The 143,346-nt window shown below is 40.2% G+C and overlaps 8 protein-coding genes across 16 annotated transcripts in view; 3 read left to right on the top strand and 5 right to left on the bottom strand.

Moving 5' to 3' along the window:
- ier2b (immediate early response 2b) overlaps positions 1-956 on the bottom strand; it is a 999-nt gene extending 43 nt beyond the window's left edge. The window contains exon 1 of the mRNA XM_087810104.1: positions 1-956. This exon is cut by the window's left edge and continues 43 nt beyond it. Within this exon, the coding sequence (XP_087666230.1) occupies positions 399-866 (468 nt within the window). The 5' untranslated portion in view covers positions 867-956 and the 3' untranslated portion in view covers positions 1-398.
- Positions 957-8,446: 7,490 nt separating this feature from the next.
- Positions 8,447-19,114, top strand: stx10 (syntaxin 10). 2 transcript variants are annotated; one of them, XR_015713458.1, is made up of 10 exons: positions 8,447-8,527; positions 10,381-10,456; positions 11,193-11,286; positions 12,307-12,401; positions 14,597-14,659; positions 14,890-14,991; positions 16,655-16,761; positions 17,642-17,736; positions 17,820-18,661; positions 18,843-19,114. XR_015713458.1 is itself a non-coding variant. In XM_087810086.1 (9 exons), exons 1-9 carry the CDS (start codon positions 8,493-8,495, stop codon positions 17,894-17,896), a joined length of 744 nt encoding a protein of 247 aa, XP_087666212.1. In that variant the 5' UTR covers positions 8,447-8,492; the 3' UTR covers positions 17,897-19,114. The 2 variants fall into 2 exon arrangements, 1 of the variants encoding a protein (XP_087666212.1); XM_087810086.1 differs by having other exon boundaries at positions 17,820-19,114.
- Positions 19,115-27,985: 8,871 nt separating this feature from the next.
- On the bottom strand, positions 27,986-38,732 carry nacc1b (nucleus accumbens associated 1, BEN and BTB (POZ) domain containing b). Of its 4 annotated transcripts, none has more exons than XM_087810235.1 (8): positions 38,499-38,732; positions 33,705-33,858; positions 33,368-33,610; positions 32,844-33,038; positions 29,829-30,270; positions 29,424-29,721; positions 29,258-29,355; positions 27,986-28,344 (listed from the first exon to the last, which is right to left on the bottom strand). In XM_087810235.1, the coding sequence occupies exons 2-8, from the start codon at positions 33,828-33,830 to the stop codon at positions 28,007-28,009; spliced, it is 1,740 nt and encodes a 579-aa protein (XP_087666361.1). In that variant the 5' UTR covers positions 33,831-33,858; positions 38,499-38,732; the 3' UTR covers positions 27,986-28,006. The 4 variants fall into 4 exon arrangements, with proteins under 4 accessions (XP_087666361.1, XP_087666352.1, XP_087666350.1 ...); XM_087810226.1 differs by having other exon boundaries at positions 33,705-33,855; XM_087810224.1 differs by lacking the exon at positions 38,499-38,732 and adding an exon at positions 37,734-38,012.
- A 5,311-nt stretch (positions 38,733-44,043) lies between these two features.
- trmt1 (tRNA methyltransferase 1) lies at positions 44,044-52,584 on the top strand. Its single transcript, XM_087810220.1, has 16 exons — positions 44,044-44,151; positions 44,852-45,182; positions 45,926-46,106; positions 46,204-46,391; positions 46,714-46,829; positions 47,986-48,098; positions 48,985-49,133; positions 49,203-49,286; positions 49,351-49,420; positions 49,489-49,623; positions 51,129-51,214; positions 51,269-51,377; positions 51,449-51,525; positions 52,089-52,208; positions 52,266-52,374; positions 52,445-52,584. The coding sequence occupies exons 2-16, from the start codon at positions 44,860-44,862 to the stop codon at positions 52,550-52,552; spliced, it is 1,968 nt and encodes a 655-aa protein (XP_087666346.1). The 5' UTR covers positions 44,044-44,151; positions 44,852-44,859; the 3' UTR covers positions 52,553-52,584.
- Positions 52,567-69,683, bottom strand: man2b1 (mannosidase, alpha, class 2B, member 1). Of its 2 annotated transcripts, XM_087810218.1 has the most exons (22): positions 69,570-69,683; positions 69,221-69,323; positions 66,704-66,877; positions 66,440-66,633; positions 63,145-63,277; positions 62,931-63,076; positions 61,440-61,639; positions 61,240-61,360; positions 60,160-60,238; positions 59,985-60,094; positions 58,184-58,291; positions 56,164-56,280; positions 55,900-56,079; positions 55,737-55,834; positions 55,507-55,627; positions 54,643-54,761; positions 54,430-54,531; positions 54,268-54,355; positions 53,429-53,509; positions 53,148-53,372; positions 52,834-53,089; positions 52,567-52,778 (listed from the first exon to the last, which is right to left on the bottom strand). In XM_087810218.1, the coding sequence occupies exons 1-22, from the start codon at positions 69,672-69,674 to the stop codon at positions 52,675-52,677; spliced, it is 2,964 nt and encodes a 987-aa protein (XP_087666344.1). In that variant the 5' UTR covers positions 69,675-69,683; the 3' UTR covers positions 52,567-52,674. The 2 variants fall into 2 exon arrangements, with proteins under 2 accessions (XP_087666344.1, XP_087666345.1); XM_087810219.1 differs by lacking the exon at positions 69,570-69,683 and having other exon boundaries at positions 66,704-66,923.
- A 343-nt stretch (positions 69,684-70,026) lies between these two features.
- LOC148089895 (E3 ubiquitin/ISG15 ligase TRIM25-like) lies at positions 70,027-84,613 on the bottom strand. Of its 3 annotated transcripts, none has more exons than XM_087810222.1 (9): positions 82,938-84,613; positions 77,582-77,677; positions 77,135-77,215; positions 76,599-76,751; positions 75,294-75,453; positions 74,360-74,398; positions 73,240-73,284; positions 73,026-73,094; positions 70,027-71,176 (listed from the first exon to the last, which is right to left on the bottom strand). In XM_087810222.1, exons 1-9 carry the CDS (start codon positions 83,676-83,678, stop codon positions 70,623-70,625), a joined length of 1,938 nt encoding a protein of 645 aa, XP_087666348.1. In that variant the 5' UTR covers positions 83,679-84,613; the 3' UTR covers positions 70,027-70,622. The 3 variants fall into 3 exon arrangements, with proteins under 3 accessions (XP_087666348.1, XP_087666347.1, XP_087666349.1); XM_087810221.1 differs by having other exon boundaries at positions 77,582-77,680; positions 82,938-84,611; XM_087810223.1 differs by lacking the exon at positions 73,240-73,284 and having other exon boundaries at positions 77,582-77,680; positions 82,938-84,610.
- Positions 84,614-89,143: 4,530 nt separating this feature from the next.
- mfng (MFNG O-fucosylpeptide 3-beta-N-acetylglucosaminyltransferase) lies at positions 89,144-111,906 on the top strand. Of its 2 annotated transcripts, XM_087810291.1 has the most exons (9): positions 89,144-89,295; positions 89,367-89,565; positions 94,806-94,851; positions 94,917-95,019; positions 95,093-95,246; positions 102,349-102,434; positions 108,082-108,247; positions 108,748-108,833; positions 111,404-111,906. In XM_087810291.1, exons 2-9 carry the CDS (start codon positions 89,374-89,376, stop codon positions 111,453-111,455), a joined length of 885 nt encoding a protein of 294 aa, XP_087666417.1. In that variant the 5' UTR covers positions 89,144-89,295; positions 89,367-89,373; the 3' UTR covers positions 111,456-111,906. The 2 variants fall into 2 exon arrangements, with proteins under 2 accessions (XP_087666417.1, XP_087666409.1); XM_087810283.1 differs by having other exon boundaries at positions 89,144-89,565.
- A 22,155-nt stretch (positions 111,907-134,061) lies between these two features.
- LOC148089893 (protein phosphatase 1 regulatory subunit 29-like) lies at positions 134,062-140,625 on the bottom strand. Its single transcript, XM_087785293.1, has 4 exons — positions 140,406-140,625; positions 138,128-138,277; positions 136,405-137,399; positions 134,062-135,681 (listed from the first exon to the last, which is right to left on the bottom strand). The coding sequence occupies exons 1-4, from the start codon at positions 140,580-140,582 to the stop codon at positions 134,130-134,132; spliced, it is 2,874 nt and encodes a 957-aa protein (XP_087641419.1). The 5' UTR covers positions 140,583-140,625; the 3' UTR covers positions 134,062-134,129.
- Between the last annotated feature and the right edge of the window lie 2,721 nt (positions 140,626-143,346).

Genomic DNA, 143,346 nt, shown 5'->3' with positions numbered 1-143,346 from the left:
ACAAGCAGCTTCATGAATGTGAGGTAGATTTCTCGACACACAGATGTTCTTCAGAGTTCATAGATAGTGGTCCTGATCGAAGTCCACAGCAGCGGATCCAGTCTCTCCTGGTCCTGTCCCGGCAGGAAAAAACCCCTCAAGTGTGTGTCCAACAGTGATTCACACACTCTGAGTCAGCAGCAACAGTTTCTGGAGATGAGTCACGTCAGTTTTTTCAACTTTCTGAACTTCCTCCCCAGGTTTTTCTCTCTCTCGGGGCCAGCTCGGTGCTCGGATCCTGGTCTAATCCTTCCGTCCCGGGCCCTCGGATGTAGGTCAACCTCCTCTGAGGGATCACAGCCCTCGGGGTTTAAACAATCATCAGCTCCAAAGTCCACTTTGGAGTCTGTTTTGTTGGCTCAGAACGCGGCTATGACTCGGTTCTGGGTCAAGGCGGTCAGGCAGTCCCCGGCTCGGCAGCTGGTCCCCGGGAGCGCGTACCGCTCCTCGCCGGACTCCAGCCTCGCCCTCTTGCTGGGCAGGAAGTCCGGCGCCGCGGACACTTTTCCTCGCCGCTTCCTGGACGCCCTGGTTCTCTCTGGACCCAAGTTCTCTTTGTCCTCCGTGGTCTCGCACTCGTCGGGCTCCGTCTGGTTCCGGGCGTCAACGTCCGCCTGTGGCCCGGTGTCCATCGGCTGCTCCGGGGGCTCGATCTCCCGGGTCGACGAGTGGTAGATATCCCGGGCGGACCTCATGACCAGGGACAGCAGGAGGCTCCGGTGGAGTCTCAGTCCGCCTCTCTGGGCTCTGGACGCGTACAGTTTACTCACGGACACGGCCAGGATCCTTCTGGCTTCTGCGTTCACGTCCATTGTCGCGGCGCTCATGGTGTGTTGATGCGTAATGACGCGCTGATGGCTGTCCGTGTGACCCGCTGGACGAACGGAGGAGGATTGAGTGCGTGTGACCGACGGGGCGGTGTTTTATCTTGGCTTTGACGTAACGTGGACTTCATTCTTCAGTCGGTGACACGCACTGGCCCCGCCCACACCTGACACACACACACTCACACACTCACACACACACACACACACACACACCATATGTTCTGTCTGCCCCATTTCTCACAGCTGATCCCTTTAAGTCTTTTATTTCTGCCGGTCTACACTCGTTAATAGACATTTTCCCCCCAGAATCTTTCCAGTAGTGTCTCGATTGTAAAGCTGAATAATTCAACGATTGATAATATATAATATATTTTTAGTATATATTTATTTAAGTATGTATTTTTCTAGTAATTTTTCTTTTTGGATTGTTTAAGCGCTTTGTGACCCTGGTCTAGAAAAGCACTATATAAATATAAATAACTATATAAATATAAATTACTTACTTACTTATTAATTCTTTTTTTTTTTATATATTATATTTATTATATATTTAATATCAATTTAATACAACAGGCATCATAACTCGAGCACATCATCATATGTTTATTGTGTGTAACACATGTGAGGATTTAAATTAAAAAATGAAATACATTATCTTGACATCTTGATAAATGAAACTGTATTTTAACTTAAATATGTTTATTATCCAATTAAAAACGTATTTATTAAATTATATCTAGACTTACTGGGTAATGTTTGTGTAGTTTAGTCAAAGGACGTTTGCTTTCAGTCTGATTATTTTAGGTTCAGGTAGAACTTTATTGATCCCTCAGGAGGTCTCATAATTTGTTTAAATTATCCACAGCAAATACAGCAATTTTTCATAATAAATAATCAAAATAAAATAAGAACAAGAACAAAGAGAAATAAAGAGAAAGAACAAGAATAAAATGCAATTTAATAAAATGTTTCTGTAGCTATTTATGCTGAAATGTATACCATTTCTTTAATTGATTTGACGTCATGCTACTATTTATTGTTTTAATAATATAATAATATGTATTCTTGGGTTCTGGACTCATTGTCTGAAGAAAGATAAGATGTGTTCAAGATGGCAGCCCCTAGTGAACGTTATAAGTCAAATAGTTTTGGTAAAATACTTTTAAATCGACGTGTTCAAATACTAAAACCATGACAGCCTGTGTTTACATTCTGGTAAACGACTAAAACTTACTGCCAGCAGTCGTTCGAGGAACAGTGTGGGCGGAAAACATTTTTCTGTCGCTGACGTGAAACACACCCATATATAGGTTTCCGGTTGTAAAGTCCCCGCGGGGACGTGCACAGTGGAAAGGCCGTGACGTGAGCGCGCTTCTTCCAAGTCGACACCACCCCTCCCCCTCTGGTCGTGACGTCAGACGCTGACCATATATGGCGCTGGCCCCGGTACTCTTGTTATTCTGAGCGTTAACGACTCTGCGCTGCGTTCACAGACGGTGGGAATTAGCGGCTGCGCCGGTGCGAGCAGCGTCTCGCAGCACAACTACTATTTATAACCGCGGTGGAAAAATCCTGCACGTATATTTTCTAGTTGTTGTGTAACACAGTAGGCAGTAGTAGAGGGTCTCGATAGTACCACGAGGGTCGTTTGGAATTCGCGTCCGAGGTTGCATGAAGGGGTTAAGTCCGCTGGAATTTACCTGTACTATCTCAGACCAAAAGATAACCTTGAGCAGACTGTACACAAAGACGCATTGTTGCCATGGCAACCACAGCGACTTCTCATAATGATTATTTCCTCCTTTTGCAAGTTATCATTATTATATTGTTTATATGCATTTATTTGTTTTGAAGCGCACGCCACCCGTCGAAGGAAACTCATTTCTCTGTATCCGAGATCTCGTTCTCTAGGTCATGAACTTTGGGTCATGAGGTGAGGGTTAGAAGAAAGATTGATCAGTAAATAGAGAGCTTTGCCTTTTTGCTCAGCTCTCTCTTACGCGCAACATGCAATACCGCCCCTCACGCGAGAACAAGACCCCAAGATACTTAAACTTCTCCACTTGAGGCAAAGGACCCAATCCCAACCTCCTGCTGAGAACCATGGCCTCAGATTTAGAGGTGCTGATCCTCATCCCAGCCGCTTCACATTCAGATGAAAAACCGATCCGGCGAGAGCTTGAAGGTCGCGGCGTGATGAAGCCGTGAGAACCAAATCAATCAATCGCAAAAAGCAGCGATCGGATCTTCAGGACGATGGATGGATGGATGGATGGATGGATGGATGGATGGATGGATGGATGGATGGATGGATGGATGGATGGATGGATGGATGGATGGATGGATGGATGATGGATGATGGATGATGGATGATGGATGGATGGATGGATGGATGGATGGATGGATGGATGATGGATGATGGATGGATGGAAGGATGGATGATGGATGATGGATGATGGATGATGGATGGATGGATGGATGATGGATGGATGGATGATGGATGATGGATGATGGATGATGGATGATGGATGGATGGATTGATGGATGGATGATGGATGATGGAAGATGGATGATTGATGGATGGATGGATGGAAGGATGGATGGATGGATGGATGGATGATGGATGATGGAAGATGGATGATTGATGGATGGATGGATGGATGGATGGATGGATGGATGGATGGATGGATGGATGGATGGATGGATGGATGGATGGATGGATGGATGGATGGATGGATGGATGGTTTTAAAGCGATTCTATGCGATTTGAAGTCGAGCGATGCCAGTGGACTACAGTGGTAGTGTTTAGACCGACGGGAGACTACATTTCCCATGAGCACTCGCTTAACGTCGCAAAAGTAGCCATGTCCCGGTTTGTAGCAGTTGGACGAATTTTCTGTTTCCAGACTTCCATTGATGAATGAAGGATGATACTGATGAGGTAATGAATCAGGTTGACAATGAAATATGATATACGTTATGACGGCTTTGTAAATAACATAACATTGACTTTGTTTTTGTACCGTAATTTGCCCCCCAACCCCCGCGTCCCCCCACCACAACCAGTAAATATGTAGCATGTTCACACCATCCCCAAGAACTTTTACTGTGAAAATAAAAATCACTCAAAACACCTCAAGTCAAGGTTTACGAGTCATTCAACAAGTTTTATGAAAATATTTTTGTCCAAAAATATCAATGTACCCAAAATTACCCAGAGATGCTTTAATAAATAAGGTTATTTTTTAGTTTTTTCTTATGTTGATAGAGTTAAATAAAGTTTGTAGAAACTATTCCTTCTTTTTTTTAGATGATTAAATTACCATCTAGATCCCGGAATCCTTAGAAGGATTTATTTTGAGGAGAGTGAGTTGAATCTGTAAATAGTTTGCAAGAAAATAAGAGACTTTATAAACTAGATCAAATCAATAACATGTGTTGTTGTTACATTTTAGGATTCCAAGAGGAAGAGGTTCAAGGATTTTAGTATCAAGTTGTACGTTTGTTTGACCAGAAAGTTGTAAACATCAAGCGAACAGGAATAACCTGTTTTTAAAATTTCAACCGTGCTATTGTCGAGTTCGAATAAGAAGTCGCACAACAACGAGCGCGGTTTGACTTCCAGGAGCAGTGATTTTGACTCCAGGTCTGTAGGTTATTGGTTGCTACGGTGACAGTGTTGTGTGATTATACACAGGCAGACGGTCGGTGGACAAAAAGTGTGCGAGCGAAAAGGGAGTCTCCTGCTTTTTTCCCCTGGCGAGTATTTCTCAACATAAACACTGGGGTTGACAGGACGAGGTAGTGACCTAGTTTGTTGAATATGATGCAGCGTAGTTACTGTTGCTACATTCGACCTAACATTTCGATAAACACACAATAACTTTAATAACACACAAGCACACATGCCTGCAGGCTTTAGCGAACTTATGAACACAACCCGACTGACTTATTGCAAAAACCTTTCCTAGATTATTGATAAATAAATATTTCTATTTAATTGATGTCAAAGTATGTATTTTCTGTAAATAATAATTCACTCTCACTTAAATATATGGTAAAATTGATTGTTTTAAATATATTATATCAATGAATTGTATTTTTCGCTTTGCCCAGCTACCAAGGGTTAGCTGCAGGGAACTCCACCATCAAACTGTTTCACGTTCCTTGTCGAAATCTTTTTAACTTGAAGTATCATTTATAACATTTATTTGTATAATACTGACTTTTTTTTATCTAATTGTTTATTACATTTTTATCACAAGTTATTTTACTGATTTAATACATTTTTTAAATTGTTATTTTTCAAGATTTAACTCTAACTTTAACTTTTTTATTTCTCTTCTTCTTCTAGTGGAACATTTTGAATTTCCTCTTTTCAATTATGATGTTTTAATCTCGTTAAAGATATTTATAAATACTACCCCAGCCAAAGAGATTGTACATTGTCAGTGTGTTCTTGAGTTCAATCTGGGATGTTTGTTTATTCGCTCTTGTAAAGATTCTATTGGCTGCTGCTGACGACGACAACAAACTCAAAGGACAAAAAAAAAAAGTGACTGTCCTTGGAGACAAAATGTTGCTCATTTAGACTCTTTACAGTCACACAAATTAAAACCAACCACAGACATCACAAATGGTATCTAATCATGGCTTTTTCCAAAGTATTGCTGAGCTTCTTCCAAACAACAAGTGTCCTTGAACAGCACGTCAACACTTTATGAATATATTGACATCGAACTGCTGTGTCCTTCAGTTAATCTGTATTTCGTGTGCGATGTGTGTGAGCAGTGGCGGGTCGTGTATTTCACACATATGACTTCAGTGGCGCACATTCGAATGAATCCATGTCTAAATAACTACTTTAAGGTTCTTTATACACAACAGGGATCTGAGCGTGAACTGTTATAGTCAATAAGACGTTTATCATCAAATGAACATCAGTGCATTATAAGAAACTGAATCAAAATATCACAAGTCTGTGTGGTTTCCATGGCCACGCTCTGCATCGCCAGTACCCACCTACCCCCCCAAAACATACACACACACACACACACACACACACACACTCTACGCGCTTCAGCGACAAACACACATACGCTAAAGCGACACACACACAAACACACAAGCACCACTATTGATCTCACAAAGCGCAACATTATTAAGAAAAAATTGCATTTACTCACATAGTTCATGGAGGAAATAAATGAATCCTTTTAAACTTGTGAAAGACTTGTCTCGGAGTCAGGGCCGGGTCTAGACAGGCATGTATGAGGTGGCAGCCACAAATCTTGAGGGGGCATTGTGCTGTTACTTACTTACTTACATGTAAGTTTGAGGGGGCACAACATTTATTTGAGGGGGCCAGGCCCCCTCTTGCCCCTGCCTAGACCCGGCCCTGCTCGGAGTTAGCATAACTTTCTTAACAACGTCCAGGTTTTCCTGAAAAGACGAGTCTCAGTGCTGTCCAATCAGAGGACATGAACGTGTCACCTGTTCGTGGAAGCTGTGACGCGTGTAGCTTCCTAAGCGCTGGCGTTGTGTCGTTAACTCGGATCCGATTGGTTAACACAATCCTTCGGCTGCCGTTGATTTCAATGGGCAAGGGCCAGCTCTGAAGCGACTGAAGGCCTCGGGTAACACATGACCGGCTGCTCAAATATGATTGGATGAAAGCTCTCACATGAAGGTAGAATCCTGGAAGCAGTGCGCAAGCAAGAGGAAAGAAAGGAAATGGAGAGAAAAGACTACGAGGAATCATTTAATACATATGTATGAAAAATAAAACTTTTTTTTTTTAATTAAAAATTTAAATGTATCTTCTGATTATGTGTAGGCCAGCAGAGAAGGCCTTGCACTGTGTGTGAGTCGAGTCATATCAGCAACAACAATATCACAACTTTTTGTTTTGGGACATGATCTTCCTGTGGCTGATTGTAAATATCAAAGAGAACGCATTTCCCTCTAAATATCTTTATTTTATTTTACTCCACATTCCTCTGTGTTGTCATGTTGACCTCGACATGTTGACAGGTTTTAAAGTGCTGCTCACTTTCAAGGTTTAAATCTCTACTTAGCTTGATGAAAATCAAATGAATAAACCCCTGTCGTGAAGAGCTGACCTGCTGGTTCTCACTGTTTTTAATGATAGTCTTTGTCTAACGTTTCATGTCTTAATGTCACTCAGCACGTCTTCTTCTAAAACAGTTGTGGCAGAAACGGCTCTTGCGTTCATTTCCATCTTGGTACAAAATGGGATTTTCTGAAGCTCCTCGGGAAGTGAAAACCTTGTTTTCTAAAGATTTTTGGGCGCTAAGTTTTCCCGACAGTTTGCAATAACGATTCTTAGTTTGATTAAATTCAAATGACTTCAACTTGTTGGCCAATGTTTTTTTTCGGTTGCAGTAATAAAACAAAGAGCATCAAATACTTAAACTGCATTCCTTCCTGAGATATCTTAAGCTTCAATGATTGAAACTTACTGAAGATACGTCGTGTAACGTCTTTTCGATGTAATATTTGAACGTCCATAAGGAAGCGTTTTTATATGCAGTCCAGGTAATTATTCATATATATTTGACCAAGTTCGGCGTTATTTGACCAAAGCATTGATTGATATATTTGACTAGTTCTCTGAACTTTACCGTCACAGTTGTTGTGACCTGAACGACGGATTCTGTGTGTTTCCAAAAGAAAGGATCGGAGGAAGTGGGAGGAGTAGCTCGGAGGAAACAGGAAGGTGACAGGAAGGGAGGGGGGTTCACAGGACGGAGTAGGACAGTCATAAAAAAAAGTATAAATAAAAATCTGTGGTGGTCATCTTAAAATTTTATGAGATCGTACTTGCCGCGCTCCCAGTGAAATACGAAATATTATGTTATTATTATTATTATTATTATTATTGGTCATTTTAAAACGAAGAATACAATGTGTTCTCTCTGTAATAATATAGTAATCATAACAGTATAGAATAAAAGCTAAATTATTATATCATTAAAACTTCTTGGGCAGCAACACTTCAAGAAGTGCGACAAGAAAGAAAAGAATCCCCATCATTATCAATTGTTATGGATGATATTAATAATTTCCCGAAGGAGATCTCCAGAGGGATCAATAAAGTTGATCTATCCATCTTTCATGAACGAATTAGCAAAAGAATAATCATCAAGGACAAAACTGACATTGTAACTTTGACTGTCACAGTAACCGAGTCAACTACAGACTGAAAACAATACTTTTTTTTGACTACTCGCATTACTAGTAGCAGTAGTTTATTACTGCAAAATACTAATACATTTTACTCTAATCAAATGTTCATTACATAGTATTTTGGATGACAATAGGATCACCTTTTGTTCAATCTAAAGGCAATAACTTACAGAATATTCACTGTATTCTAAGGATATAATAGGTGATAGTTTAAAAAAAATTGCTGTGTTTTAGCATTTTAAATTTAAAAAAAAATGTATATCCACGTAATACGTCTAAATATCAGCAAATAAACTCAAATCCTTTTGATTTAAAATAAAAATATTCCGCAGACACAACAAATGACACGAGGAAGAGCCATCGACGCCTCCCGGGGAAGTGCGCATGCGCTGACGCGGATGCACACAGTCTAGCATCATGTCGATAGAAGATCCGTTTTTCGTTGTCAAAGGGTAAGAAGACGCTTTCGTTGACATGTCCTCACTGTCCTCACTGTCCTCCTCGTAACGCGCCATCTTTTTAAAGCGTCTCTCTGCTTTAGGACCGCAGGGTTTGTCTTAAACTGCTCTCAGGAAAGTTGTCAGAAGCAGCTAGCTGCGGCTAACTAGCCACAGGGCTGCTAGTAATGCTACGTAGCTTTTGGACTTAAAACTAAAATATTACAGGTGTTTTTATGACAGAATACTGGGTTTGATAGATTCTATTTTAAACAAAGACTCCCTGGAATGTTTGGTCGAAGTTGTCACTATCGCTGTGAAGTTACAGATAGATGTGGAATGTAGCTCATGTGTGTGTGATGTGGGCGTTGATGCATCATCGTGTTTGCAGAATGATCAGAAACAGATTTATATTCTATCTTTATATTCATTCATTTTCAGTTACATAGACTATATACTTGAAACTTTGTTTTTTAATACTTCAAAACCTGCTGAACATGAAAGTAAAGTCAGATCTTTGCAACTATTAAGGTGTTTTTTATAAGAATTAAAATATATTGTGCTTGATTAACAGTGACAATAATACACTGTACTAAATTGACAATAAATCAGTATTTCTACAGTAAAAATACATGAAACTGTGTTTATTAATACTTCAAAACCTGCTGAACATGAAAGTAAAGTCAGATCTTTGTCAACTATTAAGATTTGTTATGTAAGGATTCATATATATCGTGCTTGATTAACAGTGACAATAATACACTGTACTAAATTGACAATAAATCAGTATTTCTACAGTAAAAATACATGAAACTGTGTTTATTAATACTTCAAAACCTGCTGAACATGAAAGTAAAGTCAGATCTTTGTCAACTATTAAGATTTGTTATGTAAGAATTCATATATATCGTGCTTGATTAACAGTGACAATAATACACTGTACTAAATTGACAATAAATCAATATTTCTACAGTAAAATACCTGAAACTTTGATCAATTATACTTCAAAACCTGCTGAACATGAAAATAAAGTCAGATATTTGTCAACTATTACGTTTTTTCATAAGAATTAAAATATATCGTTCTTGTATAACAGTGACATCAATACACTGTACTAAAATGACAATAAATCAATATTTCTACAGTAAAATACATGAACGTTTGTTTATTAATACTTCAAAACCTGCTGAACATGAAAGTAAAGTCAGATCTTTGCAACTATTAAGGTGTTTTTTACAAGAATTAAAATATATTGTGCTTGATTAACAGTGACAATAATACACTGTACTAAATTGACAATAAATCAGTATTTCTACAGTAAAAATACATGAAACTGTGTTTATTAATACTTCAAAACCTGCTGAACATGAAAGTAAAGTCAGATCTTTGTCAACTATTAAGATTTGTTATGTAAGAATTCATATATATCGTGCTTGATTAACAGTGACAATAATACACTGTACTAAATTGACAATAAATCAATATTTCTACAGTAAAATACCTGAAACTTTGATCAATTATACTTCAAAACCTGCTGAACATGAAAATAAAGTCAGATCTTTGTCAACTATTACGTTTTTTCATAAGAATTAAAATATATCGTTCTTGTATAACAGTGACATCAATACACTGTACTAAAATGACAATAAATCAATATTTCTACAGTAAAATACATGAAAGTTTGTTTATTAATACTTCAAAACCTGCTGAACATGAAAGTATAATAATAATAGGAATAAAGTGCTGCCAAATTTTTAATATTTAATTTTAAATGGAAGATTTCAGAAGATCATATAACTTGTCATGGACTACAACATGTCTGACCGATTAGGAATTGTCTTTGTTTAACTTTTTAAATGTGTGTCCAGCGAGGTGCAAAAGGCTCTGTCCAGAGCTCACGCGCTGCACGACCGATGGGAGGAACTTCTACAAGAGGAGACCCAGGTGAGGAAGGTGTATTCATAGATATTCGTTCTTCTCATTTTCGGAGGAGGTGATATCAAAAAAAAAAAATCACGAAATGGATGATTTTAAATAACAATCTAGATTTTCAGAGAATAACTTTCTTTTTCTTACCCTTTATTTGATTTTGATTTTTTGGCTAAAGCATTTGTAAATATTGTCATGGAAGTTATGACTTGATCAATTCTCACAAACTCTTATTCTCATATCTCTAATATTTTATTTGCCTTTTATAAACTTCTTGTGACTATTGGCTGCTGTCTTTGACTGTCTTTCTAATTTTAAATTAGAAAATTATCTATAATAATCTAAATTTCTAATTTTTGTAAATAATTGTATATTCTTAAGATCGTTTTTATTTTATTTTGTATTATCTCTTTTATTATTTCTTTTTCCTTGCACTTTATTTTTTTTAAACTGCACTGTTGTGAAAGTGTGTTTCCCCTCTGGGGATGAATAAAGCTTTTCTATTCTATTCTATTCTATTCTTTCTGTTGGTCAGTGTCATCCGTCTAATACTTTTAACGTGAAATACAATTTATTACAAATATCATTAGCATCTTATAATGTTTCAACTGAACTTGTTCGTTTGAGACGTGGAGGTTCATCAGCCTTCAGACTGAAAATAGACGATGGATAGATGGATACTGTATCTATAGAAGGAATATAAAAGTAACTTTATATTCAATATGTGTTTGAATGACCTTTGCACTCGCAGGTGAGTCGGGATGAGCTGGAATGGAGCACGAACGAGTTGAGAAACTGTCTGCGAGCCATCGACTGGGACCTGGAGGACCTGAGTGAAACCATCAGTATCCTTTGAACTAGAATCAAGTTTACTTTCACAAACTTTTGGCTGATTTTGTTATTGAGCTCCTGGTCCACCCCTCCTTTAAAGGGAGATCCTTATTTTTGTAATTGGGACTAAATTTGTTATTTTAATTTAGTTATTTTTGTTCTATCGTTTCTGTTGTGGTTAAATTCTACATTTTCATAGGCTTGTCGTGTCCTTTTGTTTATTTAATAAAATATAAAAATAATAATATATAAATTATCGGTAGCAGTATATATTTGGGTTACCGATATTAACTAATAAGATATTTATTTATATACCTATTAACGGCAAATTAGCCACTTATTGACTGATATAAAAAATAAAAGTGTTGACCCTGAACAACACATTGATGACTGATTATTACCAGGAAATAAAGAAGTTAATAAAGATTAATTTTGGTAAAAAGTTTTTGTAAATGGTAATATTTTCCCTATTTTAAATTGGCAGCATATTCACACTACTCTATCAATACTAGTATTTTTTTTTTTTATTGTTCTACTATAAAAGACACAATATTATTAATAGTGAATTACATATCTGTTTTTTCTTGCACATAATAAGGGGTCAAAAGAGATAGTTTTAACCTAAATTCATCTTTAATTACTCATTTATTTTGTGTTAATAATCAGTAATAGGGATGTATTTCAGAGTGAACTCATAATTGCTATGAAAGGTAAATATAATTAAAGGTAAAGATAATGGTTAATACGCGGATAATTTTCTGTTAATACTCATTTGAATAAGTATCTTATTATCAGTTAGTATGTGTTCCCTATTCTAAAATGTTCCCAAATAACAATTTAAAGATCTTTCAAAAGCGTCTTTTAAATATTATCTTCTAAACATTTCATTTTTGTGCCTTAACTGCAGTTTACATTTCTCATTCTGACATATCAATCGCTCAATACTGTTGTGAGATACAAGTTTCTCTGTTGTGATCTTCACGTGATGAAAACATGTTTGAATCGTTTGTCCTGAGATTCCTTGACTGGTGAAGGTATCGTGGAGTCGAATCCTGGGAAGTTCAAACTGGGCGAGCATGAGCTCCGGGAACGAAGAGAGTTTGTTGAGCGGACGAACAAGTGTGTGCGGGTAAAACATCCTATTTGCTGTTCTGCTGTAGAATATACAGTATTTAACGTGTAGCATGTATTCATCTGTACACTCCACTTCTTGGCAATCTCCAAAGAGTTTTAAGATTGAATTAATGTTAGATATTAAATACAGATATTAAACATGTTAGACAAAAAAGAAGAGTTAAGAATACTACTCGTGCTCCACAATATGTATAAAAAGCTTTTCTCTGATGCATGTAAAATGCGCATAGTTATAATTATCATTTATATTTGTATTGTTATTATGATGAGTAAAACATGCGGTTTATCGTCAACACTTCCTTTTACCGTTCTTCCTGTTCCACCGACAGGTCAATATAATAACCGGCTCCTTCCCTGTGAGCTTTGCCTTGTTTGCTGTGTTTTAAAGCTCGTGTGACGCATAAAACCAGATGATAGTAGATCTTAATGACTCTGGAAGTCATCGCCACTAATGGCTCAGCCATTGTTTCGAGCAGGTTTTAAGGCCACGTGACTCAAAACAACACGGCTTGAGTCACACGCTTCGACAGCATGTTAAGTGATGGTTCATTCAAAATGTTCTACTTACCCTCGTGTTGAAGGATGGGGGTTCATTTTAGAGTAATCTGCTCCTTTTTGGAGTTATAGGCAAAAATTGTATGTTCATTTTAACATAGCGACTAATGCTCAATTGTCGTCGTCCAACAAGACGGTAAATATTTCACTCACTGTGTAGGGATCACTGAGAATAAGTATTATTAATTAATAAGTATCATTTTTTTAAATAAGTTAGTATAAATGTGGGGATTTTATTTAAATGTTTCATAGCGTTTTTATGTCCTTTTCTTTTGTATTTTGCCTTGTTGAAATGATGGTAATAATAATAATATAATAATAATGATGATACAATTATGATGTATATTAATGTATATAAACCCCTTCAGAGTCACATAGTGCTTTACATAAGAAAAGGGAAAAACAACCATGACTCAATTAAACAACTGCAGTAAATATACAGTAAAAAAAATTCTAATGATAATTATCAGTGCTTAAAATGATATTTCACCCAATATTCAAATTTCACATATTTTCAACTCACCCTCATATCGACTAAGGGTTGGGTTTATTTTCAGAGTAATGGGTTCTTTTTAGTTTTAGACAAAAATGTTTGTTCATTTTAATGTAGCGACTGGAGCTCAGTTGTTTTTGTCTTCAACTTCCTCCAAAAAGACACTTAAAAACCTCCAAATGTAACGTCCCTTTTTTATGGGAGCTTTAACTTGTATCATCCACTCAAAACAAGCCTAAAATATAGACTTTATTCTTTTATTAGATTTTATAGACGAAGATGAAGATGAAAGCGACTGTAGCTCAGTTGTCTTCATTAACATTACACTAAAATGAACAAACATTAGTGTCCATAACTCTTAAATAAAAAAAGAACAATTTCCCTCCCTTAGTTGACATGAGAGTAGAAAATGAGTAAAGTTTGAATTTTGAGTGAATGATCACTAACTAACGTTTTATTTATAGTTTATTTATATACAGCATAAAGGCAAACAGAGAAGTGAACATTATGAGTTATTTTTATTTTTAAAGTCAAAGTGGTTTTGCGGCTCCCAGGGTTTTCTTTCATGGAGGAAATGGGTCCAAATGGCTGTTAAGGTCGTCGACCCCTGGTGTAGACGGTGACGCTTGCAAGATTTCCATGCAGTGTTTTCTGTCTGTAAAGCATGTTTGCCTTCAAACTTCTGCTACAAACAAGCTTAAGATATAAACTTGTTTAAGTTTTTTTTCACAACAATTCCTGACGTCGAGGCTTCAATTCAAGAGGGAAGTCACGGAAGTATTTTGATGTTTTTAAGTGTGTTTTTGGACGACGACAACATTAGTTACTCTACATTAAAATGGCCTCGCATTTCTGCCTATAACTCCGAAAAATACGTATGAGGGAATCCCTTTTAAAAAAAGGAACCTCAGACTAATGATCCACATAAATTGTAAACATTATTACTCCTGCACCGATTGGCTGCAATTGTTTCCCCTTCAAACATTAGTTATCGGCACAAAAAGACCAAAACTAACGAAGTCTAGTCGCTGACACTTTAATTTGACTTTCTATTGTAGCACAGCCGTCCTGGATGTAGATTTTGTTTGTGATGCTTATGAAGAGAAAGGTGTTATGGTCTGTTTTTTGCTGTATCCATGCAGGACATGAAGGAACAGCTGTCCAGTCCTTCCACGGTGGCTCAGGCTGAGAGGAAGAACAGGCAGGTTAGTACTTCATGGATTTCATGCAAGATTAGCATTGTTCGTTTTTACTGACATTTTTATTCTAGTATTTTCCTTTTCTTCTAAAGCATATCGTCGTTCAAGTCTATGTTTCACGAGGTGTGAAATTCTGGAAAGCTAAAATAACATTGACCAGCTTTAACATGACAGTTTCCCTCTAAAGTAATGGTTCTTTCCACATGTGTAACGATGCTCCTTGGTGTCGTTTCCAGGCTCTCATGTCGTCTTCGCGCCAGGATCGCTCGACCGGCCTGGAGGCTCACCTGGTCTCGACCAACAGCAGATACATCCAGGAGCAGCAGGAGCAGCAACAGGTAGAGTCATGAGTTTAGAACATACTTGGAATCGTCTTCACCTTCTTGAGTTACGTACAAGTTTTCAGAAGCATGTTTAAGATCAACTCCCTCTTACTTGCACAATGTTGCCTCTGATATTGTGGGAGGAAAGTTTTGAATGTTTATTGTTTTTTTGTAGCTGTGGCCGGTTACCACGTTAGTATAAACTATACAAACACTAAACATCACTGTCGATGATCAACTATCATAACCGAGAATGTTTGAAGACTTTAAGCAAATCCACATGAAGGTGAGATTTGAAAAAGTGTGTTTAAAGATACCATCGTTGTTGTTGACCAGAATAGTTGCAAAACAAGTTTTATTTTTCTTCCTCAAAGGTCATTATATGTTTCAGGTACTTGGATAAAATAATTAAAACTAAAATCTATTGAGATTTCCTTTTTTTTCGGCTAGTTTTCGGAGAAACTTGTTTGTATTTGGAACGATCTTCCTCTCCTTTGGTGTTTGATGATCTACTGACTCCTTCAAGAAACATCTGTGTTTGATGATCTACTGACTCCTTCAAGAAACATCTGTGTTTGATGATCTACTGACTCCTTCAAGAAACATCTGTGTTTGATGATCTACTGACTCCTTCAAGAAACATCTGTGTTTGATGATCTACTGACTCCTTCAAGAAACATCTGTGTTTGATGATCTACTGACTCCTTCAAGAAACATCAGTGTTTGATGATCTACTGACTCCTTCAAGAAACATCTGTGTTTGATGATCTACTGACTCCTTCAAGAAACATCTGTGTTTGATGATCTACTGACTCCTTCAAGAAACATCTGTGTTTGATGATCTACTGACTCCTTCAAGAAACATCTGTGTTTGATGATCTACTGACTCCTTCAAGAAACATCTGTGTTTGATGATCTACTGACTCCTTCAAAAAACATCTGTGTTTGATGATCTACTGACTCCTTCAAGAAACATCTGTGTTTGATGATCTACTGACTCCTTCAAGAAACATCAGTGTTTGATGATCTACTGACTCCTTCAAGAAACATCTGTGTTTGATGATCTACTGACTCCTTCAAGAAACATCTGTGTTTGATGATCTACTGACTCCTTCAAGAAACATCTGTGTTTGATGATCTACTGACTCCTTCAAGAAACATCTGTGTTTGATGATCTACTGACTCCTTCAAGAAACATCTGTGTTTGATGATCTACTGACTCCTTCAAGAAACATCTGTGTTTGATGATCTACTGACTCCTTCAAGAAACATCTGTGTTTGATGATCTACTGACTCCTTCAAGAAACATCTGTATTTGATGATCTACTGACTCCTTCAAGAAACATCTGTGTTTGATGATCTACTGACTCCTTCAAGAAACATCTGTGTTTGATGATCTACTGACTCCTTCAAGAAACATCTGTGTTTGATGATCTACTGACACCTTCAAGAAACATCTTAAGACCTTTTTATTTGTGTTTTTTTCTCAATAATCCTGGAGCTACTGTGTTTGTCACTGTGTTGTTTAGATTTCTTTGTATTTTTAACTGTTGGGTTTAATTGTTGAAGGTCTTTGTGGCCCTGATCTGTATATATATATATATTTAGATGAACAAATGACAAAAGCGACGCTCCATCTGTGAAGATCTCTTGCTGATCTTCCACAACATGTGTGCAGCTGATCGTGCAGGAGCAGGACGAGCAGCTGGAGCTGGTGTCAGGAAGTATCCGAGTCCTCAAAGACATGTCCGGACGGATCGGAGATGAACTGGACGAGCAGGCTGTGTGAGTAAAAACACACATTAGTCACACACACAGACACACACACACTTGAGTGAGTCGGCACAAAGGATAACAGTTCCTGCTTTATTAGGTTCCTGTCCAGTTATGACTCAAACACGCTTTTCTATCAGAAAGAATCTATTTATAGTTTGGTTTTAAACAAACATGTTCTTTGGATGACGTCGGTGTGTTTGAGTGTCTTACCTGGAAGTGATGCTGGTTCACAGCTATAGTTAGCTTGTTTCCATCTTCTCTCTACTCTTTCTGTTTTGTTCTGAGGTTTGAGTCTTTTGACTTTTACTATGGACAGCTCTTGTGTACTTTTGTTTTTCAGTGTCTTTGAGCGTCGGCATAATTGTGTATCTTGTATCGCGTCTTAACTTCTTTTTTTTCGATTAAAATCAACAACTTGTTTTTTAAATAAATCACAAAGGCTTTGATTAAATATATATATATATATATATATATATATATATATATGAAGAGAAATGTTCTACGTTGATTCTATCAGATTGTTGTTGTTGTGTTGGTCATACTGTACAATGCCTTGACCAATAGAAAAAAATTGCATTTTTAATAGCAATCGCATAATTAATTAAATAAAAAAAAGATTATCATAAATATTTCATCCCTACTGTAAAAGTTCTGATCGTCAGTAGCGACGTGCTGATGAAGTTTCATGAAACAGTGTCATGTTGTTCAGAGGTCAGTAGGTGGCGCCATCAGTTTAAAAATGATGTTTCATTAGAACAGTTGTTCCAAACAAAAGGAAAATAGTGCAGAGACCGCCATCTAGTGGACTCTGAAGAGATTGGTTAGCAACAAACATATTTTTGTGACCAATTTGGTTACCGGGGCGACTGAAACCTTGCCGTGTCTTTAGCATGTTGGGAGACTTCGGAGACGAGATGGACCAGACGTCCTCCCGCATGGACTCTGTGCTGAAGAAGTTGGAGAAGGTGTCGCACATGACCAGCAGTAGGTTCAACACAAACGCACACAAACGCACACAAACGGAATCCATTAGAGAAAGAAATCTGACGCTTTTTTTTTCCCGCCAGGTCGGCGTCAGTGGTGCGCCATCGGAGTTCTGGTCGCCATCATGATCGTCGTCCTCATTCTCTTCTTCGCGCTCTGATGCCGGAGTCCTCCAGTCGTCTGTCCTCGCTCTCTCCTGCCTGCACAGGAAGTGGACCCTTCTACTTCCTGCTGTTTCTACCTCTCCTGAATGGTACCGACACCGCCCAGCCGGCCCGGTCCACACAGACGTGTGGCGGCGGCTTTGGTGTGAAGGTACATTTCTAGCGATGGAAGCCCATTTTTTTTTAAGAGAAAACTGACTATGATGACGTCATTTTGGTTTCAAAAGAAAAATCGAATCAAAAGATAATTTAATCAAAATGCTTGATCGAATTTTAAAAGAAATGTTTTAAAGTTTGTCAAAAAAACAATTCTGTTGAACCCCTGAATCTCGGTTTAAAATCCCAATCCTCGATCGCATTTTTTAACGAGGCTTCTGGTTTGCACTGAACTGTAAGAATCCGATAAATTTTCAGATCATTTAGATCTTAAAGACGCTTTTTTTTTTTTTGTACTTCCTTATCTAGACTTAAAATGCCTTTTTTTTTCTTTCCAAGTAGATTCTTAAAGTCACGAGTTTTGCTGAAAGAAGTCTGTGTTGCCTTAAATGTATTTTTTTATTCACCACAAAAATGTGTCGACGATTGCGTAACGAACGGAACCGCTCGTCGTTTTTCTTCCGACTCTCTCCTCCGAACAAAAGACAAGCAAACATGGCCGCCCTCGCTGGGGTCCGCGGACCCCTCCGTCCTGAACACTGTGCCCTCCTCGGGCGTCTTCGGCGCAGGATTTGACGGACAGTCTGTGCCTCGACCTGGACTCGGTGAGTGGGTCTCTGATGAGGAGGAACGGTTGCTGGGCAGAGGGATCGGGGCTCAGGTTTAGGCCTGCGGCGCCCCCTAGCGTCAGCTGTGGGTGACGCATCTTGTGGTCATAGTGTGGCTGAATGTTTTTTCTTTGTGGAAGTTGACACAAAATGTAACCGTTTTCATTTGGTTTAACAGAAAGGACGAGATGAAATTAAGTGATTTATGGCGAGCCTTGGCGTTGATATCGATCGCCTGATCTGCTGCAGCCACTGAATGAAACGGCTCCACCGAGACGGTTCCATATCTATATCTGCTGCTGCTGAAGTGCCAAAGACCAAACATCTGATCGAATTAAAGATTGAACGTTTTTAGCTGAATGTCCCGAACATCTGTATGTTTGTTACGCTCGATCCAGATTCTTGCCACCTGTTATATCGTGTGACTTAATAAAGCGGTTTGTTACGATGCATCAGTGTGTGTTTGGTTCTCATGCGTGTGAGCTGACCTCGCAGTTCCCCCGTCAGCGAGGCGAGTTCTCCACGGTGCAGATGTGAGTCTCCTGCAGATGTTTTTTTAATCCAAATACATGTAATGAGGTTTTTTTCTTCTTCATACAGTAGAAAAACAAAGAATGCGAAGCTCATCGAGGACAAACGCACAGTGAGTATCATGAGTCGGTCCTGACGACACACTGAACAAAATCATGACGTTTGCAAGTCACTGTAATGTCAGAAAAAATATAAATATGGAGTTAAAATTGTATTAAATCGTCTCTTTGCAGAACAAAGTCAAATATACTCGAAGAGGAAAACAATTCCTGATTTATTTTATTGATCCCAAGGAGAATCGATACAAAGAGAACTTTATTTAAAGAGAACTTTTATCGTGTCTGTTGATGTTTTACACTAAATTTGAAAGTAATAAAATGTTTGTCCGAGTCTAGACACTTTTGAATGATTCCGTATTCATAATTATTAGCCTTATTAACCAAAGTTCCATTTGCAGGTCTAACACCTGTTCAATAAAGCAGAGCACGTTTATATCATGACCTGAGATGCTGTTTGGAAATAAAGTTGAACTTAATTCAGTGTTGAAAGAGCAGAATTAAGATGTAATATAATATAAAGCTCTGTACTGAGATTATACTTGGATAAGAAGCCGTGCACATTCTGTTGAACGTCTAATACTCTTGCAACATCTGAGAGTTTAATATGTTGGTCAATTCCATGACACATTTCGACAGCCCTTAAGACATTTAACACGTTACAGTAATATCTGCTTAACTTAGTAGGAAGGAACACGTGCAGATACAGTTTAGTGAATATAAAATGGCAGTTGTCTGTGTGTGAAAATGATCATGTGGACTACTGACCTCTCTGTGAAGGTTCTAGGTCAACTTGATCAGGTCAAGGGGTCAAGATGACCCACATGTAAATAAAAGAATGACATTCAAACACAAGCTAAGAGGGATGACCATAATCCGAGCTTTCAACAGCTGTAGAGTGAACTTCGTAGGAAGTGAAAATGCTGTTTCTAAAGCTTCCGTCTTCTTCCCGACGACTCCTGACGTGCGACAGGTAAATAAAAACAAACTCCAGTTTGTAACAAATGTTTTTTTATTAAGATCGATATTTTCTTTTCCTCATTTTTTAATCAGTCTGGTTTCTTTTTTCTCTTTACAGTAGTTTTTAATGTGCAATCATTATTTTCTGGTCACAGTCGAGAATTTACAAAGTCATTGGCACTTAGAACACATCGGGGGGCGTTGAGGGGGAAACACTGGCCGGACACAAGCTACGGTTCCATGAGGGGCAAAGCCTGGGGAATATAGGGCGTGTTTTTGAGTGTAGCCGGGGGTGAGGTCAGAGGTCAGTTGACGCCGGACGCTACTGCAGTATCGTTATGCTTTTCTTTTTTTTTTCGCTTTTTTTCTTCCTTACTTGCAAAAGTTCTTTCCTCTAGATTAACATGTTAAGAATACAAAGATACCTCATGCTGCGACATCTAACAATCAAACTTCAATAGTGCTATGGTAATACACACTTCATATATCTATAGCGGACACGGAACAAAAAAGGTCGGTCGGTCGGAACCCGACGACGCCGGAGATAATTTAAGGTTGTTTAAAAAAAAAACCCCGAATGGTCATTCGTGGTTTGCTGCGATGTTTCGTGAAGCATGAGTCTGAGGTAAGACTGTGTTGGTGAACGTAAAATAACCAAAGAAGAAGCGAATGCAACTGAGTGCGCCTCAACTTTGTTCCTGACAGAAGTGAGTACCTGCTTTACAATTGAGGTGAGAAGCTGCTTCCAGCGCTGAGGTCCCTGTTGGGGGGGCAGGGGGGGGGTATGGTCCGCTATGGCTGAGGGTTCCCGAGGTAAACTTGGATCTGAAAACTGCACCGATGAGTCGAGTCAGAGGTTTTTCCTGTCGTTACATATACAGTATTTATAGATATTTATATGAGGGTAGTCGTGTCTGGTGTGAGAGGTTCTTGAGGGTCTGGACTGGTAAAGGGTCCGGAGGGTGAACGGATCACGACGAGGTTAGACGGCAGTGGCGAGGGGAAGTGGCGGATTCGCCTCGGGGTGAAGATATCGAGCGTCCATTTCTTGCTGTAAGTTTTAACTTGCTTTACATACCAAAGAGTCAAGAGGAATCCAACCCAGAAAGAAAAAGCATTATTGGACTTTTTAAATAGATTTGAAGGACTTTTATTTTACTGAAATAGTATAAACTGTGTTCGAAACTTTGTCTACGACTCGCGTATGATCACGTTTGTTATTAACTGCCTGAAAATCCACCTTAAAAGTTTAGCAAAGTAAGCTTTCAGGGGAGATTTGATCAAATAACAAAATCTGACGGTTTAGAAATGAAATGTTTTGATCATACGAGTCATGATAGTTGTTCAAAGCGTCATGGATGGAGGTCAATAGGTCAAAGCAGCGATGACGCTTCGCGACGCAGAAGTCGTGTCGTTTAGAGGTCAGCAGGTGGCGCCGTCCGTTTCTGGGGTGAATTGTTCTTGTTACAATATTTCGTTTAACGTCCCTTGTTGACCAGCTCAGCATTTTAATGTCACAATACATTTGTCAGACAAAATAAAACAAAAAAAAACTGGGGGGGGATTTATTCTCCCACATTTTTTACCCATCGCTCCAAACCACCATAAATGCACCTAGAGGTCAAAGGTCAATCTTTTGTTTGTATACGGTAAACAATGTCAAAGAGCAAAAAAGAAAAACATACACATTAAAAAAAAAGGGAATAATTGTACAAAAAGGATCAAAGAAAAAAAAGAGGAACCGTTCAAAAGGAAGCGTCGCGTTGAAATCGAACGACCAATGAGGTGCTTCTCGTTCGAACTCTGTCTGCGGCAACACTAGCGGTCGGGGAGTGAGAAGCAGACGGTCAAAGTCTCTGGGATCGATGCGCCCCCCGGAGTCCTGGCCCTCCTCCGAACGCTGCTCTCGCATCTTAAGGTGCCGACGTAGATACAGTGATCAGGACTGGATTTACAATCATAGCGCGAGACGATCGCGGCGTCCGAGAGATTCTTCTTAACCGTGGACCGTCCTTTACGACCAACGGCGAGGCGATTGTCATGAATCCACATTCAAGACGCAGATAGCTTATTGTTTGTTCAGCTGGTACCGAGACCAGGTCAAGTAACTTTTGGGTTGATCGCGATCGGCGTCATTTTCAGGGGGGTCAATAGAAACGGAGACTCGCGGCGCACCGGAGGCACGACGGGGATCGATGATCTGGTGGAGGAACAAAGGTGCAGCTCACAATTTACTTCACTGTAAAATGTGTTTCAATTTCACGTCACCAGAAGTGTGTAGTGAATCCCTCTACTGCCCCCTGGTGCGCGGGTCCCCTCGGTGCATCAGTGATTTACTAACTTCGTAGAAGCCTTGGAATGGAGCGAGCGACGCAGGATTCACGCCACGACCAGTCCGTCTGCTTCCCGATCACATTCCCACAAGTTTTCTGTAAATAAAAAACCTCCTGGACGACCTTCACTCACACGGTGACGTCGAAACACGTGGTTCTCTTTCTCTAGACTAACACACAGCTAACCGCTCGCCGCTTATGTTAAAGATACCGGGAACTACCAACATGTTAATGATCACTTATTAGTACGAAAAAAAAAGGACTAAAGTTCTCTACCAATAAAAAAAAAGATCTACTTACAAAAATACAACATGGAAACGAATTCAAAATAAAAATGAAAAGAAAACTCTGGTCCCGAGAAACCTTCGAATGTAACAATTCAACGTCGTCAAGAAGTTAATACAAAAAAACGTTCTCAACCCAATTGTTTCCCGTTTTAGTTACATTTATCATCGTTTATAGTTTGTGGAAATCAACAAGAATGTCGTGCATCAGCTGCTTTTGTTGGTCGATTTAATTGTTCGCTCTGAACAGATGCAGGTCAAATATTACAGGAGTATAACTAGCTTTCTGAACGCAATAGTGTTCTGGTGAAGATACCATTGTGTATTTCCAGGAACTGGTACATCTTTGCCTACCATACTATGTTTCACTCTCCATCTCACACAGCATGTGTGTGTGTCTGACGTTATCAAATACAAATACTTGCTTCAACATGTACACAACTCTTAGTCTGCAGGAGGGCGAGAACGAAATCTGTCAAATTTGAATTTGCGGTGAGTTATCGCTTTAACCGATCCGAGGTTCAACAGCCGTAAGGAATCTTCCCGTCGGAGCTTAACTGCAGTCACGACAACTTCACGACACAAAGCTCAACACAAGGTTTTCTTTGGCGCTTCCTCAGAGAGGAGGATGAAGGAGCGAGTGAACCACGAGTCAAGAGGGAGAAGGTTCAATCAAACTAGGGTAAAAGGTCAAAGTTCGACTTCAGGATCGTCGACCCGGTTGTAGAACACGGCGACAAGTATTGAGTTTACAAAATGATCGTAACGCCTTCCGTGCAAAAAGCACAAAATGGAGCCTGTGAAGGTTTTTCTGTAACTAGGACACATTAGCATGTTTGAAAGCCTCTTGTCTGCTCAAGTCAACACCAGACCCCGGCGCTCCATCACAGGTGGTCCCTCAGAAATAACCTCACGATACAAGAATGGCTTTCCTTTTAAGCATCATTAACCGCTGGATATTTTCTACATCATTCTGCCAAATACAGGGTAGATTTAAGGTTTAGATTCCACTTTAATTTAAGGGATTTATTATCATTGTATCTGAAGTTTGTTTCAGGTAAACGCCACACTTTGTGAACAAAAAAAAACAACAGCTCTCAGGTAATTTCGGTGGCTCAGGGCCAGAGAGAAGCACCGCCGCCGCCGCCCTCCTTCTCCTCCTCCTCTCAGTCATTAGTTCCCTCTCTCACTCTTTGTCTGGATTGTGGCTTCGCTCATGTGACGGCAGTCTGCCGCAATGCCTCATCTGTCCTGGGAGATTCTTAACCAACATCCTCCTCCTCCTCCCTATTCAAGTGTAGGATAATTACATTTTTAACCACTTGTTCGCCCCCTTCAGGTCAATAACCGCGGACCCGAGAAGGTTTTTTAATTGGTCTGCCACGGCGGCCGGAGGGGGGGGGGGAGTGGGGGACACTCGAGGACAGCGGGGTCGTCCTCATCAACGGGGGGCTGGCGACGGCGAGGTGCGGTAAACAGACGGAATCATAATCGCAGGGGAAGAGGGGGGGCGACGCACAAACACACTCGGGCACATTCGTGTTTATTTGCATACTTGGATGGAAATGTAAAGCCTGCACACACATGCAGCTCCGCACTCCATTCGTGTTGAAGACACACACACACACACACACACACACTTTGTCGGGGATTTTGAAATAAAAAGAGGCATAAATATGAGGCGGCGGTGGGTTAGAATATAATGGCTGGAATAATGAAGCGACAGGATTTTTTGCTTCTTAAGAACCTGGTGTGTACTTTGAGTGTGTTTGTGCAGCGGGGGGGGGGGGGCGGTAGACGTGGAATGCTGAAAGGGCAAAAGAGGATCGAGAGTAGAGGAGGAGGAAGAGGAGGAGGAGGAGGAAAGTTTTGTGTACAGACGTGGTGTCGTGGAGCGGACCCGGTTCGATCGTGGACGACACACTTTGTCGTTGTGGTGTCGTGCAGATGTGTGTGTGTGTGAGTCTGAGAAACTAACAACCTCTGAACACATACCACCCACTCGCACACACACACACACACACATGCACGCACAGACCTCGCAGGGCAACACAACCACCCACACAGTGACAGACATGCGCAGTGTTTCCATGAAGCCAGACACATGGAGATCCAGACACACACACACTAACACACTAACACACACACACACGAGCCAGACTGTATAACGTGCCATACAAGGAGATAAGTGAGTGGAATAAAAAAAAAGAAAAGCATACATTAATATGCACATACACATCCAGTGCACACGAGCATTCACACAAAATCATCCGAGAAAACCACTCCTCCCTTCTCTCCTCCCCCTGTTTAACCGTCCCTCCTCTCCAGGCAGACACTCATCCCTCCATCTCACACCGATTTTAATTTCAGGATGTTGTTGTGAAACAAAAGCGCCGGAATAAACATTTTTATTTTTAAACTCAGGGAAAAGTGCAAAATCCCCCTCTCTCTCTCTCTCTCTCTCTTTCTCTCTCCCTCTCTTCTCGTCCTCCTTCTCCTCCTCCTCAAAATAACCTTCACTCGTCTACAGTATGACGCCGTCCTCATTATGAGTGTTGTTGTTTGTGTTCATTCTTTTCCACGCCGATGCTGCCATAGCGAAGGAATTCTTTGTTTCTTTTCCTGGCTCACGAGTGTCACGTCTGCTACTCGGATTTTCGGACCGTGATGATGTAAAGATCGGAAGTGTGTGAAGAACATTGTATTCCTTTTATGGTCATTTCCTGAATTTCCAGCTATACGTCTTTGTTTTTTCCAGTCATTTATTTAGTGGACACTGTTCAATTATTTATTTAAAGGCAGAATTAACCAACTATGTTCTCGAGTCACCGACTGAGACCAAAGATTTTGACGTTTCGTATATTTATTTTTCAATGTATCAGTTGATTTAAGATAAGATTGAGCTAAAGGGTAAACTAAACGCTTTATAAGAAGTATATTTGGTCGACGGTTATCTTTATTACTTCTTCGGTGAAGTAAAAAAGCATCCGTGTACAATTTAAGCCTTGTTAAAAAGCTTGTTTTTGCGTCAAATCAACCATCAACATGTCTTGTATCCGCCTGTATCTTTTCGTTACGATGTTATGAAGATGTTTGATCCGCATCTACGACATCCTTCCTTCGTCCGTCATGGTCAATCCTCGCCAGTGAACGAGACCTAGTCCTTCACTGGGCCAATGATTTAAGGATTGTACGGAAACATAGATCGACGATGATGACGGCCGCGATTATTAAAATGTCGCCTTTGGAGTGAGGATCAAAACCTTTTATGTTGCTTGAGAAAAGTACGTTTCAGAACATCCACATCTATTTCAGGAGCATAAAAAAAAAAGCGCACACACACACACACACATATTGCCGCCATGTTTTTTCCGAACTAGCGTTAGCTTTCTCATCAGAGTCCATTGCTCTGGATGAACTCTTGTGCATTTTTCAACAACGTGCAACAATTCAATCGACCCAAATCTGTACCACGAGTACTTGAGAGTGTAAAACACAAGCCTTGTTTGTCTTTGCCGTCGCATTTTAAGGTGCTTTCTCACAGTATAATTGACTTAAAGCCACAACACATTTTTAAATATTAACAAACGTGATGGTTACCATCTCATTATTTCAACAACGATCCTCAGAAGTGAGGTCGGGCGGGTCTGCCTTAGAGGCAGGATGGGTTTTTTTTGGTTCATTTTAGGGTTTTATGTTGAGATTTTGTGCTTTTCTGACTTAAGAGATTGTGTTTAAGGACGTCTTAACGTTGACAGAAACCAGCTATAGATAGATGGAGCACAGGCGAGAATAACACCAAGGTAGAGCCGACGTTATGTTGAATATTTTAAGCCTAAAATATCACAGTAGCTTCAGTTGCAGATTTGCCTGCCTTTGGTTCAAGTAATTCTGTTGAATTTAGACCGAGCTGCGAGGAAACCATATCGTAAGGTGCTTCACTTCTTAAAGTCTTACAATATATTTTAAAATTATTATTTTTTGGCTTCAAACAACTGTCACAACTGTAGAAGCCAAACAACTTGGATAGAAAAGTCAAATTCTGTTTAAATTATCCTGATTACCTTTGAAAAAAAACAACCAGTTTTGATCAAAGAGGGACTTTTGCGATCAAATACGTCGACGCGTTTTGATCGTTCGGTTTCGCTTTTGGTGTCATTCTTCTGTGTGCGGCAGCCAAACGATCAGCCGCTCGATGTAGTGATGTGTGAAAACATGCCGTCTGCACTTTTGCATATCTTTTACAGCGTGACGAGTCAAATATCTACACACACACACACACACACACACACACACACGTGTGCCCACACTGTTTAAGTTGGCACCTTTTCTGCGTGCCAGCCGAGTTGCAGGAAAACCCTGGCGGGCATGTCACTGAATGTTCTTTCATGAAGAACTTCGCTGCTCATATTGCTCAGACGCCACCGGCTCGTAAAGTTTGCGAGTTGCATCATCTCAAACTTCCGCAAATTTTCGAAAGGTATCGGTTTTATATTCAATTTCCTAACAACGTCCTCCCTCGTGTGATGATTGTACTCACGTGAAAAATACTTCTGCATTCACACAGAGCTAGAAACTCTCAGTAGCTTAATGGTCAAAACTGCACGTTAGCTTTTGTGTCTCTTTTCCTTTTCGACTCATCTAGAGTTTTGTCAGGGTTTTTTTTTTCTTCTCGATTTTGGTCTAGGAGATCATAAACTGTGCCGATATACATTTTTATAATAATAATAAACGTACCTCGTCTCCGTAAAGGTCAAAATAAAAAATATAGAAAACATGCTCTGTACAATCTCACCCGCCTCCACGCATACATTCAATATCAAAACAGTGTTGCCGGAGCTCATGGGGAGAAGCTAGGGGGGGATAAAGGTGCAGCCCAAAACATCTCCGGGGAGTGATTGTGGTTAGAAGGGGCATCAGTGACGAAACACTTTTGAGACAGTAAGAGAGCGGAGGAATGAGAAGGCGGCGAGTAAACCTTCTTATTTCTTGCTTCTTTTACCAAGACCGTCTCCAGACATAACCGGATCGTGAAAAGGTAGAAAAAGGCCAAAACAAAGTGAGTAAAGAAAGCATGAAAAATGAATCCACAGTGGCCAACTTTCTCTCCTCCATCAATCACCTGTCCTTTTGTTTTAGTTTTTTTTTTGTTGAAAAAAATTTGGTCCGTTCACTCACTCAAAACAAAGTGCTGCCAACTCCTCCGCCGGCCTCCTGGAGGCTGTCCGCCGGCGTGACCCCGCCGCCGACTTCGCCGTTGTTGTTGTTGTTGGCGGCCGCGGCGGCCACGGCTTCCAGGGCCGCGGGGTCGAAGCCCGGGTCGGGCCCCAGCGCGTCGGCCTCCATCTTCACGTTGTCGGCCAGGAAGGCGGAGTAGGCGTCGCTGTCCGCCATCAGCAGTTTGAGTTTAGGGATCCAGCTTTTGCGGACGACGCGGCGGGCGTTGGTGCACATGTCGGCAGCGATGGCGTTCATCTCGCTCTCCTTGAAGCTCGGTGCGAAGTTCTGGCAGTAAACTGGAATGAAATGAAGGATATTACCAGCAGAATAAAATACATTCCTTAATATCCTTACATCTCTGAGGCCGTCTCCTTAACTTTCTACCTACCGTATTTTCCGCACTATAAAGGTCCACATAAAAGCCTTTAAATTTCTCAATAAACGACGCTTTATAGTGCGCTTTATAATCAGGAGCGCATTATATATGAACATGGAGGGTGACTTGTTTACAAACACTTTAATGAGTGCGCCGACTACGACACGCCACGGGTGGAATTACGTCATCGCATCATCACAGGGTGGGATAAACGACGCACGTCACATCATGGCGAACGGCTATGGAGTAAGATTACTGCCACCGCTTTGAGCGAGTGTTTCTTGATTGTTGTACACTCAAAACATTTGTGTTGCACAAAATCACTCTGCTACGCACTCAACCTGTCATTCACGTGTGTTCTAGCCGTCATACACGTGCTCAACTTCTCTGCTGCACACTCAACATTTTTCTGCTCACAACACCAGTCTCACGCGCTGCTGCTTGAAGCCTTTTAAACATCATTTGAACATTGTTACTATGGGAGTAAACGGAGTTGTCAGAACGCTTAATAAACTTTGACTTTATATGACTGTTTTGTTAAGATTCACTTTAGCACAGCCTTATCTAGTGGATTCATAACACAACCCCAGTCAAACGTTTGACTGTATCTTTTATTCTATGCGCCTTATAATCCGGTGCAAACTATTTATGAAAATCAGTTCTAAAATAGGCCATTCATTGAAGGTGCGCCTTATAATCCTTTGCGCTTAATACTGCGGAAAATACGGTACTTAACTAAATATTTGTTTAAATGTAAGCTTTTCGTAAGGGCCGCCTTTTAGGATGTAACATCACAACTTTATCTCACTGGCTTGATAGAAAAGTACACTTACATTTCACTGCATGCAGCACTCTGTTGTCCAGGGGCTTACGGCTGGGGTCGTTGGTTGATGAACGGATGCCGGTGCCACAGCTGTTGGCCAGAGTGCTCCTGAGCACAAGATGCAAGTGGTTAGTATCGGCGTGAACACCTGTCTCCTCTGAAGGTCCGTCACCCACCTGTCGAAGAACGCCGCCAGCAGCCGCCTGAGCAGAACCTTGTGTCGAGTCCCGGCGCTCACGTGGCAGTTCATGAGCTGAGCCCGGGATATGAACACCGATGTCCCGCTCACCAGCTCCAGCTTCTCAGCGGGGTCCCCCTCCTCGTAGAGTTTGGGGTGACAGCGGTTCCCGATCTGGCTGATGAGCTCGGCGGGCAGAGAGGCGAGGTCCGACCTGGAGCGTGCCCCCCGACCTCCTCTGCCCCCGGCGGAGTCTGGAGCCACGTCCGGCAGAGCTTCGACCCTCTCACTGACCACTGCGGACCCGTCACAGAAGAATGTTAAAAAATGTTAAAAAAGTTCAGATTTGAGTTTCTATTTGGCAGGTTAGTAAGTGGAGCGGAAATGGTTTCCCGGTGCTTACCTGCTGTGCTGGCGTTCAACATGCTGTACATGGTGTACATGTTGCAGATCTGCCTGTACTGCTCTTCAGTGCTGTCATCCGCGACATCGTCCTCCTCCTCGTCGTCATGGTAACTGATTGGCGAGTCGCTGGTGTACATGCTGAGAGTCCCTGGACTGGTGCCCTCGGGGGTGCCACCATTGTTGTTGTTATTGTGGTTGTTGTGTACTCCAGCACCACCTGCTGACATGGCGCCGCTCGTCGCCATCGTGGAATTGGCAGCGTGTCCCCGTGCGGCGGCGGCGTCCTGGTTGGCGGAGGACGACGAGGAAGAGGAGGAGGAAGAGTAGCGAGCGGCTTTCCTCATCCCGACGCCTCCTGTGGTCCCGCCGCCGTCACGGTTGCCTCCTTCCCATAAACGTTTGGCCACTGGGGTGCAGACCACAGAGTAGGGGTATCCCTCCTGGTGAGGACAGAAGCGGTGTCATTATCACGTTCTCTGGAGCCTTCAACTGCTGGTGTCAGTGTAACAACACACTTTAACAACACACCCAAATGTGACAATGTAACAAACCCACCCAAGTGTGAGACAGTATAAAAAGAACACCTGAGTGTGACACAGTAACAACACACCCGAGTGTAACACAGTTACAACACACTCGAGTGTAACACAGTTACAACACACCCGAGTGTAACACAGTAACGACAAACTCGAGTGTGACACTGTAACGACACACTCAAGTGTGACACTGTAACAAGGCACCCGGGTGTGACACTGTAACAAGGCACCCTGGTGTAACGCTGTAACAACAGACACGAGTGTAACACAGTAACGACAAACTCGAGTGTAACACTGTAACGACACACTCGAGTGTAACGCTGTAACAACACACTCGAGTGTAACGCTGTAACAACACACTCGAGTGTAACGCTGTAACAACACACCCGAGTGTGACACTGTAAAAACACTCCCGAGTGTGACACTGTAACAACACACCAGAATGTAACACAGTTACAACAGACCCAAGTGTAACACAGTTACAACACCCTCGAGGGTAACACTGTAACAACACACCGAGTGTGACACTGTAACAGCACTCCCGAGTGTGACACTGTAACAACACACCAGAATGTAACACAGTTACAACACACCGGAATGTAACACAGTTACAACAGACCCAAGTGTAACACAGTTACAACACCCTCGAGGGTAACACTGTAACAACACACTGGAGTGTGACACTGTAACAACACTCCCGAGGGTGATACTGTAACAACACACCCGAGTGTAACACTGTAACGACACACCCGAGTGTAACACTGTAACAACACACTCGAGTGTGACACTGTAACAACACACTCGAGTGTGACACTGTAACAACACACCCGAGTGTGACACTGTAACAACACTCCCGAGTGTGACACTGTAACAACACTCCCGAGTGTGACACTGTAACAACACACCCGAGTGTGACACTGTAACAACACACCGAGTGTGACACTGTAACAACACTCCCGAGGGTGACACTGTAACAACACACCCGAGTGTAACACTGTAACGACACACCCGAGTGTAACACTGTAACAACACACTCGAGTGTAACACTGTAACAACACACCAGAATGTAACACAGTTACAACACACCGGAATGTAACACAGTTACAACAGACCCAAGTGTAACACAGTTACAACACCCTCGAGGGTAACACTGTAACAACACACTGGAGTGTGACACTGTAAAAACACTCCCGAGGGTGACACTGTAACAACACACCCGAGTGTAACACTGTAACGACACACCCGAGTGTAACACTGTAACAACACACTTGAGTGTGACACTGTAACAACACACCCGAGTGTGACACTGTAACGACACACTCGAGTGTGACACTGTAACAACACACCCGAGTGTGACACTGTAACAACACATATCCATTTTTTTTTAAATACTGATACAGTGCAATTGAATAGGGATACAGTATCGGGGAAAATAATATTGCGATGTTTCTATATTTTTATACATATTTTTATGTGTTGTGATAGTGTAGTAACAAGGATATATGTGTAGTATTGTCCAGTACTTGACTCTGGTGTTGTGATAGTGTAGTAACAAGTATATATGTGTAGTATTGTCCAGTACTTGACTCTGGTGTTGTGATAGTGTAGTAACAAGGATATATGTATAGTATTGTCCAGTACTTGACTCTGGTGTTGTGATCGTGTAGTAACAAGTATATATGTGTAGTATTGTCCAGTACTTCACTCTGGTGTTGTGATCGTGTAGTAACAAGTATATATGTGTAGTATTGTCTAGTACTTGACTCTGGTGTTGCAGAATTTACAGACCACATGACTCTTGATGAAGTCGTAACTACTTTCACTTATAAACAACAACAAAAAAAACGAAATATAAACCAGAGAATAAAATAAAATAATTCGAAAGCAAAAAAAAACTAATAATATTTAACAAACTGACATACTGTATATAATTACACTTCCTGTAACACTCTTTGAAGCTTTTTTCTCCGATTACAATTCTCTGTGTAATCGTTGATGTTGATAATCTCCGTTCCTTATCTTAGCATGAATTATAATCCACACTCACTACGACTAACCACCCGTAAGGGCCTCAGAAAATAACTTGACAAGCGAGTCGTGTCACATGTGATGTACGGCAAACTGTGTTTATGCCGCCGCTGGTGTATTTGCATCCACTGAGTCAACACGAGTTTGAGTCTTCGGTGTGTCATTTTGTGAAGTGACTCACGGCTGCCGCACGCATGCGTCTCTTGGAGTGTCTTCGTGAGCGTTTGTGTCCAACAGAACATCTCAAAGATCTGTTTACACGTATCTGCTGGTACCAAGTCACAGTTTGGGTGTGATTTTGCATTGGGAGAAGAAAAAAAACGCATCTTTCTCTAGTGTTTTTCCTTCAAAAAACATCACAAAAACAATATCAAATGGCAGCAAAGAGCAGAAAGATTCCGCGGGATCTTGACTCAGAAGAGCAGGACACAAGGAGGACATATCCTGACCTGCTGATGCTGCGACGTGGGTTGAGGCGTCGTCTGCTCCGTCTTCACCTTGGACACGAGGGGCAGAGGCGTGAGGCAGGCGGTGGGTCTCACTCCGGCCGTCGTGACACCCGATCCTACCGTCTGGGCGACGGGGCTCCGGGGCTCCGTCTCCTCGGCGTGGAGACCCTGCGAGTCGCAGCTCGGGGACGAGACCTTGAGGAGGAGAGATTTTCGGTGAGGAACGTGCTACCATGTCATATCGGTGTCACTTTTAATCATGTGGTGTCGGATTTTTCTCTCCGGTTGCCAAGTCTCGTCGCCATTTTCTCTTTCTTTCCACAGAGGACGAGATAAAATGTGATGTCAATTTACCGGACAATGGTTTTTATAAATGTGTTAAAAAAAAGGGGGGTGGAACCTGATCCTATTTAAAACAGTGCTTCAAGTAAGATGAGGAAATACACAGAAAAGAAAACAAAAGAAGCATAGGACGTAGACTTCGGGGCACATAGACATTTTTTTAAAAATCAAAGTGACGCTACCTTCAGGAAAAACTCTGTTCCTTTCTCCATAATCTGTTGTATCTGCAGGAAGCCTGCCGTGTACATGAGCAGGAACTGGTCTCCCACGTTCATGCTGAGGCGCCCGGTGTAGCAGAAGGCCAGGATCTGCTGGAAGCTTTGAGGCTGGACGGCCAGCGGCAGCTCGACCACCGAGCTCTTCCCTCCGGCGTTGAACAGGTCGCGGAAGTAGGAGCTGCTGGCTGCCAGCACGGCGCGGTGAGCCTGACGAGAAAAAGTTTAAAAAAAAGGATAAGTTTAAGCTGCTTTAGGAAAAATCGATTGAGCCGATATATGAAGTCTCAAAAAAAAAAACAACCTTGAAGGCATGGCCCTTGACGACCACGGAGACGTCGCAGTAGAGTCCTTGCAGCCGCTGTTCGTTCAGACACTCGAGGACGTTGTTGCCGAAGTTAGGGATCGCCATCTGCAGCGTCTGAGCCATTACGCTCTGCCCAACACCGCAAGGTCTGCTGGAGAGACGGTTGGAAGTCGAAGAGGAAAAAAGTGAGTTTAAAATCCTCCAAATCTTACATCTTACATACATGTCCGTCACAACATAAGTATATCGATATTTAAGGAGTTCGATTTTCGTGTTGGACTTTTTATATGATCAGCTGTAACTCATATCTCATCTGTTTTGGTAAATAAGTAGTAAATAAATCAGGATAATTGATGTCATGTTAAACATATACGAAGGTGAAGATTCAGTGTTTACATCAATGATATTCCATAGTCTGGTTGTCAACCAAAATTTCAGTGACCGTGTATTTTTGTCACGTGAGGAAATGATACTCAATGAAAAAGATGGTGGTGGCAAACAAAAAGAAGATTAAATGTGAAAAACTAAATGCCAAAATTATTCAGGTGTATAAAACTACTACTCATTTTGTTAAAAAGTGAAATGAAAACACTGTCCCTGCATCCAGGGGTTCAATAGAATATCTTTCCATCCATTTGACAAAGACTTTCAATACATTAGGAAACAGCTGTAGTTCAGTCAAGAACCGAAAACCGTAATGAGGTAATCAAGGCCGAAAACACAGAAAATGTTACATTACTTAACTAAGACATTTATCCTACGAGTTCGGTGACTTGTTTTGACATCATTGAAATGAATCATGTTTTTATTTAAGTCCTGTTCTTTTATAAAGCCTTTTGAGTCGAGATCTGAAAAGTGCCCAAAACATAAACTCATGACTAAACATTTGAGCAGCTGGCTTTGAGCAATTTTTCCGTATTCAAAGTATTTTGACGGTAAACAAAAATGTACTTTTAAAGGCCTTTTTTTAAGTACGTCCCATTAATTATTTTTTTTGGAGTTTGAATATAAGGCTGGGTTAAAATAAAATACTATTTGAACCCCCCCCCCCAAAAAAAACATCCATTGTTGTACAGTTCATGTCATTCTAATGAGCCACTTTCATGGTTCCAGTTCCATTTCAGTCCAAACAAACGATTACGTAACTGGTTCGCTCTCACACAACAGCACCCGGCGATCAAATGTGCCAAATAAACGTGTTACAAAAATACTCTACTGTGATCTGTATATCAAACCCAGGACTCTATTTTTATCCTCTTCTCTGACTGCACTGATGGGAAAATAGTGAAGCAACACGTCAAGCCAATAAAACTCAAATTAGTCACATGAAAGTAAGAGTAATGCGGTAACCATAGGGCATCCGGATCTTTGGAAAACGTCTTCCGTGAACAATAAAAAAAAAAGGTTAAAATTAGTTTGTTACGTGAAGATGTTTTGAAATCATTCGACCTCCGTGAATTACTGGGAAAAAGATTGTAGCAGCTTTGTTCTACTTTGGATTACAAAAAAAAAGTGTGGTTTGTTCTCATTGTTACTCAACAAAGCAGCGATGACTCATGCAAGCAACCGTTACCATGTTGGTAAAGTCAATTCTCGCTTTATGCTAATTGGAGTTTTTCACACCATCTTGATAAGCTGCTGGTTGTTCAACCAAAAACACTAGAACCTGAAGAAGAAAGTGTCCTTTGAGCTTTTGTTCAAAGGCGAATTAGACGTGGCGAAAATTGCCCCGAGGGCCAAACCATCATCCCGCCTGACACTCTTTTGAGCCGTTTAGATTCAGAACAACATGGCAAATTTATAATCGGTTTCACGGTAAATAAAGCTCTTTTTCCAAGTCTTTAAAATTAAAAGAAAATAAGTCTTGTCTTTTATTATCTGAAGGTCAAGTTGCAAGTCAAGGAAATCTTGAAACGGTCGAGAGTGTCTTAGCTTAACTTCAAACATGACAATTTGTTGTGAGCTATGGCATTTTCCTGAAAAACGTGAAAAATGTGCTAAATTATTAATTTATAAGTATCTTCTTGGAGATATGCGAGTGTTTGTCTAGTCCGGTACAACAAGAGAAGCGTCTCAATGTTGTAATTTTACATTTTATGATAGAAGAAGACCCTTTGGAATCTAGGGCCCCAGGCCAAACTGAGTACCAGTCTGCAATGAGGCATAGCCACAGTTTTTTTGGGGGGTAGCACCAACATCCAAAACGAGCCGGGGGTACAGAATTTTGGTTCTTTTATGGCACCGACTGAAAACTGGATAATAAGTTGTCTTTGTGAGAAGTTTGGGTAACATCGTCTTCAGTAATGCTGCCCTCATCGACGAAAACTATTGACAATAGATATAAAAAATAGATGAACTTTATCGTTCCTTCTGTAGGTCTCCTTCGGGAAAATGTTTTTTCCAGCAACACAGACGATAGATTGATAAAATATACTGTAAGAACAAAGAGCAATAAAAAAGAAAGTGCAAGATGACACAATATAAAGATAAAGAACATAGACAGAGAAAAATAACAAACAAAAGGATTCAAAGATTAACATGGAATATCATCTTTTCACTCCTGCCCCCAAAACTCACAATTAAACAACCTAATAGAGTCCCTGAGTCTATTAGTGTTGCATCTTGGAAAGAACAATAGTAAAAATATTGCCGTGAACAAGGCTTTTATCACGAAAGAAACTAAATGAGACACGACGTAGCGGAAATGCTAGTCATGTGACAACAACTTATACTTGACCACGTGACGCAAAATTGATGACGAAAACGAGACGAATGGTGTTTACAAACAAGAATGAACTTTGACCTCAGGAAGGGTTGTACTCTGCTACTCTACTATTATTTCATAAATAATACTCAGGTGTTTACTGAACTATACTCAGCTAACACACTAACAACACACATATGGACTTATTATAGTGTAACAAATACATCATTACTATTTTCGTAAACCCACTGAGACACAACTAACTCATCTAGACTCACTCCGAGAGTATTTAAGGAGAACTTTAAAACAATTTCACGCGTTTCTAAAAAAAACTCCATCAGTGTCATTGTCGTCCAAACATCGGCGACAAAGTATGCCGAACGCCCGCTCGCAACACACTGGGGGCCATTGTCGTGTCAAATGAAGACATCCCACTAAGCCGTCCGTCTCTCGTCACGGGTCAGGGGTCGCCACAACTTCCAGGCACAACATAAAAGGCGAGGTAATTCAGACTACTTGACCCTTGACCCCTCTTTGGAGGCCCCTACATCTTTTTTTGACCCTTGACCCCTCTTTGGAGGCCCCTACATCTTTTTTTTTTTTTAAACAAGGGTGTCCCGGTAACATGTTTCGATCGGGATGACGAAAACAATATCCTAATAAAATCTATTTGCATCCACCTGACCCCCGAGTCAAGCTTCCTGGTTCAAAGCAGGTTAATGGAGGCGAGCTAGCAAAACATCAGGCTAAAGCAACAACAAAAAACATTCCTAAATCCTGCTTTATGTGAAAATAAAAGTGAAAATAAAGTGAAAAAGCTAAATGTTTAGTTTAAAAATGTTTACCTGCCGAGTTAAAAACTTCTTTTTTTCTCTCCCTGGAGCTACATTTTAACACGTTAATCTCGGAAATACACTTGAAGTCGCGTGGATTTAGCAGCGAAGAGAAGAAGGAGAAGAAGAAAAAGAGAAGGAGAAGAAGAGGAGAAGACGAAGAATAAGAAGGAGGAGAAGGAGAAGAAGAAGGAGGAAAAGGAGAAGAAGAAGAAGGATAAGAAGAAGAAGAGAAGGAGAATGGGAAGAAGAAGAAGAGAAGAAGAAGGAAAAGGAGAAGAAGGATACGAAGAAGAAGAGAAGGAGAATGGGAAGAAGAAGAAGAGAAGGAGGAGAAGAAGGAGGAGGAAAGGGAGAAGAAGAAGAAGAAAAAGAAGAGAAGGAGAATGGGAAGAAGAAAAAGAAGAGAAGGAGAATGGGAAGAAGAAGGAGAAGGAGGGAGGACAGAAGGAATAGGAACCGAAAAAAAGAAAAATAGCGCTAACTTACTTTCACTGTTCCTTCCCTTCCCGCCGAAAAGCGACGCCACAATTTACCGGAACTAGGGAATCGAAGTCCGAAAACGAAGCGCTCCAGACTAAACATCGAGCCCCCTCTTCTTCCATCGTGGTGTGAGATCCGTTCAGGACCCCCCTCTCTCTCTCCCTCTCTCTCTCTCCCTCTCTCTCTCCTGCCCCTCCTCCTCCTCCCTCTCTACCTCTGGACGAATGGCAGCTACAAACCCCGGGACAAGACACATGTTGTTCCCGTTTCAAAATGTCGTCCCCCCTTAAAAAAAAAAAAAAAAGATGGTGCAAAAAAAAAAAAAAAAGAATTGCTCGAACTACGGCCGCAAATCTTGTAGTTCGAGCAAGTCTTTTTTTTTGTCGTCTCTCCATCCGGGGAGAGACATCAACAGGTCATCCCGGGACACAATACCAGCCGCAGACCCCGGCGAGACGAGTGGACCTGGTACCGATACAACTTTACAGAAAGTTCCTTAAAAAAACCCGCGACCCTAAAACCGAGAAGGGGGTTCGGATCGTGGGGGTCTTACGAACGAATGACGCTAAAGTTAAAAGTTTAGTCTCCAAAAAAAAAAACCGAGCCCATCCCCCCCTATCTTAACCAAACACAACTTCCCCCATTTTTAAAAAATAAAATAACATTTTTATTTTTAAAAACAAATAGTCATCGCGCCTCGATCACGTCGTCACGTTCCTTTTTACGTTTTTTTGGTATTTTTTTGGAAGCCGTCAAAAGAAAAAATCTCACCGGGTCCGTGTTGTGTCCTCGTTGACCCGCTCAGCTCGCCCCCCTCGCCGGTGTTCCTGCCGCACCACAGTGAGTCTCGGGACCAGAGAGAGAAAAAAAAAGGGTCTACAATAAAATGAAAAAAAAAGAAGCGGTGTCTCTCCCTCCGCCTCGCTTCACACGCAGCCATTCATCGCGACGCGTGCACGCGCAGAGCATCGACGAGGACGCAAGGGACGACGGACCGATCGCAGAGCAACCGATCCGGCAGAGAGAACAGCATCGTCACGTTTACTTTCTTTCAGCCTGAGGCGGTTTTCAGACGGTTTTTTTGGGTGACAATCCCACGTCACGCACGTCCTTTGTTTGCACGCTGGTGGCGTCACGTCACTCAGAATTATAACGTGTGCAACGATTGTGAATTAGACTTTTATTCTATTATTCTCTAAAGTATTCAACCGTTATGTTACCAAGTCAAGTTATTTTTATTGTCAAATATGCATGTATTATTAAGACATGCAGGGTAAATGAAATCGTGGTCTTCTCTGACCCACGATGCAAACCATTAAATACTTAAAACCATTAAATACTTAAAACAATTAAACACTTAAAACAATTGAACACAGACATTGATTAATACATTCAAGAAAATAAATAACAACACAATGAAATAAATAATCAACAAACTTAAATAATCAGGCTTTTCCTCTTGATTTTCTGGAACTCCTGTTGTGTTCTCAGTGTTATATTGACCTTTAAAGTATATACTTTATTGAATATTGTTTTGATTGTTTAAGCGCTTTGTGACCCTGGTCTGGAAAAGTGCTATATAAATATAAATTAGACAGACAGACGATACATTCATAAAAACAAGAACAAAGTGCAATAAAAAAGAAAGTGCAAGATGACACAATCTAAATCATAAGATAAAGAATATATACCAAAGAAAAATAACAAACAAAAAGGATACAAAGATTAACATGGAATATCATCTTTTCACTCATGCCCCCAAACTCACAATTAAACAACCTAATAGAGTCCCTGAGTCTATTAGTGTTACATCTTGACCTTTAAAGTATATACTTTATTGAATATTGTTTTGATTGTTTAAGCGCTTTGTGACCCTGGTCTGGAAAAGCGCTATACAAATAAAAATGACTTACTTACTAATAAACAGAATATAAACCAAAAAACAAACACAGATCAAAGTTAAAGGGGAGGTGAGAGTGATAGGAAGGTTATAAAGGTAGGTTATATTTAGTGAATATTTGACGTGTATATTCACAAATATTATCCATAGCTTCAGGGAAGGATAAATTCCGCAGCTCGCTTGCAAACTGCAATCATGATAAATCAATATAATATTTTAATTTAGTAGCTTCTTCCCCCAGCTTCTGTTCTTCATTATAATAATGTTTAATTTATTATTTTTATTGACTTAAATATTGTATTATTTATTTAGCATTTTAACATTATTATGTTGTTTGGTTAATCTTTTGTTTTTGTGAGCTGCTATGACTACTTAACTACAAATAAAGGTCTAGGAAATTCTGAAATGAATTAAAAAACACATGTTTATATTTCCAAGAGCTCAAGAATCGTGCCATACATTTAAAATTCAAATTATTTATTTAAAAAGTTCATTATTTAAAAAAAAAAAAGAAGTTTTGAGACAAGAATTAGCTCATTAATTTGTTTGCATATTCAACCTTCACGACAGCAATTCTTCTTTCACGCTCTAAATAACAACAGTTTCCATCTCAGGCAATCATTTGTCCTCGGTGTTCATTAACGTGGAACAACATACTCGCTTTAGGTGACGTTCTTTATGTTCTATGCTCAGCTACAGGAACACAAGATGAAGACCATCACTGATCCACTCACAGCTCTGTGATACTGGAATTAACCTCTTCATTGAAAAAGATGATGCTCCCTATATAGTGTTAACATATACCAGGCAGTTCCAACGAAACAACATTTAATCGTTAAAAGAAGCACATTTTTGCAGTTGTCACGCTGCCAGCAATACTTTTTACTATTTTGAAGTTGTTGATTTGATCGCTTGTTGTGTTTTATATACGTTTTGTTCATAGATTCATGAAACAAGTAGAAGAACAAAGCACAATAAAAATAAAGTGCAAGATGACGCAATCTAAATCTAAAGATAAAAGAACATAGATCAAAGAAAAAGGATACAAAAATTAACATGGAATATCATCTTTTCACTTCACTTCTGCCCCCAAACTCTGAATTAAACAACCTAATATCACGAGGAATGAATGAGACCCTGAGTCTATTAGTATTGCATCATGGGAGGAGCAGTCACCTTAAACATTTGACGCCAGTCTATAGTTCACATAAAGACACCTTCACCTAAAGACAACTGTTTATTGGATTGTATCATCAGTGTGTGTCTGTACAATACTCCTTTAATCGATATATTGACATTATAAAATGATCTTAAGCCCCGCCCACTGAAAACACTTTTGCTGTGTCTCAAATCGCATACTACTCTTAGCATACTAGAAGTTAGTATGCATCAGTTTAGTGTACGTACTAACTAGTACGCAAATTCTCCACAGATGGTATGTCTCAAATCAAACTCTGCTGCTACACACTAACAGGAAATGACGCGACAGCTTCTTCTTCTACTTCTATTTAACGATGGTTTCAACCAGCTGTTTGAACGCTATCGCCACCTGCTGGCAGCACGTTTTGCAAGTTTGAAAAAAGAAATAAAGAAAAAATACATGAATCGAAATATTCGGGAGATATTTAAGCTGGTATCAGCAGCGAAGACGTGTTTATCCTTCTACTGCTGCTGAAAATACACCTGTTAGTGTATGAATATATATATATATATATATATATATATATATAAACGTCACTAAGATGGAGCCGTTTAGGGTGGTTAGTGTCCATCGAACCATGCTCAGTTTTGTGGGCGTGTTAGTATGCCAATATAGTGTGCATGGCGTACTAAATTTCGCATACTAAGAATTGAGACGCACTAACGCACTAAAAATACTAACTTTGAGTACGCTAGTATGCGATTTGAGACACAGCATTCGTTTTTCTACCATAACCACACCCATCTCTGCTGTGATTGGTCAAACATAGAGATTTGTACACCTGCGTGTCATCAATCCCGGGAAGTCTCCACCTCCAAGGGCCTCATTGTCTAAACAAAGCGGAGGCCTCATAATGGCTCTCGTAACCTCTCGTTCGCCCATATTTACGACGGGGAAGAACTCTATAAAATTCAAAAGATGGTCACGATGAGAGCCTTAACTTAACATTTGAAACATGTGTTCCTCTAGAATTTATAAAAAACAACATTTAATCGTTAAAAGAAGCACATTTTTGCAGTTGTCACGCTGCCAGCAGTGCTTTTTACTATTTGGAAGTTCTTGATTTGATCGCATGTTGTGTTTTATACACGTTTTGTTCATAGATTCATGAAACAATAAGAAGAACAAATGCCTCATTGTCTAATGGCTCTCGTAACCTCTCGTTCGCCCATATTTCAAACGGGGGAGAACTCTATAAAGTAATAAATTCAAAAGAGGGTCACGATGAGAGCCTTTACTTAACATTTGAAACACGGGAGAGTTTGTTTCCCTTTGACTTGCACAACACAAATGGATCAGAAGTTACATTCTGAGCAGTTTATTTAAAGTTTGCAAGCATATACACGCCATTTAGACGGTTGTCATTCGACATCTTTTCGCATCACTTCAACATCTTTAAGTCGTTGAATGTATCTTGAATCTATCATGGCGACGTGAGCCATAAACGAGACAATAACCGGGATCTATAAACGTCGCGCGTCACTGGAGCTCCAGGCAGGTAGAGCCGCGTCCCCAGCCGACCTAACTGTCTGAGCCCCACCCACCGGTCCTGGCTGTGCAACACTCACTGGGATGTCTTCTCTCCTCCGTGCTTTTTTTTTTTCTTCCTCTTCCACCACGACGATGGCGCGTCTAGACTCCGGGCAGGTGAGACCCCAGCGGGGGGTCCGGCGGGGAGACGAGCTGCGAGGATAGACTAGACAGGCCGAGTCCGCATCCAGCGCCGCTCACTGTCCCTGCTGTCAAGACGGATCCCATCCACGGTGTAATTCTCGGGTGTCAGATGTAAAGAGCTCTGCGGGCATCCATCGCCACAGCGCCCCCGTCCAGATGTGCGCTCGTACAGTGAATCACAATCCATCATCTGTGGTGCAGCAGGACCTGCTGTCTGTCACTGAGGCAGGAGCGTGTCCTCCAGCCATGCATGATTCATCAAACACTTCTTACATTATTAATACACACAACTATTTCAAGTATCCATTTTTTTTTTATTGTTGTTTATTTAAGTGAAATGTTGAAAGAGTTCACTTTCTGCACAATTTGACTCCTATTTATTACATTTACTTCAATTGTTTACATTGTTACTGTTTACTATTATTTTCATGAATCATTTTATACATTTATAATTCTATAACTTTATGAAATATATCTTCTTTATTAGAGTCTATCTTGTCCAAAAAATAATATTTTGAAATTAACTTTCATATTCCGTTTAAAATGTTATGCACTAATTCAATATATATATATAGATATATATAGATATATCTATATATATCTATATATATAGATATATCTATATCTATATATATAGATATATCTATATATATAGATATATCTATATATATGTGTATTTCTTGTTGTTTGTGATTATCAAATAAATCACAGACAATACATACGTACATTCATACATATATACATACATACTGTACATATATGTATTTCTTGTCAAATTAATCACAGACGATACATGCATTCATCCATATATATATATATGTATTTCTTGTTGTTTGTGATTATCAAATTAATCACAGACGATACATACATACATACATACATATATATGTATTTACAATAGTGGTAAATAAAATTGAAGACAGTTGAAGTCAAAATTGATTGTGCAAAGGTTTTATTTCACTTTGCCAACTCAACCTAAACTATTATATTAATAGCAATTGTCTGTTGCCTATGTATGTATTTAGATATGTATATAATAATAATAATAATACCATCTTCATAAAATGAAGTGATAATGAAAAGAAAGTGAAAGGATGGATTCTTTCTATGATGTCATGGCATTTATTAATTTCTTCTTGAATGTGTTTCAGTAGATGTCAAACCTTAGTGACAAAGTAATCTATATATTCATTCAAATCATAGTACAGATCATCATCTTCACTCCTGAAAAACACGACAGCTCTTAAATAAAATCCATTTCCCCACAATAAACGTTCAGATAAAACTCTTCCACGCGCAATAATAACTGCCATTCATCGGCAGTTCCAGGCGCAGAGAGACGTTAGCAGCTGATTTATGTAAGCTGTGCACTCGAGTGTTCTCCAGGATCCTCACATGTTCTCTGCAGGAGAAAGTAGGCCAGTGTGTGCGGCGACGACCCTCCCCTCGTGTCCTCACGTCACTTCGCTCGCCTGCACTTGCAACGGTCGGCCGCAGGGGGCGACCGCGGCTACGCCACTCCGAAAACGCACCCGCGTCGGCTTCCGTAGAAACATGGCGGCCTCCATGCGCTAACGTGACGGGATAAATCAAACTCCATCAAAACTCCCCCTCGAGCGATTCCAGAAGGTTTCTCGCAGATTAACCTGGTGGGTGAGAAAAACCCTGACTCGTTGTGTCACCCTCTTTTATCCACATTCTTTATATATTCGCTCTAGCTTGAGGTGTTAGCCACGTTAGCATTACTGTGGATTAATGTACACACGAAACTAGTTTGAATGAACGACGAGGTAATCGACTTTTGCTCAGGAAAACAGTAAATTAACATTGAAATCAGCACGTGTTTGTATAAGTATAAGTCTTGATTATTTATAGGTCTTTTTTGCAATTATTAGAGATGGGTGTGAGGATACAAAAGTACTTTTAGATGTTTTGAATTTGACAAAACTCTAGATAAACATAGAAATCAGCATGTGTTTGTGAACGTATTGAAACGTATTGGAGTAAATATATGAATCTCTATTAATTCATAGGTATTTTTTTGTTGCAATTATTAGAGCTAGGATGCAGAAAGTACATTAAGATGTTTTGAATCTGACACTGGTGTGTCTTGGTTAATATTTAGGGGGAAACTGTTTCTTGTTTTGTTACATTGTTTTGTATTGTTTTCTTTAAATAGTACAATAAACTTAAATACAAAGTTAAGTCAAATTATTTGTTTAAATTATTATTAAGTTTAACTACATCCATATATATGCGTATATCAAGTATTAAAAATAACTATATCAAGTGAATTATGTTATTTAAAAAAAGGTTGAAACAATGACTTGATACAAATTTTATTTCCAGGTACCTTCATGTTCGTTCGGACGGCTCTACACTTGTCTCGGCTTTCCCGCATCGCATTCACTAGACCTATCGTACGCTGCTGTGTAGTCCCTCCTGCCTCCTCTAGTGGACTGAAGTCCATGGAGCCCCAAAAAGATGCTCTCGGGGTGACAGAGATGACCAAATCTCCTGACATTAACATCGCGGCAGACGACGGGACCAAATCGGAGCTGCAACCCCCTGGGGTTCTGCAAGGAGAGACTGTGGTGAAAGAGGGAAAAGCCTCCATCTTTTTCCCGAGCGCTAATGAGGTTTTCTATAATCCTGTCCAGGAGTTCAACAGGGATCTGACGTGAGTACCGACGAACCCAGAAGATATCACGTCCGTGTGTGCGGTGATGATTCAGCAATGTTAGGTCCATCCACGGATGGCAGAACCCAACATGTAGCAGGGCATAGTCAGATAGATCTTATGGCCCTACAGTAATGCGACAAAAACAATTGTGATTATAATTTTGGTTATAATTCCTACAAGTAGGTAGAACTTTATTGATCCCTCAGGAGGTCTCCATCGGGAAATTGTTTAATCAATAAATAATAATAATAAAGTAAAAAATAGGGTAACAAAGTTTAGTGCAAAAAATGTAATTTACATCAAATATATATAAAAAAAAAAAGTATAATAAGCAACTAAATAAATATGCTTTCAGAAAGTGCAATTTCATTTGCAACTCGAATTGTTTCCCAGTTGGTTTCAAGTTTATTGCTCTTTTCAGTTTGCTTTCAGACCGAAGCTGGTTTAGTTTAGCGCTGTGACGTCACGATGCTACTCGCTCGTCGTACTAGAAGACGTGTCAAACCTAACTAGACGAGGGATCAACATCTTTTAGCAGTCTCGCTCCCGGGGCCCAAACAAACGTAGAGGTTGTTTGATTACTGGTTGAACTTGTGCATTTTAAATTAAAAACGTCGCAATTTTCTGCATCTATTATTGAGACGTTGTATACTTGGCTCGAATAAGATTTACATTAAAAAAGTTGATATAATTTAGTGATATTTCTTCACACCTCTAATACATGAACTCGCTCGACGTAGATGTGCGGTGATCACAGAGTTTGCCAGAGAAGTCCTGGCCAAGCGGGGAGTCAAGGTGGTTGTTCCCGGAGAGAAGCAGCGAGTGGTTGTTTCTCTCTCGGAGGATCAGACGGAACCTGAGGAGGAGAAGAACGGAGCCAAAGAACCGACGTTAACGGCGTCGGTCGGAGAGAAATGTGAGGTAAAAAGCACCGACCGAGTTATTTAAAGAAATATTTTTCAAGCATTTATCCTAAACTTATCTTTGGTTCTGCCTCTGGTCTTGTGTTTTGTTCCAGCGAGGCATCCGTGTGCTCGAGGGTCTCGCGGCGTCGGGTCTGCGTTCGGTCCGCTTTGCTCTGGAGGTGCCCGGCCTGCACAGCGTCACCGCCAATGACTTCTCCAAGAAGGCGGCGGATCTGATCGCTCGAAATGCCAAATACAACAATGTTGAGCATTTACTTAAAGCCAGCTGCAGAGATGCAAGGTACGACTGATGAGGAGTGAGGGTCTGGTGAAGCTTCATGAAGCAGTGTCTTCAGAGTCCACTAGATGGCGGTCTCTGCACTATTTTTCTTTTGTTTTGAACAACTGTTATAATAAACATCATTTTTAAACTGATGGCGCCACCTACTGACCTCTGAACAACATGACACTGTTTCATGAAGCTTCATCAGAGCATCAATACTGATGATCTGAACTTAACCATGTATTTCTATTAGTTTCTTTTCTTCTTCTTCTCTGCTTTAATGTGCTGCTGCCTCGGCATGTCCTGTACGATTCCTCTAATACCGTCTCTCGCTGCTCAGCATGCTGATGTACGAGATGCGAGGGAAGAAGGATGGTTATGACGTCATCGATCTGGATCCGTATGGAAGCCCGTCCTGTTTCCTGGACTCGGCTGTGCAGGCCGTCAGTGAAGGAGGTCGGTTTTAGTTTCTCGCCTTTGAAGTTCACATCCTGTGGTCCAAATGTTAGGCTGATTTGTATTTCTCTGCCCATGGTACTGTAGTCTTTGTTACAGTGTAGCACAGGGTTGGGAAATTAAAATACTTCAAGGGCCACATTCAATTCTGTGAATGTCAAGCAAAAAGAAAGACGAAAAATCCCATTAAAAAAAAACGACATGCGTCATTAGACCGTGACATTTATTAAGATATATAAAAATGTTTTGAGGGATTAATATATATATACAAAAAATTACACACAAAAAGGAGGGAAGTGTTATGTGAAAATGTAAATGAATAATAAATACAAAATACATTTGTTAATGCATTAGAACCATTTATACTTGATCATACTTTGACTGTATTTATTCGGCCCTCGTAATGTCAAAGGGCTGCATGTGGCCCCCGGGCCGCACTCTGCCCAGGTCTGGTGTGTGTCTGATGTGCAGAACATTAATAACTTGTTTTTTAATTGGCGTAAAGTACTAGTCAAGTGTCTGTGATAGTGTTCCTACAGCTGCTTGTAATCAGTGTGAAAAAGTAGTAGAAGAAGAAGCTGTCGAGTCATTTCCTGTAAGTGTGTAGCTGCAGTGTTTTAGACGGTAATATCTGTCGAAATTTGCGCACTGCGCAAGTAAGTGCACCGTCTTACAGTGTACTGTAAAGCAGTGCACTTAAAGAAGTGTGTGATTTGAGACACGGCACAGGAAATGACTCGACAGCTTCTTCTTCTACTACTTTTTAACACTGATTGCAACCAGTAGTTGACTCACTGACACTTGAGAGCACTTAACGCCAATTGAAACAAGTTTTTAAGTTGTGTTTCATTGTGTTATTGTTATTGTTTTGTGGTAAAATGAGTGTTTTCTCGAGACATATATGTCCGTATCTTCTCCAAAGACGTGTCGTCAGTGACGTAGCTTCTGTTTAGCGTCATCTACGTCACTAAGATGGCGGCCATTAAGGGTGGAAAGTGTGCATCGATCCACACTCAATTTGAGTGCTCATTGTTTTACTACATTTTTGCACACTGCACTCAGTGTGATCCCACTTGTGCACTCAAAACATGACTATGGCCTGTCACAGTTGTCGATTTTAACTCGTGCTAAGTTCCACCGTGGTCTCCTCCCTCAGGACTCTTGTGTGTGACCTGCACGGACATGGCAGTGATGGCAGGAAACAGCGGCGAGACCTGCTACAGCAAATACGGTTCCATCTCCATCAAAAGCAAATATTGTCACGAAATGGTGAGTCGCGCACACGGACCAGTGCGTACATGCATGGGTTAGTTTCCAAACCTCCGTTAAGTATTTACAGCTGTTTTCTGTGGATTTGAATCTGCTTAAAAAAAACCTTCACATTATTTACATCAGTGATTTTCAACCTCTTTAGTTTTTATACTCTAATCCCATGCTTCAGTTTTTCTGTAGAATTATTCCTTCTTCACAGAGCTTTAACGTCTGTCGTTAGTGTTTCGTTTTTGGAATCGACCGGAAACACTTTACTTTTATAACTCGTTTCCTGCCCTAAGTAACGTGTCTGAAAAAGTTGCGACTTTGTTTGATCGGAACAAACGAACGCCTTGTCATCTGCGAATCTATACTTTTAAACAACTTTGGACATGAACGGCAGATCCTGAACGGAACGACACCTAAAATAAATATAAAAACATTTGTGATTCATGTACACTTAATGCTTTTTGTAAAAGTAAATAATCAGAGGAACAGTTCTTGGCACATGCACAGTGTGTCTTTCATTATTCAATTAAGACAATATTTTGTTGGTAATAATGTTGACATTTACTTATTTATTTTAATAACGTCTTGTCATCTTTAAATACATCAGCTTTTAAAACAAAATAGTTTTCTATTTAAGTCGAGGTTAAACAAACCCTGAATAAAACATTCAATTATTTACATTTAATCATCAACAAACTATATTGACTTCATTCAGAATTGATGTTAATGTTATTATTGGTGTTATTTATTAGATTTTTATTACCGACAGGTTTGTTTCTGGTATTATTTATCTTGTGGCCGAACCAGGTATTGCAATGAAAAACTACGTTTTAGCCAAAATTTATGGATGATCTTTTATATCTTCGTCCCTTACTGTCTCGATCTGACGCGTCAGGCTCTTCGCATCATCCTGCACAGCCTGGACCAGCGGGCCGGGGTCTACCAGCGCTACATCCAGCCCCTGCTGTCGGTCAGCGTCGACTTCTACATCCGGGTCTTCGTGCGGGTCTTCACGGGTCAGGCCAAAGTCAAGGACTCGGCCAGGTAAGAGACGCCACGTGCACACGAACGATCCTTCCTGGAGATCCTCTCCTGACTGTTCTTCTGCCTCAGCAAGCAGGCTCTGGTCTACAACTGCGTGGGCTGCGGCTCCTTCCATCTGCAGAGGTTGGGAAGAAGGACCGTCAGCGGGAAGCAGTAAGACATCCGTGATGTTGTCGTCTCTTCAGTTTTTCTAACGAGTCCAAAAAAATCATTCCAGCCCCAAATATTCCCCGGCCACGGGACCGCCGGTGGGACCGAGCTGCGAGCACTGTGAGCAGAGACATCAGGTGAGTCTCCCCGGGATCGAGAGTCTCTGCTGGTGGTGGTTCTTCTAGAAACTGTTCTCCTCTTGCAGCTGGGCGGCCCAATCTGGGCGGAACCCATCCACAACACAGACTTTGTTCAGAGGGTTTTATCGGCCGTTTCAAGGAATCCTGAACGCTTCGGAACGTCCAAACGCATCCAGGGAATTCTCAGCGTGGTGACCGAGGTACGGACTTTGATGTTATGTTCCACGTCGAGGCGACTTGCTTTCACGTCGGGGCCACCAACTTTCACACTGGGGGCCACTCCCTTCACGTCAGGGGGCGACTTGCTTCCACATCGGGTCGTTCGGGGCCACTCGCTTTCACGACGGGGCCACTAGCTTTCACGCCGGGGTGACTCTCTTTCACGTCGGGGGGCCAATCCCTTCACGTTGGGGGGCGACTCGCTTCCACATCGGGGCCACTGACTTTCACGTCGGGGCCACTCCCTTCACGTCAGGGGGCGACTTGCTTCCACATCGGGTCGTTCGGGGCGACTCGCTTTTACGACGGGGCCACTAGCTTTCACGCCGGGGTGACTCTCTTTCACGTCGGGGGGCCAATCCCTTCACGTTGGGGGGCGACTCGCTTCCACATCGGGGCCACTGACTTTCACGTCGGGGCCACTCCCTTCACGTCAGGGGGCGACTTGCTTCCACATCGGGTCGTTCGGGGCCACTCGCTTTCACGACGGGGCGACTCTCTTTCACGTCGGGGGGCCACTCCCTTCACGTTGGGGGGCGACTCGCTTCCACATCGGGGCCACTGACTTTCACGTCGGGGCCACTCCCTTCACGTCAGGGGGCGACTTGCTTCCACATCGGGTCGTTCGGGGCCACTCGCTTTCACGACGGGGCGACTCTCTTTCACGTCGGGGGGCCACTCCCTTCACGTTGGGGGGCGACTCGCTTCCACATCCGGGCCACTGACTTTCACGTCGGGGCCACTGGCTTTCACGTCGGGGCCACTGGCTTTCACGTCGGGGCCACTGGCTTTCACGTCGGGGCCACTGGCTTTCACGTCGGGGCCACTGGCTTTCACGTCGGGGCCACTGGCTTTCACGTCGGGGCCACTGACTTTCACGTCGGGGCCACTCCCTTCACGTCAGGGGGCGACTTGCTTCCACATCGGGTCGTTCGGGGCCACTCGCTTTCACGACTGGGCGACTCTCTTTCACGTCGGGGGGCCACTCCCTTCATGTTGGGGGGCGACTCGCTTCCACATCCGGGCCACTGACTTCCATATCGGGGCCACTGACTTCCATATCGGGGCCACTGACTTTCACGTCGGGGCCACTGACTTTCACGTCGGGGCCACTGGCTTTCACGTCGGGGCCACTGGCTTCCACGTCGGGGCCACTGACTTTCACGTCGGGGCCACTGACTTTCACGTCGGGGCCACTGACTTTCACGTCGGGGCCACTGGCTTTCACGTCGGGGCCACCAACTTTCACACTGGGGGCCACTCCCTTCACGTCAGGGGGCGACTTGCTTCCACATCGGGGGGCCACTCCCTTCACGTTGGGGGGCAACTCGCTTCCACATCGGGGCCACTGACTTTCACGTCGGGGGGCCACTCCCTTCACATCAGGTGTTTTTTCTCTCGTCACTCTAAGGCTTCCATGCAAAGCTTTGACCTCAAAAGTATAAAAGTGCCATAAATCCTTGTGTTGCTGTGACTTGTGCTCCAGGAGCTGCAAGACGCTCCGCTCTACTACACCGTGGACAGCCTGAGCAGCACCATACACAGCAACACTCCGCCTCTGCTGCAGATGAGGTGAAGTTGGACCATCTTGACGTGAAGCATGTGTCACTCATGGTCTCCATGCAGGTCGGCGCTGCTGCACGCCGGTCACCGGGTGTCGCTCTCTCACGCCTGCAAGAACGCCATCAAGACGGACGCGCCTCCGGCCGCCCTGTGGGACATCATGCGCTGCTGGGTGAGCTTCCACCTCTCGTCCGTCCTCTCGTCCGTCCTCTCATCCGTCCACTCACCTGTGACCCTCTGCAGGAGAAGTCCAACCCGGTGAAGAGGGAGAAGCTGTCGGAGACCAGCCCCGCTCACAAGATCCTCTCCACCGAGCCCAGGTGAGTCCGGTTCTGGGTTTCCGGGTCAGGTTCAATGTGGAGAGATTTGGTGGAAACAGAAGTGTTGGTGCTTTAACAGAACACAAACATTTTTAGTGCATTGTTTTGAGTTTTTCTTGTTGTGTTAGTGTTTTATTTTTTGACTAATTTGGTGTTTTGTGTCCATTATTTAATTGCAGGTTTTTCTATTCTATTTTTTTTGTTTCTAAACTGTACTGTTTTTGCTTTTTTTTGGGGGGGTTCTGTATTTATTTCTCTTGTTTTTGTGTATTTTCTTTTAATTTTAGTGCCCAACACAAAAAACTAATTTTTAACATTAAAGTTTTGTCGTTCTGTGCAATTTGTTTTTGATGTTAACGTCTTCTCTTATTTATGTTGTGTATGTTTGTTTTGTTTTTCCTTTATACTTTCTTTTCCGTTCTATTTTTTATATCTGTAATGTGTTTTTTTTTTTTGTGCATTTTTACATTTCGTTTAGTTCTTTTGTGTTCTTTTTTAAATTGCATGTTTTTTGTGTTTATATTATTGATTTACAACTGCTTTTTTGTCATGTTGTGTTTTAGAACGGAGGCCTGTTTCACAGTGAGAGAAGACGCCAACCCTCAGTCCAGAAAACTCCATCTGACCCGCTTCCAAGAGAACCCGCAGGCGTTCTGGGGACCCAAAGCTCGTGCGAAAGCCGGGTAGGTGTTCAGAAGGACTTTCGTAGGATTACACTCCATCGTTACCTTCTTCTCCAGCAGTGGGATCTCCTGTGACCTGCAGGACAAGAGGAAAAAGTGCCAGAACAAGAGGAAGAACTCCGAGTCCCAGCAGCTCAAGAGTTTCCCCTGCAAACGCTTCAAGCAGGTCAGTTCCTGTCAGAGCCACACGGTGGCGCTCTTGAGTTAAAACGTGACGCTGGCTGCTCTTCGCACAGGGAACGTGCACGCTAGGAGACGAATGCTGCTACTCCCACGACCCCCCGCCCGTCAAAGACCCAACAGATCCGGGCCAGAAGACGGAAGACTTTCCCGAGACTCATTGAAATGTATAAACGTGTCAGTAAAAATATTTTTTATTGAGTGATCTGTTGGAAATCAAATATTTACAAATGCACGATTCAAGTGATTTTTTTAAAAGGCAGCTTCAGACGAGGTCAAGGGTCGTCTATCTGGGGTTCACCCTGAGCAGGAACGTTCGGATCTCCATCGGCCGGAGCGTGACGTCCCACGCCGACTCGCCCCGAGGCGTCTTCGGCTCGGGTTCGTCGTCTGAAACGAGAGACGCCATGAGATGTTTCCACGATGATCGACGCCGGGATCGTACCTGACTGTGCCGCCCAGGTGAAGCGCCACATCTCTGCCTTCCGCTGATTGGCTGAGAGGTTCATCTCGGACACGCCCACGACCTCCAGCGAGGAGAAGATTTTGTGGAGGTTGACGGTGACCGGCTCTGCGTTGGCTTTGGTCTCCCAGCTCTGGAACTGATGCTCCAGCCTCAGCAGCACCAGGCCGTCGTCGTCCCACTGGCTCAGTGTCAGCAGGTGAACAGCAGGGGGCAGCGCAGCCTGCAGCCCAGAGTACTGCAACAGAAACGACGCTCGTCCATCAACCTTCTCTCTCCAAACGTGACCTCTTTACCTGGAGCCGAGTGTCCGGGTGCAGATCCCCGTCGGTGAAGGTCAGCAGCGGCTGCAGCACCACCTGCTGGGCCAGGGGGCGATGAGCGTCGGCGGCCGTGAGCGGGCGGTCCAGCAGGAGGAGGAGGCGACCGCGCACCACCAGCCCGTCCGGGTACAGGTGGGATGTTTCGTTGAGGGGTTCGCCGACGCCGCGGTTGTCGTCGTGGAGCAGCCGGCGGTGGAGCTGCAGGTGTGTGGACCTTAATCACGGGTCGTCACGAAGAGTGTATTCGTGCTCACCATGATCTCCAGAGATCCGTTCTTCAGGCTCGCGCCTCCTTGAGATCGATCGGTCACCAAAGTGAGTTGGTTCACTTTGTCCTGGAACAAACGACTGCACTTCAAAACATGTGGCGAGCTCAACTAAATCGTTATCAAAACAATACGCGGTTCGCTAAATCACGTCAGTACCGCATTTTCCGCACTATAAAGCCTTTAAATTTCTCAAACGACAGTGCGCCTTATAATCCCAAGCGCCTTATACATGAACATTACCTGGTGGTTGACTTGTTTACAAACACTTTCATGACTCTGAGCCGACATGCCTTGGGCGGGATTACATCATGGACGTATATGGAGTAAGATTACTGCCACCGTTTTGAGCGAGTGCGTCTTGTTTTACACTCAAAAAAAATGTTTTCCCGGGAAATCACTGCTGCGTGTTCAACCAGTCATAGACGTGCTTTCAACATGTCGTGCGCTCTAGCTGTCATACATGCGCTCAACTTCTCTGCTGCTCACTCAACATTTGTCTGCTCACAACACCAGTCTCACGCGCTGCTGCCTGCAGCCTTTTAAACATCATTTGAACATCGTTACCATGGGAGTGAACAGAGTTGTCAGAACGCTTAATAAAGTTTGACTTTATCTGACTGTGATAAAGTTATAATTATTTAAGTGATACGTCACATCCGTCAAAAAATGGTCACTTATGTTTGTGAATAGTAATGCGATCTAAACTGATAGAGGCCAGTGCGCTGGCTCGTGTGAATACTCTAATTGTGTTGATTGAGTACTGATACGCGTGGCTAGCTTAAACACGTTGCTAACTAAAAGGCGTTGTTAGCCAAATCACAAACCCTGATGAAGGCTCGAGAGTTGACAGGATAGTAGTTTCCGGCGACGGGCTCCGACTGCTTGAGCTTCCACGTGGGCCGGAAGTCCTTCCTGACGATGACATTCCGTCAACCTCCGAATCCCCATGTTTCCTCGAGCAAGGCATCAGTGAAGGAGGAACTCACTTCCTCTGCAGAACCTCCCGACCGTTGGAGTCGGTGTAGAACGTCTCGGACGTCTCCATGTCGGTGTCGAAGCGAGTGATCACCTCCTTGCCGAGACCGTCGCTGATGAGGGGAAGGGTTGTGAGACGGATGGATGGTTGTGAGATGGATGGATGGTTGTGAGACGGATGGATGTACAGTCGGACAGACAGTCGGACGAACAGTCGGACTCACTGGATGGGGATCGGCCCGACCGTCCACTCCAGCTCCAGAGCTCTGCTGTCGCTGTAGAGTCGCACCACCTGAGACACCCAGGGTGAGAAGACCTGTCTCACCTCCTGCACCAGCGACGTCTGCAAGGAAAGAAGAATCATTTACTTTTATTTATGATTGTTTAATAGAAAATGACGTACGTTCACGTTTGTTTCTACATAAATGTGTTTTTATGAAGTTAAAACATTATTTTCAAATATGCACTTTTTTCAATTAATTATTTGATTTATTATAAAGCTTTTTATTTTTGTTTGTTTTACATATATTTTGTGTAGTTAAATATTGACTCATTAAACTAAAGCATTCAACACTAGCTTACATTTTCTTTTTTTTAATCAAAATATTGATTTCATAAGCCTTTCATTTGTTATTAATACACTTTATTTCAATAATTACTATAATGAAAGCCTTTTGTTTTTATTCAATCGATATATTTTTAATAAAACATTTTTTTTAAAGTCTAAATCCAGTTGATTATATTTTTTATTTGATATTTTTTAATTTGTAAAAAAGGCTACAATTCTTAAAATATTCAATTGAGCAAATTAATTTTAATAAGAATATTAAACTATGTGTAAACTACTATCCTGTATATAATGACTTAAGATATATGGTTACCTTTTAACATGTAATAATTCAAACGTCACTGATCATACTTTCATTAAATGAATACACAACTTTATATAAATGATTTACAAATATTAGTATCTACACAATTTAGTGTGTATCTTCATTACACATCTTATGGTTAGTGAAAAAAACTTTATTATATATTATTTCTCAGTATTTTTTTATTTTAAAGGTGATGTTTTCTGGTCGTCGTACCTGGAAACTGGTCGTCTCTGCTCGGCTGCTGACCGTGAAGCTGTCGGAGGAGTTTGGTCTGAAGATGTAGGCGCCGGACGTCTGAGTGCTGACGCGGTTCTTACCGTCGCTGGCGTTGTACCTGCGACCGCACACACACACACACACGCACAAACACACACACACGCACAAACACACAAACACACACTCAGCTTTCCCAGTGAACACAAACCCCAGGAGACCACAGTTACCAGTAGAAGTTCTGGCTCAGCTTGATGGTCTGTTTGGTCTCCGTGTTGCTGAGGCCGCTCAGGAGGCCGGTGTCGGGGTCAAAGGTCACTCGCAGGTACTGTGAGGTGCAGAGTCGTTACACACACACACACACACACTGACCGTCACCATCCAGACACACACCTCGTTCTGGAGGACGGGCGGCGAGCGGCGGGCAGCAGGGGGCGCCACAGCGTCTGGGAGCAGGGACACGGAGTAGGTGTTGAAGCCCAGAGGCGGAGCCTGAGCCTGGAACACCAGCTCGTTGGGGGCGGAGCCTCGGTTCTTCCTGACGGCCCGGGTGGCTGCCGACACCGGGAGCACCTGCGACGCAGGAGAGAGAGAGGTCACGAGGGGTCACCAGGGGTCACTAAGGGTCGCCTCGGCGTGACGAGCGAAGCCTCCCACCTGACAGTCCACCGCCGCGCCGCTGGCGTCGAACACGGCGAACGCCGACCCGTTGACAGGAAGTCGGACCGGCAACGTTACGGGTCGAGCCAGAGGGTTGAACACGTTGACGGAGAACTTCAACAGGACGGAAATATATATATATTTTAGAGCAAAGTAGTTCAGAGCCACGAGATTATTGATTAAAATGTTTTTTATTGAATAATTAATTAGAAATGTTTTTTATAGGTGTGTGTCTTGTAGGTGTGTGTTTTGTACACGTGTGTGTGTTTTGTATGTGTGGGTGTGAGTGTGTTTTGTAAACGTGTGTGTTTTGTGCACGTGTACTTTGTATGTGTGGGTGTGTGTGTGTGTGTTTTGTACATGTGTGTGTTTCGTACATATGTGTGTGTTTGTGCACATGTGCTTTGTAGGTGGGGGTGTGTGTTTTGTATGTGTGAGTGTGTTTTGTACATGTGTGTTTTGTATGTGTTGGGGTGTGTGTTTTGTATGTGTGGGTGTGTGTGTTTTGTATGTGTGGGTGTGTGTGTTTTGTATGTGTGGGTGTGTGTGTTTTGTATGTGTGGGTGTGTGTGTTTTGTATGTGTTGGGGTGTGTGTTTTGTATGTGTGGGTGTGTGTGTTTTGTATGTGTGGGTGTGTGTGTTTTGTATGTGTTGGGGTGTGTGTTTTGTATGTGTGGGTGTGTGTGTTTTGTATGTGTTGGGGTGTGTGTTTTGTATGTGTGGGTGTGTGTGTTTTGTATGTGTGGGTGTGTGTGTTTTGTATGTGTGGGTGTGTGTGTTTTGTATGTGTGGGTGTATGTGTGGGTGTGTGTGTGTTTTGTATGTGTGGGTGTATGTGTGTGTGTGTGTGTTTTGTATGTGTGGGTGTATGTGTGGGTGTGTGTGTGTTTTGTACACGTGTGTGTGTTTTGTATGTGTGGGTGTATGTGTGGGTGTGTGTGTGTTTTGTATGTGTGGGTGTATGTGTGGGTGTGTGTGTGTTTTGTATGTGTGGGTGTGTGTGTGTTTTGTATGTGTGGGTGTGTGTGTGTTTTGTACACGTGTGTGTTTGGTACACATATGTGTGTTTTGTGCACATGTGCTTTGTATGTGTGGGTGTGTGTGTGTTTTGTACACGTGTGTGTGTTTTGTGCACATGTGTGTTTTGTGCACGTGTGCTTTGTATGTGTGGGTGTGTGTGTTTTGTACACGTGTGTTTTGTATGTTTTTTTTAACACTTGTTTGTTTTGTACATGCGTGTGTTCGTTTTGTACGTGTGTGTGTGTGTGTTTGTTTTGTATATGTGTGTGTGTTTTGTATACATGTCTGTGTGTGTGTGTGTGTGTGTTTTGTATACATGTCTGTGTGTGTGTGTGTGTGTTTTGTATACATGTCTGTGTGTGTGTGTGTGTGTGTGTGTGTGTGTGTGTGTGTGTGTGTGTGTGTGTGTGTGTGTGTGTGTGTGTGTGTGTGTGTGTGTTTTGTATGTGTGGGTGTGTGTGTTTTGTATGTGTTGGGGTGTGTGTTTTGTATGTGTGGGTGTGTGTGTTTTGTATGTGTTGGGGTGTGTGTTTTGTATGTGTGGGTGTGTGTGTTTTGTATGTGTGGGTGTGTGTGTTTTGTATGTGTGGGTGTGTGTGTTTTGTATGTGTGGGTGTATGTGTGGGTGTGTGTGTGTTTTGTATGTGTGGGTGTATGTGTGTGTGTGTGTGTTTTGTATGTGTGGGTGTATGTGTGGGTGTGTGTGTGGGTGTGTGTGTGTTTTGTACACGTGTGTGTGTTTTGTATGTGTGGGTGTATGTGTGGGTGTGTGTGTGTTTTGTATGTGTGGGTGTATGTGTGGGTGTGTGTGTGTTTTGTATATGTGGGTGTGTGTGTGTTTTGTATGTGTGGGTGTGTGTGTGTTTTGTACACGTGTGTGTTTGGTACACATATGTGTGTTTTGTGCACATGTGCTTTGTATGTGTGGGTGTGTGTGTGTTTTGTATGTGTGTGTGTGTGTGTGTGTGTGTGTGTGCGTGCGTGTGTGTGTGTCACCTTCTGGCTGGCCTCCGTCAGCTCACACACACTGACGTTGAGGTTGTCGCAGTAGAACCTCTGAGCTGAAGATCCAGTGAGAGACGCCAGACTGTTGCTCACCAGAGTCTGTGGAGACATCGTTGACTTCATAAACAAACACATGTTCAAACTGTTTTGTATTCTGCAGTTTAGTGTCGTGTTCTTTTGTTGTAGTCTTCTGTGCGTTGTCATAATTTTGGGGTGTGTGACTGTTATTTTGTGTCTTCTTATGTGTGTGTTTTTTATTTAATTGTTTTAGTTACTGATGGTCTGATGAAGCAGCATCACTATCTTCAGAGTCCACTAGATGGCGTCTCTGCACTCTTTTACTCTACAACTGTTCTAATAAAACATCATTTTTAAATGGATGGCGCCACCTACTGACCTCTGAACAACATGACACTGTTTCATGAAGCTTCATGAAGCAGTGTCATTATTTTCAGAGTCCACTAGATGGCGCCTCTGAACTATTTTCCTTTTTTTTTGAACGACAGTTCTAATGAAACATCATTTTTAAAACTGATGGCGCCACCTACTGACGCCTGAACAACATGACACTGTTTCATGAAGCAGTGACACTTCATGATACAGTGTCATTATCTTCAGAGTCCACTAGATGGCGCCTCTGAACTATTTTCCTTTTTTTTTGAACAACAGTTCTAATGAAACATCATTTTTAAAACTGATGGCGCCACCTACTGACGCCTGAACAACATGACACTGTTTCATGAAGCAGTGACACTTCATGATACAGTGTCATTATCTTCAGAGTCCACTAGATGGCGCCTCTGAACTATTTTCCTTTTTTTTTGAACGACAGTTCTAATGAAACATCATTTTTAAAACTGATGGCGCCACCTACTGACGCCTGAACAACATGTCACTGTTTCATGAAGCTTCATGAAGCAATGTCATTATTTTCAGAGTCCACTAGATGGCGCCTCTGAACTATTTTCCTTTTTTTTTTTAACGACAGTTCTAATGAAACATCATCTTTAAAACTGATGGCGCCACCTACTGACGCCTGAACAACATGACACTGTTTCATGAAGCTTCATGAAGCAGTGTCATTATTTTCAGAGTCCACTAGATGGCGCCTCTGAACTATTTTCCTTTTTTTTTGAACGACAGTTCTAATGAAACATCATTTTTAAAACTGATGGCGCCACCTACTGACGCCTGAACAACATGACACTGTTTCATGAAGCTTCATGAAGCAGTGTCATTATTTTCAGAGTCCACTAGATGGCGCCTCTGAACCATTTTCCTTTTTTTTTTAACGACAGTTCTAATGAAACATCATTTTTAAAATTGATGGCGCCACCAACTGACGCCTGAACAACATGACACTGTTTCATGAAGCTTCATGAAACAGTGTCATTATTTTCAGTCCACTAGATGGCGCCTCTGAACCATTTTCCTTTTTTTTTGAACGACAGTTCTAATGAAACATCATTTTTAAAACTGATGGCGCCACCTACTGACTGCTTCATCAGCCCCAGTTTAAAGTGTTACTTTACTGTAGCATTTGGGATTTTAGTGTTTGTTTTTTTCCTAAGGAAAGAATATTAAAAAATATATATTAATTTAAAAAAAGTATAATTGTCCTTATTATTTTAAACTAAAATAGTTGTTAATAGTAAAAAAAAAAATATATAAATAAAGTCACACAACCAGCATTTGACAAATCGAAAAAAAAGGTACTGACCACTGCGATGACGGTTTAGACACGTTTACTAGCGTTTAAAAGAGTATCAATTATTTAATAAAATGGCGTCACCTGACAGCGCGTCCATCCGTCCGCCAGCCTCCTGGCGTAGTCGTCGGCCACATGTTGCTTCGCCGTCCCCGACACGGCGTCGTGATGCTGAGCCACGGCCATCGCTCGCTCTGTCGGGGGGGATTTTTAAACATCATCTCATCACGTTCAGCTCGAGCGACACTAAAACACTCACTCAGGGTCAGACTGTCGCCGTCGCCGAACGCTCCGCTCCGGGACTTGGACCCGACCAGGACCTCCAGCTGGTTACACGTCTGGAGGAACAGGAACCAAAGAGATGATCAAGTTCTGGCTAAAAATACCTGATTTTTATTGATGAGTAATTGTTTGGTTTTTATAAACTCACAAAAAAACTGGTTCAGAAAATGATGTGTCGTTAAAAATGTTTAACGGTTGTTATTATGGTTTTGTACTCGTGACTTAAAATATTACAATATAAAATTTTGTTATTATTCGATAACAAAAATAACTATTAAGTCTAAATAATGCCAAGAAACGACCTTCAGAGATTAAACAAAATCACAATAAATTAAATAGAAACAAAAGATAAAAACTGTGAATTGAATGCGACGTGAATTTAAAAAAAAAAGTCAAAATGTATAAAATATAACAAACAATACACAGTATAAATATATATATATATATATTTTAATACTGTGAATGTAAATAGTTTTACAATGTCACTAAAAAAAATCCCATAATATAATGTTAAAGCTTCACATTAGACTCAAACTGGAGAAAATAAATTACAAAAAACAAAAATGATGTAAAAAATAAAATTCTCAATTAAATGTTAATAACAATAAAATGTCCAAATAATATCTATATATATATATCTATAAATTTACAATACAAGTAAGAAACGGGTAATAGATAATTAAAATATATGGTCTTTTTAATACATAGATTACAAAGAAAACGGTTATCAATAAAGTTTAAATAAAACATAATCATACGACCAAAGAATTTCGATATAAAACACTAAAAATTTAAAAGAAAATGTGAGAAAAACATAAAAAACGTCAAAATAATAAATATTAATAAATACAATTTAAAATATTGAGATAAAAACATCCAAACATGTTAATTTATTATTAAACATTTATCTACACATTTATGAACAGACACTAATCAATAAAAATGTAACAACAGTGTTATTATTGTATTTAACAATGTCGGGGTCACGACCGTCAGCCGCGCCACGACCTCCACGACCTCCGCGACCTCCACGACCTCCGCGACCTCCGCGCCTCACCTGCAGGTTGCTGTTGCTGATCCTCTCGTAGCGTTTCAGCGCCGGTCGGCTGCTGAAGAATCCTGTCCAGAAGTCGTGAGCGTCGTCAGCGTACGGGAAGAAGTCGTCCGTCTTCAGGGTCCTGCATGGAAGCCCACGGTCAAACCCCCGGGTCGTCTTGACCCTTCACCCCCCCCTCCCAGACCCGCCTCGCGCTCTACCATGTGAGGTTGGCTCGGTGCAGCTCCTGGAGGTAGCACGACGGCGTGGAGTACAGGAGGTTGACGTTGACGCCGCCGGACTGGAGGGCGTTGACGTAGTGGATCAGCTTGTCCAGGTTCTTGTACCACAGGTTGGCGTTCTCGTACTGGAAGTCGGAGCCCATGGTCATGATGATGTGGTTGGTCTTGTACGCCTCGGCCTGAGAAAAACACAAACAGTCCACTAGATGGCGATCTATGAACTATTTTCCCCTTCGTTTAGAACGACTGTTCCAATGAAACATCATTTTTTAAACTGATGGCGCCACCTACTGACCTCTGAACAACATGACACTGTTTCATGAAGCTTCATGATACAGTGTCATTATCTTCAGAGTCCACTAGATGGCGGTCTCTGCACTATTTTCACCTTTGTTTTGAACAACTGTCCTAAGGAAACATCACTTTTTAACCTGATGGCGCCACCTACTGACCTCTGAACAACATGAGCGTCATGAAGCAGTGTCATTATTTTCAGAGTCCACTAGATGGCGCCTCTGCACTATTTTCCTTTTTTTTTTAACGACAGTTCTAATGAAACATCATTTTTTAAATTGATGGCGCCACCTACTGACCTCTGAACAACATGACACTGCTTCATGAAGCTTCATCAACACATCGCTAGTTAGGAGTGTATATATCGGGAAGAATCCGATGAGTGGACACGTATCGCGATACAGTGTCAACGATACGATATATCGTGATACTGTAGTAACGAGTATATATTTGTAGTATTGTATATAATATGGTATTTGTAGCATGAAGCTTCATCAACACATTGCTAGTTAGGAGTGTATATATCGGGAAGAATCCGACGAGTGGACACGTATCACGATACAGTGTCAACGATACGATATATCGTGATACTGTAGTAACGAGTATATATTTGTAGTATTGTATATAATATAGTATTTGTAGCATGAAGCTTCATCAATACATTGCTAGTTAGGAGTGTATATATCGGGAAGAATCCGACGAGTGGACACGTATCACGATACAGTGTCAACGATACGATATATCGTGATACTATAGTAACGAGTATATATTTGTAATATTGTCGAGTACTAGGCTCTGGTGTTGCAGGATTTACAAACTAAATGACTCTTGACGAAGTCGTAACTGCTTTCATTTGTTTTGAAACCAAAGTATGTAAAAATCGAGTGTATCCTCTCGTCCCCAGTCATCACCGGGATCTCACAGAAGACACGACGACAGCCGCGACACAAAATACTTGCATGTTTATTGCAAATAAAAATACTAATTATTTTATTCAATTTAAAATATAAACCAAAATTATGATTAAAAAATAGATTTAAGAGCAAAAATATATTTAAAAAAACAAAACATTGTTAAATATTGACACAGTATCTTGAAAAAACAAGCGATATTTAAGTGATACTTTCTCACATCCGTAGTATTTATCGACACGTCCTGTCACAGGTGTTTATTTACCTGTTGCCTCGCGGCGGCGAGAAAACGCTTCACGACGTCGTCCACGTTGTAGTCCTCGAGGTCGGGGTCGTCCCTGATCGGCGGGTCGTCGCAGGACTGGTCCCAGCAGAACCCGTTGGGCGGGTTGTAGCCGTTGGGGAGAATACCTGTCCAGGTAAAAAAAAAAAAAACGTTGCATCACTGCCGACGACACCGACGTAAAGGGGGTCGTCACCGGTGAACAGGTCGGCCACAGGGGGCGCCAGACTGTCGGACGCCCTCCACAGCAGCTCCTGCTCTTTGGACGCCATCCTGCGGGACCGGTCCTGGTAGTCCAGGCGGCCGAAGAAGAAGCCGTCGTATCCCATCTGAGGTTAAAAATCTAATGAGTTTGTTTCTCGTTTTCTTTGATAAATGTACGTAAAAACTCTCAAAAAAAGTGTTTATTACAGAATTTAAGTTTTAAATGTTACAATATAATATAAAGTTAAAATACGTTATAATAATGTTGTATTATGAGGATATTGACGACTACTACTTATATCAGTGGCGTTAGAATATTTGATGTTTGAATTTTTATTTAAATGTTTTTAAGCATTGATTTTTTTGAATTGAATTAAAATAAAGAATTTGAACATTTTTTTTTTTTTTTTAAATATATATTTTGATAATATAATTCGAAAGTTATGTTTTTAAATTTAAGGTTTTTTTAACCGTAGCCTTTTAAGTCAATACACACACGTTGGTAAAATAACTCCATCTTTACAACTTAAGGTTCCAGTTGAATATAAATGTGCATTTTTTAATCAGAATATAATATTTGTAGAAAATTAATTCATTATTATTATTATTTATTATATATTTATGTAAAACAACCATTCAATACAAGAACTATGGAATTATTTAAATAAAAAACATTTACATTAAATCATCGTCATCTGAGATGTTAATAAATCCGATTAATTAATATTTTCACAAGTATATATGTGTAGTATTGTCCAGTACTTGACTCTGGTGTTGTGATAGTGTAGTAACAAGTATATATGTGTAGTATTGTCCAGTACTTGACTCTGGTGTTGTGATAGTGTAGTAACAAGAATATATGTGTAGTATTGTCCAGTACTTGACTCTGGTGTTGTGATAGTGTAGTAACAAGTATATTTGTGTAGTATTGTCCAGTACTTGACTCTGGTGTTGTGATAGTGTAGTAACAAGAATATTTGTGTAGTATTGTCCAGTACTTGACTCTGGTGTTGTGATAGTGTAGTAACAAGTATATATGTGTAGTATTGTCCAGTACTTGACTCTGGTGTTGTGATAGTGTAGTAACAAGTATATATGTGTAGTATTGTCCAGTACTTGACTCTGGTGTTGTGATAGTGTAGTAACAAGTATATATGTGTAGTATTGTCCAGTACTTGACTCTGGTGTTGTGATAGTGTAGTAACAAGAATATATGTGTAGTATTGTCCAGTACTTGACTCTGGTGTTGTGATAGTGTAGTAACAAGTATATTTGTGTAGTATTGTCCAGTACTTGACTCTGGTGTTGTGACAGTGTAGTAACAATTATATATGTGTAGTATTGTCCAGTACTTGACTCTGGTGTTGTGATAGTGTAGTAACAAGTATATATGTGTAGTATTGTCCAGTACTTGACTCTGGTGTTGTGATAGTGTAGTAACAAGAATATATGTGTAGTATTGTCCAGTACTTGACTCTGGTGTTGTGATAGTGTAGTAACAAGTATATTTGTGTAGTATTGTCCAGTACTTGACTCTGGTGTTGTGATAGTGTAGTAACAAGAATATTTGTGTAGTATTGTCCAGTACTTGACTCTGCTGTTGTGATAGTGTAGTAACAAGTATATATGTGTAGTATTGTCCAGTACTTGACTCTGGTGTTGTGATAGTGTAGTAACAAGTATATATGTGTAGTATTGTCCAGTACTTGACTCTGGTGTTGTGATAGTGTAGTAACAAGAATATATGTGTAGTATTGTCCAGTACTTGACTCTGGTGTTGTGATAGTGTAGTAACAAGTATATTTGTGTAGTATTGTCCAGTACTTGACTCTGGTGTTGTGATAGTGTAGTAACAAGAATATTTGTGTAGTATTGTCCAGTACTTGACTCTGGTGTTGTGATAGTGTAGTAACAAGTATATATGTGTAGTATTGTCCAGTACTTGACTCTGGTGTTGTGATAGTGTAGTAACAAGTATATATGTGTAGTATTGTCCAGTACTTGACTCTGGTGTTGTGATAGTGTAGTAACAAGAATATATGTGTAGTATTGTCCAGTACTTGACTCTGGTGTTGTGATAGTGTAGTAACAAGTATATTTGTGTAGTATTGTCCAGTACTTGACTCTGGTGTTGTGATAGTGTAGTAACAATTATATATGTGTAGTATTGTCCAGTACTTGACTCTGGTGTTGTGATAGTGTAGTAACAAGTATATATGTGTAGTATTGTCCAGTACTTGACTCTGGTGTTGTGATAGTGTAGTAACAAGAATATATGTGTAGTATTGTCCAGTACTTGACTCTGGTGTTGTGATAGTGTAGTAACAAGTATATTTGTGTAGTATTGTCCAGTACTTGACTCTGGTGTTGTGATAGTGTAGTAACAAGAATATTTGTGTAGTATTGTCCAGTACTTGACTCTGGTGTTGTGATAGTGTAGTAACAAGTATATATGTGTAGTATTGTCCAGTACTTGACTCTGGTGTTGTGATAGTGTAGTAACAAGTATATATGTGTAGTATTGTCCAGTACTTGACTCTGGTGTTGTGATAGTGTAGTAACAAGTATATATGTGTAGTATTGTCCAGTACTTGACTCTGGTGTTGTGATAGTGTAGTAACAAGTATATTTGTGTAGTATTGTCTAGTACTTGACTCTGGTGTTGTGATAGTGTAGTAACAAGTATATATGTGTAGTATTGTCCAGTACTTGACTCTGGTGTTGTGATAGTGTAGTAACAAGTATATATGTGTAGTATTGTCCAGTACTTGACTCTGGTGTTGTGATAGTGTAGTAACAAGTATATTTGTGTAGTTTTGTCTAGTACTTGTAGTATTTACAGACCACATGACTCTTGAAGTCGTAACTACTTTCATTAGTTTTGAAAACAAAATATGTCCAAACATCAGCTTTTAAAAGCTGCTGGAGTCGAGTGTATCCTCTCGTCCTCAGTTTCTCGCAGCATTTAATTGTTCCTTTAGCTGGAAAAACATTTAGGACGTAATAACTGGTCGTGGCCTGAAGTTTATTTGCAACACAAACATGCCGTGTGTAATGGCATGTGAACAAAAAATAAATAAATAATTAATATTTTCACCTAATTTAAAGGTCTCATATAATTATAAATGGCAAGTTCAAGATTTCAAATATACATTAATGTCACAATATGTAATGAGAAATTTAAATAATTAAAACATGTTTTAGTTTGAGGCTCTTAAATGGTTGTCAAAGCTCAAAGGTTTACGATGCTATAATTACAAAAGTATTTTAAACAACATGGACGTCACCTGGGCGAACATGGAGGCGTGTTCGCGGGCGTGACCGAACGGGTCGATGTGCCAGGCGACCCGGGGGCGAGCGCAGGGTCCGAAGGTGTCGTTGAGGAAGCGAAGGCCCAGAGTCATCTGGTCGATGACGGCGCTGTAGTGTGTGGTCGCCTCGTCGCTCATGCACCAGCCGCCGTTCACGAACTCCAGACGACCTGGAGCCCAGAAAGAAGCCTCCATGACTGGTGGGGTTGGACGACCCTCCAGCGGGGGGCGCTCACGTACCTTCGTCGACCAGCTGCTTGACCGTCTGCTGCACGGCCGAACTCTGACGCTTCCACCAGCGGTAGAAAAACGCCGTCTCCACGTAAATGAAGCGCCGGTCGGGGTTCTTCAGCAGCTGATCCACCACCGAGTCCAGGATGTACTGAACGCCTGCGTGTTGGATGTCGTTGCGATCTTTCAACGACACTTTATATTAGCAGGGGTTTGTTTTGACAAGAATCTGACGATACAAGACGATGCAGGGTCAGCGATATATTGCGATACAGTAGTATTTGTATAGGAAATATTTGTAGTATGGTCCAGTACTTGACTCTGGTGTTGTGATAGTGTAGTAACAAGTATATATGTGTAGTATTGTTCAGTACTTGACTCTGGTGTTATGATAGTGTAGTAACAAGTATATATGTGTAGTATTGTCCAGTACTTAACTCTGGTGTTGTGATAGTGTAGTAACAAGTATATATGTGTAGTATTGTGGAGTACTTGACTCTGGTGTTGTGATAGTGTAGTAACAAGTATATATGTGTAGTATTGTGGAGTACTTGACTCTGGTGTTGTGATAGTGTAGTAACAAGTATATATGTGTAGTATTGTTCAGTACTTGACTCTGGTGTTGTGATAGTGTAGTAACAAGTATATATGTGTAGTATTGTCCAGTACTTGACTCTGGTGTTGTGATAGTGTAGTAACAAGTATATATGTGTAGTATTGTACGGTACTTGACTCTGGTGTTGTGATAGTGTAGTAACAAGTATATATGTGTAGTATTGTCCAGTACTTGATTCTGGTGTTGTGATAGTGTAGTAACAAGTATATATGTGTAGTATTGTACGGTACTTGACTCTGGTGTTGTGATAGTGTAGTAACAAGTATATACGTGTAGTATTGTACAGTACTTGACTCTGGTGTTGTGATAGTGTAGTAACAAGTATATATGTGTAGTATTGTCCAGTACTTGACTCTGGTGTTGTGATAGTGTAGTAACAAGTATATATGTGTAGTATTGTTCAGTACTTGACTCTGGTGTTGTGATAGTGTAGTAACAAGGATATATGTGTAGTATTGTCCAGTACTTGACTCTGGTGTTGTGATAGTGTAGTAACAAGTATATATGTGTAGTATTGTCCAGTACTTGACTCTGGTGTTGTGATAGTGTAGTAACAAGTATATATGTGTATTATTGTCCAGTACTTGACTCTGGTGTTGTGATAGTGTAGTAACAAGTATATATGTGTAGTATTGTTCAGTACTTGACTCTGGTGTTGTGATAGTGTAGTAACAAGGATATATGTGTAGTATTGTCCAGTACTTGACTCTGGTGTTGTGATAGTGTAGTAACAAGTATATATGTGTAGTATTGTCCAGTACTTGACTCTGGTGTTGTGATAGTGTAGTAACAAGGATATATGTGCAGTATTGTCCAGTACTTGACTCTGGTGTTGTAGAGTTTCAGACCACATGACTCTTGAAGTCGTAAATACTTTCATTAGTTTTGAAAACAAAATATGTCCAAAGGTCAGCTTTAAAAGCTGCTGGAGTCAAGTGTATCCTCTCGTCCTCAGTTTCTCGCAGCATTTAATGGTTCCTTTAGCTGTAAAAACATTTAGCTCCGGAGGACATAATAACTGGGGCCTGAAGTCTATTTGCAACACAAACTTGCTGTGTGTAATATAATGTCAATGGAATTATTTTATTTTACACAGCTTTTTTTAAATATAGACAATATAAAAGATTTAAGGGGAAAAACACAACATTTAAAAGCAGAAATAACACGATACAGTATCTTTAAAGACAATATTGCGATATATTGTAAATCGATATAGTGATTTCTATTATCTCTGTGTGTGTGTGTCTGTCTGTCTTTGTACGTCTGTTAGTGAGTGTGAGTGAGTGTCTGTATCTGCGTCTGCGTCTGTGTGTGTGAGTGTGAGTGTGAGTGTGAGTGTGAGTGTGAGTGTGAGTGTGAGTGTGTCTGTGCGAGAGTGTGAGTGTGAGTGTGAGTGTGTCTGTGCGTGCGTGCGTGAGTGAGTGAGTGAGTGAGTGAGTGAGTGAGTGAGTGAGTGAGTGAGTGAGTGAGTGAGTGAGTGAGTGAGTGAGTGAGTGAGTGAGTGAGTGAGTGAGTGAGTGAGTGAGTGAGTGAGTGCGTGCGTGCGTGCGTGCGTGCGTGCGTGCGTGCGTGCGTGTGTGTGCGTTTGTGTGTGTGCGTGTGGGTCTGTGAGTGTGTGTGTGTGTCTGTGCGTGCGTTTGTGTGTGTCTGTGTGTGTCTGTGCGTGTGTGTCTGTGCGTGTGTGTCTTTGCGTGTGTGTCTTTGCGTGTGTGTCTTTGCGTGTGTGTCTTTGCCTCCTTCCTTCCTTCCTTCCTTCCTTCCTTCCTTCCTTCCTTCCTTCCTTCCGCAGTGATTGTAATACTTGTATCACGGGTCTGTCTGTCTGTCTCTGTGTGTGTGTGTGTGTGTGTGTGTGTGTGTGTGTGTGTGTGTGTGTGTGTGTGTGTGTGTGTGTGTGTGTGTGTGTGTACCTCCATAGTAGTACTGGTCCACCGTCTTGAGCCATCCAACATCATCGTGAGTGTGAGGAACAAGATGAACGTTCAGCATGTTTGGCTTCGTAGGATGACATGACTACACACAGACACACAAACACAAAAACAAACAAACAAACAAACACAAAAAAACAAACACGATGAGCAAACAACGACCCTAAAGATGCTGAATGTTGACAAGAATGAAGGTTATTTACAATCTTTCTACTGACAGTCAAACACAAACTTTACTTTTTACTCTTATTTATTTTGACAGATTCTAGTTTCACTTTCACCGCCATTTCTTTTTCTTCACACAACTATTTAAAGTGATAAAATAGTGGACCTTGTATCCGCAGCGGGTCTGCTTCGGTTCCGGTCCGAGCGGGTGACAGAGAAGTTGTGTGAAGCCGAACAGAAGCACAGCAGCGACGAGCAGCTGCGACGCCATGTTGGACGAAAACACGCGAGACAAGTCACATGACCAGTGTTTATGTTCGCCGGAGTCACGTGACAGAGGACTTTAAGGCCCTCAGTTTTGACTCTCAGGCGGCGCGAAAAATACTTCCATTTGTTAAAAAAAAAACCCTTTAATAAAGTGTCGTTTCTTGATAGGATTTCATTTGGAAAAAATAAACGTAGATTTAAAGAAAACCTTTTTGTTTTTCTATTCGAGAAATTCCTGTTAGCACTATACATGTATTAGTAAAGTAAATGAGAAGTTTGATGGCGTTTAAAAAAAACAATCTAATCGTAGTCCAATGGTTACACAAATAAAAAAAATAAGGGGAGACAGACGTATAAAATGCTACAAGCAGCTTTATTTACACACAGAAGATCGTTCCAATCCACTGCCATGTTCAAAGTGAAAAGCACTTTATAATTAAAAGGAAAACAAAAAACACATGGAACTTTTCACACACAATCATGTTTCATAGAAATACAGTTGCATATGAGTACACACAAACACACACACACACACACACACACACACACACACACACACACACACACCCCCACACACACACACAGTGGCCGGTCACAAAAATGCATCATTATGGCTTCCGATCACAAGTAAGGTCACTTCTATGTTGTTGTTTTTTTGGTCAAAACAATAAAAATAGCAAACGTATCGTCACATTCTACAACCCAAAAAACACATCGTAAACAAAAGCCTTTTAACTCCCGTTGACGCTCCAGGAAGTCATTATCTATAGAAAATCGGCGTGTGGCGCTTTTGGTTTAAGTTAATATGGCTTTTTAGGCTTTTTCCTCTGAGGCAGGATGTTTTGTTTTTTGTACGTCAGAAATACAAATGTTCTTTTGTCTGAAATAACCAAAACATTTTTTATCATAATCTCCTGCTTCTCTCACACATACAGCTTGTCTTTGTGAAGCGTTAAGTCAGACTTCCATTGCTGGCCTCCAGGGGGCAGATGAGCAGGGTGGAGTCCAGGTCCAGACGGAAGGCCGGATACAGCGGTTGCGCGAAGGGGCAGCGGAAGGTGTGCAGCAGCATCACGGTGTCGGACACGCTGTAGAAGGACAGGGTTTCCTTCCCCCGCTCTATGAAGACGCCGATCCTGGGACAGGGCGGCGCCGCCACCGTGGTCTTGCGGTTTTCGTGCCAGGCGGCGTAGCCGGCGTGCGTGCACCTCAACCTCCAGGAGTTCTCGTTGCGTCCCAGAAGGCAGGGTTTGCCGCCGCCCTTCCGTCCGATCCCCCGGTAGGTGACCCCGATGTCGATCCAGCCGCCCCCCGTCCACTCCACCTCCCAGTAGCTGGCGCCGCCGAACTGGCCCTCCCTGCACAGGACCTGGGCCACCGAGTCGAAGCGCTGAGGGTGAGGCGGGTACGACTGGGGCTCCTCGCCACAGTGGGCACTTTGAGGGGTTTCGAGCAGCACCAAAGTGGGATGGGCGGTGTTGGGGTCAAAGGACAGACGACAGGCGACTGCACGAGACAGGAAGTTGAGAGTTCAATTAAATACATAAAGAACAGGATGTTTCAGCCAAAATTCGAAACATTTTAGCCTAACGGTTTCCTTTAATTGTTAAGTAAACGTCTAATCAAGACCTACGTGGTAAAGACCGAAAACTTTTCAAGAATGAGACCCAGATCGAGACAAAAAAATGTTCAACCACAAGCACTGAGACCATATACGAGGGATTGTAGTAATAGTAAGGTGGCTCCGGAGTAATATCATGTTGAGTCGCAGAGTAATACTACTGTGACTCCCGAAGCAGTACTACTAGGATTTGGGGAGTAATACTACTTACGAATTACTAGGGTGACTCACAGAGTAAAATGACTGTTGGTTCGCTGAGTAATACTACTGTGTGTCACGGAATAACACTATGGTGATTTGCAGAGTAATATTACTGTGACTCGCAAATTTGATAGATAGGTAGATAGATAGATAGATACACTTTATTGTTCCCTCTCCTTCGGGAAATTGTTTTTCCAGCTCACAGCGACACAGACGATACAGTCATGAAACAAGAACAAGAACAAAGTGCAATAAGCACTAAAGAACAAGAACATAGATCAAAGGGATACAAACATGAAATATTATCTTTTCACTCCTTCCCCCAAACTCACAAATAAGTAAGTAAGTAAGTAATATTTATTTATATAGCGCTTAAACAATCTAATAGATCGAGGAATGTCCCTGAGTCTATTAGTGTTGCATCAATGGAGGAGCATTCGTTCTCTCCATCTGCTTCTCTGCTCACTGATGAGTGTTCAGAAGATGAATTTGCGGAATAATACTAAGTGATACTTGCATGACTCGTAGCTAGTAGCAAAGTAATACTCCTATTATTTAGGGAGTAATACTAGGTTGACTCACTGTAATATACTAAGGTGACTCACAGAGTGATACTAGCATGACTCGTGAAGTAATATTACAGTGAGTAGCAAAGTCATACTCCTATTATTTGGGGAGTAATACTAGGGTGACTCACAGAATAAAACTAAGGTGACTCAGGGAGTGATACTAGCATGACTCGTGAAGTAATATTACAGTGAGTAGCAAAGTAATACTCCTATTATTTGGGGAGTAATACTAGGGTGACTTAGGGAATAATACTAGGGTGACTCACTGAATAATACTACGGTGACTCGCAAAGTCATATTAGGGTGACTCATGGAGTAATTTACAAAATTATAAATGTATTGGATTTTATGAAGCTCATATATATACTGTTTGTATATATATATATATATATCACTCAAAAGGTAAAAACTAAATCCAATAAAAATATTTGAAAAAAAAAAAAAATCGAATAGTTTTGTGGTTCAATAAATACAAATAAATAGAACAAATTCCTGAAATAAAAAAAACGTATTGAGTTGTACTCAGAGTTGTACTAGTTTTGACAAAAGTATTAGCCGTTAAAAAGTTTTCTACAGTTGGGGCTGGAGCTTTCCTCTTTGTCGGGTTGGGCTCAGGTACTGGGTTAACACCTCAAACTTCCATCTTTGATTGACATTAACATATTTTTCCACAGAGCACTTTAAGAAGAAACACAAATCCAGCCGATGAATGATTGATGAGTGACAAGGTGTCGATCTGTCGCCAGCTCAACTATTTCTGCTCCAACAAGACTCCGGCCTTACTGAGGAGCTTGGATGTCATAAACACACTATGACCATCATCCATCATTCATGGGGTCGGGCTCACATTTCCCAGCATGCATCTGAAGGTTTAGCGAGGAGCACGAAATATGATACGAGAAAAAAAATGACAAACAGATTAGTCGGGTGCATCAGGAGGATGAAGAGGACGATGGGTACTTACACCTGAGGAACGCCGCTCGCATCCTCTGATCTGCCGGCTGCAGGGTCAGGCTGGACAGAACCGGCGCCCCTGAGGTACACACAACATACACATGCCAGCTTGAAAAACATTTATTCTCCAAAGATCCGATCCCACGACGGAAACGTAGCCCATTTAACTGAATTAGATCACCGGCCACCCAAAAGACGAAAGGGCCAAACACAGATCCACTTACCAGCCTCGGGCTCGGACACAGACGACTGTTGGGGTTTGGTATTCACTGTTTGACCAAAGTTCAACATTAATTCATCACATATGCATCAAGGTCACGTGACCCGCAAACGCCGGTTCCTTATCACACAGCAACAGTCTTCAAATAAAAGGAAGGTAATGACCGGGTTCGGATAAATTACGCAACAATAAACGCAACATCCGTCACTTTGAACGTAAACAAAAGTGTGTTAAGACTTCTATGGAAGTATATCAGGGCTACAGGAGAACATTGAACTTTAAAAATGTTTTTTAACACTTGAAAAAAGTAGTTGAAATAAACAATTCCGACATTGAAATTTTTATTGGAAAATGGTTTTAAATATTTCATATATGAAAGTTTGTTGTAAAAGAAATTAATTGAATACATTTTTAAATAAAATAAAAAATGAGTTTGATATTGTGATTCAAAAAATGACTTACTTTTAACTCCAAGTGTTTTTTTTATTTCAGGAATTTGTTCTATTTATTTGTATTTATTGAACCACAAAACAATTCGATTTTTTTTTTTTTTCAAATATCTTTATTGGATTTAGTTTTTACCTTTTGAGTGATATATATATATATATAAACAGTATATATATGAGCTTCATAAAATCCAATACATTTATAATTTACGAGTCTTTTAAACGTCAAGTCTTTTTAACTAGCGTTAGTTCTAAAGCAAGGGTGCGCAGATAATTATTCATTTATAGACTAGATTCGACTAGATTTATACAAATTGACTTCAAACCCCAATTCTTTCAACATAGAACATCTTTTACTGAGCTCTGAAAATGAGGCTTCATGAAGCTTCGACCTGGCGAATGCAAGAAAACACATTCATTGTTCTGCATCTACCAGTTTAAACTTCAACACTAACTAACTTCACGTTTTAACCAGTGGAGCCTCATTAACCTCGTCTCCCAGCCGCACTCTATATGTTCTGGATTGATTCTGATTTCCAGCCGGAGGACGAGCCAAGACGTGTCGGCTCAGACTTCCTCCTGAATTATTGACCGCGGCAGTGTTAGATGTCAAATGTCAAATGCAGCAGGCTGTGAAAAATGTGCCACCTCCATCGCCAACGCTCTTCGCTTCCTTACCTTTAAAACACTCTGCTCCGGACACGTGGTTCTCATTCACTGCAGGAGAAAAGATGTGGATAATAATGAGACGGGAATGAGTTGATATTAAATATATATAGTCAGTAGATCATCAAACACAGAGTGAGAGGAAGATCATTCCAAAGCTTAGGAGCAACAGTCTGGAAGGATTTTTCTCCTCTGGTCCTGAACCGTGTTCAGGAACCATCAGTAGATTCTGATCCACAGACCTCAGAGTCCGAGCTGGGGTGTAAGTCTGGATCAGATCAGTGATGGAAGGTCCGACCATGAATAGATCCGAAAGTAAGAACCAGAATTTTAAAATCCTGAAAGAAACTGGCAGCCAGTGAAGAGTTTGAAGGAGAAATGTGAGTTCTTCTACTAGAGCGGCTCAGAATTCCTGCTGCAGAGTTTTGTATGAACTGCAGGCGAGACACATCCTTCTAGTTTAGACACAAAATTAAAATGTTACAATAGTCGAGAAGACACAAACACATGGATTTTAAACTCCAGATCGTGTTGTGACATTATTTTCCTAAGTTTCTCAGTTGAAATATAGTTTAAAAGAACAAAAAGCAGGATGGCTACAGGGACAATCATGATCCTGGGGATGACTGAGGACGAGAGGATACAGTCGACTCCAGCAGCTTTTAAAGCTGATGTTTGGACATATTTTGTTTTGAAAACAAATGAAAGCAGTAACGACTTCATCAAGAGTCATGTGGTCCGGGATGATGGTCTGATGAAGCTTCATGAAGCAGTGTCATTACTTTCAGAGTCCACTAGATGGCGTCTCTTGCACTATTTTTCTGTTCTAATGAAACATCATTTTTAAACTGATGGCGCCACCTACTGACCTCTGAACAACATGACACTGCTTCATGAAGCTTCATTAACACATCACTACGGGTCTGACAACAAACGTGATCTGTACCTGCGCGGCTGATCTTGTCCATGGTCTCCCTGCAGAGTTCCTCCATGCGACTACGGAAGTGTCCCAGGACCCCCTGGGCCCCGCTGAAGGCCTCGGGAGGAAGATTGAGGGATCTGGGTTGTCGCCCGGTCGCGGGAGGAAGGCACAGCAGGGGAGCCTCCTGGGCGGAAAAAAGGAGAAATCTACTTCCTTCCTGTGTCTGTTTCCTTCTTATTCAGGAACGTTATTTTTTCCACTGGTCATTATTTTCCTCTCGTCTTTCCACACGACCTATTGCTCGGCAACTATGATCTGCATGAACGTCATCCGTTCATACATTTTATCAGGAGAGCTGCCACTTGTCTGAATGAAAAATAATAGAAGCCAAAAATAAAAGCATATTTATGTTTTATTTACCTTTATTAATTATATATTTCCTTACATTTCTTCTGTGTTTTCTCAATATATTCCTTTCAAATCAGAAATAGCACCACTACCTACTCACTATTTAAAGTGTAATCAGTTACTTTTTAGAGTTATAGACAAAAATGTTTGTTCATTTTAATGTAGCGACTGAAGCTCAGTTGTCTTCGTCTTCATCTTCTTCTAAAAAGACACCTAAAAACATCCAAAAATACCCCCATACTGCTCGTCTGTAACGTCCATCTTTGATTGAAGCCTCGACAGGAAGAATTGTTACAAAAGCACTGGACGTTAAAGTCGATTATTGGATGTTTTTAAGTGTCTGAGACGAAGACGAGCTGAAGCTCCACTCGCTACAATAAAATGAACAAACCTTTTTGTCTATAACTCTAAAAAAAAAAACAGATTACTCTGAAAAGAATCCCTTAGTTGACTTGAGTAGAAAATAAGTAAAATTAAATTCTGGGTTTAATGTCCTGTTTTTAAAAGAGTACTTTTTTTTCTGTGACAGTTTCACTTCATAGTCGAGGCTTAAATGTTTAAGTCAACGCATAGAAAAAAAAAAAAGGAATTTATTTGAAGTATAAGTTTCTATAACTTATTAATTATTATATATTAAACTGTTATATAAAGTAATATATTGTTGGCGATGTTGATTTTATATTATGCTGCAGATTTAAATCAATGAAATACAATAAAAATGTGTGATTTTTAAAATAATTATATATAATTATATATTAAAAATTGTACTAAAGACCAGCTTTAAAAGTGTAAAGGTGACACAATAAATATATATATATTTTAACTTCAGTTCAAACTCAATTTGACAAGGACTGTCATTCATGTCCGTACACGGAAATGTTAACACTTCGCAAAGAAAGCAAAGCAAATATTTCAACAAACCTGCAGGAAGTGCTCGTTGTCTTCGGTTTGCAGGAGCCGACTGATCTCCTCGTCTCTGGTCCGGAGATCCTGCAGATCCTTCTGGAACGTCTCGACGTCTCGCTCCGCTCTGCCCACCACGGCTCGCTCTTTGGCCTCCATTCGTGCTCGGACCTGACATGACGTTGAAATGTATCGTTTACATCCGTAATATTTACAGTATTTAGGATGAAAAACCTCTGATTTATTAGTTAGAAACAACTTTTTTTGTGAGGAACTAAAACACGTGTCTGAACTCACTGATGGTTTGACTATAAGATGGATGGATTGAAGCAAGGAATGACAACGTGCAAATATAAATAACTTATATCAAAGGGAATAACACAAATAAAAGGATATAAATATAGAATACCATCATCCTTTCTTTCCGATGCTGCCAAAATTGAGTTTGTCTTTACGTTTTACTCTCATCAGAAGCTTTGGCTTAAAAGTCGATAATCTGGGATCCTTATCTCATGTATCGGCATCTTTATAGCTCGACCGATGAAGTGACTCACTTCATTTCTGGTTTTCTCCAGGCGGGCGGCCATGTCAGCAAACAGGGCCTCGCTGTCCTCCAGAACGGCCGACGCCGACACCTGAAAATAACGTAAGACGTCATTGAGACTTCGACGGCAACAGGAACATCATCTTGTTAATGTGGGAAACATGGACCGTACGACCGTCTACAGAATGATCAATAAAGAGTTTTTCTGTCGGACAAATACAGGATCATCTAATGAACCTGCAACTCATTCTAAGGCGCCGCTTGCTGTGAAGAAAGAGCTGAGCCAAAAGGCACACAGAGTGACTGACAAGTAGAAGATAATGGACGGATTAATCAAGAGGCAGATTTCAGGAAACTCTATAGGTTTAACTCGGGATGGTGAGGGTCTGAAAATGAAGCAAAGGTTGAGGAACTCGCAAAGCATCACATAAGGCATGAAGATCTTTTCCAAGGTCACCTTGAGAGTCTCCAGATTTTGTTGGAACTCTTCTAGTTCTCGCTCAGCGTTTCGGATCTTCACCTGGACGACCCTCTGACACTCCCGGAGCTGCAGCTGCTGCACAGAGACGAGAGTCCAGAGGACAGAAAATGATCCATTAGAGACACAGGAACCAACACCTCTCAACCTCTTGCCTTATCTCTGGGTCAGGGTGACCCGAAGGCCCCGAAAACAAATATCATCTTGACCAAGAGTCAACACAAGGGATACCACAAACACATTTGTTTACAAGGGGTTAATAATCTGCACTTGGATCTGCATTTTCATTTTACATTTTTTTTATTGAGCTCTTTTTATTTCATTTGTAGTTATTATTATTTAAGAATGATTTTATTTTTCGTACAGTCATTGTTTTTTGTTATCATTCCAGTATGTTTACTGCTTTTTACGGTTACATTTTTTTAACAGTTGTGACAAATTCAATTTGAACAATGTGGGGAAAAATGTTTATGGTTTAAAGTTCAATAATGTTAGTTTAAAATAAAAATAATTGTATTTTTTTTACATCTTGTTTTCGAGCCTTCGGCGGGTCACCTTGACCCAGAGCTAACATCAATGATATCTCACAACTGGGAGACAAAATAATGAAAAGTTTCTTGACAAACTGCTATTTTAAAACGTAAACATGTTTTTTTGTTTTTTTATATTTTCCCAAAGAACCTGTTAAAGAAAGTATTATAGTAGCATTGTTCGAGTACTTTAAAGGTCAAGATAAGGATCTTGTCCTTTAAAGTATATCTTTTATTGAGTATTGTTTTGATTGTTTAAGCGCTTTGTGACCCTGGTCTGGAAAAGCGCTATATAAATAAAAATTACTTACTTACTTACTTACTTGACTCTGGCTTTGAAGTTGTTACTGCATTTTTATATGTTTTGAAACCAAAATATGTCCAAACATCAGCCTTTAAAAGCTGGTTGACTCAACTGTATCCTCTTGTCCTCAGTCATCGTCGAACTCTTGACTATATATATATATATATATACTGTATGTATACACAATTATGTTTTTGGTATTTTTTAATAATCAAAACAGTGCTTTTCAGTATTTTGGAAATAAATATCACGACATATCGCCATATCTACCCTTCCACCTACAGTACTGCAGTATTTTTCGAATTTTTCAGATCAATCGTTGGACATCCAAGTAAGTGTTTTCAGTCTAAAAGGGGGCTTTTGAGGTACTTAAGCTTCTCTCTGACCCGTATTACACGCATGGGTTGCTTTTACTGGGTTCTGGAGTGAAAAGGTGTACTTGTGTGGCTTTGAAGTCGTTACTGCATTTTATACGTTTTGAAACCAAAATATGTCAAAACATCAGCTTTAAAAGCTGGTTGACTCAACTGTATCCTCTTGTCCTCAGTCATCGTCGAACTCTTGACTATATATATATATATATATATATATATATATATATATATATATAAACTGAACAAAACCCAAAAAGTTGAATAACGTTTACACTTTTATAACCAAACCAGAGGAAATAAGAACATGCACTTGGATATACATTTTCATTTATTTTTTTTCGAGCTAAAAAAAGAGCCTTTTTAGCTCTTTTTATTTCATTTGTAGTTATTATTATTTTAGAATGTATTTTATTTTCATACAGTTATTGTTTTTTGTCATGATTCCAGTATGTGTACTGTATGTCTTAATATACTACTTTATATAAATTAAATTTCAACAATGTGGGGAAAATGTTTAATAATATGTGTTTAAATTAAAATAATTGTATTTTACACCTGGGACACAAACTAATGAAAAGTTTATTGTCAAACTGCTATTTTAAGATGTAAAAAAAAAAGAAATTCCCAAAGAACCTGTTAGAGAAGTATTGTACATAAGTATTGTAGTATTGTTCGAGTACTTGACTCTGGCTTTGAATTCGTTACTGCATTTGTATATGTTTTGAAACCAAAACAGCCTTTAAAAGCTGGTTGACATAACTGTATCCTCTTGTCCTCAGTCATCGTCGAACTCTTGACTATATAAAAAGTTGAATCACATTTACACTTTTATAACCAAACCAGAGGAAATAAGAACATGCACTTGGATATGCATTTTCATTTATTTTTTTTCGAGCTAAAAAAAGAGCCTTTTTAGCTCTTTTTATTTCATTTGTAGTTATTATTATTTTAGAATTTATTTTATTTTCATACAGTTATTGTTTTTTGTCATGATTCCAGTATGTGTACTGTATGTCTTAATATACTACTTTATATAAATTAAATTTCAACAATGTGGGGAAAATGTTTAATAATGTGTGTTTAAATTAAAATAATTGTATTTTACACCTGGGACACAAACTAATGAAAAGTTTATTGTCAAACTGCTATTTTAATTCCTATAAATAATTCCCAAAGAACCTGTTAGAGAAGTATTGTAGTATTGTTCGAGTACTTGACTCTGGCTTTGAATTCGTTACTGCATTTTTATATGTTTTGAAACCAAAACAGCCTTTAAAAGCTGGTTGACATAACTGTATCCTCTTGTCCTCAGTCATCGTCGAACTCTTGACTATATAAAAAGTTGAAAAACATTTACACTTTTTATAACCAAACCAGAGGAAATAAGAACATGCACTTGGATATGCATTTTCATTTATTTTTTTTCGAGCTAAAAAAAGAGCCTTTTTAGCTCTTTTTATTTCATTTGTAGTTATTATTATTTTAGAATGTATTTTATTTTCAAACAGTTATTGTTTTTTGTCATGATTCCAGTATGTGTACTGTATGTCTTAATATACTACTTTATATAAATTAAATTTCAACAATGTGGGGAAAATGTTTAATAATGTGTGTTTAAATTAAAATAATTGTATTTTACACCTGGGACACAAACTAATGAAAAGTTTATTGTCAAACTGCTATTTTAAGATGTAAACATTAAAAAAAAAGAAGAAGAAATTCCTAAACAGGTTCTAAAGAACCTGTTAGAGAAGTATTGTACAGAAGTATTGTAGTATTGTTCGAGTACTTGACTCTGGCTTTGAATTCGTTACTGCATTTTTATATGTTTTGAAACCAAAACAGCCTTTAAAAGCTGGTTGACATAACTGTATCCTCTTGTCCTCAGTCATCGTCGAACTCTTGACTATATAAAAAGTTGAAAAACATTTACACTTTTTATAACCAAACCAGAGGAAATAAGAACATGCACTTGGATATGCATTTTCATTTATTTTTTTTCGAGCTAAAAAAAGAGCCTTTTTAGCTCTTTTTATTTCATTTGTAGTTATTATTATTTTAGAATGTATTTTATTTTCAAACAGTTATTGTTTTTTGTCATGATTCCAGTATGTGTACTGTATGTCTTAATATACTACTTTATATAAATTAAATTTCAACAATGTGGGGAAAATGTTTAATAATGTGTGTTTAAATTAAAATAATTGTATTTTACACCTGGGACACAAACTAATGAAAAGTTTATTGTCAAACTGCTATTTTAAGATGTAAACATTAAAAAAAAAGAAGAAGAAATTCCTAAACAGGTTCTAAAGAACCTGTTAGAGAAGTATTGTACAGAAGTATTGTAGTATTGTTCGAGTACTTGACTCTGGCTTTGAATTCGTTACTGCATTTTTATATGTTTTGAAACCAAAACAGCCTTTAAAAGCTGGTTGACATAACTGTATCCTCTTGTCCTCAGTCATCGTCGAACTCTTGACTATATAAAAAGTTGAAAAACATTTACACTTTTTATAACCAAACCAGAGGAAATAAGAACATGCACTTGGATATGCATTTTCATTTTTTTTTTTTTTGAGCTAAAAAAAGAGCCTTTTTAGCTCTTTTTATTTCATTTGTAGTTATTATTATTTTAGAATGTATTTTATTTTCATACAGTTATTGTTTTTTGTCATGATTCCAGTATGTGTACTGTATGTCTTAATATACTACTTTATTAATTAAATTTCAACAATGTGGGGAAAATGTTTAATAATGTGTGTTTAAATTTAAATAATTGTATTTTACACCTGGGACACAAACTAATGAAAAGTTTATTGTCAAACTGCTATTTTAAGATGTAAAAAAAAAAGAAATTCCCAAAGAACCTGTTAGAGAAGTATTGTAGTATTGTTCGAGTACTTGACTCTGGCTTTGAATTCGTTACTGCATTTTTATATGTTTTGAAACCAAAACAGCCTTTAAAAGCCGGTTGACATAACTGTATCCTCTTGTCCTCAGTCATCGTCGAACTCTTGACTATATAAAAAGTTGAATCACATTTACACTTTTATAACCAAACCAGAGGAAATAAGAACATGCACTTGGATATGCATTTTCATTTTTTTTTTTCGAGCTAAAAAAAGAGCCTTTTTAGCTCTTTTTATTTCATTTGTAGTTATTATTATTTTAGAATGTATTTTATTTTCATACAGTTATTGTTTTTTGTCATGATTCCAGTATGTGTACTGTATGTCTTAATATACTACTTTATATAAATTATATTTCAACAATGTGGGGAAAATGTTTAATAATGTGTGTTTAAATTAAAATAATTGTATTTTACACCTGGGACACAAACTAATGAAAAGTTTATTGTCAAACTGCTATTTTAAGATGTAAACATTAAAAAAAAAAGAAATTCCCAAAGAACCTGTTAGAGAAGTATTGTAGTATTGTTCGAGTACTTGACTCTGGCTTTGAATTCGTTACTGCATTTTTATATGTTTTGAAACCAAAACAGCCTTTAAAAGCTGGTTGACATAACTGTATCCTCTTGTCCTCAGTCATCGTCGAACTCTTGACTATATAAAAAGTTGAATCACATTTACACTTTTTATAACCAAACCAGAGGAAATAAGAACATGCACTTGGATATGCATTTTCATTTATTTTTTTTCGAGCTAAAAAAAGAGCCTTTTTAGCTCTTTTTATTTCATTTGTAGTTATTATTATTTTAGAATGTATTTTATTTTCATACAGTTATTGTTTTTTGTCATGATTCCAGTATGTGTACTGTATGTCTTAATATACTACTTTATATAAATTAAATTTCAACAATGTGGGGAAAATGTTTAATAATGTGTGTTTAAACATTAAAAAAAAAAGAAAGAAATTCCTAAACAGGTTCTAAAGAACCTGTTAGAGAAGTATTGTACAGAAGTATTGTAGTATTGTTCGAGTACTTGACTCTGGCTTTGAATTCGTTACTGCATTTTTATATGTTTTGAAACCAAAACAGCCTTTAAAAGCTGGTTGACATAACTGTATCCTCTTGTCCTCAGTCATCGTCGAGCTCTTGACTATATAAAAAGTTGAATCACATTTACACTTTTATAACCAAACCAGAGAAAAACAAAACATACGGTCGAAGGGAAACTTTTCCAACACGTCTGTCTCCTGCTGCCCTGGTTCACCTCCTCCCGGTCCGCCTCGCACAGAACACAGTCTCCGGTCCAACCGTGCGCCGCGTCCGCCTCGCCCTCACCCTCGCCGCCCGCGGGCTCCAGGGCGAGGCGGTGCTGCGCGCACAGACGCTCCGCCAGACAGTCCACGGCGGGCACCAGCTTGTGCCTCCTCAGAGTGCCCACCTCCCGGTGAGGCGCGACGTGGACCTCGCAGAAGGACGCCAGGCAGGCCAGGCACGACTTGACCGCCGCCAGCCTGCTCCGCGCCGGGCAGAAGTCGCACGGAACCTCGCCCGCTCCGGCCCGGAACGACGAAACAGACTCCCGGGAGAAGGTCTCGCTCGCCTGGAGCCGCTCCACCACCTCCGCCAGCACCGTGTTCCTGCGCAGCACCGGCCGCGGGCTGAAGGTCTCCCGGCACTGCGGGCAGCTGAGCGGACCCGGGTCCGCCCGGTCCCAGTAGTCGTTGACGCACGACATGCAGTAGGTGTGTCCGCACGGGATGGACACCGGGTCCTTCAGCAGGTCCAGGCAGATCGGGCACCGGAACTGACTCTCCGTCACCGAGATGTTGGCCTGGGCCATGGCTGATGGCTGATGGCTGGCTGGCGGGGGGACGAGTCTCCGGAGGTTCGGTTCTCGAGGTTCTGGTCGTGAAGGAAGATGCGGTTTTTTTTCCGCAAAGTCACTTTGTTCCATAAGTAGTGCCGCACCCAGTACGCCCTCGGTGCTGACTTACAGGCGAAGGGCGGAGAATTGATTGAGAGTTTTAAAGTGATAGTTCACCCAACGTTCACTCGTTTTTCTACTCACCCCGATCTCGACTAGGATTATTTTCAGATAAAAAAAATAAATAAAAAAAACAATTAAAAGTTAACTTAGTGATGTGTTGATGAATCTTCACGAGGCAGTGTTTTCACTGATATTATATTTGTTTTTTATTAGATGTATTTAAGTTTACCATTAATGAACACTATATTTCGACTTGAGGTGTCAGGGTTCAAGAGGCCAAAAATACTAATCACATTCTAAGTCGAGGGCCAAACTACATTTTAATGTTTACCAAGTTTTCGATACTTAATCAAGCATAACAATAGCTGTTTATTAGCTTTTATTGACCACTAGCATCTTTATATACCTGAATATTCATCTGACGGAAATGTTCCCACTCGAGGTCCGAATATGACGACTTGGCGGCCCAGATATAGCCCCCGGGCCTTAATCGCCTGCATTTCATACAAAACTCTGCAGCGAGAATTCTGAGCTGCTCTAGTAAAAGAACTCACATTTCTCCGATCCTTAAGAAAACGTAACTTAACGAACCCTGTAAATATTTGCATGTTTATTGTACATAAAAATGATGAATTGTTTTTATTTCTTTTCTTTCTTTTTGTTTTTTTTCTACCTTACCTTACCTTAAAAAAAACAAAAAAAAAAAAACTGTGGCTATTGGAAAAAAAACAATTTCAATAAAGTTCTACCTTACCTTACCTTACCTCTTTTTAAACTTTATTTCAACTGAGTAAAATCTGTAAACTTAGGAAAATTATGGCACAACATGATCTGGAGTTTATCATCAATTTGTTTGTGTCTTCTCGCTTATTGTAACAGTTTAAGCTTGTGTCTTAACAAGAAGGATGTGTCTCGCCTGCAGTTCATACAAAACTCTGCAGCGAGAATTCTGACCTGCTCTAGTAGAAGAACTCACATTTCTCCTTCAAACTCTTCACTGGCTGCCAGTTTCTTTCAGCATCAACTTTAAAATTCTGGTTCTTACTTTCAGATCTATTCATGGTCAGACCTTCCATCAGTGATCTGATCCAGACTTACACCCCAGCTCGGGCTCTGAGGTCTGTGGATCAGAATCTACTGATAGTTCCTGAACTTCAGGACCAGAGGAGAGAAATCCTTCCAGACTGTTGCTCCTAAGCTTTGGAACCATCTCTGTGTTTGATGATCTACTGACTCCTTCAAGAAACATCTGTGTTTGATGATCTACTGACTCCTTCAAGAAACATCTGTGTTTGATGATCTACTGACTCCTTCAAGAAACATCTGTGTTTGATGATCTACTGACTCCTTCAAGAAACATCTCTGTGTTTGATGATCTACTGACTCCTTCAAGAAACATCTGTGTTTGATGATCTACTGACTCCTTCAAGAAACATCTGTGTTTGATGATCTACTGACTCCTTCAAGAAACATCTGTGTTTGATGATCTACTGACTCCTTCAAGAAACATCTGTGTTTGATGATCTACTGACTCCTTCAAGAAACATCTGTGTTTGATGATCTACTGACTCCTTCAAGAAACATCTCTGTGTTTGATGATCTACTGACTCCTTCAAGAAACATCTGTGTTTGATGATCTACTGACTCCTTCAAGAAACATCTGTGTTTGATGATCTACTGACTCCTTCAAGAAACATCTGTGTTTGATGATCTACTGACTCCTTCAAGAAACATCTAAAGACACTTTTATTTGTGCAGAAGAGTAACATGGAATAGAATGTTTAAAGGCAGAAATGCCTCACTTTAACCTCCATGTTCTCTTTTTCATTGATGCCTGTAGTTTTCCTTTGAAAAGTCCCTCCTGGGATTGTACAAAAAATTAGAGTTAAACGCATTGAGACTTTAAAACGTACGAACATTAGGTGTGTTAACTTTTGGTAAATAAATATAATAAATATAAAATACAGGAATCCTCAAAATTAAACACAAAAGGAATAAACAATGTGGATATAGTTTGTAAGTATAGAAGCATATTTGTTCATTCCTTCGTGGAGATTCGCGCTTATCATTTATTTCTTTAAACAAATGTACAAACTCCCAAATTAAATTTGTATTAAAAATGAAATACAAAATAACTTTGTTTTTATTTGGAAAAAAAAAAACTACAGAGACAAATCTATATAATCTTTCTGAAACAAATATACAACCATAAACCTGGGTATTGTATCAATGTTGACAAATAATATTGTTATTCTAATAAAAATCCTGTGGTCGTTTGTATGAACTTTAGACATAATGCTTTATATTTTAGTTGTATTGGTAAGAATCTGGCGATACGTTACATATCACGATACAGTGGCAACGATACGATATATTGCGATATATTAAGAACCTGTTGGAGAAAGGACATATTTGTAGTATTGTTCGAGTACTTGAATCTGGGTTTGAAGTCGTTACTGCATTTTATACGTTTTGAAACCAAAATATGTCAAAACATCAGCTTTAAAAGCTGGTTGACTCAACTGTATCCTCTTGTCCTCAGTCATCGTCGAACTCTCGACTATATATATATATATATATATATATATATATATATATATATAATTATATTTGTTTGTTCTTTTTAACAATCAATACAGTGCTTTTCAATGTCGATACAGTATTTTGGAAATAAATATCACGATACATCGCCATATCTACCCTTCCACCTACAGTACTGCAGTATTTGTGAATTTTGCTCATCAATCGTTGGACATCCAAGTAAGGGTTTTCAGTCTAAAAGGGGGCTTTTGAGGTACTTAAGCTTCTCTCTGACCCGTATTACACGCATGGGTTGCTTTTACTGGGCTCTGGAGTGAAAAGGTGTACTTGTGTGGAGCTCTCTTATACTTACAAGGCTCCTTTTAGTCATTTATTATCTTAATCTTAACCCCCCAAAAAAATTCGATGCAGTTCCGGTTCTGCAGCTCAGTACCAGTCCGAGGATTGAAAGACGGTTCTGGTCCCTCGACGCTCCTTTGTTTGGGAGTGAAGCCGTGATGCTCTAACTGTTTACAAAAAGTCCTTTTCAGTGGCCCGTAAGATGATCCCCGTCCAGGGTGTGCTCTGTGGGCGTCTCTGGTTCTTTCCTGGGGGAGAGAGAAGAAGAGGAGAGCGACTCACGAGGGCTGAGCAGCTGGTCGGTGGAAGGACTGAGAGCCGCTGATAAAGATGGAGGGATGTAAGGAGAGATTCGCGAGAAAGAGCCGATAAACAAAAGAGGATGAATGTGGATTAATCGTGGCTATAAGAGGAAAAGGGCAGAGTGGGGTCAAAAGTTGGGGTCACTCTAGTACAGTGGGGTACACGAGGTCAGGCTCAGTAAGTAAGTCATTATTTGTAAAGCGCCTTCTGGACCAGGGTCACAAAGTGCTTTAACAATCCAAAGCAATACACAGTTAAAATATATGCTTTAAAAGATCAAGACACATAAAACAAACACAGGAGTCCCAGAAAATCAAGGAAAAGCCTGCAAGAATAAAAATGTCTTAAGGAGTCAGTAGATCATCAAACACAGAGATGGTTCCAAAGCTTAGGAGCAACAGTCTGGAAGGATTTCTCTCCTCTGGTCCTGAAGTTCAGGAACCATCAGTAGATTCTGATCCACAGACCTCAGAGCCCGAGCTGGGGTGTAAGTCTGGATCAGATCACTGATGGAAGGTCTGACCATGAATAGATCTGAAAATAAGAACCAGAATTTTAAAGTTGATCCTGAAAGAAACTGGAAGCCAGTGAAGAGATTTAAGGATCGGGGAAATGTGAGTTCTTCTACTAGAGCGGCTCAGAATTATAGCTGCAGAGTTTTGTATGAACTGCAGGCGAGACACATCCTTCTAGTTTAGACACGTTAACAGTTTTAAATAGACAAGTTAAACTGTTACAATAGTCTAAACGAAAAGACACAAACGCATGGATTATAAACTCCAGACTGTGTTGTGACATAATTTTCCTGAGTTCAGAGTTTTTTTTACAGTATTGTACTAAAGACATTTCTTTGTCAAATACAATAACCAGGTTCTCTGTTTGACAGACTGAGTTTGTCCACATTTAGCTGCACATTCTTGCTTTTATTTTCATCATTAATTACTAGATCGATTGTAAATATAGAAAGTTTATATTTTCATTTTCATTTGTTCTTTTGTGAGTATTTTTGAATAATTATATTAAAATTAATTGAATAAAAAACGTCTTTTGTTTTGGTGAAAATTTAAATCTATTTGAAAGATTTAATTTTGATGATGTGGTTTCATAACAGAAAGTTCCAGGTCTTTTTCCACAATAAGGGTTTTTCCACAGCACTAGATACTGAGATACTATGGCTGAGTCGCATTGTATCAACTTTACACCCAAAAGATGACTGACCTTTATTTAAGGTATAAGTGGAAGAGTAAGTACACTTACATTACTAAAAGTGCAGAGTAGTAACAGTTATTTTAAGAGCAAGTGCAGTTTAGTACAAAGTTGTGATCATTATTTTATCCTGTTTCATTATCATGAGCAGAAAACTTGCCGTTAACTAGTACTACAGTTCAAAAACACGATCACCAGTGAAGCCAAACATAAAACACACAGTATGTAATATTTGGATTTTAAAGAACAACAACATTTATACTCATATTTCCTGTCGATTGGAAGAGTCCACTAGATGGCGGCCTCTGCACTATTTTCCTTTGTTTTGAACAACTGTTCTAATGAAACATTATTTTTTAAACTGATGGCGCCACCTATTGACCTCTAAACAACATGACACTGCTTCACAAAGCTTCATCCGCACATCACTATTGATATAGTACTTTATCCCCATTTTTTTTTGCAACACCACAAACAGCCTTGTGTGAAGTACATCAATTACAGGAATTTCCTGTGTTAAATACAAAATAATATGAAGTTTATTTTTCTATATAACTTGTAATTAATTTTAATAACTATTTCCACTATCCGTTTGCACTTTACTACTTATTGTTATATTTGTATTGTTGTGTTTTTTGCACCACGGCTTGTATTGGCATACTGTGTATAATTATTTATTATTGTTTCCTTATTATGTTACTATGATTATGTTTTTTGTATTGATATTATTATTTTTTTTATTTAAAAACGCACTTATTATATGTATTTATGTCCAACCTTTTTCTATTTATATTAGAAATGTCCACAAAAATACGCATTTTTTTTAAGGTATATATGTCTGCGATGAAATAAAAAAAATAGATAATTTGGATTTTATGTATAAATATTTCACATGTATCAAAGTTCGTCTGGGGGACGTCGTCAAGTATATCCAGAGTTCGTCTAAAAACAGTAGGTGAAAACCGGAAGTATGCGATTTGCATTTTATTTTGAAATCAAAGTCAGGAAGTCAAATAATTTAACCAAACCGTGCTGCTGAATTTGTTAACTTCTAGTGGAAACGACTTCGATACTAAGACATGTCTTCTTTCGTGTAAAGGCTAAAGAAAAAAAAAATCACTTTTTAGAGATGTTTAATATAAATATATAAATATTTCCACCTGTCATGTTCAAGAGATGGATTCCCCGGACATTGGTTCTGTCGATTTTTGCTTTCTTGATGATTCTTCTGGTGGATCTGAAGCTTCAAACCAAACTTCTGTCCAGACTTGAGATGCGAGGTTCGGTACCGAGCCGAACCAGAAGCGACGGATGGAGAAGAAAAAACCCCGGACACGCAACTTCTGCCTCGTCGGAGGAGCTGAAGCTGGAGGACATTTTTATTGCCGTGAAAACCACTGGGAAGTTCCACCAGACGCGCCTGACTCTGGTCCTGGACACGTGGGTCTCCATCACCAAGACGCACGTAAGTCTCTGGACAAGGTTTGTGTTGTGATCCGCAGACAATACATGTACACAAACTACTACAAATACACACGGTTTTACAAATAAAGGGATAGAGAGAGGGATGACTTTTTCACACCAAATGTAAGAAACAAAACTTTAACTTTATCAGAGAGAAAATATTAATAACAAAAGTATAAATATTACTTGGTCTATAACAGTCGATAATGACTATCAAACTTAAGTGAGTAAGTTAGTCATTTTTATTTATAGAGCGTTTTTCCAGACCAGGGTCACAAAGCGCTTAAACAATCAAAACAATATTCAATAAAGTATATACTTTAAAGGTCAAGATAAAACTGATAACACAACAGGAGATCCAGAAAATCAAGGAAAAGCCTGAACAAATAAAATGTCTTGAGATGTTTCTTGAAGGAGTCAGTAGATCATCAAACACAGATGTTTCTTGAAGGAGTCAGTAGATCATCAAACACAGATGTTTCTTGAAGGAGTCAGTAGATCATCAAACACAGATGTTTCTTGAAGGAGTCAGTAGATCATCAAACACAGATGTTTCTTGAAGGAGTCAGTAGATCATCAAACACAGATGTTTCTTGAAGGAGTCAGTAGATCATCAAACACAGATGTTTCTTGAAGGAGTCAGTAGATCATCAAACACAGATGTTTCTTGAAGGAGTCAGTAGATCATCAAACACAGATGTTTCTTGAAGGAGTCAGTAGATCATCAAACACAGATGTTTCTTGAAGGAGTCAGTAGATCATCAAACACAGATGTTTCTTGAAGGAGTCAGTAGATCATCAAACACAGATGTTTCTTGAAGGAGTCAGTAGATCATCAAACACAGATGTTTCTTGAAGGAGTCAGTAGATCATCAAACACAGATGTTTCTTGAAGGAGTCAGTAGATCATCAAACACAGATGTTTCTTGAAGGAGTCAGTAGATCATCAAATACAGATGTTTCTTGAAGGAGTCAGTAGATCATCAAACACAGATGTTTCTTGAAGGAGTCAGTAGATCATCAAACACAGAGATGTTTCTTGAAGGAGTCAGTAGATCATCAAACACAGATGTTTATTGAAGGAGTCAGTAGATCATCAAACACAGATGTTTCTTGAAGGAGTCAGTAGATCATCAAACACAGATGTTTCTTGAAGGAGTCAGTAGATCATCAAACACAGATGTTTCTTGAAGGAGTCAGTAGATCATCAAACACAGATGTTTCTTGAAGGAGTCAGTAGATCATCAAACACAGAGATGGTTCCAAAGCTTAGGAGCAACAGTCTGGAAGGATTTCTCTCCTCTGGTCCTGAACCGTGTTCAGGAACCATCAGTAGATTCTGATCCACAGACCTCAGAGCCCGAGCTGGGGTGTAAGTCTGGATCAGATCACTGATGTAAGGTCTGACCATGAATAGATCTGAAAGTAAGAACCAGAATTTTAAAGTTGATCCTGAAAGAAACTGGCAGCCAGTGAAGAGATTTAAGGATCGGAGAAATGTGAGTTCTTCTACCAGAGCGGCTCAGAATTATAGCTGCAGAGTTTTGTATCAACTGCAGGCGATTAAGGCCCGGGGGCGATATCTGGGCCGCCAAGTCGTCATATTCGGCCCTCGAGTGGGAACATTTCCGTCAGATGAATGTATATAAAGATGCTAGTGGTCAATAAAAGCTAATACACAGATACAGTATATATATGCTTGATTAAGTATTGAAAACTTGTATGTAGTTTGGCCCTCGACTTAGAATGTGATTAGCATCTTTGGCCCCTTGAACCCTGACACCTCGAGTATTTGTAAAATATAGTGTTCATTAATGGTAAACTTAAATACATCTAATAAAAAACAAATATAATATCAGTGAAAACACTGCCCCGTGAAGCTCCATCAACTAAATGTAATTTAACGTTAACAATTCTAAGCATAGTTTCAGTCATTTCTGTTGTATTATTTGTGAAAAACTTAAAATAAACCCTGGGACTTAAAACCCTAAAAACATATTTATACATTAAAAGGGGAAAACAAAGTGAACTATTGTTGCATTTATAAAGAGGAAGTTTGTCTTTTCTCTCCATGACCAGCACACTTTAGAAGGGAAGTGAAAGACGAGTTCAAATAAGAGTTTGTTATTTTTCTACCGACAACAAATCTTTCTCTGAAACGAATGGACCGTCGAGCCTCTGAGGACGACAAGAGTTGTCGGGATGAGCAATGGAGTGAGTTCAGGCAGGTTTTTTTTTATTTGTTTCCAGCGGAAGCTGCCACCAGACTCAGTACTCGAACGGAAACAGCGAACAGGAAGTGAAGATTGCCGCACACGTCCAGATCTTACTTCATTACTTAAGTTTCGACAGACGAAAAGAAGGAAGTAAAGAAAGTTTGTTTTCTTAAATATAACTTAAGTTGCAGAGGAAACGTTATTAGAAATAATTATGAAAGTAAAATATTATATATTAAAGTCCAGGAGCGAAGAAAAACAAAAAATCAAAAGAAATGAAAAGGCACAAATCCTGAAAAGCTGATAAACAATATCACACATTGCAATATTACAATGTTTTTTTTATTTTCCTTTTAATTTAGAATCTCAAATAATCTACTGTACAGTGAAGGAAATGAAGAAGAACTAGAACATTTGCATTTCCCTAAGAAAATGCAGTGCGAATGAGGAATCTGTACAACTTGAAAGGTTTGAAAGTATTGAATTAAGTTTTCAAAGTAAACATGTCTGGAAACAGTTGAAATGATGCGTAAAGAAGAAAGACTGAAAGAATGTAAAAATGTTGAAATAAAGTTAAAATGGTTAAGAAGAAGAAAAAAGTTACTACAATTGGTAGTAGAAGGAGTAGTAGTAGTAGTAGTAGAATATGTAGTATTAGTAGTAGTAGCAGAATAATTAGTTGTAAAAGTAGAAGAAGTAATAGTAGAAGTAGAAGGAGTAGTAGTAGAATATGTAGTATTAGTAGTAGTAGTAGAATAATTAGTTGTAAAAGTAGAAGAAGTAATAGTAGAAGTAGAAGGAGTAGTAGTAGAATATGTAGTATTAGTAGTAGTAGTGGAATAATTAGTTGTAGAAGTAGAAGAAGTAATAGTAGAAGTAGAAGTAGTAGTAGTAGTAGTAGAATATGTAGTATTAGTAGTAGTAGTAGAATAATTAGTTGTAGAAGTAGAAGAAGTAATAGTAGAAGTAGAAGTAGTAGTAGTAGTAGTAGAATATGTAGTATTAGTAGTAGTAGTAGAATAATTAGTTGTAGAAGTAGAAGAAGTAATAGTAGAAGTAGAAGTAGTAGTAGTAGTAGTAGAATATGTAGTATTAGTAGTAGTAGTAGAATAATCCGTTGTAGAAGTAGAAGAAGTAATAGTGGAAGTAGAAGGAGTAGTAGTAGAATATGTAGTATTAGTAGTAGTAGTAGAATAATTAGTTGTAAAAGTAGAAGAAGTAATAGTAGAAGTAGAAGGAGTAGTAGTAGAATATGTAGTATTAGTAGTAGTAGTGGAATAATTAGTTGTAGAAGTAGAAGAAGTAATAGTAGAAGTAGAAGTAGTAGTAGTAGTAGTAGAATATGTAGTATTAGTAGTAGTAGTAGAATAATTAGTTGTAGAAGTAGAAGAAGTAATAGTAGAAGTAGAGGTAGTAGTAGTAGTAGTAGAATATGTAGTATTAGTAGTAGTAGTAGAATAATTAGTTGTAGAAGTAGAAGAAGTAATAGTAGAAGTAGAAGTAGTAGTAGTAGTAGTAGAATATGTAGTATTAGTAGTAGTAGTAGAATAATCCGTTGTAGAAGTAGAAGAAGTAATAGTGGAAGTAGAAGGAGTAGTAGTAGAAGTAGTAGAAGTAGAATAATTAGTTGTAGAAGTAGAAGAAGTAATAGTAGCAGTAGAAGGAGTAGTTGTAGAATAAGAATAAATAGTAGTAGCAGTAGTAGAATAATTAGTTGTAGAAATAGAAGTAATAGTAGAAAAAGAAGGAGTAGTAGTAGAATAAGAATAAGTAGTAGTAGCAGTAGTAGAATAATTAGTTGTAGAAGTAGAAAATGTAGAAGTAGAATTAGTAATAGAAGAATAAGTAGGTGTTTAATAAGTAGTAGAAGAAGTAGAAGGAGTAGTAGTACAAGGAGTAGTAGTAGTAGAATAATTAGTAGTAGAAGTAGAAGAAGTAGTAGTAGAAATTGAAAAAGTAGTAGTAGAATTAGTAGTAGAAGTAAAAGAGTGGGGTGCGAGTACATGAATGTACTTGAAGGTCAAAGTGGAAGGAGTTGAAACATGAGTTGAAGAGTTTTCTCATTCAAGTAAATGGGGGGAAAAAAGTGTAGAAAAAGAGGAAATGAAGAAAGACTTGAAGAGATAAAAGAACATAGACCAGGTTTCGGGAACGAGACGAATTGATAAAAGTTTGAATGGTTTCGATCGGATAAAAATTTGTAGAAGGAGAAGCGACGTAAAGTTTAGGTCAGAAGAGCAACATTTATTGATTTGTATTTAGCAAACATTTTGTGATACACATTGAATTTTATACGTTTTTAAATAGAACAAAACTACTCAATAAAACAATGACCAGAATAAGGTAACATTATCTTTTTTACATAAGTTGTTTCAAACTCAAATAAAAGCTTACGTTTTAGTTAATATAAACAATAATCATCATTTTTCATCAAAAAGGCCATATTCTATTAATTACAAAATTCAAAATGTTGCATTTTCCAAAGTAAAAAGAATAATTATAAACACATCAACATTTGTACTACTGAAAAATATTCATTCTTTTTTTTGCCCTTTATATTTTCTAGTTTCATTTTTCGTAACCGTCTCAAAGTTCAAAGATAGTTTAAAACTATATTCCGATAAATTGTTAAATATCGTACCTACTTTTGCTGGTACAATAAGTTATTGGCCATTATGACATTCTAAGATCTTAATTTGATAAATTAGCTGTAAACTAAATTCCCCCCAAAAATATCCACGTAAAAATATATTTTTCAAATCATTCGTTTCTAGATAATGTAGTGTCGGTACGTGGCCACTGGATGTCAGTGTTGGTCCGGTGAATAATGTGTGTTCGTGTCTGTAAAACGAATCGATTCCACCGCATGTTTCCCTTTAAACACACAGCTTGACTTTAAATGGGATTTAATGTATCTGATGAATTCAGTTAACATTTGTGTTTTTATCTTCCTTCTCCTCTCGTGAGCAATCGTTTTCGTCTCAACCAAGATAATACACTCGGCTTCTTCTTGTTCTCCCTCTAGACATTCATTTTCACAGACACGTGGGATGAAGACTTGAGCTCTGCAGGTAGTATTTTACACCACATTTTTAATATTTCCTGCGGAAGTTCTTACTGCATCTCTGGACTCCAGGCTTCAACCTGGTGCTCACCGGGTGCGAGTCGGACCACAGCCAGCAGGCTCTGTCCTGCAAGATGTCGGCGGAGTACGACGGCTTCATGGCCTCGGACAAGAGGTGAGACGTGACCGGGATCGCGTCCGGATCTCTCGGTGGAGGTTTTTAGAACCAGTTGTTTTGACGTCCTCAGGTGGTTCTGCCACGTGGACGACGACAACTACGTCGTCCCGCAGACTCTGCTGTCGCTGCTCTCTGCCTTCCCTCAGAACGGAGACGTCTATGTGGGGAGACCGAGTCTGGACAAGCCCATCACGGCTCACGAGCTGCTGGAGGACAACAGAACGGTACTTGACCCCGATCTGAACACACCTTTTACCCTATCCTAAACCTACATTACCCTGACCTATCCTGCTGTACCTAACTCTACCCTACACTGCCCCATTATACCCTAACCCACCCAACCCAGCCCTATTTTACAGTACGCTACCATAATCTACCCTACCTACCCTGCTATACTCAATCTACCCTACCGTACCCTCCCCTACCTCTCGCCTATCTTACAGTAGCCTAGCCTACCTACCCTACTGTACCCTACCGTACACTCCCCTACCTCTACTCTACTTTAACCTACACTACCCGGCTTTACCCAACCCTACTTTTCCCTATCCATCCCAACCCTATCTTACAGTGCCCTGCTCTACCTTACCCTACTCGAACCTACCAAACCCTACCCTACACTTCCCTACCTAACTCTAACCCTACCTTAAACTACCATACCCTACCCTAGAATACCCTACCCTACTCCACTGTACCCTACCCTGCTCTACCCTACTGTACCCTGCTACCCTACTGTACCCTGCTCTACCCTACTGTACCCTGGTCTACCCTACTGTACCCTTCTCTACCCTACTGTACCCTGGTCTACCCTACTGTACCCTTCTCTACCCTACTGTACCCTGGTCTACCCTACTGTACCCTGCTCTACCCTACTGTACCCTTCTCTACCCTACTGTACCCTGGTCTACCCTACTGTACCCTTCTCTACCCTACTGTACCCTGGTCTACCCTACTGTACCCTTCTCTACCCTACTGTACCCTGGTCTACCCTACTGTACCCTGCTCTACCCTACTGTACCCTTCTCTACCCTACTGTACCCTGGTCTACCCTACTGTACCCTGGTCTACCCTACTGTACCCTGTTCTACCCAACTTGCGCTCCCCAACTTTACCCTACTCATCATAAAGAACAGAATAACATGAATGCCATGGAAGTCAACACACCTTCACCTTTCACAACCAATGCGATGGCACTTGAGCTCATATAAGATCAATGAAATTAAAAGCACTTTTCTCTACTTTTAATGAAGTATTGGATTATGTAAAAAGCTTTAGGCCTCAATTTCACTAGATGGCATTTTCTGCTCCATAATCTTTGAACACTTTAATACAACCTCAGATCTAAAGATACAGAGGCTTGGAGGAGTGTATACGACACAGTATTCTCAGTAATTCACCTTATCTACATTTATTCATGTTAAAGCCTTGTTCCAAATTAGTTTAAATCAATTCCCCCCCCAAAAATATTGTACACACAACACCCCATAATGACAAAAATGGTTTTAATGAATTATTGGAAATGTGTGAAAATAAATAAATAAACATTGTACATAAGAATTCACAGTCTTTAGCTTAAAGCTCATGTTTATTTAATACAAAACTCTGCAGCGAGAATTCTGAGCTGCTCTAGTAGAAGAACTCACATTTCCCTGATCTTTAAAACTAGTTTCTTTCAGGCCTTTACAAATAACTGTAACTTACCTCTGGTAAATTAAGTGGAATGGACATGACCTAAAAGCATCAAACATCTGTCTATGAAATGTCCAGCAGACATGTCAAAGCGCAAAACAAGCACAAACACGAAGTGGACCAGATCTGATCCACGATGGTCTCCAGGCACACGGTTTAGGAAAGTTACGGAAAATCTGCAGCTACATCCAGGATGCGCTGTACATATCCGACGTTCCGTAGTTCTTGTGCACAAACTGGTTTCTAAACACACAGCGGAGGAAACGTCTTAAGACGTTTTTATTTGTTCAGGCTTTTCCTTGATTTTCTGGAACTCCTGTGTTGTTATCAGTTTTATCTTGACCTTTAAAGTATATACTTTATTGAGTATTGTTTTGATTGTTTAAGCGCTTTATGACCCTGGTCTGGAAAAGTGCTCTATAAATATAAATTACTTACTTACTTACTATAAGTACCTTAAAATGTTCCTCTACTGTAAATATCTTCCTAAAATTAGCCACATTTTTAATATTAGTGAAGCATTTTCATCAGACCATCGCTTCATAACATGCAGCCATGAAAGATACATGTTAATAATAAATTATACTAGGTTTCTAAAGGCTTTAAATCGATGAGTATAGATCGAAATAGTTGACATGCAATTGATATTCATGGGAAGTTGTCAACAGCCTCTCAGTCTCCATCATTCTGCTCCACAATAGCGGAGGTGAGATGATGGAGCGTATAGGCGGATGTTAGTGGAGCGTACTCTGTGTTTCTCACCGGCATGGGAAAGATTTTCCAGGTTCAAGTGAATCAATACGTGATAACTGCCTTGTTGTGATATCGATCGCTAGTAAAACACACACAAGGTTGATTATCCAACACTTCAGAGGACGCTCTCTGGACTTCGATGCATTTGTGTTTGGTCGACGAGAAACCGAACACGGTTTGACTCAATGATCTGGTGACGCGAGAGCTTCAGGGGAAAAAAAAACACATCATTTCAGGAATATTATGTACCACATTATTTTGTATTTCTCTCAGTTAATACAAACACCTGGTGGAGAAAACTTGGATGATCAAGATATAATGCAAACCAGATGTGATGTAATGAATACAGTGCGTTTGTGACTTGATACTGTCGTCGTTCCGAGGCTCGATCAGTTAAAAACAAAAACCTGCATCACCCCCGGCCCTTTGAGGACCGGTTTGCCAACCCCTGGTCTAATAGTACGAGGAATGAATGAGTCCCTTGCTGTGTCTCAAAACGCATACTTGCGTACTCAAAGTTAGTATTTTTAGTGCGTAAGTGCGTCTCAATTCTTAGTATGCGAAATTTAGTGCGCCATGCACACTAAATTGCCCACAAAACTGAGTATGGTTCGATGGACACTATGTACCCTAAATGGCTCCATCTTAGTGACGTTGTAAACGGAAGTTACGTCATATATATATATGCATATATATATATGCATATATATATATATGCATATATATATTCATATACTTAAAGGTGCATTTTCAGCAGCAGTAGGAGGATGACACGTCTTCGCTGCCGATACCAGCGTAAATATCTCATATTTTTTCTTTATTTCTTCTTCCAAACTTGCAAAACGTGCTGCCAGCAGGTGTCGCCAGCGTTCCAACAGCTGGTTGCAACCATCGTTAAATAGTAGTGGAAGAAAAAGCTGTCGTGTCATTTCCTGTTAGTGTGTAGCAGCAGAGTTTGATTTGAGAAATACTATCTGTGGAGAATTTGCGTACTAGGTAGTATATACACTAAACTGATGCATACTAACTTCTAGTATACTAAGAGAAGTATGCGATTTGAGACAAAGCACCTGAAGTGTTGCATCATGGGAGGAGCATTCGTGCTCCATCTGCTTCTCTGTTCACTGATGACAGCGTTCAGAGGATGACAGAGTTTATAGAAAGGTTTACAATTTTTTAAATAAACAAAGTTCACCATTTCCTTTTTTCTATATGTTGCTACAAGTTTCTTTTTTCTAAATCATTGCAGATACACAACCAAAGTCAGCAATTATTATAATTATTATTATAATTGTTTTAACAATAAAAAATATGCGTCAGATTTTATCATCATGTAAAAATGACACAAATAAAGAGTCCATGATCTGATCGTCTCATTTTGAACGCTAAAGAACCAGGTTTACATCGAGGCAATAGATTTCTGTCTATTCAGTCACAGCAGCAGTGATGCATTCATGGTCCTGACGTACAGATTTTTTAAAGTCGGGCGGGCAAGTCTGCAAATTAATTAAAAATGTTCTAAATCCTCGTCGACCTTGTCATGAAACTAATTTAAATGATTATAGAATGAATGATTTAGTTCCGAACATGTAGGTCCATAAGAAAAAAACTCCAGACAATTAAACAAAACCAATGAGATTATTAATAACAGCAAACTGTTATTACATAAAAATAGAGTAAACAAATAATACGTAAATCAAAAACACCCGATTGTTATTGCTCTCCTGTACCTCGTGAAAACCAGGCGCTAGAACGAATTATTGATACTTTGTCGACTTCCTGCTGCTGCAGCTTCAACTGCTGCTCTTTGTTTTGATGACCTATAAGTGACGTGCGTCACTGGTGGCCGGTGTTGCCAGATTAGGTGTTATCCTGCCATACATTAAGGCTTTGTTTACAGTGTGTTTTAGCGGGTTTATGCCTGTGAACGTCTCACTCCCTCCGAGACTTTCAGACACATAGATGAACGCGTCCAGAGATGCGTTCATCAGCCAAAAAACAAGAGGTTCAGTTTAGGTTCCAACACATGAATCAGTATCAGAATCCTTTATTGTCCCGCGAGGGGAAATTCGGTTTAACAACAGCAATATGCCAAAAAATAAAACACCCAGAAATAAAATATTAAAAAGAAAAGAAAAAATCTAAATAGAATAGAAAATAAATCTGCACTATATTATATACACAATCATATTTACAAAAATAACAAGAAAGTTGCAGTTAAATAATTATCTTGGTGTGTTCTTGTTGTGGAGTCTGATGGCAGCAGGGAGGAAGGACCTGCGGTACCTCTCCCTCACACACCTGGGATGGAGCATCCTATCCCTGATGGAGCTCCTCAATGCCCTCAGTGTGGTGCTGGAGAGGGTGAGATAAGTTCTTCCTCATGGAGGCCAGCTTGCTCTGTATCCTCCTCCCAGACACTTCCTCCACAGGATCCAGGGGGCGCCCTAGGACGTAACAGGCCTTCTTAATAAGGCTGTCCAGTTTAGCCCTATCCTTTGCTGTCATGCTGCTCCCCCAGCAGACCACACCATTGAAGATGGCAGAGGCCACTACTGAGTCGTAGAATGACTTCAGGAGTGACACGTTCATGAACTATCGTACAACAATGCTGAGAGAGAATAGTGCAGTGTTCTGGTTTAAGGAGATTGATTGTGCTTTTTGTCTTTTTTTGTCAGATATTGGAGGTTACAAGGTCACCTTGGTGTAAGTGCATAAAACATCTTATAGACAATAACAGAGAATTATAAAGTTTATTTTGCCTTATAAATTATTTAAAGTAGAAATACATGAACCTTCTCAACACTTGTGGGATTTCTTTCTTTTGGAAATTACCTTCTCCAGACTGACCTATTGTGGTTGCTTTTGTTTTTTATTGTTTTAGAAGTACTATTACTGTGCTCAGAAACTCCATTCGCAGCGAGTCGTATGACAAAACTACTGCAACTAATGTGGCTTCATGAAGCTACATACTGTAGGTGGCGTCAAAATAAAAATAAAACGAGGTTTTAACAGCCGTTTAATCGATTATAGAGCAAAGAGCTTCGTGAGGCTTCATCAACCCATCTCTAAGTAAGTAAGTAAGTAAGTTATTTTTATTTGTATAGCGCTTTTCTAGACCAGGGTCACAAAGCGCTTAAACAATCAAAACAATATTCAATAAAGTATATACTTTAAAGATCAAGATAAAACTGATACCACAACAGGAGTTCCAGAAAATCAAGGAAAAGCCTGAACAAATAAAACCGTCTTAAGATGTTTCTTAAAGGAGTCAGTAGATCCATCAAGCGCAAAGAGAGAGGAAGGATTTCTCTCCTCTAGCCCTGAAGTGTGTTCAGGAACCATCAGTAGATTCTGATCCACAGACCTCAGAGCCCGAGCTGGGGTGTAAGTCTGGATCAGATCACTGATGGAAGGTCTGACCATGAATAGATCTGAAAGTAAGAACCAGAATTTTTAAGTTGATCCTGAAAGAAACTTGATTTTACAGAGGGGAATCAAGTACAGCAAAAACAGTAAAGGACCCAGAACAGAACCTTGAGGGACTCCACAAGTTACTTATTAGTAACTAATTACTCCACTAAAACTACTATTAGAAAACTAAGAACAGGTGTTTGTTCGCTCATTTAAAAAATATGACTCCATTGCAGATGCATAGACATTGCTTTTTTTATATCCAAATATATATTGTAAAGCAACATTTTTCTGACAAAACCCATGTTAGTCAACAACAAATAAAACTCATCCAGAGAGAGAAGAAGCTGCCAGTGTGACCCGGCAACAGACGAGCAGCTGAAGATCTTCATGACTCAAAGTGAACCCCACAGAAGTGGATTAAAGGGAGCCTCTCGAAAACTTTAAATTTCAGTTCCGTCTGTGTTTGGCCATCACTTTTCAATCTCCTCGTCCATCTCGCTCTTCTCCGCGGAAACACCCCTCGCCTCACTCTTCCATCAGACACTCGTCGTTCACTTCATTCTATTTCTTAGCCGGCGGCTCCGGCCGGAATGACAGAGTAAAACTAAATATCCATTAGACACTTTCCTCTACTGCGGCAACTCGCTGCCGATCTCCTTCGATTTCCCGTCACCGTTCCAAAGCCTGAGGAGGAAAGTGGGTAGAAAGTGAGACTCACTAGAAATGGAAAAGGAAATGGATGAGAATAAAGAGAGTCGGGAGAGGAAGAGAAGGAATTAAAGGAGATTATTTCTAAATATTTAAGAAATTGTGATTAATACAGTTTTCTTTTTTAATTTTGGAAAGACTGTATTGTGTTATTATTAGTTAATTTACTACAAATACAAATTTGGGACAAATTAATTTGGTTTGTACAAAAATCTTAGTAATAAAGCGACAATATGTAACATTTAAGTAAGTAAGTAATTTTTATTTATATAGCGCTTTTCCAGACCAGGGTCACAAAGCGCTTAAACAATCAAAACAATATTCAATAAAGTATATACTTTAAAGATTAAGATAAAACTGATAACACAACAGGAGATATAGAAAATAAAGGAAACGCCTGAACAAATAAAAACCTCTTAAGATGTTTCTTAAAGTTTATTTTTCTGTAATGATTGGTTAAATTTAGCAGCATGACTCAGGAGAGCTGTCCAGAGCTTATTTCAATGTCTTCACCGCTTTACTTTCCCTTGGAACCGCCCAGTAGAGTCTGAATGTCTGAGGAACCTACAAACTACGTACGCCAAGTACGCTATTCCGACGCTAGGGGGAGCCAGAAACACTATATTTCAAAACTACAGATAAGGCCTTTTGAAAACAAAACTTCACCATTATAAAATGCCCACCTTATCATTGTTTTTATTGACTATGGAGTTTGATGCACCTTTAAGAATGCATGCCTTTGCTTGTTTCATTTTCGTTCAGAGGGAAGTGCGGTTCTGGTTTGCGACCGGAGGAGCTGGTTTCTGTTTGAGTCGAAGGCTGGCGGAGAAGATGGCTCCCTGGGCCAGGTAACTTCCAGATCTGCTTCACTCGACACATTTTCAAAGGTTTAACCTGTACCTATCTGGAATGTTTTTCTAAATGTATTTCGCTCATTTTCTAAATGTGTTTGTTTAATAATGTTGAATTTCATAACTTTTTTACAACCTAAATCTCAAGTTGATTCTCGCTGCCATGCCAGGAACAATCTTTGCTTTTCCTCGTACAAAGAGTAGTTCATGTAAATCTTTTCAATCACAACCGTAACAGAGAGAAATTTGATGACATGTGTTTGTCCCAAATGACAGTTAACATACAAATATATTTAACTTTTATTGAAAACAACATCTCTAGACACACAAAAAATAGCATAGTTCCATAAAAACACACAAATAATTATTCTGTGAAACTTTTCTTAAGAGTTTTGTATCGAACTTTGTTTCTTTTGTGGCAACGACAGAAATGCTTTAGGTATTGAAACACGATTGGTCTTTTGATACCCGAGTGTTTTTGATCAGTTTGATTTGAAACTTTCGTGTTTTTTTGGCACCGGAAAGGATTTATTATTCATCGTTTCTACAAGAAAAACAGCTTTTAATGGAAAAATTGAAGTCAACATTTCTTGTTAAATGTCACTTTCTTTTTCCATTTAAAAAAAAAAAATAGAATTTATGTTTTAAAAATTGTATAGTAAAAGAAATTATCGTTAGGGACCGGTATGGAAGTGACGGTATCGATATCAGTACTGGTATGAGAAATGTTTTTTTGACAGATGGACGAAGATGGAAGTGAGAGAAAAGTCTCTTGTAGTTCATGTTAACCTTTGAATCCTATTAAGATCTTTGTGGTTTTCTCCTTTGAACTATGCTTGTTATATTTGCACTTTGTTCTTGTTCTTGATTTCGATGAAACTTCTTCACCTTCCATCGTCTGTTGTGAACTGGAAACCTAATTTCCCATCAGGAGATCTCCAGAGGGATTAACAAAGTCCATCCAATCTAATCTGATGTAAAAATAGAGAGTCAAGAGGCAGCAGAGAGACAATGGATGTCATTGATTGTGTCACAATTTATATTTGACACGAATATTCGCCACCGTTCATGGATGATTCTTTTGAGGAATATTTTTGATTAATATCGTTAGTAAACGTGGAGAAGGAACAGAGAAATACATCATAGTAACGTTTAGCATAACCGTCTGGAACCAGTATCTTTTAAAGAATAACTCATCGCCGTGTTTACCTTTTATGTATCTATCATGATGTCCTGCATTTTGAACAAAGTAAAAACGTTTTAGATGTCGATGTGTTCCTGCCAGAGCCGACAATCTTACAAGAATTAAGAATCGAACATTGGACAATAAATCAAAACTTCAATAACCGTACGGCTGGAAACAAGATGCGTGTTGTTACGGTGTAATTTCAATGAATCCGTTTTCTTCTGTAAGCGAGTCGACCCGTGGGTGGAGGTACAGCTGGCCTCGCGAGACACGACTCGGGTCTCAAAGCGAAGAAGGACCAGTGAACGGTCGCTCGATGTTCTGAAGCAAAGACTGGCAAAATAAAGCCAACTTTTATCGCCTTCGAATCACTTTCTGTCAAAAACTTTTCGGCTTTCTGCCACCGTAAATACTGTCGGACCATCTGTCTCTTCTTCTCAGTAAAAAGCTTTAATTAATATCTAAAATAAAACATGATAACAAACAACTAGTTCCGCTCTTATCTTTACTCAAAGAAACGAGTCACACTCAGTGATTTAACGGCATCGTTTAAGTCGATTAATTAAGACAAATGTTTTCACTCACTGTGAGGCGTCGATTAACAACTGAATAATCTTTATAATTATTATTCACCTCAAAGCTTCGGCAACACAAAAGGGTAAAACTGAAATAAGATCGCACAGCTATGATAACAATAGTAAGTAAGTAAGTAAATTATATTTGGAGAACACTTTTCCAGACCAGGGTCACAAAGCGCTTAAACAATCAAAACAATACTCAATAAAATATATAATTAAAAGGTCAAGTTAACACTGAGAACAACACAGGAGTTCCAGAAACTCAGATCATCAAACACAGATGTTTCTTGAAGGAGTCAGTAGATCATCAAACACAGATGTTTCTTGAAGGAGTCAGTAGATCATCAAACACAGATGTTTCTTGAAGGAGTCAGTAGATCATCAAACACAGATGTTTCTTGAAGGAGTCAGTAGATCATCAAACACAGATGTTTCTTGAAGGAGTCAGTAGATCATCAAACACAGATGTTTCTTGAAGGAGTCAGTAGATCATCAAACACAGATGTTTCTTGAAGGAGTCAGTAGATCATCAAACACAGGTGTTTCTTGAAGGAGTCAGTAGATCATCAAACACAGATGTTTCTTGAAGGAGTCAGTAGATCATCAAACACAGATGTTTCTTGAAGGAGTCAGTAGATCATCAAACACAGATGTTTCTTGAAGGAGTCAGTAGATCATCAAACACAGATGTTTCTTGAAGGAGTCAGTAGATCATCAAACACAGATGTTTCTTGAAGGAGTCAGTAGATCATCAAACACAGATGTTTCTTGAAGGAGTCAGTAGATCATCAAACACAGATGTTTCTTGAAGGAGTCAGTAGATCATCAAACACAGATGTTTCTTGAAGGAGTCAGTAGATCATCAAACACAGATGTTTCTTGAAGGAGTCAGTAGATCATCAAACACAGATGTTTCTTGAAGGAGTCAGTAGATCATCAAACACAGATGTTTCTTGAAGGAGTCAGTAGATCATCAAACACAGATGTTTCTTGAAGGAGTCAGTAGATCATCAAACACAGATGTTTCTTGAAGGAGTCAGTAGATCATCAAACACAGATGATTCTTGAAGGAGTCAGTAGATCATCAAACACAGATGTTTCTTGAAGGAGTCAGTAGATCATCAAACACAGAGATGGTTCCAAAGCTTAGGAGCAACAGTCTGGAAGGATTTCTCTCCTCTGGTCCTGAACCGTGTTCAGGAACCATCAGTAGATTCTGATACACAGACCTCGAGAAGAGAGTATCTAGTGTGATTCACCTCCAACGTTATTAAATTTTTTCCTTGAATACTTGCTTACTCAAAGTATTTTTTGTGCACATGTGTGTCTTAATTCTTAGTATGCGAAATGTAGTTCTCCATACACACTAAATTGTCACTAAAACGCCCACAAAACTGAGCATGGATTGATAGACACTTTCCACCCTAAACAGCTGCCATCTTAGTGACGTTGTAAAGGGAATTAACGTCATAAATATATATATATATATATATATATATATATATATATATATATATATATATTTACAGGTTCATTTTCAGCAGTAGGAGGATAACACGTCTGCGGTGCCGATACTGGCGTTAATATCTATTTATTAATATTTCGTTTCTAATATTTATTGATCTAAACCAAACGTGCTGCCAGCAGGTGTCGATAGTGTTCCAACAGCTGGTTGAAATCATCGTTAAATAGTAGTAGAAGAAGAAGCTGTCGAGTCATTTCCTGTTAGTGTGTAGCAGCAGAGTTTGATTTGAGACATACTATCTGTGGAGGATTAGTTACTAGTTAGTACGTACACTATCCTGATGCATACTAACTTCTAGTATACTAAGAGAAGTATGCGATTTGAGACATACTATCTGTGGAGAATTAGTTACTAGTTAGTACGTACACTACCCTAAAGCATACTAACTTCTAGTATACTAAGAGAAGTATGCGATTTGAGACATACTATCTGTTGAGAATTAGTTACTAGTTAGTACATACACTATCCTCATGCATACTAACTTCTAGTATACTAAGAGAAGTATGTGATTTGAGACATACTATCTGTGGAGAATTAGTTACTAGTTAGTACGTACACTATCCTGATGCATACTAACTTCTAGTATACTAAGAGAAGTATGCGATAAGAGACATACTATCTGTGGAGAATTAGTTACTAGTTAGTACGTACACTATCCTGATGCATACTAACTTCTAGTATACTAAGAGAAGTATGCGATTTGAGACATACTATCTGTGGAGAATTAGTTACTAGTTAGTACGTACACTATCCTGATGCATACTAACTTCTAGTATACTAAGAGAAGTATGCGATTTGAGACATACTATCTGTGGAGAATTAGTTACTAGTTAGTACATACACTATCCTGATGCATACTAACTTCTAGTATACTAAGAGAAGTATGTGATTTGAGACATACTATCTGTGGAGAATTAGTTACTAGTTAGTACGTACACTATCCTGATGCATACTAACTTCTAGTATACTAAGAGAAGTATGCGATAAGAGACATACTATCTGTGGAGAATTAGTTACTAGTTAGTACGTACACTATCCTGATGCATACTAACTTCTAGTATACTAAGAGAAGTATGCGATTTGAGACATACTATCTGTGGAGAATTAGTTACTAGTTAGTACGTACACTATCCTGATGCATACTAACTTCTAGTATACTAAGAGAAGTATGCGATTTGAGACATACTATCTGTGGAGAATTAGTTACTAGTTAGTACATACACTATCCTGATGCATACTAACTTCTAGTATACTAAGAGAAGTATGCGATTTGAGACATACTATCTGTGGAGAATTAGTTACTAGTTAGTACATACACTATCCTGATGCATACTAACTTCTAGTATACTAAGAGAAGTATGCGATTTGAGACATACTATCTGTGGAGAATTAGTTACTAGTTAGTACATACACTATCCTGATGCATACTAACTTCTAGTATACTAAGAGAAGTATGCGATTTGAGACATACTATCTGTGGAGAATTAGTTACTAGTTAGTACGTACACTATCCTGATGCATACTAACTTCTAGTATACTAAGAGAAGTATGTGATTTGAGACACAGCACTACTATCTCAATGACTTCCCATCGGTCAAGATCATCCCTCTTTCTGTCCCAAACAGATGGATTTAGCCTCCGTGTTGAATATTCCTTCTCATCACTGGATCTGGATTAGGATTGTTTTTTTGCAAATTGAGGCTGAAGTTTCCAATTGTTTCTTCTTTACACATAAACCACTTGAGAGACGCATCAGATGTGAAACCACGTCTGTCATGTTGACAAGAGCGACGTCCATCATGAGCTGGGAAGAAAATGATTCAATGTTTAAACTGATTAAAAAAGACATACTTTGGTGAATACAGGATACAAAGTATTGATCAAGGCTGTGTTATGTGTTTGTTTCATCAGCATTACGGTTGAAAAAAAAAATAAAAATAAAAATAACTAGAAGATCTACTTTATTTTAATCAAGACATGATTGCTCATATATTTGCTGCGTGACGGCCTACTTCCATCACTGTGTGACTCTAAAAAAGTACCTCATTCATCATGAACTACATAACACTTCTTGGCTCTCGGGAAACCATTAAGCAAAGTAGTTTTATATCCCAACTACTTTAAAGACAAAAATGAGAACATTTTTCTGACTTTCAGTCCCAGAAAAGCGAAAGCAGCTGCTCGACTGAATACGTTTTGTTCAAACAAAAGTGCGCACTTGTTAAAAAAATGAAAATCATCCACATTCAGTGTCGAGTAGCAGATATGAAGTAATTGAGTTGAGATAGAGTTGAGAGTTGAGATATCTACACAACTGTTGGTTCCTCGACTATACATGCGATTGGTTCGTTTCAGGGGCTCCAGGTTTGAACAGACGTCTGCGAAGATCAGGCTCCCGGACGACTGCACCGTGGGGTTCATAGTGGAGAGAAGGTTGGGCGTCTCGATGGTTCACAGCCCGTTGTTTCACTCGCACCTGGAAAACCTGCTGCTCATTCGTCAGTCGGACATTCCTCGCCAGGTATAGAACACACACACACACACACACACACACACACACACACACACACACACACACACACACACACACACACACACACACACACACACACTTCAGATCGATTCGTCAATGTCAGCACGAGCCTCATTTCGTCTCTTTAAAGAAATTGATTAAAAGTCAATTGTATCTCCGAAAAATAAGTGGAAGTTTCGTGAAACATCTGATGATTATAATTGTGTGATACAGTGTTGGCCAATCAATTTAAAATAATATTAGATTTAATCGAAATATCTGTTCAGAGCAAAAGATTATAGAGCAGGGAGCGCCATCTAGTGGTCTTTAAACATAAAGAGTAGGATGCCACCTAGTGGATGGGCTAAATGAAAGAATCGTGAGAAGGAAACATGGGATTCTACCACTTCTTTCATATTTTTTGTTGTTAAAAGGACGATAGACGTTAATTCTGATTCACCAGCTCAGGACAATCCCAATGTATTAAAAAACCTGTTCTATTTCGACAGGTCACTCTGAGCTACGGCATATTCGAGAACAAGATGAACAACATTGAGGTCAAAGGGAAGTTCTCCACGCTGGAAGACCCCTCCAGGTACTCCATTCAACATGTTTCAAGAAGGGAGACTGTCGGGAAGGTGTCTAAGAGATCGGGCGGGGTTTTAGATGGATCCAAGTGTTCTTCTTATCCCCGGATTTTCCACCGTCAAAGCCTACCTGGTGCATAATTCCATGGAGTAACGAAGTTTTTACTCAGAGCTTTGGAGAAAAACAAAGAAGCTCTTGGACCTGCTTAAACTATATCAACGTGTAAATGACCGAGAGACGTTTGAAACCTCTGTCAGGGAATACTTAAGGTGACACAGATGTGGAAGACAAAATAATTACAACAACTGAAGTGACAAAAATACAATTCAATACAAAGACACAGAGCAAATACAACGTATGTCCAGCAGGTGGCGGCAGTGTAACTAGAGTCATTTCTCTAAGTCCAACAATTACAATAAGAAGTCCAACAATAGTCCGTAAATAAAAGAGATTTTTCAGGCGGGCGTGGCTGCAAGTCGCGAGAGCCATTGGGGAAGAGGAGGAACAAAAAGTAAATCCAACTCACCAAAGAGAACAAAAAGCGCTGAAAAGTGGTCAGGAAAACAATCAACGAGAGTTCAAGGCAGAGTCCAAAAAGTCAGGCAGGAGCAGGAATTACCAGAGTAACAAGGGCAAGGTGCTGACGCCGAGTCTGAGAAGATCCCGCTTTTATACCTGGCAATAGATTGCTCATCGTCGGCAGCTAATAGAGTGGTGTGTGTACAGGGCGGCCATCTTTGTACAATGCCACTCACTCCTCCAGAAAACGTTGTTTATTGCTTGAAGTTCTATTGCATTTGAGTATATTTCAGAAGTTCTTATTTGTCCACAACTTTGTGGTGGCTTGTTTTTCAGAACATTAATTTCAAACGGCAGCTTCTATGACCTGAAACTATCCGAGGTCTAGCCATAGTTATAGCTAAATTATCAGAAGGAATCATTCTATTATTATTATTATTATTATTATTATTATTATTATTATTATTATTATTATTATTATTATTATTATTATTATTATTATTATTATTATCCAAGCACCCTGTATCTTAGCTACTGGTGTGACGATTTGAACTGACCAAACCGTTTGAAAATCGGTCCAAAATTCTGTGAATAATTGTATTTTCAAGTTCCTCCTTCAGTCAATGCGGCGTCTATGTATATATATGTCTATAGATGTCTTATTTTTAAATTACAGAATTTAACAAAATTGAGGCTAATTTTAATCTTCCTCTATTCTCTGATGCAAAAGGGAAAGAAAAGGCTTAATTTGTTTGATTTGTTTTTTTTTCTTTTTAAAGAATTGCTCTTCTGTGTTCAAGTGAACAAACCACATATAATCTCCTATAGATTTACTTCTACATCGTTTGCTTCTCATCTTCTTTACTGGGAGCAAACTGGCTTCTCTTTTACTCCCTCGGCGCCTCTCCACAGAAGATGTGACACTCCAGCTCCGGCTCCTCCTGTTCTCTTCATTCACAGATAAAAGCAATTTGATGTAATACAATGAAACTAGAGATGTGTGTTTTCTCTTCCCTGCTTCTCGCTGAATTGAGCTGTGAGAACGTGACTGCGGTGAGGTCGTTCCATTTGCTCCTCTCTGCTGGTGTCGTTCAGAGCCATATTCAACACGGACCAGATCGTGAACAGATCCGATCATAAGTTCATTCAGTATCGAAAACAGGCTTTTTTGTCACAGCAGAACCTCAGATCATAACAAGACAAGTTTGAGATTACTTTTTGTTTGAGAAATAGAAAATATCAACCTAAAAACGTACGGACAATAGTTATAAATAAATATACATATTAAAAATCCCCTGATTTTGTTTGTTTGATGTTACTAAGGGTTTCTCATGGTCTATTGAGGTGTGATGTTTCTTTGACAAAATGTATTATGATTTAAAATATTAGTTCCTAGTAATAAGCTCAATAACACTCAATCAACTCTCTCCACCACGGAGAGTAACAAACCCTTCACAAGGTCCACGGCCCTACAACAGAGTAATGCTGGTCTGATTCATTTTTAAACTGACGGCGCCACCTACTGACCTCTAAACAACATGACACTGTTTCATGAAGCTTCATCAGACCATCCCTACAACAGAGGTACCATCTTAGGGTATGCATGTTATTTGTGGCACTTAAGATACTATTGTGCAACCCTCTGTTTAATATGTTTTGATGAGTACTTTTTACAACGCCAGATGCTTTGAAAATAAAGATCATCACAATGTTTTCTCATAGCTTTGAGTATTTATTGAAGATGGAACAGATAAACACACAAACAAAAGTGGAGAAAAATGGCTCCAGATTGACAGTGAAACCGCCTCCTGCTGACAGGTACATTAAACAAAACAGGAAGGAATCTAACGTGTGAAAACACAACATACAACAATCATGATCATTTTGTTGACACACAAACATAGAAAGACACTAAGAGGTATATCAAGAAAATGAGAGGGTTTGCGTTACGGCGGCGCTTTTGGTAGAGATTTTATTTACGTATTTTCGTTAATGTAGTTTACTTGTCTTGTCTTTTCTTAGTGTCTGTGCTGATCTGGCTTTTTTTGTGTTTTGCAGGTTCAGGACGGTCCACTGTATCCTGTATCCATTCACATACTGGTGCCCTTAAAACTATTTATTCTATATATATCTATATATCTATATATATATCTATATATCTATCTATATATATATGTATTTATATATATATATATAGATAGATATATATATATATCTATATATATATATCTATATATAGATATATATATATATACATATTCTAATAGAGACATTGACCTAAAGAACATCCTAGCCCGCCACCGCCAAGAAAACGGTCGGAAGTTCCACTTTGCGTTTTTATAAATGAAGTAGATTTTTTGTTCGTTTTGTACAATTAAACAATTTCCCAAAGGAGACCTCCTGAGGGATCAATAAAGTTTTACCTTACCTTACCTTACAAACAGACACTGATGATACAATAGAGTCCCACATCTATTTAAGACGCACTGACTTCAACACATTAGTTGACTTTTAAATGACAGTAACAACTTTGGAATAAATCTATTTTAAAACGATTAAAGTTTGACTTGTCACTTATTCAATCTTTTTTTTTTTTTCCTGATTAACATTAATTCAACTCACAGCACTGATCCACATAAAGATGGTGTTGCTAAAAATGTTATCGATCCGGTGACTGTGGACTTGAGTCTCCGGTACGAAGGAGACAACGTCAGTGTGTGTCACGCAATTAACTCTCAAACCTTCTGGCCTCCATCCATATTTACCCCTTGGTTCCCCCGACTCATCCCTCTCTTCTCTTCCTCTCCTTCCATGTGTTGTTTTATTTACCAAGGCTTGTTTGCCGCTGCTGTGCCTCTGCCTCGCGCCTCCAGAGACGTGAAGTGTCACTTCTATCGCCGGTTACATTAAGTCTTGCCATGAATAAGGGAGGAAAAAACCAGAAAGAGAAGCCAGGAGGAGATCCAGGGTGACATTCCTGAGCATGTCATTGGATATATATATATATATTTAAAATAAAATCAGAGGGATTCTCTATAGAATTTCATCGTGTTGCACAGAAATGATGCAGAAGGCGAGGAATCAGAGGATCTTGATGCAGGAGGAGACATGGACGTGTCGCACTGAGAGAGAAGTGGATGAATACAGATGTGCACGGGGGAACTGAGGAATATAGAATGGAGTTAGCGATGGAGGACGCCGTGCAGCATCGATCTTAGGTCTCTCTATCCTTACCTTTGGTTCACTGCCTTGTTTGGTGGGAGAGAAACTGGAGTGTTGAATTTTTCAATTTTCAAGTCAGGCGGTGTGTGTTTTGAGGGGCGTCAGCTTCATAAATAAAACCCTTTATTTCTGTTTGCCATTGTTCTGTCGGCCACTTCATAATGTCTAAACTTAATAACTCGCAATCCAAGTAATTTATCGTGACCTGCAACGTATTGACTACAGTTTAAAGTGGTAGTTCATCCAAAATTCACTCATTTTCTACTCACACTCATGTCGACTCAAGGTTGGGATTATTTTTAGAGTAATCTGTTCCTTTTTAGAGTTATAGTCAAAAATGTTTGTTTATTTTAATGTAGCAACTGATCTCACCTGTTATCGTCTTCGTCGAAAAAGACACTTAAAAACATCGAAATACCTCCATACTGCTCGTCTGTAACGTCCATCTTGTGTTGAAGCCTCGACATGAGGAATTTTTCCGAAAAAATGTTCTAAAAGTCTATATTTTAATACCTGGAAAATACCTGTCTATCAGCATGAATCGTAGTACCATGAATCATTGTATAGTATGAACTTCTAGCTGAGACGACTGAAGTTTCCACTACAAACAAATTTAAAGACAGACTTATTTAAGTTTTTTCAAAACAATTCCAAATGTCGAGGCTTCAATACAAGATGGATGTTACAGACGAGCAGTTTGGAAGTATTTGGATGTTTTTAAGTGTCTTTCCGGACGAAGATGAAGACGAAGACAACTGAGCTCCAGTCGCTCCATTAAAATGAATAAACATTCTTGTCTATAACTCTAAAAAGGAACAGATTACTCTAAAAATAATACCAATCTTTAGTCAACATGAGGTTGAGTAGAAAATGAGTGAAATTTGAATTTTCTCTGAACTATCACTTTTAGCATCATCTTTAAAGCCCCAAAATGGTCCTTCTCTCTTTCTAGTACAGCAACTATTTTAAAAACAACATCTCTGAAGTTGAGGTTTCATCCGGTATTTCCTACAGAAACTTTGAAGTCTAATAAAGTAACAAGTGATCGCGAGTTGTTTTATCAGCGTTATAAGAACTTTCTACAGAAAAAAAATTGCAAACACGACAAAACACAAGAAAATATTGTCACTTATTGACACTAAAAAACACTTTTTTTTAAATTTAGTTCAGTTTAGTTCGCATCACACTCCTCCATGTTAATTCATGTCAAACCAATGTTAAGAGTTATTTTTTTTTAATGAAAAAGTTAAATAATGTCTCGTCTAGTTTTAATCAACCATAGTGATGGTCTGATGAAGCTTCATGAAGCAGTGTCATGTTGTTCAGATGTCAGTAGGTGGCGCAATGGGTTTAAAAATGATGTTTCTTTAGAACAGTTGTTCAAAACAAAGGGAAATAGTGCCGCCATCTAGTGGACTCTGAAAATAATGACACTGCTTCATGAAGCTTCATCAAACCATCGCTAATCAACGTACTTGATATGGTTTTAATCTTTTTATTCTGTAAACTGTGTTTGGTCTTGTTTTTATTTGTCACCAACAAGTTTTGTTGTTGTCGTCACACGATGAAGGTTGTGTTACATGGAAACATTTTAGTTGACATCATGGCAGAGTGTTTTGCAGGTCGCCACCCGAGGACATCCTCTTCCCGGGTGATCGTACCCCGGCCTGTGTCCAAGGAATGCTGGAAATCCGGAGGCTTTCTCTGCAGCCTCAGCGTTTTTATCTCTTCCTGTGGCTCCTGTTATACCTAATGCACGGTAGGTACTGTTCAGGGAATGGCTGACAAATCCCCGGCCGCCCACCTCCAGTGGCGTTCATCTGGTCGTCCAATCCGGCTGTCATTCCTCCGGCAGCTCCCGTGACTTCTCCTTCTTTCCCTCCTGAGCCTCCTCCATCCTTTCCTCACCAGGAACTGTCAGCTCCGGCAACAGCAGGGGCCTCGTGAACAATTACGTTTGTGGATTTTCTGCTAAAATGGTCGTAATCTGCGCGTGCACACAAATACAAACATCCCAATCAATGTAGAAGTAATCACAGACTTTTTTCGTCCCTTTCCATGTCCTTACTTACATATTTAAATCATATTTAAATGAACCCGAGTCCGTGATTTTTCTCTCAGCAAACAGAAAAAAACGAATGAAAACATGAATTTTAACTGGATTAACAGTTTATATTTGTTCACTTAACCATTTCTTACATGGACCACATACTTTAATTTAAATCAGTGCAGAAGAGTTTCTGCTGTAAATGTTTAAGTTATGCATATAGGGTTATTAACGCAAATACTTTATTTACAGAGAAGATCAGGGGCTTTTTTGGAAACATCCTAAAATGTTTAACAAGAATAAAACTGTAAATCAGTATGTGTGGCGCAGCACACATTCATATGAAGCTAAATAAGGACGTACGCCACCTTCAAACATGTCGGGAAGTCCGAACTTTTTAAGTAAGTAAGTAAGTAATTTTTATTTGTATAGCGCTTTTCCAGACCAGAGTCACAAAGCGCTTAAACAATCAAAACAATATTCAATAAAGTATATTCTTTAAAGATCAAGATAATACTGATAACACAACAGGAGTCTCAGAAAATCAAGGAAAAGCCTGAGCAAATAAAAACGTCTTAAGATGTTTCTTGAAGGAGTCAGTAGATCATCAAACACAGATGTTTCTTGAAGGAGTCAGTAGATCATCAAACACAGAGATCGTTCGAAATCTTAGGAGAACAGTCTGTAAGGATTTCTCTCCTCTGGTCCTGAACCGTGTAAATTAACGCTCATTTCCTTATTGATACATATGAACTTTGACGTGGAAAAGTATGTCCGCACGTTTTTTGTGCGTACGACCCCCTAGCACATGAGGCCCTAGCTCTTTTGTGGCCTCGGAGTCCAGGATGATACCCGATCCAGACTTGGACTTGGGTGTGCTGGGATTTTCAGTCGCCTCTCTAGATCAACCGTCATCATCCAGTCACAGGCCGTGGTGCGCAAAGAACAGATATTTTCTGTCCTCTCTGACATCAGTTCATCCATAATAAAAACAAAACAGGATGGCCTTGACTCTATCTTTGATGATTCAACTGGCTTTTATCCCATCACTAATGGCCTGGGCGGTAGATGACGACAATGGTGTGGCTTCTAGGCTTATGGATTTTTGTGAGTCAAATAATTGACTTCAGGGAGTAGAACCAGACTTCATATCTTTAAAGCAAACTGGATTATAAGATTGAAACTGCAAGAAAGGTTGCAGGTTCTCTTCCAGGACGGGAGGGAAGTGACCTTTCTATGTGGAGTTTGTATGTTTTCCCCGTGTCGCGTGGGTTAACTCTGGGAACTCCGGTTTCCTCCCACAGTCCTAAAACATCCAGAGGTTGATTGGGAACTTGAGGACTGGAAGAAAAAGGGATAGGATTCGTAGAGGATTATTGTCAAGAGTAGTCGCGGACCAAAGACAGAACCATGAGGGACAACAAACGACTAATACACACTAAGAAATTTCGTCAAACTGAGATTTCTGTGAGTAACATGAAGGGTGTGAATTAATACGCATTTATTTTTAACTGAAGTCCCAGAGGAAGTGAGTGTGATGATACATTTGAAATGATTTCCACGGGAATTATTGATCGTTAGCAACGACGGAGCGCGATGTGTCAAGCGTCTGTTTGCAGGTGCATCCAACGACAATTTAAGTGGATGATAAAGAGAGAACGATGATGTATCCACAGTAAGTTGCCTTATCTCTGGCTGCTGGAGGAGCACGTTAATGACCTCAGCGGTCTATAAACACAGCTAGTAAATGTGGCAGCAGGTCAAATGGAGGCAACCTGTTAGCGCTGTCATGGGAACACACATCCATCTCCTCTGTGCATCACATTAAATCGTGGAACCTTGTAAAGGACAAGCAGAGGGAGAGGGTGGCAGGAAGGAACAGATTTAATAGAGGAGGGAGGATGTGGGAGGCTGGTGGACGTTGTTACAACCAAAAAAGTAAAAAGGGAAGCGAAAGATTTTTTTATGACACGAAAATATGTACAAAAGATTCGAATCAGTGAACTGGTTTTTCATCATTATGGAATTTAAAGTACATTTTCACCCAAAATTAAAAATTTCACTTTCTAGTAACCCTCATGTCGAGAAAGGGGCCGATAATTTGTTATCTTTTAAGCTCCCGCTAAAAACAAGCTTCAAATATAGACTTAGTAAATATATTTTTATTTTCTTTGGAACAATTCCTCACGTCATGTCTTTAATACAGACGAGGAGAATGGAGATATTTGGATGTTTTTCAGTTTGTCTTTTTGGACGAAGAAAAGACAGTTAGCGACCGTCATATGAATAAACATTTCTGTCTATAACTCCAAAAAGGAACCGATTACTCATGAAATAATCCCAACCCTTAATCGACATAAGGGTGAGTAGAAATAATGTGGAATTTGGATTAGGGTTGAACTATCCCTTTAAGAGAGATTAGTATCTATAGGGCTATCGCCGTTCTCCTTAATACACTTTTATTGTTATGTTTTGGGGCTAGATTATGTCAGACTAAGTAGTAACGTTCTGTCAGTATTATTTTTGGGCAAACTTTTGTCAATTGTAAACTGGAATCGCACTAATTCTTCGTTGCAAGGAAAAATTCCACCATGTTATCCGCCTCACTTGGTGGCGGCGATTTTTAGAGTAACTTTAAGGTCCAGAGAATTTACAAAACATAAAAGTTTGAAATAAAAAAGTAACAAAAAAAATAAATTCCAACTCAATGCTTGGACTATATGGCGAAGAATGTACTGTCATGTTCATTTTGACATTTTTCTTCTTGCCTTTTTTTTCCCGAGTTTGTTCAAGTATTGAATTCATTAACTGCAGAGCTTAAAGTCACGCTATCGGCAGCGACAGGTGGCAGATTGTAAACATGATAGATTGTATGTCACGCTTGAATTCCGCTGCGATTCGATTCTCTGGATTACCTTCTTTTGTTGTTCTTAGCTCACCCAGTGTGTGTGTCTTCTTTTTCTCGTGTCTGTTTTTTTATCATAACCATCGCTCTCCTTGTTATTACAGTCTTTCGGTGATTGTTCCCCATGATGTTTGTGGTGCACTTGAGCTGATGTTTGGACACGATTTTGGACGCTACATCCGGGAACTCTCATTTACATTTGAATTGTTGTTTTCAACGTGTGTGTAATCTCAATTTTTGAATGTCTCTTGCCCTGGTTGTTCCATTCAGCATTGGGGTCCAGCTCGTATCCACTTTTCACAATTCAATAAGAGAAAGAAAAAACGGACGAAAATGCCCCAAAAATTTGAAGAATAATTTGATTAAACCTTGTATTATCTCAGGGTCAAGGTGACCTGGACACCTGAAAACAAAAGTTAACCACCTCCACAACAGCATATGTATAGTGTATTTATGGTTGTCAGGAAGGTTGTTCACTTTGAGATACCACAAGCACATTTGTTTTCAGGTCACCGGGTCACCTTGACCCTGAGATAACACAAGGGTTAAGTAAACGTCATCAGTCGGTCCGAAAATATCGCCTTTCTTGTGAGGTGAGATGCTTTCTGCAAGATATATTTAGGATTTTTCCCAAGCTTGTGAAATTTCAGCATTATACAGTATTTTTTTTAAATACCTTTGGAATACTTTAGACACTAAATGATCAATGTACTGAAGATAAAGACCGAAATGAGGCGCCAAAACAAGGCACACACGGCCTGTGTATGTGAGAATAGGTGTTATGGTATCGTATATCAGAGGCTTCCTACTCTCGGCAGGGAATACTGTAAGAAAGTCAGTCGTCGTTCGAGCGAGAGGTTAAAAGAGTGACCTATTCAGACAAGTTCAGCCCAGAGAGGCTGGAAGGAAGGAGGGAAATCATTAACAAAATGTCGCTGCCGCTGCAGTGCCTCACATCAGCTGTCAGAGTCCGGGCCCACACACCAGATAGCAGAACCAGAGGACACGGAGAGAAAGCGACACAGAGGGAGATATGGAAGGGAACTTAAAGGTCAGAACACAATGAGTTGCCATCAAGAGGGAAGACAGAGTCAAGTGCTCACATCTACCGGCCCATCTCTGTTCAATGCTGCGAGGCCAGCAGTTGCAGCAGCAAACCAGGTGAAGAATGCATCTGGAATTCTAATGGCAGAGGAGGATGAGGGATACTTGTACTTGGTGTCGCTTCTAGTGGAGCCTTATGGGCAAGTGTCTTGTATTTTAATAGAGTAATAGCTTCATCAGGTTAAGAGAATATTCAAATATTTCAATTGTAAGTTAGTAAGTAAGTCATTTTTATTTATATAGCGCTTTTCCAGACCAGGGTCACAAAGCGCTTAAACAATCAAAACAATACTCAAAGTATATACTTTAAAGGTCAAGATAAAACTGATAACACAACAGGACTTCCAGAAAATAAAGGAAAAGCCTGAACAAATAAAAACGTCTTAAGATGTTTCTTGAAGGAGTCAGTAGATCATCAAACGAAAAAGAGATAGAAATATCGTTCCAAAGCTTAGGAGCAACAGTCTGGAAGGATTTCTCTCCTCTGGTCCTGAACCATGTGCGTGGAAGTAGATTCTGATCCACAGACCTCTGAGACCGAGCTGGGGTGTAAGTCTGGATCAGATCAGTGATGTAAGGAGGAGCCTGACCATGAATAGATCTGAAAGTAAGAACCAGAATTGTAAAGTTCACAGACAGAGTGAAGCCATCGTTAAAGTCTTAATGGACTCCGCTCTCGTAACCTCTCGTTTGCCGAGATTTCAGAAGGGGGAAAACGTTATAAAGTAATACGTTGAAAACATGGTCATGATGAAGGACTTACTGCATCCTGGAGAGAAAGACTTCAACATTTGAAACATGAGAGTCAGTAGAGTTGGGTTTTCATGTTAGTTTTCCTTTAATGTTTCAAGAAAGAATAATAATTTCGAAATATTAATAATAACTTATTTAAATTGTCTTTATTTATCAAGCTATTGTCTTAGTCTGACTATTCTTCGGATGTAAAGTGTCTCGCTATCTTTAAAATACCTCCTCGAGAGTTAGGTTTCCAACACAGAACCTGAATGAATAAATCAAGAGTTAATTTAACCTTGACCCCCGGTGAGTTATTTGTGCTTTTTAACTGGGTCATGCCACGACGCAGATGGGCAGGAAATCAGTTACAAAAGTAGAGTTTATCCGTTGAACGAAAGATCCTTACGTGTCGTGTCTTGCTTCTTCTTCTTCTTGAAATCATTGGTCCAGACTCATCGTGGACTGGTCACAGAACATTTCTTTGGTTTAAAACAGCGAATCAACTGCTCATCCAATGAAATCCTTCAGAAATCCGACTCAATCAAAGGTCGCCCACTGGTTCATCTAGTGAAAGTGAATTCCGCATCAAACAGTGACTGCTTTTGTCGTTGAGTCTGGTGTAAGAAATGTGCTAAAGTTTTTGATGCTGGTTGAAGATCTTTTAAACATTTATCAAGAAGTGATTTCCATGAATCCAAACACACTACGTGGAATTAAGAAGGAAAAAAAGATGGATAAGAACATGAAGTCATGCAAATATAACACTTTATTTCATACGGGACAGTTGATCACCTCTATACTCTTGATTCTCTTAGTAATTACAAGTAGTCATTGCACAGTCCCCGACCATTTACAGAAAATCCCCCCCAAACCCGCCGCCCCATCCCTCCCTCTTCCTTTTAACATATATAGCATCCCGTTATTCAGCCCCGACCTCACGCAAAGAAACATATAGATAACAAGCTTTGTAGAAAAACAGTCATTTGTTCCTATATTTTGTACAAAATTCACAGATTTTTCATGGTGTTGTCGTTCCTCTTCACACAACACCGTCGTCATAGGCAACCAAACGGCCGTGAAGTCACATTTGCTGTGGATCAAATCAACAACTTGGGAAATGAACAAACAAAAAGTAGGCTGGGAGAAAGAGCTACTGCTGCCAACGATGACACCAAGTCAATAGAGAGTCCACAGAAGACTTTTAACAGCGTCCCGGATTGGATCCATATGTCTTCATGCAGGTCGTCCAGGTCCGCGAGTCCCCTCTGATCTGTTGTCACATGAGCGTCGGTTGGCTCTACAGGTTCTCAATTAACAAAAATGTGGAATATTTGTTTGTGTCGTAGAGAATGGCACGTTTGTCTCGAGCGGTTCATAAATTGTTTAGGGTAGAAACTTCTCGAAAGAATGATGTCAACGCGATCAAAGCGGCAGCAGATCACAGTGGCCCACACTAAAATTAGATCAGATCCGCCACGAAAGGCATCAAAGGCACCCGAAAACTGTTTGATATCTCATCCCAAAAAACAAAACATGTACAGATGTAGTCTACATCGGATCTGTCAGTTGTGTGAAAGCGTTCTGCGTTAAAGAAATAATCTGTATGTACAGTTTGTGTCTAAGTATGGTGTCGGACAGGCCTTGAAACCACAACCTTTTTAAAAATTCTGGTCCAAGATTGGGTCAATTTGTAAACATCAGTTCTGTTTTTTTGTAAAGTGATGATGTGAATGATCTCAAAAACGGTGGACCTCAAATTGAAGGTGGTTTTGAATAAAAAATAAACACAACCCCTCCCCATTTTCGGGCTTTGTCCCCAAGCATTTTGGAATTCAGAAAAAAAGGTATTACACAAAAGTCCAAGAAGATAATGGCAAAATGACGTCTTTTCACTGGTGGAGAAACCAACTTAATAATGAAAAGCAGGAGCAGATGAAGGTGGAAGGAGGTTCAGTGGGACTTTAGCGAAGCGGCTCAGTGATATGCTTCTAATTTTGTGATTAAAAACCACAGCTAAGAGGTCGGAAACGAGTTCATTGTCTTGTTCAGCAAGTTTCTAATAGACTATTGTTAGCCGTTCATGTTGATAGCTGGGAGTTCTATTCAGCGGCGTGAGAAACATCCGATTCGAGGTCTGCCAGCATGCCGCCGGGAATATTAACCTCCTTTCCCACTTATAAAATACCATTTTATTACGGATTATGTTCCTTGACCTCTTTGGGTTCAGATTTGACACTATTACGTCACCTAAAAATACGCGTTTTTGTTGGGTCTGGGTCAAAATCAGATGCTTCCCTCGAACAGGAAAATGATGTATTGATTAAATACAAAAGATGACTCTTGAGAATCATGATCAAATCTGTTTTCCATCCTTTGATTCCATTAGCTTTTTAAGAAAAACGAATAAAATTAAAGAAGTTTATACTTTAGGCTCGTTTCTAGGGGAATATACTAGACTAATGTAGTGCAGTGTGTATTTTAATGAGCATACACTTGCATCTGGTGCTGAGAGAATGAAAGCTTCAGCTACAAACAATCTTAAAATAGACTTGATTAAGTTTTTTTCTCGGAACAATTCTTCTTGTTTAGGCATCAATACAAGAGGGACGTTAGTTACTTAGTCGACATGAAGGTGAGTAGAAAATTCACTTTGAGAGAATTATTCTGTAGAAACCTTAATTAACTCTTTCTTCAAATTTGTTAAAATATTTTTTGAGCGATCTGTTTTTGATCATACTTGTGTATTTTTCAATTAATTCAATCTTATCTGCATGTCTCCAACTGTGCTTTACCAAACTGCTGAAGTTTGCGTTATGCTTCATAATTTGCAAATGTGTTTGATGTGATGTTGTTTTCCCTAAAGACACAAGACTTTCATCACTGTCAGGGGCGATAAAGATTTCAGCAGATTTCTTCTCGGCTCGCTCTCTGACCTTCATTTGTATTAACTTAAAAGTGAAAGCAGCGGGACGGCGCTGTTGTGATAGAGCAGCAAATGTTCCAGCGCAGACGTGTGTGTGGTTGAGAATAACAAACACCTGGTTAATGCAGGGACAGCCTCCCTCCTGTCTCACTCTCAACAAGATGCGCTACCTTTAGAAGAAAAAAAAAAGTACCACCAATGAACACAAGAAAACGTTGCTGAAGTCAGTTTTTCTCACAGTTAGAGAGTGTGTTACATTCATATCTATCACCCGATATCTGTACCTGCAGGTTAAAGAAAGCAGTTTGATTTAAAGCTTGTGAGTAAATCATGGTTGAGTTACTACGGCAGATCTATACACTAGACAACTACCTTAAGTGTCGCAGCTCAAGGACTCGCCACCACAAATGAAGTACCAGTTGCGTTTCATCAAGTAAATCCAGAGCTTTGCCTTTTGGTTCCTCCTTCATAGCAACACTCAGAGCCTTTAACTTAACAGACCCATGTTACATTTTAAAGGGCACCTAATGTGCTGATTTAAGTGTGTCTTAAATTGTTCTAGGACCTTTATTATACTCTATTATAATCGTCAGTTTCTTTTTGCACAAAACTCTCATTTAATAAAGATATTTACATTAGAAAATACACTTAAGTCCCGCCCAAATGCGCTGTTTTGGCGCAAGCAAGTCTCGTCCAAGTAACCACGCCCACTCTGCTCTCATTGGTCACAAAAACACGAGTTGCATTCAAGGACTCTCATAAATTTCAAACTCACCCCTGAAACTCCCGTTTTGTACATTAAAAATGAATAATAAAAATAAGGTTTGCTGCTTAATGTACACATTATAAAAACACCTAAAGGCAGAAGTAACTCTCACCATGTTTACATAGATATTTATTTTGTTTATTAACATGTAGGTTCTTAACTGATTTAGATCTTCTAGGGGAGGACACCTGCACCAGAGTGACGTCAGAATGTTTAATTTAAGCCGTAATCTTGTTTGACAAGATTTCAGACGAGAACTTTATTAAGTAATAACTTCAAAACAGAGCAACGTCACGATGAATTAACTACTGCATTTTGAAGGCTTCAACATTTACAACAATAAGTCACGAGAGTTTTCACATTAGGTGCCCTTTAAGGACTTCCTGCTAATTTGACAAACTTTATTTTGTGGCGGGCACTAGGACCTGCGCGGTTTCATCTCACCCATCAGGGTGTTGTGTCTGGGCAAGACACCTGCAGTTGGTTTTGCTGAGTGAAGAATAAAGTTGTGTTCGACTCCTTCTCTGCTTCTTCACTCTTACCACATTGGTGACCCCGTTTTTGAGCATGTTTGGTGACGAAGACCACGGAGCTTCCTCCTCCGACGTGTCTCGCTCACCTGCGCAGCCTGCCCCCGCCTCCGCTGTTAAACTACCGGACTTCTGGCAAAGTGATCCCGCGTCCTGGTTCCAGCATGTCGAGGCGCTGTTTCACCTTCGCGGAGTTAACGACGATGACTCCAAGTATTACCTGGTCGTGTCCGCACTCGATCAACAGACGACTCGTCGCTCCATGGCGCTGCTTAGAGATCCGCCACAACGTCACAAGTATGTCGCGCTCAAAGATCTTCTGCTCCGGAGATTTTCTCTCTCGGCGGCCGAGAGGGCAGAACGACTGCTGTCCTTGTCGGGTCTGAGCGACGGGTCGGCGGTGGATTTGATGGACAGAATGCTTTCTCTACTGGGACCAGATGAAGGTGGATTTCTTTTTCTTCATTTGTTCCTGCGTCAACTTCCTCCTCCTGTGCGCGCTGCACTGGCAAACTCTGCGTGCTTGACCGCGGGAGACTGTCGTGGTCTGGCCGAAGAAGCGGATCGTGTCCTGCTGGCGACAACACAGTTCCACGTGCAGAGTGTCTCCACTGTTCCGGAGGTCGGCGACGCTGGAGTGGTGGCGGGAGTGAGAAAGAGGCGCGAGAGCAGCTGGTGTCATTTCCATCAGCGTTTTGGCCGCAGAGCACGACGATGTATTCCACCTTGCTCTTTTGAGGTTTCGGGAAACGCCAGCGCCAGCACCCAGTAGCAGCTGTGGGTTCTGGTGACCATGAAGAGCTGCTGTTCATCAAAGATTCAGTCTCCGGGACTCGTTTTTTGGTGGACTCGGGTTCTCAGAAAAGTTTGCTCCCTGCGACCCACCGGGACTTGAAGACTCAGAGATGTGGGTTGCAGTTGAGCGCAGCAAATGGATCTAGCATCTCAACTTTTGGATCGAGGTTCGTGACTGTGAATTTTCAGGGACACACATTCAAGTGGGACTTTGTAGTAGCTTCAATTACTGTTCCTATTATTGGCGCAGACTTCCTGTGTGCAAATGGGTTACTTGTAGATGTTGCTAACAGGCGTTTGATTCATTCTGTGTCTTTCACCACTTTTCCATGTGTTACTGGGGGATCTGTGCATGTACCACACGCTAACTTTTTAGCTGCGGGCGATGTTTATCAACGGTTACTTGCTGAGTTTCCATCGCTTACTAAACCTGCTTTTTCGGCTGCAGTGGCCCGCCATGGTGTGGAACATTATATTCCAACAGTTGGTCCTCCAGTGTTTGCACGTGCACGTCGTCTTGATTCCATGAAAATGTCCATCGCCAAAGAAGAGTTTGCCACCATGGAACGTTTAGGCATAGTCAGGCGTTCTGACAGCCCGTGGGCCTCGCCTCTTCACATGGTACCTAAGGCTGATGGCTCGTGGCGACCGTGTGGTGACTTTCGGCGTCTAAATAACATCACTTCGCACGACCGTTATCCTGTTCCACACATTCAGGACTTTTCTGTACACCTAGCCGGTGCTAGTGTGTTTTCAAAAGTGGACCTGGTGCGCGGTTATCACCAAGTTCCGGTGCATGCAGACGATGTAGCAAAGACCGCAGTAATAACCCCGTTTGGGTTATTTGAGTTCCTCCGCATGCCTTTTGGTCTTAAAGGCGCAGCGCAGACATTTCAGAGATTGATGGACTCTGTTTTGCGGGACCTCGCTTTTGTGTTTGTCTATCTTGACGACATATTGGTGGCTAGCGCGTCGGCTGAAGAGCACATAGACCACCTGAAGCAGGTTTTTCAGCGGCTCGAGCAACATGGCTTGATTATCAATAATACCAAGTGTCAATTTGGTCTGCACGTTATTGATTTTTTAGGCCACCGCGTTTCGGCAGAAGGTGCGGTTCCCTTGCCATTAAAAGTTCAGGCCGTCGCGGAATTTCCCTTGCCCAGCACGACTAAAGGCCTTCAGGAGTTTCTGGGCATGGTCAATTTTTACAATCGTTTTCTTCCCCATGCCGCCCACATCCTGAAGCCCCTGTACGACGCTTTGCGCAAGCGGGCAGCTAAGGATCCTGTCGACTGGACCCCGGAACGGATCCAGGCCTTCGAGTCGGCCAAATCGGCCTTGGCTCGAGCAACCCTCCTAGCACACCCTAAACCGGCTGCGCGTTTATCGTTGTCAACAGACGCTTCGGACATAGCTGTGGGAGCTGTGGTTGAGCAGCATGTTGGAGGTGTGTGGCAGCCTCTAGCGTTTTTTAGCCGCAAGCTTCGAGACAGTGAATGCAGGTACAGTGTTTTTGACCGAGAGTTACTGGCACTGTACCTGGCTACACGCCATTTTCGGTTCTTGCTCGAAGGTCGGCCTTTCACCGCGTACGTGGATCATAAACCTTTGATGTTTGCTATGTCGAAGGTCTCTGAGCCCTGGTCAGCCCGTCAACAGCGCCATCTTGCCGCCGTTTCAGAATTCACGACCGATATTCGACATGTAGCTGGGAAGTCTAACCACGTGGCGGATTGTTTGTCACGTGCGCTGGTGTGCCCTGTTCAGCTGGGGTTTGATGTCTCAGCCATGGCTGCTGACCAAGCCACCGACCCAGATATTGTTTCTCTCCGATCGGGAGATACAAGCCTTAAGCTGGAGGAAGCTGTGGTTCAAGAAGGTGGTCCCGTGCTCCTCTGCGACGTTTCTACCGGTCGCCCACGGCCCCTTGTTCCGATAGTTTGGCGTCGTCGTGTTTACAATTCGGTACACTCCCTCTCACATCCCGGGGTTAAGGCATCAGTCAAGATGGTCAGTGCTAGATTTGTCTGGCCAGGGCTACGCAGGGATGTTAAGGAGTGGGCAGCCGCTTGTGTTGCGTGTCAGCGGGCGAAAGTCCACACACACACGAAGGCCCCGCTTGAGCCTTTTCCTATTCCTGCCAGGAGGTTTGATCATGTGCATGTGGACTTGGTTGGTCCATTGCCGCCATCGCAAGGTTTCACTCACCTGTTCACCATGGTGGATAGAACAACTCGGTGGCCTGAAGTTGTCCCTCTTTCCTCCACGACCTCTGCAGACGTTGCGCGAGCGTTCCTCTCAACCTGGGTTGCTCGTTTTGGGGTGCCCTCTGATATAACATCCGACAGGGGCCCCCAGTTCGTTTCAGAGTTGTGGTCGACACTAGCGAGATCCTTAGGCGTGCGGACACACCGCACTACAGCGTACCACCCGCAGTCGAACGGCATGTGCGAAAGGTTCCACCGGTCGTTAAAAGCAGCCTTACGCGCTACGCTTACGGATTCGAACTGGGTGGATCGATTACCCTGGGTTTTGCTTGGGTTACGTTCCGCTCCGAAAGAGGATCTTGAGGCATCCGCCGCGGAGTTGGTCATTGGACAGCCCCTGCGCATCCCTGGGGAATTTTTGCCTGTTAACTCTGCTCCACAGTTCCGTGTGACCGATAGTTCGGACGGAGCTAGGGTCCCGGGACCTGTTCATCACTGTTTCCCTAAAATATTTGTGCCTGTTCAGCTACAGAATGCTCTTTTTGTTTTTGTGCGTCATGATGCGCACCGCACACCACTTCAACCGCCATACGATGGACCTTTTAGGGTTCTTGAGCCAGGCCCAAAGTATTTTGTGTTGGACATGGGGGGCCGAAGAGAGCATGTGACTGTTGACCGGCTCAAGCCTGCTCACATGGTGGCTATTGAGATTTTGTCCCCGGCACAGGTTCCCCGTCGGGGCCGACCGCCTTCCAAGAGAGTGACTGAAGCTGCTCAGAGTGTGGACACTGGTGCTGAAGCTCACTCTTCAGCAGACGGACGACGCAGCCGTTTTGGGAGGCTTAAAAAGGCACCATATAGACCCTGAGTTTTCCCTTCTGGGTGTTCTGGGGGGGGTAGTGTGGCGGGCACTAGGACCTGCGCGGTTTCATCTCACCCATCAGGGTGTTGTGTCTGGGCAAGACACCTGCAGTTGGTTTTGCTGAGTGAAGAATAAAGTTGTGTTCGACTCCTTCTCTGCTTCTTCACTCTTACCACAATTTAACCATTAAATGAGTGAACTTCCAAACAGGGGTGAGTTTGAGAGAGATTTCTCGACTGGAACATCTACAGAAGTGTCTTTCAAAAGGTAAGTTGTTGACATTTATCCGATTTATACTTTTTTCTTTTACTATTTCTCATCGGTTGTTTCCAAAGTAACTCAGCCTTCTCCACTTCAGTCTATTTAATCCTCCTCCCATGTCACTTCTGTCCTCGTCTTGTGCTTATTTAATGTATTCCTGAACCTCAATTGAGGCAAATAAACTCTGATGATGTGACTGTGGTGAGTCTGTGCCATTGAGCCAGATAATTACGATCCTATAAAAAAAAATTAACAATAGTGTTGGAGAAGATCTTGTGTTATTATTTTGGCGATGACCACAAAAGAGATTTATTTATTTATGGTATATTTCAGTATGAATGCCTCAGAACAGATGAAAGTGTTTGAAACGTGTTAATGAAAGCATGGGATGCATAAGTAAATTTTTCTTAGTTTTGTCTAAGTTATCAAAGAACAATTCCTGCTCCCAATAAGTTGCAAAACTTGGGGAATCTAGGGGCAACACCCCATTTAATACAGTGAATCTAATATGGAGGCACAAAAAGCTGCAGTTCATCAAGTGTCCACTTGAGATCGGAAGCCTCGTACACACCCAGTCAAGAAAAACATCAAACAAGAACTGACTTTTGTAGCATTAAAAAACACACTTAAATCCTTGTTAAAAATAGCTCCTTGGGGGAGATATGTTGCGTCTGAGTGCTGTTCTAGTGAATCATTTTCTGTTGCCGTAGCATCTAATGGATTGGTCTTCTGAGACCAGACAGAGGTTCACTGTTCAACGTGTTCAATCCGTGTAAGTGGCTGTCCAAAACCGCCGCCCTCAGCATTTATAGCCTCTCAATATTATGCAAACGCACAACATGCCAACCCTTTCCTAACACAGCCTGCGCTGCATCGATACCATCGCCAGTAATGAGGTGCACTGTGTTTGCAGTTACACCCAAACTCCAGGAGTCCATCTTGTTTTTTCTTGTTGTTGTTGTTTTTTTTCCCTTCAACCACACACTGATTATCCTCCTGGAACAACGTGTCACCTCAGCAGCAACGCAGGGAGGGCAGGAAGCAGGCTGGGACACAAAGATGAACAAACAAGAGAGGGCAACAGACATTTACTGGGAGTTACATCAGAAATTAAACAACAGTTTTCTTCCTTCACCGTCTTCTCAGCTATAATTAAGTTAATAATGGCAAAAGAGGAGTGAGAGGTTGCTTTAGCCAGCAGGTAACAAAGGTACGTTTAAGAAATAAAGTAGGTGTTAAATTTACTTAAAAAGAGTATGGATAATCCCATTTTCTTTTGTTAAAGTCTTACTTATAATTCAAATTTGTGGTCACAAAAAATGACCTGAAAATGAGTGTCGTTATTTTCAGAGTCCACTAGATGGCGGTCTCTGCACTATTGTCCTTTGTTTTGAACAACTGTTCTAATGAAACATCATATTTAAACTTATGGCGCCACCTACTGACCTCTAAACAGCATGACACTGCTTCATGAAGCTCGGTCAGCACATCCCTACTAAAAATGTAATTGTTTCTCATTGGTTTGCTTGACAGTAATGAGGTCGCATCCTTAAATTCCATGGGTTAGTTTAGGTTAGGTAGAACTTTATTGATCCCTCAGGAGGTCTCCTTTGGGAAATTGTTTAAGTTTAAGTCCTGTTTAGGTTCGATCCAATGTAAAGCTTCTAGTACTAATCATGTAACAGAGTAACACACTCTCTCTATTGTAATATAACTGCTTCACTCCTGAGAGGATAAAAAAACACATTCATGCCGATTCCCAGATAGATTTCTTTTCCCTCTCTTTGCTCATTTCATTTGTTCTCTGGGAAATGAGATCCAATCAGCTAAATTGACATCAGCCTGTTTTTTTTTCTTTCAAAACAAGTCGCTTCGATAAATGCCACAATTAGTCAACGCCAGGGAGACACTGAGAGCCATCTTCTATGAGCGGTGTCCTAAATTTGTTAATTTACTAAGACAATTTTCCTCACAGGGATGTTCAAGAGATTCACTGAAACAAGCAGGGAACTGAAAACAAAAAGCTACTTTTGGAAGACCCCCCTCATGGCCTAATGTGTCTGATAGGGTCAACATTCTGGAGCGTTAACAAATAATGCATCATCCTTTCATCAGTTCATATTATTCCCAGACGTAGTTGACAAACGTCCTTAACTGTTAAACATTAAAGGGATTTACAGTCATTTTTTTCTTTCAGATTATTTTGGCGTCTAATTGAAATGACAGTGATCCTTCTCTTCCAAACTCCGGATTTGTGTCTTAAGAACTGCACTGATTAGGTATTAAAAAGAGACAGCTTTAACTAAATAAGTCATCACCAAATTTTTTTTTTGTAGGGGAAAACTTTTTCCAATAAACTTTTAGTTATTGTTAGTTTAGTCAGACAACAAATATCTCTGGAACCTCTAAGGAAATAGGACAAGGCTTCATGAAGCTTCATTATGTTCGGACAGCCGGTATCATGAAGACAACACCAGGCAAGAGCCTTTTATCAATTATAACGTTCTCAAGCAAAGATAGAGAGAGAGGGAGAGAGAGATACTTTATTGAAAGTTGGCGCAGACTGAGAAGGCAGATTGATTAAAAAAAAAATGCTTGAGATGCAATCTCTCCCCTGACAGCTATTTCCTTCTCCGCTATCAGAAAAAACAAAATCCCTCACACATACATGTCCACAAAGATGAATCATTAAATTGCCATTCTCATGCAGACAACTCACTAACGCACACGTCAGGCACGACAGCTCGTTTAAAGAAACACACACACATGCCATAGCACCGTGCACACACACATATCATCGCCTCGTCTGCATCTAGTAAAAGCCATTTAATCTTATTATAAAAAAGATTGTCCGTTAACCACGAGGTTAGGAATCCGCTAAAAACCCTTAAGTTTGTCGAAGCATTTTTGTAGCTTAAACAAATGTGTTTGGAGGTACAGTATCAAAGTGGATTCCTCAACACGTTCTTATGAAATACAGTTTTGGTTTTGAATGTTTTTGAAAGATTTATCATCACCTACAGTATCACCCCTAAGTGGCCCTAAAGGGACAAAGTGACGTCATTTAGTTTTTCAATATTCATTTGTGATCTGGAGATAATTGATTTTGTTGTCTGTTCTCATCAAAACCACCTTCTTAATACTTCTGTACATGTAGTTTTCTTTCATGATACAATTCGAAATCACCTGCCAATAGAATTAGAATAGAATAAAAATGGGGTCATATTTGGTCCCATGACAAGACATATTAATTCCCGAACTGATTTCTGTAAAAAAAACTACATAGTAGACATGTACTAATACATGTATTTATAAATGACGCATGCGTATAAAAGCTTGTTGTTGTATACAAACATAAATAACAAGTACATGGAGAGATGAAAGAAGATCATACATGAGGTTGAGAATGTGGACTCAATATACCGTAGAGGAAGTTTCGGGGTTACGTTAAAAATGTGTTTGTTTCGGTTGAGAAATTTAAATAAAATAAAACATTTATTAGGCTTCTTTGTTAAGCATGTACTTCTCAATTATTTTCCAAGTTTAAAACAGACTTTTAAACTTTAGACCAGGGATCTCAAACTGAACTTTTTTATGCACTTCTTTATGGCAAATTTGATTAAAATGTTGTTGTTTTTTGTGTTGTTTGACTGTGACTAATGGTGGGCCACAGAATGTGGCTAGAAATGGCCAGCAGACTGCAAGTTGCTGACCCTGGATCCAGGAAAACCAAATATTTAGTCATTTATGTAGAAACTAAATTAATATGGATGAAGACGTGTACATGTTTGTAAATTCGATTCAAAAAGGTTTTTGTGGACAAAGGCCGACCCGACACCTGTGAGCATAGGATTCATAATCAACGTAAATCATGTGTAAACATCATGTTAATACTTTACAGATCAGGGAGACACATGTGAACCAGTGATGGTCTGATGAAGCTTCATGAAGCAGTGTCATTATCTTAAGAGTCCACTAGATGGTAGTGATGTGTTGATGAAGCTTCATGAATCAGTGTCAGTATCTTCAGAGTCCACTAGATGGTGCTCTCTGCACTATTTTCCTTTATTTTGAACAACTAATGAAACATCAAATCAATTTTTAAACTGATGGCGCCACCTACTGACCTCTGAACAACATGACACTGTTTCATGAAGCTTCATCAGTTTTCATCCCTAATGTGAACTCCAAATTGAACAAAGTGTCTCTCCAGCAGGTGTAATGTTCAAAATCATTTGTGACATTTCTAAAACAAAACAAAAACAAAAAAACAAAATCCCTACATTACAAGAAAAAGCCACTTTCTGTTAAGTTCACACCAACATATGTGCGGTTCCTCACCCCACCAACACCAGGTTAAAACGACAGTTTTGGCACTTTTAGACCAGTTTTGTCTGTAAACATGGATATAAATAAGAAGTTTGTGTTGCATGTAGGCAAGTGTGTGAGTCTGTCTGCTTGTGTGCGAAGAATATAAGCCGTGTGTGGTCTCACATTTCAAGTTCATATAGTTTAACGCTACTCTATTCAAACACAAACGTTATATTCATTGAATTTCTCTACATCTGAGTCGTGTGTGTTTCATGTTGTGTGTATTTGTCACAGTTGGCCACCGGTAGAAACTACTCCAGTTTTGTCGTGGGTTTTTTCCTCCAAAGCGTTTTCTTTTTTCTCAAAAGCTTTTGAGTTCCAGCGCGAGTAAGTCCTCCTCGAGTCTGTCACAAAAATATATAAAATTCAGTCTCAACAGCAGACAGCGCTGCTAGAGTCCGGTTCGTCGACAGAGAGCGTTCCACCCTGTCGCAAAGTTTCTTTCAATATGTCAGAATCCATTATCAGCATTTACACTCTGGGACAGGACGGTTCGGGGAAATGACAATGTTGCTCGGCTTGCGATGTGGATGATACTGATTGTTGGTCTTTAATATTTGATTGTCTTCAAAAAGCTAAGAGGAAAAAAAAAAGAGCAGAAGTTTAAAAGTGACATTTTTCAGCATGTAAACTGTGAGAAAGTGAAGAAAGTTTAGGTTGAAAAGATGCTTTTGTGATTCACGAGCTCAACTCAGGGTCTCCAACGGGAAGAAGAATTCACTTCCTCAAAGAACTTAAATCGTTTGTGCTTCCAAATCCAACAACTCCAAAAATGATCACGTCCGACACATGACTACAAATATCTGGAAGAATGTACATTTTACACACACTTCTTCCGATGGGTTAAAAATAGATTAAAGTATTTAATTTTTACTCGACGTTCCTTTAAAATAAAAGAGTTTTGTTGTTGCTGCAGAGAAAGCGTTTTATTCTTAAAGTAAGAAGAAAAAAAAAGGCTTGAAACTGTACAGTCTTGAGGTCTTAGCTCCACTTACCACGTGTTTTGCACAACAAGGTTTATATTCCAAATGCTACGTCTATTTATAGCTGTTGTACTTCCAGTGCTCCGCTGCCTTTTATCCGATCCAGTTGCAGCATATATCTACTCTTACATCCCAAGAAACTCAAAAGCCACATAACCCGAATAACCTATCAAGAGTTTTTTTTCCTTCTCTTAGCTTCACTTATCAAACAAACTCTGCTTTACCTCGAACTAACGAATGATAAATTGAACTGAAACGTCTGAGGTTTTACACGTGTTATATCATCACAGGCCGTCAAGTCGTGGTAAAGCTGTTATCAATATGCAAAGAATTCCAACTAAGCCTTCTGCTCATCCACCAGGCAGGGGAGCCATAGAATCATCAAACCTGCCGTCCCTCCCACACATTCACTCGCGCCACGGTTCCAACCTCACATCCGCGCCCACGCACCGGAGAACGTACAAGGTGAGTCGTCTCCTATCCATACGCATGCTTAACACAAACAACCTGGACTCACCCTTACACAGGCTAATCGTCAGGAAATATAAATGACCCTGATAAGTATCACATAATGTTGGTGGGAGCTGATTCGGAAACGGTTTTTGTGTAATTTTCCTTCTGCTCTGTAATTATCTACATAATTGATGAACCCATTTGAAAATCAGGTGCTGGCTGTGCAATAGAAAAATAATTGTGGATATTGGAGGTGGGTTTTTTTTCAATTGGATGTTTTGTCTACTCGAGGCATGTAATGAGGTAGAAGTCGTTTGCTCGTCACTCGTGGGTTTCATGCTGATCAGTGTGGATTCCCAAGAACGCATGGAGGCCCAGAAGACCCACAGTGCCAGATTTGAGGAGTGGAATCAAATGATTTGAGAGCAGCCAACATTCAAATCGTAGGACATTGTCTTAAAACCCCAAAGTTCAGCTGTCGTTTCGACTGGAAAGAATATGTAGATCCAGCTCATCCATAATGGGTGGGAACAGTATTGGATGAAAAAAAAATGGTGCTACATCATCAGGTATTCCCTCTTTGTCTGCTGCTGTTATCCATGCCTGTAAACATCTGTTGCTTACAGCTTCTGCTGGGCAGAAACCCCCTTCCAGTAGTCCAAAATATCATGAAGGTCTTCATCCTTGGCAAATTGCACTTTCTTACGTAGAGCATGGCCTGCTGCTATATAAGACGCCTCCTCTCTGGGATTTTTCTTGTAAGGGCGGAACCGCTCCCAGATTCGCAGTGTACTTTCCGAAGAATACTCTGGACTGGAGGAGTACCCAGAGTTGTAGCTGTGGTGATGAGAGGGCGACAGCTGGGAGTAGGCGGCTGTGGTGTCCCTCTTGCTGCGCCCCAGAGGCTTGAGGAATGAGGCCTTTTGGGCTGGTAAGGGTGAGTCACTGCCATCCTCGTAGTACAGCGCAGGGAAGGAATGGCGATGTTCTGAGCCGTGATAATCCCGCTGGACCTCTAGGTGGTGATTCTGCTGGTTACTGGGACCAACCACAGCACCTCCGTTACCAGCATTACAGTTGATGCCACCGCCGTTTACACTTACTCCGCCGCCAATTACATTGCTCATTCCGTTTACATTGCAGCCAGCAACTCCACCACCTATGGCAGAGCCACCGTCACCAGGACGTGCCACTGGGCTGCTCTTCTCTGTCGGATACTTTGGAGGATCTCCGCGCTTTTCATGCACATCCATATTATAAACCCTGGTTTTTTTTGCGGATCCTGCAGAGTTGGCACTGCTGCGATTCTTTGCGATAGCAGTGTCTGCGCTCAATTGCCTCTGAGGACCTCGCACAGCATTTGCTGGTGGTGGATCACGGTAAGGAGGGGAAAGAAACCCCCCGCCACTGATCCCTGGCCGTTCAGATAAAGGCATCACCAGGGGCACTGGAGCCATAGAAGGAGGATGTGGTTGCTGATGCATCTGAGGGTTAACCTGAGGGTACGGCTGAATTTGGGGCTGGGATTGTGGATGAGATTTAGGGTGCACTTTTGGTGAGGAGGCCATAACCTGATCTCCAGAGATCCCTGGAGAAAGAGGCAATAAGTTCCGTGGAAGGGACGTCATGCAAGCGGGTGCCTGTGATGAGTTGGCACTCTCGGCCATGGTCACATTACCAGGGGCATCCAGTTTTAGGGCGTCTATACAATTGTTTATGATCTGATTGACCTTGTCCACTTCCTTTGCAATGGTGGATATTTCAGATGCCGAACCTCTGCCATCATCATCCGAGTCCTCCCCGGCATCTGTTCCATTTTCAGCTCCATTTCTCATATCCATCCCAACTTCCCCTCCAGTGATGGTGGCACCTGCTGGCATTCCAAGATCCCTGACTTCTCCTGCCACTCCTGCAGTCCTTACATCTAGATAATTCCCCTTGCCAGCCACTGCTTCGCTGAACGCAGACGCCATCTTTTCCACTTGTGGCAAGGTTGAGAGGCGGGAGGAAGTGGTGTTAGTTGAACCGTGCAGCATGCCAGTGCTTGATGAGGCAGATTGGGAAAGCTTGCCACCTGATCCGCCGTGGTGGTGTGGGTGATGGGACTGGTCTTGTAGACGTTGCATGGTACTTGGATCATTCGCCACAGCTGCAGCTGCCTCTGGTCCATACCTTAAAACAAACAAAAGCAAATAAAAAAAAAAACCAGACAGTGAACTCAGGGAAAAACAGATAATTTGTTTTTGTTAGAACCTTACGAACAATGATTTCCTGCTTGTTTTATAAAAATGCCAACACCTGATGCAGATTTTAAAGTTATTTCTTCACATATACCAAAGGACACTATTGTGTCACTGTTTAAGGATGGCAAAGTCCTGTCTCAAATGTGCCAGATATGATCAGTAATAAGGATCAAAAAATAAAACAAAGATGTTATGGGACATCTGCTATGTCATGTCATCTGGTTAAAGGGATAGCTCACCAAAAATGTGGTTTTTATCGCTTGTTATTCTTTAAATCTCTATCACAAACAAGCGTAAAATAAAAGCTTATTTAATTTTTCCGGAAACAATTCTTCTCGTTGAGGCTTCAATACAATATGGACTTTAAAGACGAGCAGTACCATCTCTGGTACTTGGATGTTTTTAAGTGATTACTAAAGTGATTGATGATCAAGTGATTGAATTTTGGCTGAACTATCACTTTAACCTCGCCAGCCACATGGGACACAAATCAGTAGAACCCTACTTTTTCCCAAACCTCTGGACAAGAAAAGCTATAACATAAACATCTCCCCCGAAAAGTAAGATGACGTGCTGAGGCAAAGAAGGGGAAGAACATAGGAGTAAGTAATTTAAAACAACGTAAAAGAAAGGGATCACAAACATACTTTACCTCATTTCTAAAATGGTTTTCTTCACACTTATAGCCTTCTCTTTCTCCTCCTGAATCCGTCTTCTTCTGAGACAGTAATACACAAATCCAAGCACAATGACCATGCCGAAGAGACATCCAAGAATGGTCATGATGTAGTGCGTCATTGTGGATGGATTGCTTTTGTGATCCTCTGGTCCCGCTGCCCGAGTTGTAAAAGACAGACATGTGTGGTTGTAGCGCTGAGACTTGCTGGCCGAGGCCACACAGAAGGTGTAGTTTGTGTGCGGCTTAAGTTTGTCCACAGTCACCAGCTCTTTCTTTTTCTTCAGGGGCATTTTATCAGTTACAAAGGTGTAGTTGTATTGGGAGAGAATGTACATTTTGCTAAACGGTCGGGGGATGTGCACCAACAGAGAAGCTGAATTAAGTGTGACGGTTTGGAGCTTCATTGAAATCTGATGATTATATGACGGATCCGCAGTGGATGACATGGTGGTCTGGTAGAAAAGACTTTGGTCTGGGTTGTCGTAGCCCATCCCCGAACCATCCATATCAGAACCCGGCGAGGATATTCCTGGGATTATCATACCGTCTTGGCACCTGGTTGAAAGAATGACTCTGGCGTTTCTTCCATGTCCAGGCAAGGGGCTCAGAAGTGGATAACTATTCAGTTCACGGGGAGTTTCACACTGAAGCCGATCGTAGGTGTGCGTGACGTTGTTAAATGCCTCAAGCCATGTGAGAAAATTGAAGAGGTCACAGCCACAATGGAACGGGTTCCCAGCCAACTCACAGACCATCAACCTATTGAGCACGTTGAATGTAGTCGGGTCAAGACGGGCTAGCTTGTTTGACGATAAGTCCAGGCTGCTGAGACTGGGGCTTTCCCAGAAGGCATTGTTGGAAATGATCTCTATCAGATTGTGCTGAAGAAAGAGGCACTGCATCCGACCCAATCCCCGCAACATTCCTTCCGTTAGGTTGGTCATCTTGTTGTAACCGAGCTGGAGAACCTGCAACAAAACATTGATTTCTGTTAAAACATCAAGTCGATTACTAGAGTGACTAGATTCAACTTTAATGCCTGTCTGGTGATATACTTAAAGGGCACCTAATGTGAAAAGCCAACTCTCCTGACCCTTTCACATGTTGTAAATGTTGAAGTCGTCCTCTTCAAAATGCAGGAGTTCATTCATCATGACGTTGCTCTGTTTTGAAGTTATTACTTAATAAAGTTCTCGTCTGAAATCTCGCCAAACGAGATCACGGTTTAAATTAAACATTCTGACATCACTCTGGTGCAGGTGTCCTCCCCTAGAAGATCTAAATCAGTTAAGAACCTACATGTTAATCATGAAACAAAAAAAATATTTATGTCAACATGGTGAGAGTGTACATTAAGCAGAAAACCTCATTTTTTATTATTTGTTTTTTATGTACAAAACGGGAGTTTTAGGGGTGAGTTAGAAATTTACGTGAGTCCTTGAATGCAACTTGTGTTTTTGTGACCAATCAGAGCAGAGTGGGCGTGGCTGCTTGGACGAGACTTCTTCTCAGCCCAAACAGCGCATTTTAAGTGGGCGGGGTTTAAGCGTATTTTCTAATGTAAATATCTTTATTAAATGAGAGTTTTGTGCAAAAAGAAACATACTGATGAGTATAATAGAGTATAATAGAGGTACTAGAACAATTGAAGAGACACTCAAATCAGCACATTAGGTGCCCGTTAACACCCTCTCACCTGTAGGTTGGCCTGCCCAGAAAAGGCTCCGTCCTCAATGTAGCTGATCTCATTCTTGGTGAGGTTAAGGTCCGTCAAATTTGTGAAGCGATACATGGAGGTGAGCAGCACAGCCTTGATTTTGTTCTCATTCAGCCTCAGATCATGGACCTGTACGAGATAAAAAAACGAAAAAAAAACTTTTGAATATTCAGGTGCTGACCTGCAATCACAAACCTAGGTTACATGTCATTTGAATGGCAAAACGACAAAGCTTCTAGCACCAAGGACCTTGCCCAAATCTGTTGCCTGGATGGGATTTGAACCAACGATTCCAACATGAAATTCAGACGGCCAAAAGCTCCCTGCTGGGCTAATATTGACAAGCGTTTTTTTCACACAAGGATGCACACACACACACAAACACACATACTGACTCTGTATGGATAATTTGGGCAGTGAAATGAAACAGCAGTGTCCATAGGCAACCTTCTTCAGCACGGAGCGAGCATATTTATGACTCTCTAAATGGTACATATGCCTACAGGGTTACTGCACGTTTGCACGAGTCACAAGAGATTTTATATCCATATGCTGCAAAGATCAAACCCTCTCCTTTCTTTACATTTTTCTGCACCTTGTTGCATTTTGTTGATATCATTTTATCTTCAACAGCGTTAGCAATGTATAGATAGCATGGATTAGTAGCGACGGGCTGATGAAGCTTCATGAAACAGTGTCATGTTGTTTAGAGGTCAGTAGGTGGCGCCATCAGTTAAAAAATGATGTTTCATTGGAACAGTTGTTCAAAACAAAGGAAAATGGTGCAGAGACCGCCATCTAGTGGACTCTGAAAATAATGACACTGCTTCATGAAGCTTCATCAGACCATCACTATAGATTGGTCCGACCAACTGAAATCGACGCAATTGGCCACTTTCTTGGTAACATAGGGACGTCTATCAGAAGTTTTAAATGTCTGTTTTGACTAAACAAGATAAGATCTGACCATTTCACATGATGGGGAAGAATAGACCTTTACTTTGAACTTTTTTTTTTCTGTTCCACATTTTTATTTCGCATAATTTAGCTATCACTGCTTCCAGGCTGTTGCTCCTAAGCTTTGGAACCATCTCTGTGTTTGATGATCTACTGACTCCTTCAAGAAACATCTGTGTTTGATGATCTACTGACTCCTTCAAGAAACATCTCTGTGTTTGATGATCTACTGACTCCTTCAAGAAACATCTGTGTTTGATGATCTACTGACTCCTTCAAGAAACATCTGTGTTTGATGATCTACTGACTCCTTCAAGAAACATCTGTGTTTGATGATCTACTGACTCCTTCAAGAAACATCTTAAGACTTTCTTATTTGTGCAGGCTTTTCCATGATTTTCCTGTATTTTTAGTATATATTTTTGGAGTATTTTTCAAATATTTTTTGATTGTTTAAGCGCTTTGTGACCCTGGTCTAGAAAAGCGCCATATAAATATATATTACTTACTAACTGTCTTACCAATATGATCCGGCCTTTTTGACCTGAGGTCACAATCAAAATATATCCTAAATATTTTCGTATATCTACTTTTTTTTTTAAATAGCATAATTTCTTAAGAAGAAATAAAAATAATGTCCATGAAGTTGTACATACTGCCCTGTAAATTTAACATGATGTAACTATTACAAAGACACTTTTTTCTTTAAGGTCTGAAGTAGAAAATTTGTTACAATTTATTTGATTATTTGTTGTAGTATGATAGATATTTTGGGCTAAAACTAACCACCAGACATCCTTTAAAATTGTCATAAATATTGTTCATTTTCTTGTGTAATGCAAAGTGAAGAACTTGATGGAATACTTAGCTTTGCTTTTGAATAAGAGTTTTTCTAAATTCAAAATTGAGCACTCAGTAACAACAATGTATCTTTGGAGATTCGGTTCGATTTAAAGTCTAAATCATGTGAATCTCCCAAAAAAATAGCAAACATTTAATTTATTATATCAAAGGTGAGACTTTTTTTTATAAAAGGAAAACGTTGGTATGTTGTCTGATGCAGGTTCAGGTCTTGTCAGTTACGGTATAGTAGTAAAGATCAATTTAAATTCTCAGTGAGTAAAAGGATAATAATAATAATAATAATTGGTGGATCATTGCAGGTCTTAAAATACATCTTAGATTATTGTTTTAAGTAGAAATGACACTATTTTAATAGAAATTTTTTTTTTTTACTCTCGTTATCAGGATTTTATTGTCAATTCAATGTTAATAAAACCCAAGGATTATTCAAACTGACCGTGCTGTTGATGTGCTGGGGAATGGTCTCATACGGGGGCTGGTTTTGACTGCAGATCGCCAACCAAACATAGCCTTTATCCCCCTCGATGAGCCAACAGTCGGCTTCCACCGAAGGCAGCAGCAGGAGGACCATCGTCGGCAGCAGGAGCATCTTGCAGGAGAAAAGGAGGGCCATGGTGTGGATTGTAAAGACGGTGCTTTAGCAGGTGAGGCGGAAAAAAAAAGAAGCAGCAAGTTGAGAGCGCTGAGTTTAAGCTAATAATAATCAAAAAAAAAAGTGGACGACGTAATCACAACGACGACAGCTGAGCTTCCAGCATGGCAGCAAAGTCCTTTCCCCGTTTTAAGAAATCAACGTCAAACGGCTCTGGAAAATGTTCGCCCAGCGGGTATTCATGGCCTCTGACAGAAGGGTAGAGAAGCGATCCCCACTAAGAGCACGACAAAAGACCTGCAAAAAGAAAGAAGGAGGGTGTTATTATTAGTACTTTTTTTTTCAATTCGGGAAATATTGCAATTCGTGCGTCACATTTTTTTCTCTGACGCCGTAATACATTCAATCCCTTCAAGGTAACGCATCACGAACGAGACCATTAGACCTCATGATTATTTAGTCTAAATGAAGCTCACAGGGACGTATTTAAATGAGATCAATGGACCGGCTATTGAGTGAAAATACATTTAAGAAAAACACTACAATGTTAGACAAATTAATTTTTGTATGAAAAACGTTGGGCTGTTTTCTTACGAAACTCTCGCCCTAAAGCAGGGATAGTGACATTTCATCGGAACCTCGTAAAATTCAATTTGATGGAGTGTTTCGGGGGGAAAAGGTAGAAGACGAGCAAAGTGAAAGACAGATGAGCGCTGTTGTAATTTGCATACTTAAACAGGAAACTCACCGGCGTTTAGTTATTTACCAACCATAAGGGATTAAAGGAGGATTAGACTCGGATCCAGCGCAAAATATTATGCACTCCCAAATCTGTTCATTTATTTTTCAAAAGTTTTAATTACCTGGAGGGGAAAAAAAACCTCCCCCTGACATGACTAACAGTAAATAAAAGTAATTAAAGTAAACATTGCCTCAGGGGTCACCTTGTACTTTAAGAGAGGTTGAAATCTTCGGTGGGATGGTGTGAGTGAATGTTTAGATCTCTTAAGGCTGATCGTCGCCTCCCTTCCTGTGTCACCCCTGCTTTACACCTCAGTTAACCTTTTAGTCAATTCCCATCAGCGTCAACGCCCAGAGCGGCTTTAAAGACCTCCAGTGACTCCACAAAGCTATATTGATGAGTCCATCTCTGCACGCCGGGCCTTCCATTTGGACCCGGCGTCGCAGGCGTCCGTGCGAGAACCAGCCACGACTCGGTCTAGTCCATCCATCTTTTCTTTTTTGTAGACAGCGATAATTTGGAATTTGGTAAAGGCCGTTCAGATGCAATTCTTTCACCACTGGGTTTTAATTCAGAGACCACATCACTGGGAAAGTAAGTAATCGACTGAGAATGTTTTAAAAGCGTTGAGATCATCCTTTTTATTGTTCATTATAAGTAAATGATGAACTGTTAAGGCCTCTCACTTATCTATAGTGATGGAGCGATGAAGTATCATGAAGCAGTGTCATGTTGTTTAGAGGTCAGTAGGTGGCGCACATCAGTTTAAAAATGATGTGTCATTAGAACAGTTGTTCAAAACAAAGGAAAATAGTGCAGAGACCGCCATCTAGAGTCTGAAGATGATGCTTCATGAAGCTTCATCAGACCATCTTGGATTATTCACATGATTGTACCGTATTTTCCGGACTATAAGCCGCAGTTTTTTTCATAGTTTGTCCGGGGGTGAGACTTATACTCTGGAGCCACTTATGTGTGAAATTATTAACACATTATTACCGGTATATCATTTCACATGTTATTTTCGCACTAAGCCGCAAGAGGGCGCTATAGGCCTGTGTTGATAATTTTAGAAGAGGAAGCGCCGCATCTTCTACCTCCGGAGTTAGTTAGTTGTTTAAAAGTGAACCGAGGATGAAGATTTCATGTGATGAGTTATTTGGAGTTACACGGATGGTTTGGTAAACTTGTTAGTTATTTATACTATAGTTCTCTGAATTACTCTTCATATGTTATGTTAACATACCAGGTTCTCAGTTCATGTAACGTAACATACAATTATTCTGTTGTTGCCTCTATTCTATTTTTATTTTAAATTGTCTTTCAAGATGACATGTCTGTTCTTGGTGTTGGATTTTATCGTATAAATTTCCCCCCAAAATGCGAATTATACTCCAGTGCGACGTATATATGTTTTTTCCTTCTTTATTATGCATTTTATGGCTGGAGCGACTTGTACTCCGGAGCCACTTATAGTCCGGAGAATACGGTATTGATTGTTGTGGAAAATTCTACCATAGTACATGTATTATGTATATAAAATAAAAATGATTCATTTACAGTATGGTTGTAAAAAAATAAATGAAAAATAATAAATATACTGCAAATTGACGTGATGAGATTGAATTGAATCGAATCAGTTACGTTTAATACGATGAACTATGACCATGAACCGATTCTGATTCTCTTAAACAAAAGAAGAATATGTATGTGTGTATACAAACATGTATTATACACATATAAGAGAGTGGTCTCTCTGTTAAGGAGAAGAGTCACACATTAATTCAAAATGAACTGTGTGTACTTGTGAAGTCGTTAAATCATGTTCCACAGAAGACAGAATGGAAATGAGCTCTTACAAAGTTTTGAAGGAAAAAAGATTGACACATAAAAGAGCTGAAGGAGTCCCATTATTCCGAGAACCAAGGGGATTCAATTTCCCAGAGGGAAGTGGTCATGTGACTACATTTGAGGGTTCGTCCATCAGTGATGCTTCAGGTTCAAGAGACGACATTGACTTATCGATTAAAAGAAAAACTGAAA

Source organism: Callionymus lyra, chromosome 1, assembly GCF_982586985.1.
Source record: "Callionymus lyra chromosome 1, fCalLyr1.hap1.1, whole genome shotgun sequence".
In the NCBI taxonomy this organism is placed as follows: Eukaryota; Metazoa; Chordata; class Actinopteri; order Syngnathiformes; family Callionymidae; genus Callionymus; species Callionymus lyra.
This window is presented reverse-complemented; position numbering and strand designations above follow the sequence as displayed.

Bases quoted from the DNA above. Each gene is read 5' to 3' on its own strand.
- stx10 (XM_087810086.1), top strand. From the start codon at position 8,493: ATGTCGATAGAAGATCCGTTTTTCGTTGTCAAAGG. The intron at 10,457-11,192 runs GTGAGGAAGGTG...TTGCACTCGCAG, and splicing joins TTCTACAAGAGGAGACCCAG to GTGAGTCGGGATGAGCTGGA. The intron at 16,762-17,641 runs GTGAGTAAAAAC...CCGTGTCTTTAG, and splicing joins GAACTGGACGAGCAGGCTGT to CATGTTGGGAGACTTCGGAG.
- nacc1b (XM_087810235.1), bottom strand. From the start codon at position 33,830: ATGGCTCAGACGCTGCAGATGGCGATCCCTAACTTCGGCAACAACGTC. The intron at 33,611-33,704 runs GTTGTTTTTTTT...TTTTCTCGTCAG, and splicing joins TCAAGGGCCATGCCTTCAAG to GCTCACCGCGCCGTGCTGGC. The intron at 33,039-33,367 runs GTAGCGTCACTT...CTCCTCCTCAAG, and splicing joins GAACAGAGTTTTTCCTGAAG to GTCTCGTCCCCGAGCTGCGA.
- trmt1 (XM_087810220.1), top strand. From the start codon at position 44,860: ATGTTCGTTCGGACGGCTCTACACTTGTCTCGGCTTTCCCGCATCGCA. The intron at 46,107-46,203 runs GTAAAAAGCACC...GTTTTGTTCCAG, and splicing joins CGGTCGGAGAGAAATGTGAG to CGAGGCATCCGTGTGCTCGA. The intron at 46,392-46,713 runs GTACGACTGATG...CTCGCTGCTCAG, and splicing joins GCCAGCTGCAGAGATGCAAG to CATGCTGATGTACGAGATGC.
- man2b1 (XM_087810218.1), bottom strand. From the start codon at position 69,674: ATGGCGTCGCAGCTGCTCGTCGCTGCTGTGCTTCTGTTCGGCTTCACA. The intron at 69,324-69,569 runs GTCCACTATTTT...GTCTGTGTGTAG, and splicing joins AGACCCGCTGCGGATACAAG to TCATGTCATCCTACGAAGCC. The intron at 60,239-61,239 runs GTGAGGCGCGGA...CTGTTCCTCCAG, and splicing joins TCAGCAACAGCAACCTGCAG to ACGTGTAACCAGCTGGAGGT.
- LOC148089895 (XM_087810221.1), bottom strand. From the start codon at position 83,678: ATGGAACAAAGTGACTTTGCGGAAAAAAAACCGCATCTTCCTTCACGA. The intron at 77,216-77,581 runs GTGACCTTGGAA...CGTTATTTTCAG, and splicing joins AAAATCTGGAGACTCTCAAG to GTGTCGGCGTCGGCCGTTCT. The intron at 76,752-77,134 runs GTGAGTCACTTC...ACGTCATGTCAG, and splicing joins TGGAGAAAACCAGAAATGAA to GTCCGAGCACGAATGGAGGC.
- mfng (XM_087810283.1), top strand. From the start codon at position 89,266: ATGTTCAAGAGATGGATTCCCCGGACATTGGTTCTGTCGATTTTTGCT. The intron at 89,566-94,805 runs GTAAGTCTCTGG...TTCTCCCTCTAG, and splicing joins TCTCCATCACCAAGACGCAC to ACATTCATTTTCACAGACAC. The intron at 95,247-102,348 runs GTACTTGACCCC...ATTTTCGTTCAG, and splicing joins TGCTGGAGGACAACAGAACG to AGGGAAGTGCGGTTCTGGTT.
- LOC148089893 (XM_087785293.1), bottom strand. From the start codon at position 140,582: ATGGCCCTCCTTTTCTCCTGCAAGATGCTCCTGCTGCCGACGATGGTC. The intron at 137,400-138,127 runs GTGAGAGGGTGT...GTTTTGTTGCAG, and splicing joins CTGGGCAGGCCAACCTACAG to GTTCTCCAGCTCGGTTACAA. The intron at 135,682-136,404 runs GTAAAGTATGTT...GTTTGTTTTAAG, and splicing joins AAAACCATTTTAGAAATGAG to GTATGGACCAGAGGCAGCTG.